Genomic DNA, 105,257 nt, shown 5'->3' with positions numbered 1-105,257 from the left:
GCATTATCAGAAGACACTTTGTAGCATTTGCTACAGGAAGACTGTTCCCTCCTAATGCTCAGCCTGGACTCTATGTCATTACATCCTGAAGGCAGGGTGTATAAGACTTAAGAGTGGAGTAAAGCATCTTGAGACATGTAGTCGAAAGAACCAGGTTTTGCATTTAAGTCAGACTGTATTGGACTACAAGTGCCAGCTGGCTGGAGAGGAGAGAACAGAATGCTGGGAGAGGCTATATAAAGCCTGAGGAAGGACAGGATCGCTCTCTTGGGACCCCAGCCTGGATTTGCAAGCAGTGACTCATGTGGTAGATGTGACTGTGACTGTACTGTGGCTGAGTTGCTGCCTGTGCTACAGGGAGAGAGAGAGTCATCACTAGCAGGTGCAGGAGCACCCATTGCCAGCCACATCTGACCGTCCGGCAGCAGCCTGGAGGCTGCCCTCATCACATCCACACCAGATTCAGCTGGACGGTAGCGCAGAACAACGTGGGGCCGGGCGCTGTCCCTTGAGCCAAACTCTGCAGAGGCCTGCTATATAGCCCTCACGCAACATCTTCAACATAGAAGGTTGCTGGCAATAGTGAGCGGGCACTTGCCTATTCATTCTATATAACAGGACACTGCATGCAGACACTGTTGCCTTATTTGCTTTACCAAGCTTGCAGAAGGGACCCTTGTTACACCTTAGCCCACACTGAGAGAAACTAGTGTACATCTTGTTTGCCAGAAAACATTGTGCACACCTCAAAAGAGCTAGCTGATGACCTAAAACCCTCTTTCAAGCCTTCCTCTTTAAAGGACTACAGTGTACCCCCCCTCCCCAACAGGGGACAAGGACATTTGGTGCCTATCTAGGCCCATAAAGTAACCAAGGGCTCTGTTTGTTGAGTATAGAAATAAGAACTGTAGAATGTTTGCTAGTGTAAATTTAGAGTTTACACATTTCTGGGACTGTGCTGTCATAAGTAAAGGGAGAGGTTTGATGGTAGCCTTGTCTCAGAAGATGCTGATGTTCCAACTGCCGGTATGCCATCTGCTGGATGGATCAAGCCTTGCAAGCTGTAGAGGAATGGAGTGAACCAAAAGTGGTGAAGAGACAGAGGATAAGTGAGAGTCTTAGAAGTCCTGCGGCAGATGTCATACGGAGTCTGTGAAGGGGAAAGTCGGGTTGTGTGGCAATGGATTACATTGAAGCCCTGTGTGCCATTTATGGCAGAGTGGAGAAACTGTCTGATCTGATATACAAATTTGAGCACACCCACCGATAAAGGGAGAAAGACTGTCTGATTACATTGTCATAGTGGACCAGACTCTACATCATATCATTCTGAAGAAGAGATGCTGACAAAGTCAGACTTGAAATAATTCTGCAGGGCACCAGGTCCAACCACCCAATCGTATTACGGCTGCTACTCAGGGGCTCTTTCATCGAAGTCTGGGGCCCTCAAGGTCCATCTCTGCAGCCTCAGCCAGACAGTAATAGCTCTGTACAGAGTCTCCAATTCATTCACAAACTGAAGCATAGTAAACAGTTACTTTGCCAAACTCGGTTAGAAGTCCCCTGGAGGGGAGGAGCCTGTCAATGGCGCCAAACCGACGTGCAGGCTGATGCCGCTGGGAGAGCCGCCTGGTGAGATGCGAGCGAAGGATCCCGATTCCCTCACCTCCGTGAGATGCTGACCGGCTCCTCCTAGAGACGCTCCCGGCCCTCCCCGTCCCCCCCCCTCGCCTGTACCTGGCCGCCGCTAGCTGTGGAGAGAGGACAAGCGGTGAAGCATCGAGACGGCCCGCCTGGGACCGGGGGAAAGCTGCCGCTGGAGGCCGGGTCCCGCTAAACGAAAGGGGCGGTGATCTGGCAGGATGTGCGAAAGCACGAGCGGATAGCGAGGCGGCCGGAGAGGGAGCATACCCAGGGAGAAGACCGCAGCGTGACACCCCGACCCAGGCTTCGGCTGCCGGCGGGGAGAAAAGCAGGACTTCCACCCGGAGGGATAAGAGACTGATCCAACAGCGGGCGAAGGAGTGGTGAGAGGGCGTGAGCACCCCCTTTCTCTCTTATGTCATGCTTATTCACTGCATAGCACACATCGCTTGCATAAATTGGACTGTATCTATGTTATCTGGAAAAACCTATAGAGGGTGGTAATCACTGGATGGGATAGGTGGTTAAGGGGGAACACCGCATACCCCCGCAGAGTCTACCATAATTACTCCATCAGGACCTGATTAAAGAGAGCCCCTCTTTTACTACCCTCAGTACAGTATTTCACTACCAAATACCCAGGACTCTGTATAAGTGTTTTGAAAGTACTATCATAGAGAGGTAGAGACTGGATGAGTCAGTCTGAAAAAGGGGGGTGCTACATATTTGCTCCAGAGGACTTTCCACCACGATCTTGAATAGGAAGGAAAAAGAAAAAAAAAAAGAAAAAATACGAGGTATAATAACCCCTTAGTAGCAAGGACATTGGTAAAGTCATTGGCAAATCAGGGGGGACGAAAATTCCAAGCTTCCAGCATTCAGGAGAAGAGTGGATAGGACAACGCTAAAAAGAGGAAAACTACATAGTACTTCCATGATTACTCCCAACACTAATACTTAGTATACTTAGCATAATTAGTATACTTATTAGTACAAGAAGAAAAAATGACAGGGGAAGGAAGGGCCTAAAAACATACAAATTGAGGCCCAGAGGTCTGGAATTAATATAACCATACAACTAGGAGGCCCTTGCAAGGTTGGACTTAATTAGTGTCTCTGTGTTTTTTCTTGTCTCTTTTTGTTTTTTTTGGTTTTTTTCCTCTCCCCCTCCTGGTGGTTTCTTTTTTGTTCCCTGTACTCCCTCTTTTTTTGGAGAGACTAGAAAGATAAAAATGAAAAATAAACCGGCAAAAGAAGTAGCAGGGAAACCTGCAAAAACAACAGCAAGACCAGGGTCAATTAAAATGTATATGACGCCAGATGGGAAAGGACAAAACGCACAGCCAGAGAATCAACCAGTCGTCAGATCAAAACAAAATACTGAGAGAACCAAGAAAACTAAGAATCAAAAACCCACAGGAGCAAGTGGAGAAGAAAGTTTGGAAGTATCAAGAGAAAGTACTCTAACAATAGGAGATGGAGACATGAGCAGAGAAGATGAACTGAGTGGAAAAGACCCCCCTCCATCAAAATCGGAAATGCGTGAAATGTTCGCCAGCCTTGAGAAATCCATCAAAACTGAAATGGCCACCTTATATGGGGACTTGGGGCATATACTGGTAAGGGTAGAAGAAACACAAGAGAAGGTGGAGCTCAATGGAAAAAAGTTAAAAAACCTAAAAGAACAAATGAGGAAAATGCATCTGGATCAGAGAAATATGCTATACAAAATTGAAGACCAGGAGAACAGAAATCGAAGAAAAAATTTACGAATTAGAGGAATACCAGAGAAAGCCCCAACGGAGAATCTAGGAGAAATCCTAGAGAGTATATTTAACCCTTTACTGGGAAAAGCGACCACAGACAAAATTGAATTCGAAAGAATACATAGATTACGTAAACCAACTAACATACCAAAAGAGAAAACAAGGCATGTGATTGCAAGATTCCACAAGTATGAGACAAGGGCCCAGATCTGGGAGAAAATGAGAGATAGACCAGTATTAAAATATGATGGAGAGGATATTCAGATTTTTCCAGACCTAGCACAAGAAACGATCAACAGAAAACGCATCCTGAGACCAGTGGTAGAAGCACTAAAGGAAAACAATATACAGTACTTCTGGAACCACCCAGCAGGATTAGGAGTGAGGAGAGATGGGAGGACAATACTACTTAGGTTTCCAGAAGAAACTCAAGAATTTTGTGAATCAGTAAATATACCATTAATAGACATTCCGGGATGGACAAAACAGGAGTCTCTGGAAGAGGAAACAGATGAAGAAGAATCAGCCCTGTGGAAACAGAAGAAAAAGCTGAAAGAGCTGAAAAAGAAAGCAACAAGAGGATGAGGAAGATCTGCTGGGGGACTTGGGGGGTGTGGGGGGTGGGGGGGAGACGGCCAGCAGGGGTGGGGAAGAATGGGAGGAGTAAAATAAGAATGTAAAATAGACGGCCCCACGGGAATCAGCATGCCTCTACCATCGGACCTAGCAATAGGAAAGATGGGCGGGGAAGGCGACCATTGGCAGAGCTCGACCGCGGCTACAAGTCGATCGGAAAGGGAGGGAGGAGAATCGACAATCCTGGCGGAGGGACGGGGGTTAGCTAGGCCCCCACAAGGGAGGGGGAGGGTTGGGGGAAGCGATGGGGTGAGGGGGGGAGGGAGGGAGGTAAAGGGAGGGAGGAGGAGAGGGAGGGTAAGAGGGAAAAAGATACCAAAAGATTCAATTATCTCCTACAAGAAATCTCTAGAATTAAGGGAGTATATACCCGCATATTTCTCTGACCATACTAGAGCCCAGATGAGCGACAAGGGAAAGAGTAATAAGAATGAAGGTTAATAATCAATGGTTGTAGTTAATATATTGTCCTACAATGTGCGAGGTTTAAACTCACCAGATAAAAGGAAGAAAATTTTAAAAGAAATCAGTTATTTGAAAGCAGACCTAACATTCTTACAAGAGACTCATATATCCCACGCATCCAATTTTAGGCTATACTCTCAGAGCCACCCTATCTGGTACTACGCGGACTCCCCCGGGAAGAAATCCAAGGGTGTTGCCATTGGCATCGCCAGGGGCCTTGGATTTGCTCTAGAGTCGAGACTGGTGGACCCAGAGGGAAGATACCCCTTTTTAAGAGGAAAAATAGGAGAAGAGGATCTGACCCTAGCAAATATATATAGTCCTAATGAGAGACAAGTAGACTTTCTAGGAAAGGTCCTAGGAAAATTAATGGAGTTTAAAAAAGGGGGAGTGATATTGGCAGGAGACCTCAATCTATGCCTCGACCCTAAAACAGATACTACATCAAAAATCCTACGAAATAATAAAACTCAGGCAAGGAAAATAAAGGAAAAACTATTTACAAACCAATTGGCAGATATCTGGAGAATTCTCCATCCAAAAGAAAGAGACTTTACGTGCTATTCAAGTGTACATGGAACATACTCGAGACTAGATTACATCTTAATTGAACACAGATGGATTGAAAGGGTAATCGAGGCAGAGATTGAGACTAGGACCCGGTCTGACCACACCCCCATTACAGTAAAGATAAAAATGGCGAAAGAGCGGCCTAAGATGGATGCGTGGAAAATAAACGAAGAGATGTTAAGAGATAAAAAATGGGAACAAGAAATAGCGAAAGAGCTGGAACTCTACTTTCAAATAAATGATACGAATGAAGCACCAAAAAATATGATATGGGAAGCTCATAAAGCTTATATAAGGGGTATACTCATCTCAAAAGGGGCACAAAGGAAAAAAGAAAGAATAAAAAATAAGGTTAGGCTAATGACAGAAGTACACCAATTAGAGCAAAAACATAAAAAAACTCAAGATACATCAACAAATAATCTACTTGAGGCAAAAAGGGATGAACTGAAAGATCTTTTAGAACAAGAATTTAGACAGGAAATGAAAAGATGTATAAAAGAAAAATATATTGAAAGTAACAAAGTGGGAAAAAATCTGGCAAGAACTCTAAAAAAGAAGAAAGGGATAAATTTCATAGAGAAAATAAAGAATAAAAATGGGGAAATAATTCAAACATCTACAGGAATAGCCAAGGAATTTCAAAAATACTATGCAAACCTCTATGCAGTAAAAAAAAGGGGATAAACAGGAGAATGAAGCGGATAGGAGGGAGAAAATCAAAAAATATCTCATAGACGCTGGGTTGACAAAGATAGACGAGGACAAACTAGCATCTCTAGAAAGGCCAATCTCAGAGCAAGAAATAGAGAGAGCCATTAAAGAAACGAGCCCAGGTAAAAGCCCAGGACCTGATGGGTTTACCATAAATTACTATAAAAAATATAAGGAAATCCTAATTCCAAGATTAAAAGAATATATGAATGGAATAGGTACCCAGTACGAGATGAGTAAAGATGCCCTATCCGCATCAATCACAGTTATACGTAAAGAGGGGAAAGATCCACTATTATGTTCTAGTTTTAGACCCATCTCCCTCCTCAACGTTGATACTAAATTATTTACAAAAATATTGGCTACCAGGATGAAGAGCCTGATGAGGGAGTGGATACATAAAGATCAAGTAGGATTCATCCCGGGCAGACAGGGACGGGATAATGGGATAAAGACTATCCTCCTGATCAACCAAATGACAAAAAGTAGACCATCAAGTATACTACTGTCAATAGATGCTGAAAAAGCATTTGACAGAGTAGACTGGGGTTTCATGACAAATACCCTAGAGGAGTTGGGAATAAAATCTAGAATGTTGGCTTGGATTAAAACATTGTATAATCAACCAACCGCAAAAGTAAAAATTAACGGAGTTTTGTCAGATTCCTTTAAAATGCTCAACGGAACAAGACAAGGATGCCCCTTGTCTCCAATGTTATTTGTTCTATCCTTAGAACCTCTACTTGCAACCATCAGGAACAGTGTGGATATTAGAGGAATAAGGATAGGACAAGAGGAGTATAAGGTGTCTGCCTTAGCGGATGATATCCTGCTATATATAAGTAATCCTAGGATCACTCTGCCTAATTTAATAAAAACAATGAAACAATATGGAGAGCTATCTAATCTAAAAATTAATAAAAAAAAATCAGAAATATTGAGTATCAATATCCCCAAACAAGAAGAGGAGAGGTTAAAAAATGAATTTCAGTTCAACTGGAGAAAAGACGAGATAAAATATTTAGGGATTAAATTAACCCCAACCCCAGAAAAACTCTATAAAATTAATTTCCTACAACTTTTGAATGAAACAAGAACAGAGTTAAATAGATTATCTCCAAGAATTTTTTCTTGGATAGGGAGAATAAATACGATAAAAATGATAATCCTGCCTAAAATATTATACAAATTCCAGATGATCCCAATCCCAATACCTCAAGTATTCTTTAAAACACTCAAAACTCTAATATCTCGTTTCATTTGGAAACACAAAAAGCCAAGGGTAAGGTATACTACACTAAGTAAAGGAAAGGGACAAGGGGGTCTAGCCCTACCGGATTTCAAAAAATATTATTTTGCGTCAATACTCACAAGTGATAGAATGGACAAAAAAAAAAATGTGATAAAAATTGGGTAACAATAGAAAACACGATGAGTGGCACACATTTAGCAAAGGTTATATGGATACCTCCGAGGTTCAGGAATCTAAACACTAATACTCACATAATTACACAACATGCTCTTAAAGTTTGGGACACTATGCATAAAGAAGAAAATTGGAAGCACAATTCACCACTGATCCCCTTACAAGACACAAAATTCTTTGCACCAGGGGAAGGGAAGGAATTAGGTAAATGGATAGAAGAGGGAGAAGCACGATTAGGAGATATAATAGAGCAGGGAAAAATTATAACCTTGGCAGAGTTAAAACAAAGGAAGGGAGATTGGAAGATGAATGAGTGGAGATACCTTCAGCTGAGGCATTTTACACTGACACTGCCTCAGCCACTGAGAGACATGAGTGACCTACTACCTTTTGAGCAATTATGTCTCTCAGATAAGGTAGCTAATAACATTTCAAATGTGTATAAAATCCTATTAACAATAACAAAAGAGATAGGACCTTCACTAAAAGAAAAATGGGAAAGGGACCTTGGTCCTTGTAGTAATGACACCCTTTGGGATAAGAGCCTGCAACTAGTACGTAGATCAGCGATAGATACCAACACTGAGGAAATGAACTACAAATTGCTCACTAGGTGGTATAACACTCCCGACAAAGTAGGTAGATTTCAGGTGGAAAGCTCAAGAGTTTGCTGGAGGGGCTGCCAGATGATAGGGACCATAGCCCATATATGGTGGGAGTGCCCAAAAATCAAAATATTTTGGAAAGACGTTCTAGACTTGATAAATAAAATTACAAAAATAGATATTCCTAAAGATCCTTGGAAATGCCTATTCCATGGAACTCATATGTCAGTGAAACAATACAAAAAAACACTACTTCCCCATTTATTAAATTAAGCTAAAAGTTTAATTCCCTTAAAATGGCAAAAAGAAGAACCTCCATCCAGTAAAGATTGGTTGATTAAAGTAGAGAAAATTAGAAAGTTAGAACAATTAAGAAGCTGGGAAGAGGAGGAACAGGGAAATGGAGGGGAAATTTGGGATGAATGACAAAACTTTAAAGGTTCAAAGGAATATAAAGATATAATAGGAGATGGATCGACAGAAGAGATAGGGGGAGGGGAGGGATAAGGGAGGGAGGAGGGATTAAAGGAATAAAGGGTAGCATGTCCTTAATGTGTATGGATAAATTCTGCAGTGATTGGAGTGTTGTAACTTTTTTTTTTTACCTGAAAAATTTAATAAAGAAATATATATATAAAAAAAAAAAAAAAAAAACAGTTACTTTGCTTCAGTTATAAATAGACACATCGAGTGCGGTACCTATCACTCACTGTGTCCATTCAGAAAAGGTAGGGGCCGTGGGGGCAATGTGAAAGGGGGGTTAGTGTAACAAGAAGGGGGTAGTATGATAGGAGGGGGGCAGTATGACAGAGGTGGTAATATGACAGGAGGAGGGCAGTGTGACAAAGGGGCAGTATGATGGGGAAAGTGTGATAGGAGGGGTCAGTATAATGGGGGTATTGTGACAGGAGGAAGGCAGTGTGACAGGTGGGGGGAGTGTGACAGGTGTGGGGGGGGGGCAGTGTGACAGGAGAATGGTATCTGGGGAGTGTGAAAGGAGGGGGGAGTGTGATAAGAGGGGACATTGTGAAAGGAGGGGGGCAGTATGACAAGAAGGGGCAGTATGATGGGGGCAGTGTGACAGGAGGGGGCAGTATGACGGGGGGGGTCAGTGTGATAATAGGTGGGCAGTATGACAGGAAAAGGGTACCTGGGAAGTATGACAGAAGGGAGCGATAACAGAAAAGCAGTGTGATAAGAGGGGGCAGTGTAATGAGGGAGCACTGTGAAAGAGGGGGTTGTGTAACAAGAGGGGGACAGTATAATAGGGGTAGTGTGACAGGAGGGGGGTAAATATGACAGAAGGAGGCAGTGTGACGAGGGGGCACAATGATGGAGGGGCAGTGTTACAGGAGGGGGGGAGTATGATAGGGGGGTATTGTGACAAGGGGACAGTGTGACGGGAGACAGTTTGACAGATGGGGGGACAGTGCGATAGGTGGGAGGGCAGTGTGATAAGAGGAGGGCAGAGTGACAGGTGGAGGTCAGTGCAAGACAATGCACAGTCGAGCTCTGTCACTTGAGACATATTCTGCAGAGGCCTGCTGAGGAGCCCTCACACCACATCTTCAACATAGATTGGTGAGCGGGCACTCGCCCATTCATTCTATATAAAAGGACACTGTTGACCTATTTGCTTTACCAAGCTTGCAGAAGGGACCCTTGTTACACTTCAATACACACCTAAAGAAACTAGTGTACATCTTGTTTGCCTTTACACTTTGCTGATAACAGAAATGTCAGATCCCAGAGTGCTAGAGGTGTTGGGGGACTTGCAAGGTCATGGCAACCAGTGAGGTACAGAATCTTTGAGCGGCCCTTACGGGGGTTGCGCTACATACACAATGATCATCATGCCTAGTGATCTAAACCATTGAACATGCTTTTATACAAAAAAAGCAATACAAGAACAAAATGAATCAAATGTGTCACACAGTGGTGTATTTAGGTTTTGTGCTGCCCTAGGCCTGACTAAACTTGTGCACCCCCTAATTAAATAACATACTGGCAGGTAGCAATGTGACCGCTTTATGGGGGTGCCGGACTGATTTACCTCCTGAACCCTGCCCAATTCGCCCCATAAGACTGGCACTATACTAAAAGTGTAGCCGGCGGGGAACCTTTTCGTGTGGGAGCCGGGAAGAGGCTGTTTTTTTTTTTCAGTGCGGGGTGCAGCTTTTTTGCTGCCCCCCTGCAAAGTGCCGCCCTAGGCCTGGGCCTTGTCGGCCTAGGCCAAGATACAGCACTGGTGTCACATATAGCTATTCCTCCTTTATAAAGAACAAACATAATAAGACTCTGTTCACTGCACTCATCAGCACTTCACAACTAACAGATCAAGCTCACAGCTTCATTCTCAGCAGTAGCAATGTGCTTTGGTTCAAACTTGGGTTTGGTCCAAATCCAAATTTTGCAGAACCTTGAAGTTAGATTTCATTGATGGGCCAATGAGCTGTGGCCAGGAGATTCCCTGCCCTGTAGTTGATGTATGCAAAAGGGTATTGGCATTAGGATTTATTAGGTCAATGATGTAACAAACACCACTGTCCCTTTGTATACATGCAGTTTCAGGGCAAAGATTCACTCACACACAGCTCATTGGCTTAGTAATGACAGCTGTCTTCTGGGTCAGACTGAACCCAAGATCATCCCTATTCAGGAGCAGGAATGAGCTTGGGTTCGGGCTTGGGTTCGGGCTTGGGTTCAGTCCTAACACATTTCCAGCTGAACCTGAAAGATAGCTTTCATTGTTGGAACAAAGGGCTGCAGGTAGGAGATTTCCTGCCCAGCATCTACGTGTACACAAAGGGGTGGGGGTGCTTGTGATATCATTGACCATATGGGAACATGAACATATTGGGGTTGATTTATTAAAACTGGAGTGTGCAACATCTGGTACAGCTTTGCATAGTAACCAATCGGCTTCCAGGTTTTATTAACAAAGCTGAAGTTAGAAGCTGATTGGCTACCATGCACAGCTGCACCAGATTCTGAGTGCACCAGTTTTCATACTGGGTCAATGATGTCTACGTTGTATATGTGCAGCTGTGGATTGGTTAATCTCTCACCCACAGCTCATTGGCCCAGCAATGACAGCTAAGTTCATCTCTCCTCAAGAATGCTCACTTAACTGCTTTTCTGGCATTGGCTTGGAGTAGATCCTGCAGTTGTGTTCATTTATTTATTTTTTTAATCAACACTTTTTCAGTGGATGCGAGTCTTCACTTATATGGAAAGGATTTCAGTTTGAGGTCACTGACCTCACGGTTCAGTAATCAGTTAAAAGTGAACTTATTAACTAAATTTGTAAACCTGTCTCTACTGGAAAGTTTTGTGCTTGCATATCTGTTTTCTCTGTTGGTGCTGGACTACCAGAATGGATATACAGGCTGTAAACAGCATGAGTTACGAGGAGTTTTTGGATGTATTTGGGAATATCATAGAGAAGTGTCCGCTTATAACTGCAGCTGTGTGGTCTAATCATCCATTTTCCAGTGTTAATGAGATAGAAGAGAGTGTTTATAAGTTCATTGACTCCCTACCTTCATCTGGTAAGATTGTGCTTTTTATTTTGCTCTTTGTGTAAGTTTGGGAATAATCATTACTAGAGCATGGGGTATAAAATATAATTGCTATCTGATACCACAGTTCTGACTGGATAACAGTGCTGAAAGATTTACCAAGGATCATGTGTACTATAAAGCACTTATGGGCCAATGGTAAAATTGGCACCAACTTCAAGAAAGAAGTAGGGAGTACTTTAAGCCAAAGTCACAAAGTTTGCTGTAAACAGGGCTTTTTTTTTCTCAGAAAATAGGTGCAGGTGCTGCCCCCTTCTGAGCCACCCCTTGTTTCTGCTCATACCCAACTCCAAATACCATCCCCTGGTTCAAACTCCCAGCACTGCCCATTTTAAAGAATACAGGAACCAAGTATCATTTTGTGGTGTTATTTAATAACAAGAAAAGTAGTAAAATAGATACCCTGCAGTCAGCAACAATAGACCCACCAGCAACAATAGACCCCCCAGAAACAAAATACAACCCCAGCTATAATAGATTTACCCCAGCATACCTCCCAATTTTTAAACTTCAGAATGAGGGACACTTAAGGGAGGAATTGATTTGCGGTGCACGCACAGCACGCCGCAGCAAAATGTGAGCGTGGCTAAATTATTAACAGTTGGAGGGGCTTACGGGGCATGGTTAAACGAAACCTGGGCTTCCTTGTACCTATAAAATATGCTTTGTTTGCTTTTCTGAGCCTACCTTAAAGAAGAACTTCATTAAAATAGCCAGGAACTGCATAGCAACCAGCACCAGTTGAGACAATGAACACTTTGGTGAGAATTATATAATGTACAAGAGAGTTAGGCGAACAGTTCGAGTCGAGCAAAAGTTCGGCCCCAACATCACCTCTTCGCTCGTTCGGAAAATTAAGCTCTGATTGGGAAAAGCGTTGCCCAATTAGGGCACAGGGAACAGCTGGTTGTTAAGCAGTGGGCCAGAAAGCCAGCAGTGGCATCCTTAACAACAGATGAGTCATCAGCTGTCAACTGGCTTCCCCGCTGTAAATATTCACAGACCTCAGATCAGCGCGCGCAGAACAGCGTCCCTCCACCTGCCTCCTGTCTGTATACAGGAAGACATCAGAGGAAAACAGATTTCATCTCCAAATACGGAAAGGTTTCTTCACAGTAAGAGCTGTGAAAATGTGGAACATACTCCCTCAAAAGCTGGTTCTGGCCAGCTCAGTAGATTTTTTTAAAAAGGTCTGGACTTTCCTATATGTACAAAATATAATTGAAAAAAAGGTGTATCTCTGCGCTGTGGTGGGGCGGCAGCTGACACAGATAAGTAATACACCAAACCTATAAATAATCTTAAGAAAAAAATGTGTAGCACCAAAAGTAAATGAACAACAATGAAATGTGAATACTGTATTATGAATCAACAACACTTTGAAATAAAGTTTAAAAAAGTTCTAAAGTGTAAAAAAATGTATATATGTATATATATATATATATATATATATATATATATATATATATATATATATATGTATATATATATATATATAAGTCTAATCTTGAATGAAAATCAACAATAAAAAAACAATATAGTGAACATTTTAGATTTAAATGCACAGTCCTATGATAGGATCAGCAATATAAACGTATTGGTGAAAGCACAAAGTGCAGTGACTTTAAAAGTGAAGAAGTGATCCAGTACAGTGTTCCAGAATCATCCACTGCACCCCTGTGAAATGGACACTCGCCGGAAAAGCTGGCTGCCTTTACAGCAGCAAACACGCACTCAGTGTAGATTCTCTATCGGTTGTGGGGAAAGCTGTTAAGTAACTTGCACCATCCAGATGTAGCTGTGATAAATAAAGCTCACCGGGAGCCAAATGAAGTCTACACAGTGTAGTATTTATTGAATTTGTATGTCAAAAGCCAAAATAAAATGAATCAAAAACAATATGACAATGGGGGCCACTACCGACCCAGTATTGGACAGTGGCCTGACATCAGCACTAGTGTCTCCTCTCTGACGCATTTGGTCCAATAGGATGTTATCAAGGGGTTCCCTTGATAATGTCCTATTGGACGAAACTCATCAGAGAGGAGACAGTAGTGCTGACGTCAGGCCACTGTCCAATACCGAGTCAGTAGTGGCATTATAGTTGCCCTCAAAGGGCTGGTTGTATTTGTAAGACTGTATAAATGTATCCAGGGCTTTCTTTCTCAGAGAGTAGGTGCAGAAACTTAACCACACCCCCATTGAATCGCATCAAACAGTGGGTGTGGCCAAAATGACCTAAAAGTGGGGAGTCTTAAAGGGACAATAAATACAAGGAATGTGTTATGTCCGGAATTCAGGGATACGTTATGTACAGTGCAGTTTCATGGGTGCCCTATGCATAGAATGCAAAGTAAAGGGGTGCGCTGTGTTCACACTTCAGGGTTAACCACTTGCCTACTGGGCACTTTTACCCCCTTCCTGCCCAGGCCAATTTTCAGCTTTCAGCGCTCTCACGCTTTGAATGACAATTGCACGGTCATGCTACACTGTACCCATATGAAATTTTTATCATTTTTTTCACACAAATAGAGCTTTATTTTGGTGGTATTTAATCACCTCTGCGTTTTTTTATTTCTTACAAAAAAAAAGAAAAAAGACAAAAAATTTTGAAAATAAATAAATTTTTCTCCTTCACTGATGTGCGCTGATGAGGCGGCACTGATGGGCACTGATAGGCTGCACTGATGGGCACTGATGAGGTGGCACTTAAGGGCACTGATGAGGTGGCACTTATGGGCACTGATGAGGTGGCACTGATGAGGAGGTACTAATATGCCGCACTGATGAGCACTGATAGGTGGCACTGATGAGCACTGATAGGTGGTACTGCTGGACACTAAGAGGTGGCACTGCTGGGCACTGAGAGGTGGCACTGCTGGGCACTGAGAGGCGGCACTGATGGACACTGATGGGTGGCACTGATGGACACTGACGGGTGGCACTGATGGGCGGCACTGATGAGCACTGATGGGCAGCACCCTCAGTGCCCACACTCAGTAACCATAGTGCTGCTAGATGAGCAGGCACTGATGGGCACTGACTGGCAGCACTATTGGCACTGAATGTGGGCACTGATGGGGGGCACTAATGGCGGGCACTTATGGCATTTTTTTCCCCTCTTGTGTAATCAGGGCACTGGTGATCAGTGCCCTAATTACATTCCTCTGTGTCCCCTTACAGTCGATCGGCTCTCCTCTTCCTCACACTGCAATCTGTGTGTGAGGAAGGAGAGCTGGCGATGAGAGATGATCTCATATGTTTACATATGAGATCATCTCTCATTGCACGGTCCGATCACGTGGTAAATGGCCGCTGTGATTGGCCATTTACCACGATCTGTGATTGGCTGTGTCCAAGGGACACGGTCGACACAGATTTTCCCCAATGCACGCTCGCGGGAGCGCGCGGAGAGCCTGTCACTGGGAGGCCGTTTAAAGACGGCCTCCCGGAAATTAGAGCCCGCGATGTAGCCATCTTTCGGCTATAGCGCGGGCCGGAAGTAGTTAAGGAGTGCACTACATACAGAGTGCAGGGCTTAGGAATGCACTACATACTGAATGCGGGATTCAGGGATGCTCTATGCATAGAGTGCATAGCTCAGGGGTGCGCTGTGTACAGATTGAAGGGTTGATGAGTGTGCTACATACAGAGTGCAGGGTTAGGGGAGAGATAGGCACAGTGTGCAGGGATCAGCTTGATTTCACCGGCTGTCCACACCTCACTTCCATCCCTCTTTGGCTCGCATTTCACCTACCCAGCCCATCTCTCGTACCTCTCGACAGTGTAGGCAGCTCCGCCTCTCTCTCGTACTTACAGGGAGATCATTGGTTGGCATATGTGAAACCGGGGATCACAGTGCAGCTTACCACGTGATGCCCCATCCCACACTGCACCTGCATCTGTATCTCCCTTGTCCCCATTGTGAGTACAGTTTAGGCAGCGACCTGTGGGAGCCATTGAGAGGAAAGCTGTCCGTGTAAACACAGAAGGCTTCTATGTTTACAAGTCTACCAAAAATTGTTCCTCAATTTTGTGGGATTATAAAGGCAATTTATAATTTTAGTAAAGAAAAAAATACTATACATTTAAAACATTGTTTACATATACAAAATCCCTGTTGGATCTTCATCATAAAAGCCATACACAGTCAGGTCCATAAATATAGGGACATCGACACAATTCTAATCTTTTTGGCTCTATACACCACCACAATGGATTTAAAATGAAACAAACAAGATGTGCTTTAACCTCCTTAGCGGTAATCCCGAGCGTGACTCGGGGTTGATTTTTCATATCAGGATCGGTAACCCCGAGTCACGCTCGGGGTGGATTGCAGAGAGCGCAGCGGTGTTCTCTTACCTTATCCTGGCGATCCAGCGATGATCTCTCATTGCTGAGATCGCCAGCCGAGAGTCCCGCCGCTCCTCCGTCGGTCTGATCACTTCCTAGTTCCGTTCCCTGCAGCAGCAATGCTGCATGGGAGCGGAACTAGGGAGGGAAATTAAAAAAAAAAAAAAAAAAAAAAAACGTTACACAAAACACATTTTATATTGTATATATATATATATATGCATATATATATATATATATATATATGCATGCATATATATATATATATATGCATATATATATATATATATATATATATATATATATATATATATATGCATATATATATACATATATATATATATATATATATATATATGCATATATATATATATATATATATATATATATATATATATATATATGCATATATATATATATATATATATATATATATATATATATATATATATATATGCGCATATATATATATATATATATATATATATATATATATGCGCATATATATATATATATATATATATATATATATATATATATACACCGGTATATATATATATATATATACACCGGTATATATATATATATATATATATATATGCATATATATGTATATATGCATATATATATGTATATATATATATATATATATATATATATATATATATGCACACACACATATATCTATATATAATGCATGAATTATAATCTAATCAATATCATTTTATTATATATATTATATATTAAATAATAAAATAAAATATAAATATTATATATTAAATAATAAAATAATATTATTGATTCGATTATAATTCATGCGTTTGTGTTTCAAATTTATCACATCTGGGATGTCTACTAGAGTCTTGTTTTGGTCAGGTTTAAGTCAGTAATTACTAAGAATTGTAGGCCTATAATACATAACGCCAAATTTCCATGAAAAGAATTTAACCGCTTTTGGTATGTAATTCCTGACATAATCATACCGCCAGGGAGGTTAACTGCAGACTTTCAGCTTTAATTTGAGGGTATTTACATCCAAATCAGGTGAAAGGTGTAGGAATTACAACAGTTTGTATATGTGCCTCCCACTTTTTAAGGGACCAAAAGTAATGGGACAATTAGCTGCTCGGCTGTTCCATGTCCAGGTGTGTGTTTTTCCCTCATTATCCCATTTACAAGGAGCAGATAAAAGGTCCAGAGTTCATTTCAAGTGTTCTATTTGCATTTGGAATCTGTTGCTGTCAACTCTCAATATGAGATCCAAAAAGCTGTCACTATCATATATCATATATATAGTTTGTATATGTGCCTCCCACTTTTTAAGGGACCAAAAGTAATGGGACATATTAACAATCATAAATCAAACTTTCACTTTTTAATACTTGGTTGCAAATCCTTTGCAGTCAATTACAGCCTGAAGTCTGGAATGCATAGACATCACCAGACGCTGGGTTTCATCCCTGGTGATGCTCTGCCAGGCCTCTGCAACTGTCTTCAGTTCCTGCTTGTTCTTGGGGCACAATTTTCATGAGAAAACGGAAATTATAAAATTTGATAAGCGTATAGGACCCATAAAAAAACATGTTTTATTTTACATAAGGTGACTAGCCCAGTGTGGTAATTTCAGCTATTTTAAGTGACCATTCATCCATGTTGCACTTTCTGGTACGATGGATGCTACAAATATGCTGGAAATTCCAACGCGTTTCAATATTCAATTTGTCTTCTTCAAGGAATATTTGTCACTCTGTAAGTATAAATGGCCGTCATTAAGTATAAATCTATTGTATGTTCAATGGTATATATTAATTACGTACATATAGACTTAGTTATGAAACATTGGAAAATATCAGTAACCCCCCAGCGATATCCAGGCAGGTGCATCCAATTCCTCTCTATGCACACAAGGACCCTCTGGGCAATAGTTACCACCAAGTTGTATACTTCCTACATGGAATCATGCACACTCCTATGATGGAAGGCACTGTAGATAACAATAATTGACACAGATAATAGTAACTGTGTTTCATAATGTTCAAATGAGTCAATAAGACATCCCCCTTCCTACTCTCCGGTGTAGTAATATATGCTTACAATCAGAGTTTACTTGAGGCTTTTATTGGTGGTCCCAGTGTTGGAGAGTAACTTGGAACAGCTCCCCTAAAGGGGGCTACAAGGCTTCCCTCTAGGTTCAAATCCACTCTCTCTCGCCGCACCAGAAGCAGAAAGAGATTGCTTCTCCTTAAGGTCTAAAGATTGCGCATGCGCCTGGTTGTGCAAAGCACGATTGTGTCACTGTCGATCCCTTGGGACCTCCTCCAAAACCTTATTTATGCGCAGACCGCACTGACATGGTTGTGGTCGCTTAGGCTCTAGAGCCGTACCCAGGTATTGGACTGTGGCGAAAGAAGAGACGCCGCCGACACAGGAAGATAAGATTGCTATTCTGATAATAATCAGAATAGATAGGAAGGCTATGGTTGTTGATGGGCCTTCCTTATGTTGCCTAATGTATGCCCCAGTAATCAAAACTGGGGCCTTCCTGTTCCGGGCATACATAATTGTTAGAGAGCTGGGGCAACCTACCCCGACATCCCACAGAGCTGCTTTACAAGTCAATATTTATTTTATATTTTATATTATTAATTTTATATTATTGTTCATGCCAAATTTGAGCACTAAAATACCTCACGCCACGTAAATTCATATGACAAAAGTGAAATAGGTACAATTGACAGACCTCTATCAGTTTAAAAATAAAAGAAATAAAAGAAATCAGAAAAATAATTTTTTTTATTATATATTATAAAAGAAATTAGAAAATAATATTTCATTATATTATAAATTGTAAATGATAAATGTTATTTTATTATGTAAATCAACCCAGCAAGTATAGTCATCTTGTTTTTACCTTTAAGAGTGGATTTATTTTTCATTAGGCCCCTTTCCCACAGGATTTCCGATCAGGTCCGCCCGTCAGTTTTTCAGACGGACCTGATCAGATGCTCCATACACCTCTATGGAGCAGCAGATGTTAACAGTGACATCTCCGCTGACACCCGCTGCTATCCGATCCCACCTGTCTGTGAAACCCAGACGGACGGAGACCCGATTTTTCCATCCGTCTGGAGGATAGGATTGGATAGGATCGGATGAAAACAGACAGGCGAATGAAAACAGATGAAAATGGACATGACCCTTGGCAATTTTATATTTGTGTGTTCTCCCTACACGTCTTCCCAATGGTAAATATAAATTACCTATTTTCATACTTTGCATGTGTTAGTTAACACGTTTCCCGAATTTTTGACATATTTTGCCCACGTAGAACGAGCCGCATTCACAGCTCATTAAGTAGACTACACCTTTGGTTTTGCAATGAACAAAGTGCCAAGCCACAAATTTTTCTCCATTGGGCAAAACACTTTCTTTGTATCTCTTAATGACCAAGCATTGGGCACATCCTCCATACGGGAGTTTTCCCACGTTTTGGCAGAGATCTTTTCTTCATTCTCCTTTATATTCACTATGTACTAGGGATTCCTGTATTGATCCTGCTTTTTTGTAGGTAATTGAAGGGACCGGTGTTACTAAGTTGTGTGTTATTGGGTCATCTGTTAAAATTGAACAGTGTCTTTTCAAGACCCTCCGAATCTCATCATATTTATTTGAGAATTTCAAAACTACCCTGGTCAAATTGTCAGTTTTATTACTTTTTGGTTGTGTACTTTTATTATTGTTTTTATTTTTGAATAAAAGATCTTGTCCATTCACGACCCTAACACAATTAAATGCCAATTTAGGCAAGATTTTGGGTAGCCCTTTAATAACAGCCTCCTGGTTAGTTCATCAGCTTCCATTTGGAAGTCTTCATATATAATACAATTTGGCTAATGCATAAAAATTGGCTGTAGGGAATTTCATTTTTCAACGGTTGTGGGTGGAAACTGCTGACATGTATCATAGTATTGCCAGCTGTTTTCTTCCTGTGAAGCTTGCTACTTTGTCATCCTACTGAATCCTTACTAATACAAACATTCAGGAAGGTTACCTGTTGTTGATGTCATTGTGAAAAACAGATTCCAATCATTTTGATTCACTTTTTTTAGACCTTCATTTAGTAAATATTCTGAACCATTCCAAATGAAAAAATATCATCTATGTACCTTTGCCACATAATAATGTGGCAAGTGTACATAGACAAGTCGTCCCTGGATAGAAAATCTGGTTCTCACACCCCCAGGTAAAGATTGGCATAGGAAGAGGGCAACTTTCTAAATGCATCCCCTTCCAGAGACAATAGGTCTCCCCGGGGTGTTGGCCATATCCTTATGAACCTTTGGGAGTGTGTAAAATGTGGATATGCAGGGATGCTTGGTAGGTATGTATTCCTATAGCTCCCAATAGATTATCCTCTCGTTGATAGCTGCATCAACCAGTCTATAGTATTCTTGGTCATATGCTTCAATAAAGATAATGGGAGCTTTTTGTAACATTTTTCATTTTTTAGAATTTTTTGGCACATATTGATATATCTTTCATTGTCCGTTAGGACAATATTTCCCCCTTTATCTGATGGTTTAATAGTTATTTTGGTATTATTTTTAAGGGATTCCAATCGCTGTTTCTTTGTTAAATTATCGGCTCTGAATTTACATTTTAAAAAGACTCTATGTCCTTGGTTGTCTGTTTTACAAATAATGCTATGGTAGGGTTTTGGTTTTGTTATGTGATTTCCTACAGAACTTTTGTACTGAAGATTCTTCTTCACTATCTTCATCTAAAATTTCTATATCCCACATCTCAGTGGAGTCATTGAAACCGCTTTCCTGTAACAGCAGATTTAAATCTCGAATAGCTTGAAATTCAGCCGCTGTCAGGTTGGGTTCAACTTCATCTTCCTCTGTGGTCTGTTTAGTATACATACATTTAAATAACAGGTTCCTAGCAAACAGGTTTATATTCTTTACTGTCTCAAATGTATCTATGATTTTGCTTGGGCAAAAGGATAATCCAACACCTGCCTTTCATCCTCTGTTAAATGGTGAGAGGAGAGATTGATAATAGTCAATCCCCTTTCTCCATATTCTTTATTACAAAATGTTATATCCCTGTGTGCAACTTTGGTGCTTGTTTTGTGTTCTGTTTCCCTAAAAAAAAACGTTGATTTCTTGTGTAATGGAATCAGTTTTTTTTTTCTTTTTGTTTTGTATGTGTTTTATAGAGTTTTTTTGTGATCATTGGGGTGTTCCCTCCATGTGCAGTACTACCTTCTGTGCCACTATTGTACCGGCCACAATTACCACCAAGTGATGAATTTGCGTGATCTGTTTCCATTGCATTTTTTATTTGTTTGTTCAATTTCCCCATCTGTTTCGTTTCGCTTTTGGAAGGGACCTTTCCTCTACTGGAATAAGTGCTCTGTGCAAGAGGAGATAGGAGTGTTAGAAACAGAAGATGAGTCAGATGAATAGTTAGTGTTTTAAACATCATTATTCTTAAAATCCTGTTTTCATCATTGAAATCTCTTCCTAACATTCCACCTATACGCCCTACCTTAGCTAAAAGCAGTTTTGTCTCTCCAGTATTTTTTCTCTTTTTTGTGCAAAATGTGTTTACTAAAAATTTCTATGTGTTCTTTGAGTTTCTTCTCATGTTCACTATAAAGAGCACTTGTTTTTAAGGGAGTTAGTTGTATGTATAAGGAGTCATCAAGGATTTTTAGTTGTCACTGATACTCTTCCTGCAGTAGCATCATCAAGTTGCCTGAGCACTCATTTAGTCTACTCTCCCATTCTTTTTTCATATCATTAGTGATGTTGTCAAGTGCGGGGAAGATCTCTATCCTCAACCCTATAGGATTGATGTTTTTCTTAATATATCGTTCAAAGGACTTAATGTGACAGTGCAGGGCCGATTTTTTTTTCTGCAAGGTTTTTTTAAGAGTTAAAAAGAGCAAAATTAGATCTGACTCTACTTGTTCTTTAGATTGGAAACTTGTCTGAATGTTGGACATCAGTTCATCCCATTCATTTCCCAATAGGTCACCCATTTTCGTAATTTAAATATAACCACCTAGGGTATAACCTTCCTAGTTTGATGCAAAATTTTGTCAAACTAGAGTGTTTTTTAGGTTCTGGAAGACTTAGAGTGGTGGATAGAAGACATGTCCCACAGTCGGTGGTTCTCCATAATTCATTTGCAGCACTCTCAGAATGTAAGGACAACATGGATATGGACTCAAGCACAGAGGGTGAGAAACCATTGACTCCTATGTCTAATGTATGCAAGACTGCAGCCAAGGACAAAAAAGATAAAGTGAAGTCTCAAAGGAAGCAGCTGTTGCTGGGTGATTCAATCATAAGAAGTGTGGAGCTTAAAGAAAATGGTTTTGTGAGATGTCTCCCTGGTGCTACTGCTAGACGAGATAGAAAACGTATTATTAATATTGTTAAGCAAGCATAGCAGGAAGGGGACGTGGATGTTCTTGTCCATCTAGGGACAAATGACCTGGCTTGCAATGAAGTGTCAGAGGTGAAAAAATCTTTTATCACACTTGGTAATGACGTACAGGATTTTGCATCCACCATTTCATTTTCTGAAGTTCTGCCTGTGCATAATGTTCAGAATGATAGGCAGAGGCGCATAAAGGAGCTCAACATATGGATTAGTAAATGGTGTCAAGAGCAAGGATTTGGCTTTGTTTCTCATGATAGCTCTACTTGGAATAGAAAGGAACTGTACAAAAAAGATGGTTTGCATCTTTCTCTCAAAGGAACAAATGTACTTAGTGAACAACTCCAAGAATTTGCGAAGGAGTATTTAAAATAGGAAGGGGGGGCAAAAGAGTGAAAATACAAGAGTCCAACTGCCCCCCCGAAACAATGCCAGAACAGGTCAGAAATGCACAGAGGTTAAGAAATGATAAGCTCAGAGTCCTGTCTACAAATGCTCGCAGTTTAGGTAAAAAAATCAATGAACTTGGGTCAATAATGGCATCTGAGAATGTAGATTTAGTGGCTGTTACGGAGACATGGTTTAATGAAAGAAATGATTGGAACATAACCATACCAGGGTACTCTTTATACAGAAGAGACAGAGAAGGCAAGAAAGGAGGTGGAGTGGCCCTGTATGTGAAAGATAGCATTAAATCTAACCTAATACAAGTTGGTGAGGCCAACATAGAGTCAGTTTGGGTTACGTTGCAGTTTGCTAATCATGCAGTAACTGTAGGTGTAATATATAGACCACCTGGTCAAGTTAAAGAACTACAGGGAGTGCAGAATTATTAGGCAAATTAGTATTTTGACCACATCATCCTCTTTATGCATGTTGTCTTACTCCAAGCTGTATAGGCTTGAAAGCCTACTACCAATTAAGCATATTAGGTGATGTGCATCTCTGTAATGAGAAGGGGTGTGGTCTAATGACATCAACACCCTATATCAGGTGTGCATAATTATTAGGCAACTTCCTTTCCTTGGGCAAAATGGGTCAAAAGAATGACTTGACAGGCTCAGAAAAGTAAAAAATAGTGAGATATCTTGCAGAGGGATGCAGCACTCTTAAAATTGCAAAGCTTCTGAAGCGTGATCATTGAACAATCAAGCATTTCATTCAAAATAGTCAACAGGGTCGCAAGAAGTGTGTGGAAAAACCAAGGTGCAAAATAACAGCCCATGAACTGAGAAAAGTCAAGCGTGCAGCTGCCAAGATGCCACTTGCCACCAGTTTGGCCATATTTCAGAGCTGCAACATCACTGGAGTGCCCAAAAGCACAAGGTGTGCAATACTCAGAGACATGGCCAAGGTAAGAAAGGCTGAAAGACGACCACCACTGAACAAGACACACCAGCTGAAACGTCAAGACTGGGCCAAGAAATATCTCAAGACTGATTTTTCAAAGGTTTTATGGACTGATGAAATGAGAGTGAGTCTTGATGGGCCAGATGGATGGGCCCGTGGCTGGATTGGTAAAGGGCAGAGAGCTCCAGTCCGACTCAGACGCCAGCAAGGTGGAGGTGGGAGTACTGGTTTGGGCTGGTATCATCAAAGATGAGCTTGTGGGGCCTTTTCGGGTTGAGGATGGAGTCAAGCTCAACTCCCAGTCCTACTGCCAGTTTCTGGAAGACACCTTCTTCAAGCAGTGGTACAGGAAGAAGTCTGCATCCTTCAAGAAAAACATGATTTTCATGCAGGACAATGCTCCATCACACGTGTCCAAGTACTCCACAGTGTGGCTGGCAAGAAAGGGTATAAAAGAAGAAAAGCTAATGACATGGCCTCCTTGTTCACCTGATCTGAACCCCATTGAGAACCTGTGGTCCATCATCAAATGTGAGATTTACAAGGAGGGAAAACAGTACACCTCTCTGAACAGTGTCTGGGAGGCTGTGGTTGCTGCTGCATGCAATGTTGATGGTGAACAGATCAAAACACTGACAGAATCCATGGATGGCAGGCTTTTGAGTGTGCTTGCAAAGAAAGGTGGCTATATTGGTCACTGATTTGTTTTGTTTTTGAATGTCAGAAATGTATATTTGTGAATGTTGAGATGTTATATTGGTTTCACTGGTAAAAATAAATAATTGAAATGGGTATACTGTATATTTGATTTTTGTTAAGTTGCCTAATAATTATGCACAGTAATAGTCACCTGCACACACAGATATACCCCTAAAATAGCTAAAACTAAAAACAAACTAAAAACTACTTCCAAAAATAGTCAGCTTTGATATTAATGAGTTTTTTGGGTTCATTGAGAACATGGTTGTTGTTCAATAATAAAATTAATCCTCAAAAATACTCATTTGCCTAATAATTCTGCACTCCCTGTAGATGATCTACTAGTTGAAGAAATAGCTAAAATGACAATGAAAGGAGAAGTTATCATTATGGGAGATTTCAATCTTCCAGATATAAACTGGAAAACCAAAATGGCAAGTTCTACCAGGAGTACAGATATTCTAAATTCCCTACTGGGGTTGTCTCTGCAACAAGTGGTTGAGGAGCCAACCCGGAGGGAGGCCATTTTGGATTTGGTATTCACAAATGGGGATTCGGTATATGATGTCATTGTAGGCGAAACCTTGGGATCTAGTGATCACCAGTCAGTGTGGTTTAATATAAGAACTGTGAAAGAGTCTCAACACACAAAAACAAAAGTTTTAGATTTTAGAAAAACAGACTTTTCAAAAATCAAATTAGTCATAAATGAGTCCTTATCAGACTGGAACGGATTACATGGAGTACAGGAGAAATGGGACTACTTAAAAGGTGCATTATTGAAGGCAACAGAAAATTGCATTAGACTTGTCAGTAAAAGCAAAAAAAAGGAAGAGACCACTGTGGTACTCAGCAGAAGTGGCCCAAATCATTAAAAATAAAAAGCTAGCATTTTGTAATTATAAAAAAACCCAGAGCAATGAAGATAAGGTAATCTACAAGATTAGGCAGAAAGAGGCCAAGCAAGTTATAAGAACTTCTAAAGCGCAGGCAGAAGAAAAACTAGCTCAGTCTATGAAAAAGGGGGATAAGACATTCTTCAGATATATAAATGAAAAAAGGAAATTAAAACAAGGAATAACTAAATTAAAAACAAGGACGGAAGGTATGTAGAAGAGAATAAAGGGCTAGCCGACTGCCTTAATGAATACTTCTGTTCAGTTTTTACAGAAGAAAAAGAAGGAGAAGGACCTCCACTTGAAAGGATGACTAATGAATCGTTTGATGCATGTGTCTTTACAGAGGAAGACGTTCTAAGATTGCTGTCTAAAGTGAAGACAAATAAGTCACAGGGTCCTGATGAGATACACCCAAAATTATTAAAAGAGCTTAGTGGTGAGCTGGCAAAACCATTAACAGATTTATTTAACCAATCATTAGTAACAGGAGTCGTCCCGGAAGATTGGAAATTGGAAAATGTCATGCCCATTCACAAGAAAGGTAGTAGGGAGGAATCGAGCAACTATAGACCAGTGAGTCTGACATCAATAGTAGGCAAATTAATGGAAACCCTATTAAAGGATAGGATTGTGGAACATCTTAAATCCCATGGATTGCAAGATGAAAAACAACATGGGTTTACTTCAGGGAGATCATGTCAAACAAATCTTATACATTTTTTTGACTGGGTGACTAAAATAATAGACGGTGGAGGTGCAGTAGACATTGCATATCTAGACTTTAGTAAGGCTTTTGACACTGTCCCACATAGAAGACTTATCAATAAACTGCAGTCATTGAGCATGTACTCCCATATTGTTGAGTGGATTAGGCAGTGGCTGAGTGACAGACAACAGAGGGTTGTAGTCAATGGAGAACATTCAGAACAAGGTCATGTTACCAGTGGGGTACCTCAGGGATCTGTACTGGGACCAATTTTGTTTAATATCTTCATAAGTGATATTGCAAAAGGCCTCGATGGTAAGGTTTGTCTTTTTGCTGATGACACAAAGATATGTAACAGGGTTGATGTTCCTGGAGGGAAACGCCAAATGGAAAAGGATTTAGGAAAACTAGAAGAATGGTCAGAACTCTGGCAACTGAAATTTAATGTGGATAAGTGCAAGATAATGCACCTGGGGCGTAAAAACCCAAGGGCAGAATATAGAATATTTGACACAGTCCTGACCTCAGTATCTGAGGAAAGGGATTTAGGAGTAATTATTTCAGAAGACTTAAAGGTGGGAAGACAATGTAATAGAGCAGCACGAAATGCCAGCAGAATGCTTGGATGTATAGGGAGAGGTATAAGCAGTAGAAAGAGAGAAGTGCTTATGCCGCTGTACAGAATACTGGTGAGACCTCACTTGGAGTATTGTGCGCAGTACTGGAGGCCATATCTCCAGAAGGATATAGATACTCTAGAGAGAGTTCAGAGAAGAGCTACTAAACTAGTACATGGATTGCAGGAAAAAACTTACCAGGAAAGGTTAAAGGACCTTAACATGTATAGCTTGGAAGAAAGAAGAGACAGAGGGGATATGATAGAAACTTTTAAATACATAAAGGGAATCATCTCGGTAAAGGAGGAGAGCATATTTAAAAGAAGAAAAACTACCACAAGAGGACACAGTTTTAAATTAGAGGGGCAAAGGTTTAAAAGTAATACGAGGAAGTATTACTTTACTGAGAGAGTAGTGGATGCATGGAATAACCTTCCTGCAGAAGTGGTAGCTGCAAATACAGTGAAGGAGTTTAAGCATGCATGGGATAGGCATAAGGCTATCCTTCATATAAGATAGGGCCAGGGACTATTCATAGGATTCAGATATATTGGGCAGACTAGATGGGCCAAATGGTTCTTATCTGCCGACACATTCTATGTTTCTATATTATATAACAACATTTAAGGAAATAGACTTGTAGAGAAGCACCCTTGGTTGTCTTGAGCATGAGGATTGGGTGTTTAAACCACCCTGTGTAAATCTAAACTACAAAAAAGGCTCTTTAAACCAAGGGTGTGTTTGCCATCATCCCATTGAAGTCTACCAAAAATTGTTCCTCTATTTTGTAGGACTATAAACCCAATTTATAATTTTAGTAAAGAAAAAAAATACTATAAATTTATAAAATTGTTTACATTTATTTGGATTACATATACAAAATCACTGTTGCATCTTCATCATAAAAGCCATAGGGATTTTTTTTATATGTAATCCAAATTTATCTATAATTGCCTTTATAGTCCCACAAATAGAGAAACAATTTTTGGTAGATTTCAATGGGATGATGGCAAATACACCCTTGGTTTAAAGAGCCTTTTTTGTATTCTATGTTTACAAGTGGCAGTGATGATAAAGAAGTGAAGGGCCAAAGCCGGAGGTGGTGGAACAGAGTTCTGCCATGTTCAAGCTGATAAAAAGCCTTGGGTGCGAGGGTCACATGTAAGATATACAGGACTACTGTCACATTTTTATGCTGTCTGTGGTCCCATTTGGGAGATTTGTCCTGGTGGCAGCACAGGATGGGAGTGAATGAAGATCTGTCTTATAAGGACACCACTGCAATAATAAAAAAAATAATTTGATTAGTAAGGAGGTGGAAGGCTAGACGTTCCCTGCCAAAAATCTCCCCTGCCAGACATAGTGACAATATTTTCAGCAGGACAAGAAGTGCAGAAAAATCACCCCAAATGGGACAAATAGAAGTGGGGGAGGGGGGAGGAGGTTTGGGGGCTTAAAGAGAATGTTACAAGGAGACAGAGAAATACAGTAAAAAACAATTTAATGAAAAATAGATTACAGGGCCATTAATCTCCTTAGCGGTATTCCTGAGTGTGGCTCGGGGTTAAATTTCAGTGCAATTAGCGGTAACCCCGAGCCACACTCGGGGTACCACCAGGAGCATCGCTGGATCCTGAAAGAGGGGTTACTTACTTTATCCCCAGGATCCAGCAATGTATCCCGGCAGTGTGCGCAGGGCCGGCCTTTGGGGTGTGCGAGCTGTGCGGCGGCACAGGGCGCCATGGGCAACAAGGGCGCTGTGCGGCCAATACAGCTCGCAGAGGATCAGGCGATTCAGGCCGCACAGCGGGAGGTGAGCGGCGACCGCGGCATGGACAGGGTTAACACAGGCCGCGGCTGCCGCTTACCTCCCGCTGTGTGGCCGTGCCTCGATCGCCGTGCCTCGGTCACATCCCCGGGAGTGTGGGCGGGCGGGAGGAGGAGAAGGGGCGGGGCGAGGAGGAGCTGACGAGTGACGATCTCTCCTCTGGCGTCAGTGCAGGGAGGGAGGAGAGATCATCAGCTCCTCCTCACCCCGCCCCTTCTCCTCCTCCCGCCCGCCCACCCACACTTCCGGGGATGTGTGGGCGGGAAGTCTAAAAAAAAAAAGGCTGCAGACAACGTAAGGTAGGTCTCCTTCAAAAAATGTAAGGGGGGGGAGTCCTCTGTGTGGGGGGTCCTCTGTGTGGGGGGTCTGTGATGTAAGGGGGGGCTCTCTGCTGTGGGGGGCTATGTGTGGGGGGGCTCTATCTGAGGGGGGCTTTGTGTGGGGGGTCTGTGATGTGGGGGGCTCTGTGGGGAGTCTGATGTAAGGGGGGCTTTGTGTCAGGGGTTTCTGATGTGAGGGGGGCTATCTGATGTGGGGGGCTCCGTGGGGAGGGGGGGTCTGATGTAAGGGGGGCTTTGTGTCAGGGGTCTCTGATGTAAGGGGGGCTTTGTGTCGGGGGTCTCTGATGTAAGGGGGGCTTTGTGTCAGGGGTCTCTGATGTGAGGGGGGCTTTGTGTCGGGGGTCTCTGATGTAAGGGGGGCTTTGTGTCGGGGGTCTCTGATGTAAGGGGGGCTTTGTGTCGGGGGTCTCTGATGTAAGGGGGACTTTGTGTCGGGGGTCTCTGATGTGAGGGGGGCTTTGTGTCGGGGGTCTCTGATGTAAGGGGGGCTTTGTGTTGGGGGTCTCTGATGTAAGGGGGGCTTTGTGTGGGGGGTCTCTGATGTGTCGGGGGTCTCTGATGTAAGGGGGGCTTTGTGTGTGGGGTCTCTGATGTGTGGGGGGGGTCTCTGATGTAAGGGGGCTTTGTGTCGGGGGTCTCTGATGTAAGGGGGGCTTTGTGTCAGGGGTCTCTGATGTAAGGGGGGCTTTGTGTCGGGGGTCTCTGATGTAAGGGGGCTTTGTGTCGGGGGTCTCTGATGTAAGGGGGGCTTTGTGTTGGGGGTCTCTGATGTGAGGGGGGCTTTGTGTCGGGGGTCTCTGATGTAAGGGGGGCTTTGTGTGGGGGGTCTCTGATGTGTGGGGGGGTCTCTGATGTAAGGGGGCTTTGTGTCGGGGGTCTCTGATGTAATGGGGGCTTTGTGTGGGGGGTCTCTGATGTAAAGGGGGCTTTGTGTCGGGGGTCTCTGATGTAAGGGGGGCTTTGTGTGGGGGGGTCTCTGATGTAAGGGGGGCTTTGTGTCGGGGGTCTCTGATGTAAGGGGGGCTTTGTGTCGGGGGTCTCTGATGTAAGGGGGGCTTTGTGTCGGGGGTCTCTGATGTAAGGGGGGCTTTGTGTCGGGGGTCTCTGATGTGAGGGGGGCTTTGTGTCGGGGGTCTCTGATGTAAGGGGGGCTTTGTGTGGGGGGGTCTCTGATGTGTGGGGGGGTCTCTGATGTAAGGGGGCTTTGTGTCGGGGGTCTCTGATGTAAGGGAGGCTTTGTGTGGGGGGTCTCTGATGTAAGGGCGCTCTGTGTGTGGGGTCTCTGATGTAAGGGGGGCTTTGTGTGGGGGGTCTCTGATGTGAGGGGGGCTTTGTGTCGGGGGTCTCTGATGTGAGGGGGGCTCTGTGTGGGGGGGTCTCTGATATGTGGGGGGTCTCTGATGTAAGGGGGCTCTGTGTGTGGGGTCTCTGATGTAAGGGGGGCTTTGTGTGGGGGGTCTCTGATGTGTGGGGGGGTCTCTGAAGTAAGGGGGGCTTTGTGTCGGGGGTCTCTGATGTAAGGGGGGTTTTGTGTGGGGGGTCTCTGATGTAAAGGGGGCTCTGTGTGTGGGGTCTCTGATGTAAGGTGGGCTTTGTGTGGGGGGTCTCTGATGTGAGGGGGGCTTTGTGTCGGGGGTCTCTGATGTGAGGGGGCTCTGTGTGGGGGGGGTCTCTGATGTGTGGGGGGGTCTCTGATGTAAGGGGGGCTTTGTGTGGGGGGTCTCTGATGTGAGGGGGGCCTCTGATGTGACGGGGGCTTTGTGTGGGGGGTCTCTGATGTAAAGGGGGCTCTGTGTGGGGGGTCTCTGATGTAAAGGGGGCTCTGTGTGGGGGGTCTCTGATGTAAAGGGGGCTCTGTGTGGGGGTCTCTGATGTGACGGAGGGCTCTGTGTGGGGGGAGCTTTGTGTGGGGGGTCTCTGATGTAAAGGGGGCTCTGTGTGGGGGGTCTCTGAATGTAAGGGGGGCTCTGTGTGGGGGGGCTCTGATGTAAGGGGGGCTAAGTTATTAGTGATCATAAAAAAGAAAAGTTAAATAAAGTGCAAGAAAATGTGCGCGCGGGGGGGCGCCACAGGATTAGCTCGCACAGGGCGCCTGATCACCTAAGGCCAGCCCTGAGTGTGCGGCAGCCAGATCTTCCGCCTAATGCTTGTGACCCCCGGCTTCTGTCTCCTGCGACGTGACGCTCGCAGGGGGGTGGAACCGGTGGCAAATTCAAAAAGTTATACACACAAACACACTGATTACAATACAAAATAAAATAAATTGACATTAGTTTGCCCCCCAGTGCCCTTTCCTGCAGTTTTGCTGTACTATATATACTATGTATATATATACACATACATACATACTTTAACTTATTTATAGTTATTTATTATATTATAATTTATGATTTTGTGTTTCAAATTTTATCATAATCGAGATGTTATAAAGAAGAACGCACAGTAAAAAAAAAAAAAAAAAAAATCATATGTAAATAGTTAGTTTGGGCTGCTCATCATTAAGAATTACATGCAAAATAATGGTACCCCTTTCAGCACCTAAAATCCGAAACAATCATACCGCCAGGGAGGTTAAGTAATGAATGTGTATAGATTATTTTTGAAAAGTAAGGATACTGTTTACTGTCACTTAAATCCTTTTTCGAATTACCCAGATAGTGTTCTAAAAGTTCCCAGGTATTTCTCCCTAATGTAAACTAGAAAAATATCTCTGCGCTGGCTAAATGTGAAGCTGCAGCAACTCAAATTCTGAAAATTGAATAAATAGTAATCTTAAAAATAATGGTGTGTTGTTCCTAAGCAGTTATGACCAATTGTGATAAATTAGGACAGAAATTTAAAATAATCAACTGAATCAAAAAGTGCAAATAAATAAACGTATGCAAACTAAAATAAATGTGAACCACATGGTGCATGAATTAAATATATACACATATACTACAATAATATAAACGTATGCATAGATAAGGGTCTCAGTGCATAATATGAAAAAATCATATATTAAAGTGGTTGTAACCCCACCTTGAGAACTTTTACCTATAGGTGAGCCTATAGGCACTGCTGTATTTAGGCCTAGGCTGACAAGGCCTAGGCCTGGGGCAGCACTTTGCAGGGAGGCGACAAAAAAGGCACCCCCCGCATAAAAAATAACCCCCCTAGATCCGTTGCACTAGCTGCTAAAAAAAAAAATGGCTGCGACCAGCCCGACATGCGCACTGCGCAAGCGCCGCCGCCACTCGGGAAAGCCCGTACACGTTCGGCTATTCCCGGGCAGGCGGTGCATGCACAGTGATGTAATGGCGCCGGGCAGTGCCATTTTTGTGAGTGTGAGCCTAGGGGGTGTTTTCTAACTCTAACTGGGGGAGGGGTTTGTGAAATGACCATAGATCCGATTCTAAATCGGAGGATCACAGGCGCTCAGTTATCATTTCAGAGAGAACAACGGTCTGCTGTGTTTACAACAGCAGACCATCGTTCTCTCTCTTAGCAGGGAGCGATCACGGGTGCCCGGCAGGCAATTGTGGCCGCTGGCCCCGTGGATTGGCATCCCTGCTGCCTAGTGGGGGCCCAGAGCGTGCGCTCGCTACCAGGAGCGCTCCCACGAACCAACGTTCCCATCCAAAACAACAAAATATACAAGTAGGCACTTTGTACCCACTTTTAATGTACAGAGAGGAAGAGGGGGAGCCTAAAGAGGAAGGGGTGTGAATAAGAAGTGCTCACAGGCTTCCTATTCATTCACAAACTGAAGCATAGTAAACATAATTATGGGGTGGGGGCTCGGGCAGCAAGGGGAAGGAATAAGAGGATTGGTTTCTGCAATAAGGCAGTACAGCCGGTCCCGGACGCCCCCTTTAAACTGATAGGGCCCGGGAGGGCCAGATGTATTGCCTTATCAGGGGCCCTGGCACACTGGGTGTTTGGGATGTGCTCAGGCACACCCAGCTCAACCTCTGCGCATGTTTATGCACTACAGGTTTACTTTTATTCAACTTTTTGTGTAAGATAAACTTTCTTCTTAAAGGGCTGCTTGAGCTGTAGTGAAAGGGGAACCCTGACTGATGAAAACATAGTGTGTGTGTATAAAAGAGGGTAATTTAGGATAAAGTAGGAGATGTTTTTGGTCATTGCTGCCCAAGGGGCCTTAATTGGAGTTCAACTTCTGTATGGCTGGGGGGGGGGGGGGTAGCCCATTTCAGTGCTCAATGTTTTCTGTGAAAATTTTAAAAATCAAAATGTTTTAACATTTTAGGCCAATTTGTTTTCTGTTACATATTTTTGGTAAAAAAAAAAATCGCAAAAAGCGTATTTTCATTGGTTTGCGCAAAGTTATTGCGTCTACTAACTATGGGAAAGATTTATGTCATTTTTATTGTTTTTTGTTTTTACTAGCAATGGTGGCGATCTGCTAATTTTTCGGGGACTGCAACATTGCTGTGGACAGATCAGACTCCTAACTGACATTTTTGACACTTTTGGGGGTTCCAGTGACATTACTACAGTAATCAGTGCTAAAAATATGCACTGTCACTGTAATAATGACACTGACAGGGAAGGGGTTAACAGTATAGGTGATCAAGGGGTTAAATGTGACCCTAGGGGAGTGATTCTAACTGTGGGGGGGGGGGGGGAGCGTGGCTTCTGGGATTACCACAGAGACATGTGATCCTATATAGAAGGATCACATGAGCTCTGTGATCATTTCAGGGAGAAGGACGGTCGGCTGTGTTTACAATAGCTGCCCGTTCTTCTCTCTCAGCGGGGAGCGATTGCGGGTGTCAGGCGGCAATCAGAGCTGCCTGACACACGCATTGGCTTCCCCGCTGACGATCGGAGGCGGAAGCGCGCCGGCGGCGGCGCACGCTCGCCCCCTAGCTCCTCCCAGGCGAGCGAAGTAGACCTACGTCGTTTTGCCTGTACGAGCCCCCCTGCCGCAGTAAATATAACGTAAGCGGTCGGGAACTGGTTAAATGTGAAACATCAGGGGTCTGTTTAGATCACTATTTTTTTACCAAAACCCGCCAACAGGAAAGCAAAAGAATGAAAATAAATATTAAAAAAAAAAGAATACAATTCTAAAAAAATAAAACAAATAATAAACACCTATTTACATGTGCTTCCTTCATTTCTGATATTACTGCAAAGCATAGTATCACAGCCGTGGCATGTGTACGCACCTAGCCACTGCTTCTGCTGCTTTGGTTTTGAGCTTTGGGGTGCATACCCTAATGCAATAGGCAGCGCACACCTATGTTGTAGTGAAGTCAATCATTCTAAAAAACCTTTGTAACAGAACAGCAAGTACTATAAGGTGCCAGGACAAGACTTTACATTTATACGGTGACCCAAAAGTATTGCCAAAGTAGCTATGTACATTTAGTTTTTATTAAATTCTTAAACAGATTAAGAAAAAGTCATGCAGCTTGTTTTTCTTTGGCAGCAGTAGCTGAGCAGAGCTTCTCTAAACCATATAGCCAGCCCTGGAGCTGGAGCCAGGGGTGTCGGAGCTGTTCTGGAGCCAGAAATGGCGTGATGAAGCAGCCCTAGACCCAGAGCTTGGGATGGTGGAACAGTTCTGCAGCTAGATCTGCAGGTGCTGGCACATCCCTGGAGCCAGAGCTGGGGGTGTTAGAGCAGCCCTGGAATCAGAACTGGGGGTGTTGGTAAAACTTTGGATCCAAAGCTGGGGGTGTTGAAGCAGATCTGTAGCCATAACTGGGGGTGTTGAAGTAGATCTGTAGCCATAACTGGGGGTGTTGGAGCAGCTCTGGAGCTGGATATTGCTGTGTTGGAGGAGTACTGGAGCTGCTGGTGTTGGGGCATCCCTGAAGTCAGAGCTGGGGTAGTTGGGGCAGCTCTAAATCCAGAGGTGGGGGTGTTGGAGCAGCTGTGGAGCTGGAAGTGTTAGAGCAGCCCTTCTGTCAAACTGGATTTGTTGGTGCCGAATCTACAGCCAAATCTGGGGTTTTGAGCAGCCCAGAGATGGATCTGAGGATTTGTTTAGGTGCAATCCTGGAGCTGCTGGACACCGAGACGCCAGAGCTAGCAAACATGCAGCACGTCCAACCCTACTTCCTATCCCAATATGTCCATAGCTCCCAACTGTCCCTAATATTTGAGGAACTGTCCCTAATTTAGAACGAAGTCTCTCTATCCCTCTTTCCTCCTCATTATGGTATGATCTATATAGTTGTATATAAAATGCATGTTTTATCTTTCCAAAAGTTTTTCCCAGTGCTAAATCTTTCATCCTATTTCTAAATTGCTGCTGTAGCCCTGCCCCCTGGGGAGTGGCTAAGTACACACACATCCTCTTCACTTCTGTTGCTCTGAGTGTTGTCCAACCCACTTGACACTATCGGCTCTGACATTCTGAATAATTAGACACAACCAGATTGTGGTAAAGAATCAGATTTACTTATCTTTAACTTGAGTTTAGTAAAATGCACAAACAGTTTAATAAAACATTCAATACAAGAATCTCAATGATAAAAGAGATCCTGAATCCTCAGCCTAAGACTGGATGAGATTCAGCACTCAAGATCTAAAAGAACAATCCCAACATATATATATATATATATTATTATAAAATGGGCATGACCAGACGACGCATCCGACATCACGTGACACGGCGGAGGACCTACCCGGAAGTATCTGGGCTGGCGTGGAGTGAGCCCAGCGGACTTTACGAGTGTGGTTTCCTACTGGCCGTCTTGTTGTGACAAAGAGCCTGCTTTATAACTACCCATGTGAGTGCAATACATTTTATTAATAAAGTATATCTTTACGGTATTTCACTATTGGAGCAATTCTTCTTTACATAATACCACTTAACCGAGGGGAGTCTATGAAGGAGATCTTTAATGTGTATGCAGCAGTGGTGAATAGTTCAGGTTTCTTCATGTACACCTGCCACATCAGCTTATGAACCCTGCTTATTTTGCTCCTGTGTGAGAACACTTGAGCAACTACATTTGGTGAGTTGCCACTTCTACTGACCTCTCGGTGTGACACTTGGTGGTGGTTGAAAGGTGATCCGGTATTAACATCACGATCCCTTGGATGTTCTATGGACATTATAAGGACTTTGCACCCTATTTAGAGTGTTAATGAAGTAATATCTTTCTATGCTTACTGATTTTATACTCTGAGTCATATCATTTTGACTTTTTGCGCTACTATTCTTTTATATATAAACAATTAAGCATTGTAATAAAAAAAAATTGTAACATAACATATTTGTAAACATTTTTAACTTTAAAAAAATGTAAAAAACAATTAAAAAGGGCTAATTCACACAGGTTCTCTGTTAATGTTTGTGTCCGCTAATAATGATTTTAGTGTATTTTTAGTGAAAATATCGTCATGACATATTCAGGGGGGCCCTGCCAGGTAGGCTGTATGGGCCCCATGGTTTCTAACAGCAGCCCTGTCTGCATTTATAAGTGTAGATAGCCATGAAATACAAGTGTGACTTATATACTGTAATACATCAAGATGAACACAAGATGTCACTATTACCTCATTTTATAAAGTGTAAAAATCCTCAGTTTTTGCAAACATTGTAAATTCTTGTAACTTTGTGGTGGCTAAATGAATATACTGTGAGCAGCTGTTTCAAAATGAGTCTTTGGGGAGTCACAAGGTTCAGGTTTATTTGTCTTTTGTTCTTTTAATCTTTACTAGCATTTTTTGTCATAGACTCTTAGATATGGGAAATGCCTCACCATCATTGATGATAAACATGTATGATATAAACAGGGCAGTTTTGGGACCAAAACAATCAGATGTTCACATATATGACATGATAAAAGTGTAACTCCAGCCAAACCTTCATTTAACCACTTAAGCCCCGGAAGATTTTACCCCCTTCCTGACCAGGGCCTATTTTGTGATTCGGCACTGCGTGACTTTAACGGACAATTGCGTGGACGTGCGACGCTGTACCTAAACGAATTTGACGTCCTTTTTTTCCCACAAACAGAGCTTTCTTTTGGTGGTATTTGAACACCTGTGCGATTTTTTGATCATGCGCTATAAACAAAAAAAGAGCGACAATTTTGCAAAAATAACAATATTTTTCACATTTATTTTATATGAAAGTCCCCCCAAAAAAATGTAAAAATCAAAATTTTTTAACATTTTTGGCCAATTTGTTTTCTGCTACATATGTTTGGTAAAAAAAATCACAATAAGCATATTTTGATTGGTTTGCGCAAAAGTTATTGCATTTACTAACTAAGGGAAAGATTTCTGTCATTTTTGTTGTTTTTTTTTTAACGCGTAATGGTGGCGATCTGCGATTTTTTTTGTGGAACTGCTACATTGCGGCGGACAGATCGGACGCTTGACTGACATTTTTGACACTTTTGGGGTTACCAGTGACATTACTACAGTAATCAGTGCTATACATATGCACTGTTACTGTAAAAATTACACTGGCAGGGAAGGGGTTAACTTTATTGGGGAAGGAGGGGTTAAGTGTGTCCCTAGGGGCGTGATTCTAACTGTGTAGGGATGTGGCTTTACATGTAACAGCACAGATCAACTTTCCTACATAGCAGGACCGTATGATCTCTGCTGTTACACAGGGAAGAATGACAGGCGGCTTTGTTTACATTAGCCGCCTGGCTTTCTCCCTTCACAGCGGATGATCGCGAGTGACCGGCCACATGCACGGAGGTGTCCGTGAACAAGCCGGGGCGGGAGCGCGCCTCCGGGGGCGAGCGCTCGCCCCCTATTGGCTTACAGGATAGTGACGTACCTATACGTCACTTTGCCTGGCCGGCGCTGACCACCGCAGTATATGTGCTTGCGGCGGTCGGCAACCGGTTAATGTTGTAGTATCAGTGTGGAAGGATTATAACTTTGCTCAGATTTTTAAAGCTGTTTTCCTAGGTAAATAATTTCCCTTCATTCCTACAGCCCTGGGCACTGTGGTATCATGTGAGGTGGGGAGAAGGGGGGGAGGGGCACTGCGAGGAGATTGGGGGGGGGGGGTGATTTGGAGGGTGGCAGGGGATAAGAATTTTTCTAGGAGGGGAAATTAGAGGAGGGGTGCTAGGAATGGTGATTTGGGGAGATTTGTATTGGGGGGCGGGAAGGATTTGTGCTAGAAGGGGGAATTTGGGGAGGTTTGTGCTAGAAGAAGTGAAATGGTAAAGGGAGGAGGGGATTTGTGGGGGGGGGGGATTTGTGCCTAGAGGGGGGATAGGGGGGAGAATTTGAGCTGGGGGGGATTTGGAGTGAGGGAAAAGGATTTGTGCCCGGAGGGAAAATTTGATGGATAGATGATTTCTACTAGGTGGGGTATTTTTTTTTTTTTGGGGGGGGGGGGGATTGTTCTGGGAGGATTTGGGAAGAGAGAGGATTTGAGCTTGGAGGGGGGGTAAATATTTGTGCTGACAAAGGGGGGTTTCAACAGGGGGTCAGATTTGTACTGGGAGGAGGGGGAATTTATGCTTAGGGAGTAAGCATTCCGATTAGTGCTTTTTTTTTGGGGGGGGGGGATTTATGCTGACACATAATGCTCATACATCTTGGGGGGCACAATTTGGTATGTTTGCCCTGGGCTCTAGATTACCTTGTTCTGGCACTGGCTACATGTGTGCTACTTCTGTCCATTGAGTGAATCATACAATAAAAAAATGCAGGTCTAGACCCAATGAGGGGTTGATGCCCATTACCAAAGCTATACCAGCCTGTATTGTATTATTTTTTACCAGAAAGCCAAGAATTCTAGGAAAAGGGTCAATGGGCGGCACAGTGGTGTAGTGGTTAGCACTTTCACCTAGCAGCAAGAGGGTCGCTGGTTCGAATCCCAACCACGACACTACCTGCCTGGAGTTTGCATGTTCTCCCTGTGCCTGTGTGGGTTTCCTCCAGGTACTCCAATTTCCTCCCACACTCCAAAGCCATGCTGGTAGGTTAATTGGATCCGATTCACACTGGGACAAATGGATTTTTGTAAGAACTTACCGTAAAATCCTTTTCTCTTAAGCTCATTGACAGACGTAGTCTTCTTGATTCTCAAGAGCTGGGTTATGTTGTCTCCGCAGGAGTAGGACTAGGCAGAATGACAAAACGTTCTGGCTCCACCCCAGGGGGCAGTCCCTGAGGGTATATCCTCCCTCTCTCTGCTACAGGGAATCAGTTCTGTTTAAAGCAGTACAGAGAATTTAACCCAACCCAACTCAATGATAGAGGGGCGGGTACTACGTCTGTCAATGAGCTTAAGAGAAAAGGATTTTACGGTAAGTTCTTACAAAAATCCATTTTTCTCTATCGCTCATTGACAGACGTAGTCTTCTTGATTCTCAAGAGCTGGGACATCCAGAAGCAGTGCCACAAATGAGGGGTGGGATTGACAAAATCAAATCCAATCTAGTAGGCCCAACCGGTGCCAAACTAGAAGTTTTAAAGGCTCATTATAAACAAAGAATGAGACTAAAGAAAAATTTTCCAACGGAAAAAACCCTCGAGGTAGACCACTGGTCTCCTCAAATTGCGGCCTGCAAAACCTTGCGGCCAAATGAGGCATCAGACGATGCCATTACATCAACTTTATAATGTTTAGAGAAGGTATGCACCGACGACCAGGTAGCCGCCTTGCACACCTGGACCACTGACGCCTGATGGCGAAAGGCCCATGACGCACTAAGTGCCCGAGTGGAGTGCGCCTTAACAGGGAACGGGGGCTCCCGACCCTTAATAGAATAAGCCTGTACTACCGTCTGTCTGATCCATCTGGAAATGGTCGCGGCAGATGCAGGCAACCCCTTTTTGGGTCCATCTGGGATCACAAAAAGTGAATCCGTCTTGCGAAACGAGTCTGTCGTTTTCAAGTATACCCTGATCGCCCGGACCACATCCAAGGAGTGCAAAGCAAATTCCCGAGGATGACTGGGCTTAGGACACAGGGAAGGTAATACAATTTCTTCATTCAGATGAAATTCTGAAACCACTTTTGGTAGGAAGGATGGATTCGGACGAAGAACCACCTTATCTCTATGAACCACCAGATATGGTGAACGACAAGATAATGCGGCCAGCTCTGACACCCTGCGTGCAGAAGTAATAGCCACCAAGAAGGCCACCTTCTGGGACAACGTGGGTAGAGGAATCTCCCTAATATCTTCAAAGGGAGGTTTCTGAAGAACCGACAACACTAAATTAAGATCCCAGGGGGGTAACGGCGCGTGCACTGGCGGAGCCAGATGTCGCACCCCCTGGATGAAATTCCGCACCAAGGAATGAGTAGCCAAAGGCTTCTGAAAAAAGATGGCTAATGCTGAGACCTGACCCTTGATAGTACTCAAGGCCAGTTTCTGCTCAACCCCTTGTTGCAGAAAAGCCAATATTCGACTAATCGAATAAGACCGAGGACGGAACCCCAAAGGTTCACACCATGCAATGTAGGACTTCCATGTGCGATGATAAATCTTTCTGGAAGTCGCTTTCCTTGCTTCAACTAGAGTAGGAATAACTGAAGCTGACAAACCTTTGTCCTTCAGCACCTGGGTCTCAATAGCCAGGCCGTTAAAGCCAGCGATCGTAAAGCAGGATGGAAGATCGGTCCCTGAGACAGTAGATCCTCTCTGAGAGGAAGTCTCCACGGGACGTCCGCCACCAGTCTGACCATGTCGGCGTACCAAGCTCGACGAGGCCAGTCCGGAGCTACCAGGATTACTGGGATTCCTTCCTCCTCTACCCTGCGAAGAAGTCTTGGCAGTAACGCGAGAGGAGGGAAGGCATATATTAGCTGGTATTGCCCCCACGGGGCGATCAGTGCGTCTGCGGTTTCTGCTAGAGGATCGCGGGAGCGAGCCACGAATCTCTGAACTTTCCTGTTGAATCGTGATGCCAACAGATCCACATCCGGGGTGCCCCACCGTAGGCACAACTGGTGGAAAACGTCTGGATGGAGGGACCATTCCCCCTGATCCAGGGTCTGACGGCTGAGATAATCTGCCTGCCAATTCTCCACCCCCGGAATGAACACCGCAGAGATTGCTGGAACAAATCGTTCTGCCCAGCGAAGAATGCAAGCCACTTCTTTGGCCGCTCGGACACTCTTGGTGCCCCCCTGGTGATTGACATAAGCCACGGCCGTGGCATTGTCCGACTGGATCCGAACCGGGCTGCCCTGGAGCTGCTCGGTCCAGTGAATCAGACAAAGTCTGATCGCTCTCAGTTCCAATACATTTATCGGTAATCTGGATTCTTCCGGGGACCAAAGTCCCTGGGCAGATAATTGACCGAGAATTCCTCCCCATCCGGATAGACTGGCATCCGTGGTCACTATCGTCCAATATATTGGCAGAAATGACTTTCCCTGGCTGAGCATTGGAGACCGAAGCCACCAAACCAGAGACTCTCTGGTCTGTTTGCTCAATCGTATCTGATTGTCCAGGGATTCCGGATTCCGATTCCATCTGAGGAGAATCTCTTGCTGAAGAATTCGGGTATGGGACTGGGCAAATGGGACTGCTTCGAATGAAGCCACCATCAACCCCAGAACCCTCATGCAAGTCCGAAGGGAAGACCAGCTGTTGGACAGTAACAACTGGACTGCTGATTGAATCTTTCGAAGTTTCCCTACCGGAAGAAACACTCTTGTCCTGACTGTGTCTAGAATTAGACCCAGATATTCGAGCCTCTGGGTGGGAACCAGAAAGGACTTTTGCTGGTTCACCAGCCACCCGAATTCCTGTAAAGAAATCATAGTAATTTCTATGTTTTGTAGCAAGGTCTGAGGAGACTCTGCATGAAGCAGAAGATCGTCTAGGTAACCTAGAATCGATATACCTCTTTGGCGCAGAAGTGCCAACATTGGGGCCAACACCTTTGTGAAGACCCGCGGAGCCGTGGCGAGACCGAAAGGTAACGCCACAAACTGATAGTGGTTCTCCTCTACGGAAAAGCGTAGAAAACGCTGATGTCCTGCGAAAATGGGAATGTGAAGATAGGCGTCCTTGATGTCTATGGACGCTAGGACATCCCCTGGATGCAGGAAGGCTGCTACCGTGCGAATGGACTCCATTCTGAATCTTCTTATGTTGACGAAAGAATTGAGTGCTCTTAAGTCCAGAATTGGACGCACTTTGCCCTCTTTCCTGGGTATTGTAAACAGGTTTGAATAAAACCCTTGAAACCGTTCTGTCCAAGGAACGTGGACTACCACTCCTTGTTGTAGTAGATCTGTGACTGCTCTCCGCAGATCTTCTAGACGATCCGGAGATAGTCGGATATTGGAAGGGAAGAATCGCGCCGGTGGGAGAGATCGAAACTCGATCTTGTACCCTGACTTTATGACTTCGCAAACCCATTTGTCCGGGATTCTGGAAAGCCATGGATCCGGGAACCGGCGAAGACGTCCCCCCACCCCAGTTATGGGTGGGGGCGCACCTTCAGGCTTTGGATGGTTTATCTTCAGGTCTGGAGGGGGCGGGCTTTTGCTTGCCCGACCAACGACCCCTGATGCCTCCTGCAGGAGGCTTGGAGGACTTAGTTTTTTCACCCGCTGGACGAAAAAACCTCTTGTGAGCAGAAAAAGAAGGCCCTCGTCTTTGACGAGTTCCTCTACCTTTAAAATTTTGCGGTAAAAAGGTGCTTTTTCCACCGGTGAGATCCTTAATGATCTCATCTAAGTTGGCTCCAAATAGACGTTCTCCTGAAAAGGGGATATTAGCCAATGCTTTTTTGGAACCTTGGTCGGCTATCCAACCTTTTAGCCACAGTGTACGCCTGAGAACCACTGCTGAGACTGATGCTCGCGCCATTAATGGAGTGGCGTCTAACGCCGCATCACATACAAACTGTAACCCCTGTATCATTTGTTCCAACAAATCTGATACCGCCTGAGGGACTTCTTCTAAGTCCCGGCGTAACCACTTAGTCCATTCAGTTACAGCCTGTGAAACCAGACCAATAGCAATTATTGGCCTGAAAGCTGATCCAATCAAGGAAAACATGGTGCGAGACATAGCTTCTATCTTGCGATCCACTGGATCTTTAAAAGACGGAGCGTCTTCCAAAGGAATAACCGTGGCTTTATTCAATCTAGCAATTGGTGAATCCACCACAGGTGGTTCTGTCCATTTCTTAATAAGGGTTTCCTCAAACGGATAACGCCTGTCAATGCGTTTGGAAATATTAAAAGTGCGTTTTGGCAGACGCCATTCTTCATCGATTGGATTGCCAAAACATTTGGGCAATGGAAAAACCTTTGCCACCTTGATGCGCTTTTTAGTCCCAAAAGGGATCTCAGTTTCAGCTATTTCTGATGGAATACCCTGTAACCTTAAAGTCTCTTGAACAGATACAATGAGTGCGTTTACCAACGCTTCCTCTCGGGCTATGGCTGATGCCGAAACATCCTCCTCACTGTCTGAAGAGACAGGACCCGAGACACCAATACCAGATGAAGTACCTGCAACTGCAGAAATAGGCTCAGAGTCTGAATCCGAGGTTTCAGATAATAAGGGGTTAGGCGGGGGTCGCTTTCTTGCGCCCTGTCCCTGACAAGCCACTTCCACCCGGGACACAAAAGTTTCCATAATGGCTGACAAAGATTCAATTGTCAATGGGGTGCTGGAGGATCCCGCAGACCCCTCGAGGGGATCCGGAGGAGATACATGAGTGGCAGGGTCCATGTTAATACAGGACACTTTTGCCAGCAATAAACAAAAAACTTCTTTTTTTTTTTTTTTTTTTGTGTGTCTCCCCCTAGCGCAATAGCGCCCCTCAGAGTACCTGCTTCTCGATCCCAGAGAGAGAGAGAGAGAGACCCCCAAGGCTCACCAACCGATGCAGTGCAGTTTCCAACAAACTGCAGCCAGCGTCTGTCTTACACAGACTGGAAGGAGCTGTTTGCTTTTTCCCGGGCAGAAGGCGTGGCTCCGCCCCCTGTGTACGCCTTCCGGCGTTCCCAGCCCTCCACGAGGAAGCTGGGCTCACAAAACATGGCCGCCCCCATAGAAGAGACATAAGACTCCAAAAACATGGCGGCCGGCGTGACCTGAGGACATACATGCATTCGGTCTACGGCAAAATGGCGGCGGACCGCCGATATCGTCTTCCCAGCACATCCACCTGCACTCTGCTGAGAGGTGACATATGGATCTACAGAGATACACTGCACATAAGGTAGGATTATACCTCCTATGTTTGCTGTAATGTTACAGTCTGCTGGGTAGAGTGTTAGCTCTTGAACCAAGTCCACTTCCCACAAACACATGCTGTATTACAAGGGGGACTTGTAAGTGTCAGATATATACTGACCATATATGGAGGGGCCCATAATATATACTGCCTCATAAATGAGGAAAAAAGGGAACGTTTTACTCACCATACCGAACCGACAGGCACCCTCTCTTCATAATACCCTCTCCACCGAGGTGGGGGTTTGTGGACGCCTCGACTCTCTGGTCCTGGCGTCCAAGCGAGCTTTTAACTCGCAAAGTCAGTCCCTTTACTGGGACTCCGTCGCGGCCGACTCAGCGCACTGGTCTGCACGCGCTTTTAGGCAGAGACCGGGGTGACCACTGAATCTCACATCCAGCCCGTCGCCCGGCCCCGCATACTTACTTGAATATGTCGCGGCCGACCAAGCGCAATGCCTGGTCTGCACGCGCTCGTAGGCCGGCTGGGGTGACCACAAGTGTCGCCCAGTCCGGCATTTTTGCTTGAAGATCTCACAGGAAAAAAACACTGGAGAAAACTACCTAAAAAATTTCTTTTTCTTAAAGAAAAAAAGTCTTGCCAGGACCAAAAGATCCCAGCAAGGAACTTAGGTCCTTACTCCTGACTAGACAGAAAAAAACTGATTCCCTGTAGCAGAGAGAGGGAGGATATACCCTCAGGGACTGCCCCCTGGGGTGGAGCCAGAACGTTTTGTCATTCTGCCTAGTCCTACTCCTGCGGAGACAACATAACCCAGCTCTTGAGAATCAAGAAGACTACGTCTGTCAATGAGCGATAGAGAAACATAGATTAGCACAGGACCCGTTCTAATAGGAGCGACACAAGTCGCTCCGACTTAGAAAAAGGGTCCTGTACTACTTTGGAGCGACCGTAAGTCGGGTCGCCTGTATGTGAACCGGCTCTAAGGGACCTTAGATTGTATGCTCCTTGAGGGCTGCGTAAATTGACAGCGCTATATAAGTACCTGAAATAAATACAAATAAATAAATAATCAGCATCACCATTAATATTATTATCTCCAGGGATGACAAATACTAGCACTGCACTGTGTTTTTTTTTTTTTTGGTAATAATAAAATCAAGTGCGCTAAACAGGTGTAATGGTGCTCTTCAAACAGGGAACACTAAATGATGCTTTAGCCTCGGTTCACACTTATGCGATGCAGGAAGGCTGCGAATTCGCAGCCTGTTCCCGCATCGCACACGCACCCCCGGCAGTTCACACTGCCATATGCGATACGCTGGGGGTGTCAATGTAATCTTAACGACACCCCCAGTTTGATCGCATATCGCAGTGCGATCTTGCAGTTCGCACAGGAGCGGATCGCACAAGTGTGAACCGTTGTGCGATCCGATCCTGATGCGGCTGCAAAAATGCGTCCTGTGCGTGTTTGCTCCGGGTGCGATGCGAATTTAGCCATACAAACTGTATGGCTAAACTCGCACCGCACAGCTGATCGCATGTAATGTCGGAGCAGTGCGCTCCGACATTACATGCGAACCCGGCACTCGCATCAGTGTGAACCGGGGCTAAATCAAAAAGCAAATGTTGAATCATATAACACAGCAAACAAAAGAATGTGTTAATCAAGACAGTGTAAAAATCTTCTAAGACTCCAGAAATAATGGTGCACAACACCAACAAAAGAGTGTACACAGTTTCAAATGCAAAATAAAGTCCAAGTGAAAATGATAAATGTCCGTGATAAGTGACAAAGCAGAACAACAGTGCTCCGGGTAACAGCCAAAAAACAACTTGATGTGTCTGATGTCCCGCCACCGATACAGACTTGCTTCTTACCAGAGCTTATTAATAAAAGGGCATTTAGACAGCCAAATCCAATGTGAAAACACTCAAGTAGTGGAGAAAATTGGGTGAATATCTTCCCACAGAAGGGTGGGTAAGCCTCTTTTTTGGACATTATTTTGCATTTTCACAATTTTCTATGGTTGCAGCTTTACACAGGTTTTAATCAGTGCACCTTTTACACTAGCCTGTGTTTTTTTTTACATTTACAGCTTCAAGCCAATATAACATATGCTAGGCACTATCTCTCCATTAGGTGGCACTATGGGCTCAAGGAGACACTCCTCTAGTGCATAGTTATACTTTTGTGACAGCAGGGTTTTTGGTTTAATAAAAACAATCATTTTGGTCAGAAACAGATCTTACATCCATCAGTTTAACTTGAAAATTGCTATTTCTTAATGCAATCGCAAAAATATGATGGTGGGAAATTCTCATATGTCTTAAAGCTTATCTAAACCCAAAAACAAAAAAAATGAATATTCCCTTTACATGTATTGGAGACAAATAAAGGCAGGATTAATTTTTTAAGTAGTCCAGTCTGGGTGGCTACTGTGGCAGCCTCCACTGATACAGTAAAGATAATAATGTAGTCACCCCGTGACAAGAAATTGTTGTTAACAGAATTACCAGGTGAAAAGAAACAGGAAAAAAGCATAAAAAAAGAAAACTAGTTGGAGCAACCAAATGTAAGGACTGGTAGGCTGCAAAATATATTACAGTTTGTTTTTTTAATACACTTAAAGAGGAAGTAAACCCTCCTCGGACACTTTTACCTATAGGTAAGCCTATGATAAGGCTTACCTATAGGTACTGTAAATATCTCCTAAACATGTACCGTTTAGGAGATATTTACCTTACATGCAGCCAGTGACGTCACTGGCGCATGCGCTCTGAAGGAACGGCCGCTGGTGCCGTTTCTTCAGAGACCTGTGCCGTGACTGTCGGTTCCCGCGCGTGAGCGGGAGTGACGTCACCGCGGCTCCGGCCAATCAGATGGCCAGATACCGCGAACCCGGAAGATGGGCGACTGGACATGTCGCCCGTCATACAGGTAAGTGATCTGCACGGTGGGGGCTCGTTCTAAGGTAAGTATTGCATAATGAGCTAGTATGCGATGCATACTAGCTCATTATGTGTTTCTCTTACAGGTTACCATAAAAAAAAAACTTTGTACGGGTTTACAACCTCTTTAATTTATTTATTTATATATATATATATATATATATATATACAGTATCTCACAAAAGTGAGTACACCCCTCACATTTTTGAAAATATTTTATTATATCTTTTCATGTGACAACACTGAAGAAATTACACTGTGCTACAATGTAAAGTAGTGAGTGTACAGCTGACAGTGTAAATTTCCTGTCCCCCCAAAATAACTCAACACACAGTCATTAATGTCTAAACCGCTGGCAACAAAAGTGAGTACACCCCTAAGTGAAAATGTCCAAAGCTTCAATATTTTTGGTTGCCACCATTATTTTACAGCACTGCCTTAACCCTCTTGGGCATGGAGTTCACCAGAGCTTCACAGGTTGCCACTGGAGTCCTCTTCCACTCCTCCATGATGACATCACGGAGTTGGTTGATGTTAGAGACCTTACGCTCCTCAGACGCCCCACAGATGCTCAATAGGGTTTAGAGACATGGAGACATGCTTGGCCAGTCCATCACCTTCACCCTCAGCTTCTTTAGCAAGGCAGTGGTCATCTTGGAGGCGTGTTTGGGATCGTTATCATGTTGGAATACTGCCCTGCGGCCCACTTTCTGAATGGAGGGGATCATGCTCTGCTTCAGTATGTCACAGTACATGTTTGCATTCATGGTTTCCTCAATGAACTGTAGCTCCCCAGTGCTGGCAGCACTCATGCAGCGCCAGACCATGACACTCCCACCACCATGCTTGACTGTAGGCAAGACACACTTATCTTTGTACTCCTCACCTGGTTGCCGCAACACACGCTTGACACCATCTGAACTGAATACGTTTATATTGGTCTCATCAGACCAGAGGATATGGTTCCAGTAATCAATGTCCTTAGTCTGCTTGTCTTCAGCAAACTGTTTGCAGCTTTCTTGTGCATCATCTTTAGAAGAGGCTTCCTCCTGGGAAGACAGCCATGCAAACCAATTTGATGCAGTGTGCAGCGTATGGTCTGAGCACTGAAAGGCTAACCCCCCCCCCCACCCCTTCAACCTCTGGATATGACACTGAGCACGTGCACTCAACTCCTTTGGTCAACCATGACGAGGCCTGTTCTGAGTGAAACCTGTCCTGTTAAACCGTTGTATGGTCTTGGCCACCATGCTGCAGCTCATTTTCAGGGTCTTAGCAATCTTCTTACAGCCTACGCCATCTATATGTAGAGCAATAATTCTTTTTTTCAGATCCTTAGAAAGTTCTTTGCCATGAGGTGCCATGTTGAACTTCCATTGACCAGTATGAGAGAGTGAGAGCGATAACACCAAATTTAACACACCTGCTCCCCATTCACACCAGAGAGCTTGAAATACTTATGATTCACATGACATCGGGGGGGGGGGGAAATGGCTAACTGAGCCCAATTTGGACATTTTCACTTAGGGGTGTACTCATCTTCGTTTCCAGTGGTTTAGACATTAATGGCTGTGTGTTGAGTTATTTTGAGGGGACAGCAAACTTCACTGTTATACAAGCTGTACACTCACTACTTTACATTGTAGCAAAGTGTCATTTCTTCAGTGTTGTCACATGAAAATATATAATAAAATATTTACAAAAATGTGAGGGGGGTACTCACTTTTGTGAGATACTGTGTACACATTATCTCACAAAAATGAGTACCCCCCTCACATTTTTTTTAATATTTTATTCAAACTTTTCATGTAACAACACTGAAGAAATGACACTCTACTACAATGTAAAGTAGTGAGTGTACAGCTTGTATAACAGTGTCAGTTTGCTGTCCCTTCAGAATAACTCAACACACAGCCATTAATGTCTAAACCGCTGGCAACAAAAGTGAGTACACCCGAGGTGAAAATGTCCAAATCAAGCCCAAAGTGTCAATATTTTGTGTGGCCACCAATATTTTCCAGCATTGCCTTAACCCTCTTGCACATGGAGTTCACCAGAGCTTCACAGGTTGCCACTGGAGTCTTGTTCCACTCCTCTTTGAAGATGTCACAGAGCTGGTGGATGTTAGAGACCTAGCACCTTCCATTTGAGGATGCCCCACAGATGCTCAATAGGGTTTGGATCTGGAGAAATGCTTGGACAGTCCATCACCTTTACCCTTAGCTTCTTTAGCAAGGCAGTGGCTGTCTTGGAGGTGTGTTTGGGGTCATTATTATGTTGGAATACTGCCCGGCCACTCAGTCTCTGAAGGGGGGGGGGGATCATGCTGTGCTTCAGTATGTCACAGTACATGTTGGCATTCACGGTTCCCTCAATGAACTGTAGCTCCCCAGTGCCGGGAGCACTCATGCAGCCCCAGACCATGACACTCCCACCACCATGTTTGACTTTAAGCTAAACACACTTGTCTTTGTACTCCTTACCTGGTTGCTGCCAAACACGCTTGACACCATCTAAACCAAACAAGTTTATCTTGGTCTCATCTGACCACAGGACATGGTTCCAACAATCCATGTCCTTAGTCTGCTTGTCTTCAGCAAACTGTTTGCGGGATTTCTTGTGCATCATCTTTAGAAGAGGCTTCCTTCTGGGATGACAGCCATGCAGACCAATTTGATACAGTGTGCAACTTATGGTCTGAGCACTGACAGGCTGACCCCCACCCCTTCAACCTCTGCAGCAATGCTTGCAGGACTCATACGTCTAATTTCCCAAAGGCAACCTCTGTATAGGACGCTGAGCACGTGCACTTAACCTCTTTGGTAGACCATGGCGAGGCCTGTTCTGAGTGGACCTGTCCTGTTAAACCGCTGTATGGTCCTGGCCACCATGCTGCAGCTTCAGGGAAGATCGGCAGGCACTTCCTTGTACAAGAAATGTGCATATATTTCAGAGAAGTACTGAATATATACAGTATGTATACACAGGTTCTAAATATATATATATATATATATATACACTACCGTTCAAAAGATTGGGGTCACTTTGAAATGTAATTTTTTAAAGAAAAGCACTGTTTTTTTCAATGAAGATAACATTAAATTAATCAGAAATACAGTCTAGACATTGTGGTAAATTACTCTTCTAGCTGGAAACGGACGATTTTTAACCACTTTAAAACCGGACGATTTTACCCCTTTCCTGGCCAGGCCCTATTTTGCGATTTGGCATTGCTTTACTTTAACGGAAAATTGCGCAGTTGTGCGACACTGTACCCACAAATAGAGCTTTTTTTGTGGTATTTGATCACCTCTGCGATTTTTAACTTTTGCGCTATAAACAAAAAAAGAGTGACAATTTTGAAAAAAAAAAAAAAACAATATTTTTCACATTCTGCTATGTAACATTCCCAAAAAAAAATCTAAAAATATAAATTTTGTAACATTTTAGGCCAATTTGTTATCTGCTACATATTTTTTGGTAAAAAAAATCGCAATAAGCGTATTTTGATTGGTTTGCGCAAAAGTTATCACGTTTACTAACTACGGAAGAGATTTATGTCATTTTTATTGTTTGTTTTTTTTACTAGTAATGGCAGCGATCTGGGATTTTTTGCAGGACTGCGACATTGCGGCGGACAGATCGGACCCCTAACTGACCTTTTTGACACTTTTGGGGGGACCAGTGACATTACTATAGTAATCAGTGCTAAAAATATGCACTGTTACTGTAATAATGACACTGACAGGGAAGGGGTTAACCCTATGGGTGATCAAAGGGTTAAATGTATGCCTCATGCTTACTGACGTGTGGGGGAGGTGGGGTTCTGTGACACAGACAGAGATCGCAGGTTCAGGTATGCTGAATCCTGTGATCTCTCCCTGTCTGTCACTGAGAAGATCCGCCTGCTTTGTTTACATAAGCAGGCTGGTCTACTAACACTTTCCCAAACGATCGGGGAAGGGAGGCGGCGATCGCCGCCTCTCCTCCTCCGGCCCGACTCCCGCTGTGTCTAAACCCAGCGGGAGCGAGGCTCCGGCAGCATGTGTGCGTCGCCGAGACCACTAGGAGTCCAGCGACATAGGTCTGCATCGCTGGACCCAGGGGAGCCGCACTGTCGCTGTAGGATTACTGTGAGCAGTCGGCAAGTGGTTAATGGAATATCTACATAGGTGTACAGAGGCCAATTTCCAGCAACTATCACTCCTGTTTTCTAATGGTACATTATGTTAGCTAATCGTGTTAAAAGGCTAATTGATGATTACAAAACCCTTGTGAAATTATGTTAGCACAGCTGAAAACTGTTGTGCTGATTAGAGAAGCTATAAAACAAGCCTTCCTTTGAGCTAGTTGAGTATCTGGAGCATCAGCATTTGTGGGTTCGAGTATACTCTCAAAATGGCCAGAAAAAGAGAACTTCTTCTGAAACTCGACAGTCTATTCTTGTTCTGAGAAATGAAGGCTATTCCATGCAAGAAATTGCCAAAACACTGAAGATTTCCTACAACGGTGTGTACTACTCCCGTCAGAGAACAGCACTAACGGGCTCTAACCAGAATAGAAAGAGAAGTGGGAGGCCCTGGTGCACAACTAAGCAATAGGACAAGTACATTAGAGTCTCTAGTTTGAGAAATAGATGCCTCACAGGTCCTCAACTGGCAGCTTCATTAAATGGTACCCGCAAAACGCCAGTCTCAACGTCTACAGTGAAGAGGCGACTCTGGGATGCTGGCCTTCTAGGCAGAGTGGCAAAGAAAAAACCATATCTGAGACTGGCCAATAAAAGGAAAATATTAAGATGGGCAAAAGAAAACAGACATTGGAAAGAGGAAGATTGGAAAAAAAGTGTTATGGACAGACTAATCTAAGTTTGAGGTGTTTGGATCACACAGAAGAACATTTGTGAGACGTAGAACAAGTGAACAGATGCTGGAGGAGTGCCTGATGCCATCTGTCAAGCATGGTGGAGGTAATGTGATGGTCTGGGGCTGCTTTGGTGCTGGTAAAGTGGGAGATTTGTACAAGGTAAAAGGGATTTTGAATAAGGAAGGCCATCACGCCATTTTGCAACGCCATGCCATACCCAGTGGACAGCGCTTGATTGGAGCCAATTTTCTCCTACAACAGGACAATGACCCAAAGCACACCTCCAAACTATGCAAGAACTATTTAGGGAAGAAGCAGTCAGCTGGTATTCTGTCTGTATTGGAATGGCCAGCGCAGTCACCAGATCTCAACCCTATTGAGCTGTTATGGGAGCAGCTTGACCATATGGTTCGTAAGAAGTGCCAATCCAACTTGTGGGAGGTGCTTCAGGAAGCGTGGGGTGAAATTTCTTCAGATTATCTCAACAAATTGACAGCTAGAATGCCAAAGGTCTGCAAGGTTGTAATTTCTGCAACAGGAGAATTATTTGATGAAAGCAAAGTTTAAGGACAAAATTATTATTTCAAATAAAAATCATTATTTCTAACCTCATGGATAACATGAAATGTATATATATGTTTTTTTTTTTTTTGCTTTTTTTTTTGCCAAGATGTACACCTAGGGTTATTTAGTCTTTATATATATATTTTTTTATATATAAAATGAAACAGGAGGAGCTATAAAACTACTCCCAGGTATCCAGAAATGGTCAACCTGACTGTGGCCTCACACATACTGTACAGTATATGCTGCATCACGAAGGTGGACTTTAGTGCCAGGCTGCCGCATATAAACATCCACTGATCTGTGCTGGCAGCACTCTCACCTGGTGCTCTCAGTCCATACTTTGTGGTTACTGTTTTACAGTCAGGAGCTGGGGACAGGTTCATGATCACGTGAAAGCCAATCACAGTGATAACTTTATGAGAAAGCCCACTCCTAGCATTGCATATCAGCTAAAGGGCCGGCAGCAAGCAGGTACAGTAAAGCAGTATTAAACCCGAAAGCAAACATTTATTATATCCTTTATTTTTACCTGGTGATCTGGCCAGTTAAGCCCCGTACACACGTACCGATTGTCGGCCGAAAATGTTCGGCCGGCGAACGATCGGCCGATTTTCGGCTTGTTAGTATGATGCTTCCAACAGCCGACAGCGCACTTTCGGCCGAACAGAATCTGTCGTGCAAGCATTAAAATTTTTGTATGCCGACACCAGAACGGCCGATTGTTCGCCAGTCAGTACAGATTTCGGCCGACAGACAGCAGATTTGCAAGACTGAGCATGCTCAGAAAAGAAAAAAGACCAGGAAAGTTAACCATCACATGACATCACTTCTGCAGTCGGCTGTTGTTGGCCGACAAAATTCGTGTGCAGTCTTTTGCACTTTTCAATAGACAAGACAGCCCTGGACAAAAGACGGCCGATCGTTCGGCCGACGATCGGTACGTGTGTACGGGGCTTTAGTCTGCTGGCTTTCAACAAACAAGCTGTCCTGTAGATGTAGCAATTGGAATGTTGAGACAAACCATTGACCACTGACAGATGTGCTTTCAAGGATCAGCTTTTATTCATTTAAAACCTTTATCCCAAAAGAAAACAAACTGTTTGCTGTAACTGCTTGTGTAACTGCAGACTGAGCTAGAGTTCAGCTGCAATTTGTTAGTGTATCTAAATCTGCTAGTATATCCCCCCCCCCCCCAAAAAAAAAAAACAATAAAAAAAAACAAATGTAGCCACCACATCTAATGGTTGGTAAGCTGTAATATATTACATTTCTGGTTTTGGGATTAATACTGTTTTAAGGCAGAGAGATCTTGCTATTGGAGAAAACAAAACATGTAGGGAGTCAGAGATGAAGGCCTTGTTCAGACTAGCGATCTGCATTTTTTTCATCCTCTGACTGGCTACCTACGAATTTACATAGTGGTTACTCAGGTCCATCCACATTGTCATGGGTGAGATGCTTTGTAGTTTGGCAATTTTAACGGCATATTCCTTTTTCAGCAGGCATTGCACCCACTGAAGTCAATGGAGCTGCAACATACTGTAATTGTATGCCAGCAGCTTGGCACGCTGTTGCAGTGCACTATTAAACTGTAATAAAAAAATAAAAGACATTCAGCAGGCTGCAGGATTGCCTCCTCACCTGTAAATATCAGGTCAGCAAACCTCTGTAAAGCAATCCACTGCAGATGATTTTTCAGAGGTGTAGTAAACTCTACTGCCAGTGTGAACTTAGCCTGACTCACATGATCAGACTCCAACTAGAAGTACAAATGGGTGACCTGACTCCTTAGTTTTCCAATATCATAAAATTACCTTTATTTAGTCATTTTACTTGTTTTCCTCTCAAACATAGATAACCAGAATGTTTGTCTTGTATGTAATATCTGAAAGGGTTAAGACGCTGCTCTGCCTTCCCAGTCTGGTCTGCTGATCACCAAAAACAGCAATTAACCTTTGTGCATTAAGTGGCCTAATATCTGTCTGGGTCCTGTTTGTTTTTGCTGCTTTGAATGAAATGTTAGACTGAGAGCAGATTTTACCCTGGGTGCAGGCTTTACTTTCCCTACATCCAAGCCGGTAACACTGAACCCAATAATAATAGTAAAGATTAGCTCACAGGACGAATCACCATTCTTCATGTTATGTATGACATGTAGAGAGTCATTGTTAGCTTAATGTACAATCCCAGCATGCCATGGGTTAGCAGTATTAAACCCCAAAACAAACATTAATTATATTGCAGCTTTCCCATTCTTAGATGTGATGACTGCATTTGTTTTCTTTATTAGGCTTTCTCTCCTTTGTTTTCACCTGGTGATCTGGCCAGTAAGGCTGGCCATACACTATACAAATTTCTTATTCAATTTCCTTTAGATTTACCTTCAACTATGTAGTGAAAGGGGCCTGTATACAAATTGAAAGTGTTTACGTTTGACCTTACATTATGTACCGTATATACTCGAGTATAAGCCGAGGCCCCTAATTTTACCACAAAAAAATGGGAAAAATGATTGACTCAAGTATAAGCCTAGGGTGGGAAATACAGCAGCTACTGGACCCAACTGAACTACCACGAGACCCAAAACAGGGGCTGCAAGCATGGTACAGGAGATTGCAGGGCTGCGGGCATGGTACAGGAGAATGCAGGGCTGCGGGCATGGTACAGGAGAATGCAGGGCTGTGCGCATGGTACAGGAGAATGCAGGGCTGTGCGCATTGTACAGGAGAATGCAGGGCTGTGCGCATGGTACAGGAGAATGCAGGGCTGCGGGCATGGTACAGGAGAATGCAGTGCTGCGGGCATTGTACAGGAGAATGCAGGTCTGTGGGCATTGTACAGGAGAATTCAGGGCTGCGGGCATACTACAGGAGATGCAGTGCTGTGGGCATGGTACAGGAGAATGCAGGGCTGCGGGCATGGTACAGGAGAATGCAGGGCTGTGGGCATTGTACAGGAGAATGCAGGTCTGTGGGCATTGTACAGGAGAATTCAGGGCTGCGGGCATACTACAGGAGATGCAGTGCTGTGGGCATGGTACAGGAGAATGCAGGGCTGTGGGCATGGTACAGGAGAATGCAGGGCTGCGGACATGGTACAGGAGAATGCAGTGCTGCGGGCATGGTACAGGAGAATGCAGGGCTGTGGGCATGGTACAGGAGAATGCAGGGCTGTGGGCATTGTACAGGAGAATGCAGGTCTGTGGGCATTGTACAGGAGAATGCAGGTCTGTGGGCATTGTACAGGAGAATGCAGGTCTGTGGGCATGGTACAGGAGAATGCAGGGCTGCGGGCATGGTACAGGAGATGCAGTGCTGTGGGCATGGTACAGGTGTACAGGTACAGGTGTACCATGCCCACAGCACTGCATCTCTTGTAGTATGCCCGCAACCCCGCATAATGGCAGGTAGTGCGGCTGTGGAGGAGTCTCACTTACCTGTTCCTGAGGCGTGTTAGATTTAAAAATGGTGCAGCCCGGCGCCAACACGTCACCGCCATCGCTAGGGAAAGCTTGTATACGTTCAGCTATTCCCAGGAATCTGGTGACTACGCTGGCCACTCCATTACAGACAGAATACCACCTGACTGCTTCTTCCCTAAATAGTTCTTGCATAGTTTGGAGGTGTGCTTTGGGTCATTGTCCTGTTGTAGGAAGAAATTGGCTCCAATCAAGCGCTGTCCACTGGGTATGGCATGGCGTTGTAAAATGGAGTGATAGCCTTCCTTATTCAAAATCCCTTTTACCTTGTACCATCACATTACCTCCACCATGCTTGACAGATGGCGTCAGGCACTCCTCCAGCATCTGTTCACTTGTTCTACGTCTCACAAATGTTCTTCTGTATGATCTAAGCACCTCAAACTTAGATTCGTCTGTCCATAACACTTTTTTCCAATCTTCCTCTGTCCAATGTGTTCTTTTGCCCATCTTAATCTTTTCCTTTTTTTGGCTAGTCTCAGATATGGCTTTTTCTTTTCCACTCTGCCTAGAAGGCCAGCATCCCAGAGTCGCCTCTTCACTGTGGACATTGAGACTGGCGTTTTGCGGATACCATTTAATGAAGCTGCCAGTTGAGGGCCTGTGAGGCGTCTTTTTCTCAAACTAGAGACTCTAATGTACTTGTCCTCTTGCTTAGTTGTGCACCAGGGCCTCCAAATTCTCTTTCTATTCTGGTTAGAGCCCGTTACTGCTGTTCTCTTTCCGTTAAAGTAACGCAGTGCCGAATCACAAAAAATGGCCTGGTTATTAAGGGCAGGGCAGGACTGGGGATAAAAACCAGCCCTGGAAATAATTTCATACCAGCCCCATAACATGATTATACCAGCCCAACAGCATAACGTCACCTCACCCTGTTTTCAGGTGATCATAGATTGTATTACATCCCCATCTATAAAAGAGATATGGAGCGCATACCGCTCGTCACTAAGATTCCCAATATACCCTCTGTATCCCCTTCCAGTAAACGTTCATACTAGTGATCGACCGATATCGGTTTTTCGTTGCCGATACCGATCTTTTAGTCAATGCATAATTGGTATCGGAAGATATTTTTGTACAATTAAAATGTTTTTTTTTTTTTTTTTTAAAGTACTTTTGTGGAGGGATCTGGGAGAGGAGGAACCCCTCCTCTGCACATAAAAGCATTCAAAACGCCAAGTTTGGCTGTTTTGAATGCTGTCATTTTTTTTAATCTGGCGCCAGACAGTACCCTGAAGTGATATTACTAATGACATCACTTCCGGGGTTTTGCATGAAGACCCAATCAGAGCCGAATGCGGCTTTGATCGGGTATTAGGCGGCCATGCAGGCTGGTTCCCCGGGTCTCCCGGTGGGACGGGAGACCCGGACGAGCCGCGGAAGGCTCCCCTCCCGCTCCTTGTAACGACAGCTGAGTGGCTTCTCAGCATCGGTTGTCATTATAAACAGCTGACCGTAGGCTATGGACGCCGGTACCGGGGTGACGCCTCTAGCTGCAGGCATCACTCCGGTACACGCACTTTCCCGAAATATCTGCAATATTGGCCACCTTGGTGGCCAATTCCGATATATCGGGGAAAGTGCATATCTTTGCCGATAATCGTGTCTAACGTAGCACTGAGTCTCTAAAGCAGGGGTAGGCAACCTATAAAAGATGGAGATCTACCTGAACAACATTGAAGAGATCAAAGATCACCGGGGTGCAGAGCTACCTTTTTTAGCATCCCCTTTTATCATTTATTTTTTTTCAAATTAACTAGCAAATCCATAATAAAAATTAAAGATGGCATAAAGAAAACCCTGAAAAAAACTACTAAAACTAATGTCACTGTAAAAATATAAACTTCGCCTACCTTAAAAGTTAGCTTCGGTGAGAATCTCGTCATTCACTTTCATTCACATTTTTTTTGTCTTGTCTGGGGGGTAATTGGTTGCCCCCACAAGTCAGATGCCGGAGTCCATCATGAAGGCAGAACATCTGGTACTGCAAGCTGATTTTCTTGATTAGTTTCAAGCCTAGCTATCTGCTCTGATTTCTGGCCAGTGTCAGTAGTATGTAGGGCAGTGTACAGGGGTCAGTAGTATGTAGGGCAGTGTACAGGGGTCAGTAGTATGTAGGGCAGTGTACAGGGGTCAGTAGTATGCAGGGCAGTTTACAGAGGTCAGTAGTGTGCAGGGCAGTGTACAGAGGTCAGTAGTATGCAGGGCAGTGTACAGAGGTCAGTAGTATGCAGGGCAGTGTACAGAGGTCAGTAGTATGCAGGGCAGTGTACAGAGGTCAGTAGTATGTAGGACAGTGTACAGAGGTCAGTAGTATGCAGGGCAGTGTACAAAGGTAGCATATAGGGCAGTGTACAGAGGTCATCGATATGTAGGGCTGGGGTCAGGAGGGCAAGGTTTACGGGGTAAGGGGGCACAGTACTAGGGGATCAGAAGGGCATGGTGCAGGGGGGGTCAGGGTATTGGGGGGTCAGGATGGCTGGAGTGTCAAGATGGCATAGCACCGGGGGGACAGGAGGATATGGTATTGGGGGGATCAGGAGGGCTGGGGTGTCAGGAAAACTGGGGTGTCAAAAGGGCATGGTGCTATGGTGTCAGAAGGCCATGGGGCTGGGGGTCAGGAGAGCATGGCACTGGGGTTCAGAAGGGCATGGCGTTGGGGGGGGTCAGGAGGGCATGGCACTGAGAGTTCAGGAGGGCATGGCACTTGGGGTCAGGGGAGCATGGAGCTGGGGTTCAGGAGGGCATAGTGCTGGGGGTTCAGGAGGGCATAGCGCTGAGGGTCAGGAGGCACTGGGTGTTCAGGAGAACATGGCGCTGGGGGTCAAGAGGGTATGGCACTGGGGTTCAGGAGGGTATGGCGCTGGGAGTTCAGGAGGGCATGGCACTGGGGTTGAGGAGGGCATGGCACTGGGGTTCAGTAGGGCATGAGGCTGGGGGTCAGGAAGGCATGGTGCTGGGGGTCAGGAGGGCATGGCAGGGAGAGCTCAGGAGAGCATGGCCCTGGGGTTCAGGAGAGCAAGGCGCTGGGGGTCAGGAGGGCATGTCGCTGGGGGTCAGGAGGGCATGTCGCTGGGGGTCAGGAGGGCATGTCGCTGGGGTCAGGAGGGCATGGCGCTGGTGGTCAGGAGGGCATGGCGCTGGGGGTTAGGAGGGCATGTCGCTGGGGGTCAGGAGGGCATGGCACTGGGGGTCAGGAGGGCATGGCGCTGGGGGTCAGGAGGGCATAGCGCTGGGGGTTCAGGAGGGCAAGGTGCTGAGGGTCAGGAGGGCATGGCACTGGGTGTTCAGGAGAACATGGCGCTGGGGTCTGGAGGGCATACCACTGAGGTTCAGGAGGGCATAGTGCTGGGGGTCAGTAGCATGGCACTGGGGGTTCAGGTGGGGCATGGTGCCGGGGGTCTGGATGGGATGGCACTGGGGTTCAGGAGGGCATGGGCATGGCACTGGGTGTTCAGGTGGGGCATGGCACTGGGGGCCTGGAGGGGATGGCACTGGGGTTCAGGAGGGCATGGGCATGGCACTGGGTGTTCAGGTGGGGCATGGCACCGGGGGTCTGGAGGGGATGGCACTGGGGTTCAGGAGGGCATAGGCATGGCACTGGGTGTTCAGGTGGGGCATGGCACTGGGGGTCTGGAGGGGATGGCACTGGAGTTCAGGAGGGCATGGCACTGGGTGTTCAGGAGGGCTGGGTGTTAGAAGGGCACAGATGTTTTTTACTGCAGAGTGGGGTAAAGAAGGTGCAGTGGCAAACCCACATGACATGTCTTGGCTCTGTTACCTTCCCACCTGCCATCACCCAAAGATGCCTTGGATCGGGGAGGAGGGACTGTGGGGATGAGTGCGGAGGGAGGGATCATAATCAGCGTCGGCACGCCCGTGACAGTTACCAGTCACAGCCTCCCTTCACTCAGCCAGTCAGTTTTCCCGCCACGCCAGCCGCTGAGCCGCCCGCCCCCGTGACCGTCGGCGTCGTGACGTCATGCCGCTCACAGCGGCTGACGTCACGCGAGTGGACCCCAATGCTTAAAGCGGCGCTGCGACTGTGTCCTTAAAGCGGCGCTGCGGCTGCGCCGGCCCTTAAAGCGGCCCCAGGGCCGGCGGCCCACCGGGAAATTTCCCGGTATCCCGGTTGGCCAGTCCGGCCCTGATTAAGGGGGCAAATCCTTCTGGTCCAGATTTGATTAAATAAGTCTCGTTCACCTGTCTGGGAGTTATGTTACCCCAGCAAAGAAGACTGCTGAGGATAGAAGTGCCAGTAATCGAGCAATGAGGAATAGTGCCAAAGCCAGACATGGCATTGGTGGAGGGATGTATAAGATGTGTGCCATAATGTGCCAAATTTGCTGTGCATACTTGCACATTCTGGTGAGAGCTCCTGGGGGCCCGGGAAGTTGTGCGTGGTTTAGTTCTACTTTAATACTCAAAAAATCATTGGTTAAACTGATAACTGCTTTGTACCACTATTTTCCATTATACTTCTTTCCAAAATAACAAATGACACACATGTATTCCAAGCGCTTTAGCAAAGGTCCCACAAATGCATATAGTTAAATCAGTGACGGATAACGAGCTGCTGTCACACATATACACTGGAAGTAGTGATAAAGCAAAAATAGGAAACCTGGGCAGCGCTCAAAGCTTGCAATATTCAGGGTCAGGTGACTTGATAAAGCTCATGCGGGCAAAACGCGTTGTCACAACAACCAACTACGTCTGTGGTCCAAGCCGACTCCGTTTGGCTCTTTCCTTCTTCCTTCTGGTGGCCAACTCCCGTGCAATCGGTGGCACGCCCAGTCTGGAGATACCATTCTTTTTTTTTTTTTTCCCCAATACTTTAATTTAAGGGAACACATGGATAGTACAGATAACTCAACAGAGATATAACGACAATGGTACATGCACATGGAAAGGTCAGCACAACAAGACAAACCATTACATGCAATGTGTATAGCCTAAAAATTGGGGGCTACCTATAGCGCTTGCTAATTGGTTGTGTAAACATAAATTACCAAGTGCACACAATAATTAATTCGCATTAAAATAAATTCATAAATAATTACATAATTATATAGGTAAATAAGTAAGGTAGATGCATAATTATATAGGTAAGTAAGTAAATAAATAAGTGAAATTCAATATATTGTGAATACAATTTATAAAGTGCTATGTGCTTATTGTCCCAATGAGTGCTCAAAAAAGTTCATATATAAAGTCCATCAAAAATCATATGGTGACTTTAGTGTAAACAGTTCAGGATTGTTTTGGTAAAAAGTGCAAGTGCTCTGTGCCCGACTTCCAGATGGTCTTAGGATGACACTCGGTTTCCACCGTGAAGAGTAACAGAAATGCTCACTCACCAGAGGGAATGGGTCTTATACACCTTATGACACTAAGACCGGACATCGCTTGTTTGGCCACCTGGGCCAGGAACGGTCCCACTCTAGGGTCCAGCAGTCTCAGCCCTCACTCCTCTCCATCCATGCATCCGACCGGGTGGGGAACAGAAAGAAAGCTCCAGATGGTGTGATATCATTTAAAAATATTTATTTGTTTCCAAGGTAAAAAGATATAAGCCAATATAAGCCAACATAGGCAAATAAAAACAGCGTAGACCGTCACAGACAGAGCCCTAGAGTTGAGAGCGGTGAACACCATATGCGTTCCATTCAGCTCCCGTGACGTCACAGCGTGCAATGGATGCAGATCAATATGTGGGAAGGAGAAGGGAATGGAGTGGTAGGAAATGAAACCAGTCGTATCGCCAAACTGATAGAACTAGGAGCCCCACCATAGCGCACGCCAAGTGAAGGGGTTTAATTCAACAGAGCTTTATATTCCTCAGAATAGACAAATTTGTGCCAGTAGAACCACTTTTTAAGGAATTTTTCCAGCATGCCCTTCTCTGTGGCCACCAGGTCTTCCATCTCATTGATTTTAACTACTTTTTCAGCCAAACGGCTATAGACGTTGCCTACTTCTGCTTCCAAATCAGTGGAATACTGGAGACACCATTCTGCAGCCCAGATTATTCTCTTTACAGAGATTCGGAGGATTACGAGGACTGGCACGTCCATCTTCATTTTGTCTTCCCCTTATTGGAATACAGTGGAAGTTTTTATCTCAGCCCTGACACTGTGACATTCGGTACTTCTTACTTTTAATTGCTTGTATTCTATTTTTTCAAAAAGTAAGTCATGTGACTTTTTTTATGGAATAAAAATTAATTATTTGGTCACTTGCTGGACAATTTTGTATTATAATAAATAACAATCAGTGGTGGTAAAAAAAAAAATTAAAAAAGGTCACCCTGATTATTGCAAGCTTTGAGCATTGCCCAGGTTTCCTATTTTATCCAAAATAACAAATGCAACTATTCTGAGGTTGGATGAAAAGATTAGTGCTGTAAAACACTATTGATAGTTAAAGTATACCAAAAGGCAAACTTTTTATTTTACTTTTGGATTGAGTTCTGTGAGATTAGATTCACTGTCATGTCTTTATGCTGTCACATCCTGTCTGTGTCCCTGTTAAAGAGATTCACTCTCTTTAACAATTGTCCTGATCATCAATATGCTTGAGAAAAAAAGAGAAGGAAAATCTAAAATTTTGGAAATATTATCTCGGATGGATGAGGGTGTGAGTTGCCACCATCCCATATATCTTGGAAAATTTATAAGTGTAAAACATGTGCTCTAAATTTGGGATTTTAGAGGCAATAGTCCATTATTTCCCTTAAAATTCCAAATTTAGAGGAGGTGTTTTATTCTTATAAATTTTCAAATCTCAAATTTTGAGTCGACACCAGAACAGGAATAGAGGGGAAATCCTCCAATGGGGACACCCCCATCTTAATGACAACATATAAGAAATTATTTCCCTCATTTTAAAAGATATCCTTCTCACAGATCAGAAAAATTTGAGAGAAAATGCAGAACTGTGACTTTTTCCCTTACTGTTATTACAGACATTAGATGTCGGTTGGGCACAAAGGTAAAATCCTATAACAAATGTGTGTAGGTATCTGCTGCCCTCTTCTGTCTGAATTTGTTAATGCCTGTAAATATATTTTGTATGCACTTCCTGTCCCTGGATTGTTGGTTTTGGAACCCTGAAAGGACAAAGTGGAGAGAGAGAAAAGTCTCAGTCACATGTCCTGTCCATGCTGCTAAACGCCAAGCCAGAAGGGAGAAGGGGCAGATGCAAGTTTATGAAAATTGTAATATATATAAATCCGCGCTTAGGATATTAGTAGATTCCTTATCAGTAATGGCTGCTGCCCACCTGTTAAACTATATTTCCAAAGATATATAGTGTGAAATGGAAGATCAAAGGAGGTGTGTGGCGCTGCCAATGTACTATATCTTCTGTATACTTAATCTTCTATACACGTCTCCAAAGGTGTCAAAGTGCAGAATAAACAATCTCAAATATAATAAAATATGAATGGTGTTAAAAAACTCGTAAAGTGCTGAGTGCAATAATCCTGTGCTATGTGTATTATAAATGAATCGATGAATCCGTGATAAGTGACCCTATTGGGTAAATAATACTAAAAAATTACTACCACAATATCAATCCAATCTAGTGGTAACCATGTGCCAACACAACTTAAAATATAAATATATAAATAGTGATATACTGATGATAAAGTTGATGTGGTATAAAAATGGTGATAAAGATAGTGGAAAAAATCTAAACACCTATAAATATATAAATAGACACCTATATAAATCTGTAGGAGGAATGACATAAAACTGCGGACAACTGTATATAAAAAAACTTGGCAGCAGGTATATAGAAACAACCATAAATTATAGCAGCATTAATCAGAGTAATATAAGAACCAATTAGTCCATAAATGTTTAAAACAAGATAGGTAATGAGTCCATAGATATTAAGTGCAAACAAAGTGACTTCAGTGCAGGTGCATTTAAATGCTGCTTTGAGGGTGCCCGGATTTCAGTGACCACTCTGTGCTCCCCGCACCCTTAGGACCACACTCACCCGAGGTAGTCACCCCTGCAGGGGTATCAGGCCTTGGATATATTGCCTCTGTATCCCCTCTGTTCTACCTGGGTGGTCTCACAGATAGGGGTATGGTCCTGACCTGCCCGAGTCCTCCGTCACACTGTCCTTGGAAACTGGGGTATCCTTCAAAGACAAAGCCAGCAGTGGCAGTTCCTAGATTTCTATTGTGAGAAATTCCATGGAGTGGCTGTGAGTGTCAAGTTCCAGGGGAGCCCCACAGACTGAAATCTAGGAACTGCCACTGCTGGCTTTGTCTTTGAAGGATACCCCAGTTTCCAAGGACAGTGTGACGGAGGACTCGGGCAGGTCAGGACCATACCCCTATCTGTGAGACCACCCAGGGAGAACAGAGGGGATACAGAGGCAATATATCCAAGGCCTGATACCCCTGCAGGGGTGACTACCTCTGGTGAGTGTGGTCCTAAGGGTGCGGGGAGCACAGAGTGGTCACTGAAATCCGGGCACCCTCAAAGCAGCATTTAAATGCACCTGCACTGAAGTCACTTTGTTTGCACTTAATATCTATGGACTCATTACCTATCTTGTTTTAAACATTTATGGACTAATTGGTTCTTATATTACTCTGATTAATGCTGCTATAATTTATGGTTGTTTCTATATACCTGCTGCCAAGTTTTTTTATATACAGTTGTCCGCGGTTTTATGTCATTCCTCCTACAGATTTATATAGGTGTCTATTTATATATTTATAGGTGTTTAGATTTTTTCCACTATCTTTATCACCATTTTTATACCACATCAACTTTATCATCAGTATATCACTATTTATATATTTATATTTTAAGTTGTGTTGGCACATGATTACCACTAGATTGGATTGATATTGTGGTAGTAATTTTTTAGTATTATTTACCCAATAGGGTCACTTATCACGGATTCATCGATTCATTTATAATACACATAGCACAGGATTATTGCACTCAGCACTTTACGAGTTTTTTAACACCATTCATATTTTATTATATTTGAGATTGTTTATTCTGCACTTTGACACCTTTGGAGACGTGTATAGAAGATTAAGTATACAGAAGATATAGTACATTGGCAGCGCCACACACCTCCTTTGATCTTCCAAGTTTATGAAAATGAATAAGCTATTTTGTTGACTAGAACTCAACTGTCATTCAACAGGGCACATAAGAGGGCCAGGAGAGTGGTAGGGAACACCAGGTGGAGTAGATGCAACTCCTTTCAGATTAGCTCTTAAAATCCTAAAACACATATGAAAAAACAAACACCCTCTCCACTTTCTGTCATCATTGCCGAGCCGAAAGAGCTGCTGTTTGGTGCCGCAGCCATCTTGCTACTTCTGGAAGCTGCTGATGCTTATGTTACAGCCTGAAGTCTAACAGCTGGACTTCCATCAAGAACTCTGCTTCAACCAGCCACATGCCTGCAGAGCTCTGAAGCCTCGCGGTGATCCTATGGAGGTCTACAGGGAGTGCAGAATTATTAGGCAAATGAGTATTTTTGAGGATTAATTTTATTATTGAACAACAACCATGTTCTCAATGAACCCAAAAAAATCATTAGTATCAAAGCTGACTATTTTTGGAAGTAGTTTTTAGTTTGTTTTTAGTTTTAGCTATTTTAGGGGGATATCTGTGTGTGCAGGTGACTATTACTGTGCATAATTATTAGGCAACTTAACAAAAATCAAATATACAGTATACCCATTTCAATTATTTCTTTTTACCAGTGAAACCAATATAACATCTCAACATTCACAAATATACATTTCTGACATTCAAAAACAAAACAAAAACAAATCAGTGACCAATATAGCCACCTTTCTTTGCAAGCACACTCAAAAGCCTGCCATCCATGGATTCTGTCAGTGTTTTGATCTGTTCACCATCAACATTGCGTGCAGCAGCAACCACAGCCTCCCAGACACTGTTCAGAGAGGTGTACTGTTTTCCCTCCTTGTAAATCTCACATTTGGTGATGTACCACAGGTTCTCAATGGGGTTCAGATCAGGTGAACAAGGAGGCCATATCATTAGCTTTTCTTCTTTTATACCCTTTCTTGCCAGCCACGCTGTGGAGTACTTGGATGCGTGTGATGGAGCATTGTCCTGCATGAAAATCATGTTTTTCTTGAAGGATGCAGACTTCTTCCTGTACCACTGCTTGAAGAAGGTGTCTTCCAGAAACTGGCAGTAGGACTGGGAGTTGAGCTTGACTCCATTCTCAACCCGAAAAGGCCCCACAAGCTCATCTTTGATGATACCAGCCCAAACCAGTACTCCACCTCCACCTTGCTGGCGTCTGAGTCGGACTGGAGCTCTCTGCCCTTTACCAATCCAGCCACGGGCCCATCCATCTGGCCCATCAAGACTCGCTCTCATTTCATCAGTCCATAAAACCTTTGAAAAATCAGTCTTGAGATATTTCTTGGCCCAGTCTTGACGTTTCAGCTTGTGTGTCTTGTTCAGTGGTGGTCGTCTTTCAGCCTTTCTTACCTTGGCCATGTCTCTGAGTATTGCACACCTTGTACTTTTGGGCACTCCAGTGATGTTGTAGCTCTGAAATATGGCCAAACTGGTGGCAAGTGGCATCTTGGCAGCTGCACGCTTGACTTTTCTCAGTTCATGGGCTGTTATTTTACGCCTTGGTTTTTCCACACGCTTCTTGCGACCCTGTTGACTATTTTGAATGAAATGCTTGATTGTTCGATGATCACGCTTCAGAAGCTTTGCAATTTTAAGAGTGCTGCATCCCTCTGCAAGATATCTCACTATTTTTGACTTTTCTGAGCCTGTCAAGTCCTTCTTTTGACCCATTTTGCCCAAGGAAAGGAAGTTGCCTAATAATTATGCACACCTGATATAGGGTGTTGATGTAATTAGACCACACCCCTTCTCATTACAGAGATGCACATCACCTAATATGCTTAATTGGTAGTAGGCTTTCGAGCCTATACAGCTTGGAGTAAGACAACATGCATAAAGAGGATGATGTGGTCAAAATACTCATTTGCCTAATAATTCTGCACTCCCTGTATATGGGCTTATGACAAGCCTTGATCCAATTTTAATTGCTACACCTAGATGGTGGCCCCATCTGATGTTTGATTTTGTTTCCTATTATGCAAACATTCCTATAATCTAAAAGTTTGAATGTGTAGCTAAATCCTTGTGGCAGGCCCTAGTGGTGGTGTGTCAATCAAACTTTGGTATTTATGACAGATAAGAGGAACGACTCCCAAACAATTTTTGGCTGAGAGTTTCCAGTGACTTCCCAGCTGAGATGATGTAGAGGTTGGTGAAAGAAGGCAGCAATGCCAGTAGAATAGAGCAGTAAAATGGTTTTGTGGCAAGTGATTATAAAGGGAAATCCATCTTTTAGCCTCTGGTGTCTATAGTCAGTGGCACGTAGTGGCAGTAGTCAGGACTTTGTGTTTTAAAAACCAGGTGAGTAGTAAATTCATTTTTAGTTCTTCTTTTTTAGGTCTTTAGGTCTTCTCTGTAAAAATGGTGTTTTCCTAGCAGTCCTCTTTCCTTTTGGAGTGTTATGTACATGCTATTCCCAGGAAGCACTGCATTAGGTCTCCCTTGTTGGACTTTGTATGCCACTGAAATTTCCACCATTGCATAAAGGGAAGTAATCTACTTGAAAAAAAATGCTGGGCTACACACAGTGGTTTTCCGAGTATATTATCAATCTTCCCTACACTTATGTGACAGAAATAAAGCTGTCACATAGAAAGCTGTATTAAGCTTATACTGGCTCCCTAAACAGAAACGTAGGTGTTGATTTACTAAAGTCAAATGGGCGGTGCACTTTGCAAAATGCAGTTGCACTCTGAAAGTGCAGTTGCTCCTGAGAAAATAATTGGTAAATAGGCAAAAGCTCTGCTGACTTCCATCATCCAATCATGTGGAAGCAAAAATGCATTTTTTTATTTTCCCTGCATGTGATTGGGTATTCTTTGCAAAGCAGAACTTTACCTCATTTGCTAAACTGGAGAAACTGCATTTGCAGAGTGCAACTGCACTTTGCAAAGTGCACCGCCCATTTTCCTTTAGTAAATCAACCCCTTAGTCCTCTGAAATTGTTGCCCTGTTCCTTCTCTCCCACACCGCCATCCTTGAGTGACTCTCAAGTGCGCAGATGTGCTGAAGGGCTCTACCAAGTCTTCAAGATGTGCAATCACGCCAAGTGATTTTGTCAGGTTGCTTTGCAGGGGGTTAAACCATGTGTACGGGTGAACCAATAAGCTGCCTCCAATACTAGTTCCAATACCTGGCAGGCAGGGCTGGGACAAGGGGTGGACAGGATTGGTTTACTGTAGATAGAGGTGCCAGCGAACTCATTTTGATACAAGGCATTTTGACAAGTGGATGACTGCTGGGGGTAGCATCCCCTAAGCTTGTACATAATGAAGGGGAGGGGGGGGTGCAGTTTGGCTTCTTTGCCAAGGGCACTGGATGACCTTGTCCTGGCACTGCAGGCAGGGGGAGGGATCACATGTGGAATTTGCACATGGGCACTTGGCAGCAACACACTGCCCCCTGGGCAACAAGGGTTGTCCATCATTCGCACCTAGGCAAGGAAGGAGAATGTGCTGTGCCACAGCACTGAGAAGGAATAAAAAACAAAAACTTTGCAGAAGCAAGGGGACAATCTCCATTTATATAAGAGGGAGCAACCAGGAAGGAAAACCGCATTGTTAAGAGTGAATGTCAACTTTAGGCGCACTCTGTGCGTTTCCATTCAAACAGACATATTTAAAATTCACAAAAATTATTAGAGACCAAATCACAGCCAAGCTGATCTTGTTCACTTTTATATCAAAAGTTGTAAATAGTCTATAGTTCTTCATTAAAGCTGAACTCTGGAAAAAACACCATTGCAGTGGGCCCCTACCCAAGCACTACAAGGGAAAAAATTCTTGTTAAAGTGGAAGTAAGCCCTCCTATCGTTTTCAGCCAAGGAAGCTGCCATCTTGGCCTCTGTTTAATCTTCATAATGCTGCACATGTGATCAGTTATGACACCGGCCATTGGACGGTTTGAAAGTTTGGTTGAGAGCACAACCAATGTGACAGTTACATTCCTGGCACATGCTGTAATGTAATGCTTTTTTTAACTGTTAAATCAATGGGTTTACTTCCGCTTTAAGTCTAGGGGTGGAGGAATATTGTGCAATATTTAACCTATTCCTTGCTCTGGAAGGCTTCAAGTGCTCACCTCTTCTCTCTAACATGCAAGGTTGCAGGCAGGCCTCTCTGTCCTCACATACAATAATGGACTATTGGTCCTGCATTGTAACTGATGATGTCACCATGCAACCACTGGCCAGAGCACATTAAAGAAGAGGCTTCAGGGGACTGGTCACACAGCACGGAAATCATTTAAACTAGCGCTGCCTTCTCTAAACCTTTTTTATAATGAACAATACAATGTAAATAAAGTGCAGAACATAAATAATAATAAACAATTCATCAATACAGATACATGATATTAGATAAAGTGCAGTGCATAAATAAATAGTCCTTAGTGCTTTCAAAGTGCTTGTGCTTGATGTATTTTGTAGGTGAATACAGTGCCACTCAGTGCTCCCCTCGTGGGTCCCTACTCACCGACCGTTTGATATAAAACAGCTTTTAGTGCTTCTGTCAGCACAGCAAATGGCTATGGATGACCTCCTTCTGTTCTTGTCCCTAGGTTGAGCAGTACAATTGGAGACTGTATAGTATAGTAGTGCAACATGCGGTAAGTTTATCCCTCCCTCCATGTTGATACGCCTTCCTCCTACTTTTCCCTACCATAACAGGTTCCTAGGAAAAAGTAGGAGGAAGGTGTATCAACATGATGTTCATGTAATTTCCTCTAGTACACAGGAAGTGACAATACGCTGCACACAAAGAATAACATAACAGGAGTAGTGGGAGCATCTTAATAAGTAGGAAGAAGGTGTACCAACATGGGGCTTTGAACACTTCCGCTTTACACAGGAAGTGACGCCATTACACATATAGAAAATCACACAGTGGGAGTAGTAGGGGGAATTGGGTGTAGAGGGATGAGTTTTTAACATAAAAGGAAAACAACCATAGGCAGCCCCAGCTTCTGAAGGCGGCCAGTAGGAGGGACGAAACGCGTAAAGCAGGAGACCGACGAGTGACATCATCACGTCCGGTGGTTTGAACGCATGCCGCGGCAGTGTCCACCACGACTATTACTGCCTAACATATCGTTTTATTTTGTATGTGTATTCACTCCTATATTTTAAATAAATGTAAATATTTTACGCTATGAGCATTCTCCTCTCATTTCTACAACACATGTTGTTGGGAGCCTGGTAACGGAGAAAAGCAGGAGGGATAAACTTACCGCATGTTGCACTACTATACAGTCTCCAATTGCACTGCTGAACCTAGGGACAAGAGCAGAAGGAGGACATCCATAGCCATTTGCTGTGCTGACAGAAGCACTAAAAGCTGTTTTATATCATACGGTCGGTGAGTAGGGACCCAGGAGGGGAGCACCGAGTGGCACTGTATTCACCTACTAAATACATCAAGCACAAGCACTTTGAAAGCACTAAGGACTTTTTATTTATGCACTGCACTTTATATTCATATATCATGTATTTGTATTGATGAATTGTTTTTTTACTATTTATGTACTGCACATTATTGAACATTGTTGAGGTATTGTTCATTATAAAGAAAGGCTTAGAGAAGGCAGCGCTGGTTTAAATTATTTTATTACAGATTATGAGGTTAATAACTTTATAAATAGCAGCAGCTTTGACACATTCACTTATTTATAGTTATATATACACTATATCCTACCGTGGGTATTCATACATTTTTCATCAGTGAGGAGGTCCTGCATGCCTGAAGAAGGGGTCCTGCGTGGCACCAAATCGTTTCTGTGTTATGCTGTGAAATGATCATTTAATACAATTTTTGGATGCTTTTTCTGAGATCCTCGTGTGTTGGCGACATATCTCATGTACTGCGTCATTCCCATTCTTTAGCCAGTGGTCGCTGCAGCACCCACTTACTTTACAGCAATTTCGAGGAACGTGTGCTTGGCAATATTTCTTTATCCTTGGAATGTGTTTGTGTGTGTGGGTGGGGGGACTGCATGGGGGTTTTTGTGTAATTCATGGAGTTCAGCTTCAAGAAAATCAAAGCATATACCACTGGTTATGTGACCCCAATAGTCCATTACCACTACCACAGCAGGAATGTGTACATTGATGGGTCTCACTTGAGAAAATCAGATGTACTGGACTTAAATTAGGGGTAGGAAACAGATATAAATGTATGACTTTGCAGCTAGGGACATGCAAATCTCCACAGACAGGAACTGTTGTGAATAATCTGTGTGCTTGCAAAGGAATTTATTGGTGTTGTATAAAATTAATAAAATTCTGTCTGTCACTTACACTTATAAGTGTCTGATTATGGTTAGTGACGCCAAAATGGTTGTACTGCTAGCTGTTATCAAATAGTGTATTGCCTAGAGATCTGCACATGTGTTATTACCATAGCACCTGTCCTGGTAAAAGCTGAATGTTAACCAAACCCTCTACCCTACTGCTGAAAATAGTATAACCCAAGTACTAAATAAAATAAGAAGAAATCACTTAAGGCCTTCATCTAACATCTTCTTCCTCTGCCACCCATGCTCACACATCACATTATTTGATAAACATTCATAAGAATACCTGTAGCTCAGGTGCATTGAATGCATTTGGATCATACCTCTCTTTCTGATGACCAGAATTACTATACCTATACAGGTCAAGAAACATTTTATTACTATTAAGGCCTCATTCATACAGGGAAATTTGAAACGTGCCCCATGCAGGGGGAAACGCAGGCAGTGCCATCTTAAGAGCATTAAAGGGCCGCGGGCAATGCAGTGCACTGGAGCTCTGCCTACACAATCACCCATGAGAATAAAAATGCAAATTATCAATACGGCGATATTTATTGGTACAGCAGTGTCAGGCAATGACAGCTTCCAAGTTCGGCAGCTGGGTCTGGTGAACACACACACGGACGGGAGTCAGACTCGACTGTCCTGTGTGTGCCTGTTCCCTTGGAGGCAGACAGGCATTACTGCAGTTGTGGGCTCCCCCTCCATGGCCCAAGTGGCCTGACAGCAGCGCAGGGCCGACAGGCGCTTGCCACCTACTAAGTTCGTCGGCGGGATGCACACGGGAATCAGGACTAATGCTTGGCTGAGGCTGCTTTGCTGGGCAGGTGGGGCCCCGCAGGCAAGTGGGGCCCCCGGGCAACTTCCCAGTGTGCCCATTTGGTAAGATGGCCCTGTATGCAGGTGTTTTATGCATCTCCATGCCAGCAGTCCCATGGCTGTCATTTGGGATGCATCGTCTGCACAGACGCTCCCAATGTGCCATCCATGCTTGTGCAGATGTACACAGGATGCACCCAGGATGAGTTCGGGGATACGAACCTGCACCCACACTGAAGTAAGGAAATTTCATTGCAGCAACTCAAAATGGTACTTAGTAGTTTATATAGCCCCTACGTGTATGTATGCATGCCTGACAACGTCAGGGCATGCTCCTAATGAGATGACGGACAGCGTCCTGGAGTATTTCCTCCCAGATCTGGACCAGGGCATCACTGAGCTCCTGAACAGACTGAGATGCAATCTGGTGGCGTCTGATGGACCAAAACATATTGTCCCAGAGGTGTTCTATTGGATTTTGGTCAGGTGAGCGTGGGGGCCATTAAGTGGTATTAATTCCTTTATTCTCCAGGAACTGGCTGCATACTCTTGCCACATGAGGCCGGGAATTGTCATGCACCAGGAGGAACCCCCACTGCACCAGTGTAGGTTCTGAAAATGTGTCCAAGGATTTTATCCCGATACCTAATAGTTGTTAGAGTGCCTTTGTCTAGCCTGTAGAGGTCTACTCTTTGCGTCCCTCTTTGGATATGCCACCCCAGACCATCACTGACCCACCACCAAACAGGTCATGCTGAACGATGTTACAGGCAGGATAACGTTCTCCTTGGCTTCTCCAGGCCCTTCCAGGTCTGTCTCATGTGCTTAGGGTGAACCTGCTCTAATTTGTGGAAAGGACTCAGGAGTGTGCAATGTACATATTGCAGCTATCAGGAGTATGTAATGTACATAGTGCAGGAGTTAGGAGTAGGAAACATACAGAGTGCAGTGGTCCGGCGTGGGTAAATTACACAGTGCAGGGGTAATGTCTGGGGTCAGGGGTGGATAAAGTACATAGTTCAGGGCTCAGAAATGTTTATTGTAAAGAGTGCAGGGGTCAGGAGTGTGTAATGTGCATAGTACCTGGGTCAGGAGTGGGTCACGTACAGAGTGGAGGGTTTAGGAGTATAAAATGTTTCGAGTACAGGGGTCAGGAGTGAGCAACTCACAGAGTGTAGGGGCCAGGAGTGGGCAATGTACAGTACAAAGGGGTTGATTTACTAAAGGCAAATAGACTGTGCACTTTGAGAGTGCAGGTGCACTCTGCAAGTGCAGTTTCTCCAGAGCTTAATGAATGAGAAGAAGCTCTGCTGACTTCCACCATCCAATCATGTGCAAGCAAAATGCTTTTTTTTTTTTCCCTGCACGTGATTGGGTATTCTTTGCAAATTAAGCTTTACCTCATTTACTAAGCTCTAGAGCAACTGCACTTGTGCACAGTCTATTTGCCTTTAGTAAATCAGCCCTATAGTATAGCTTGCTGAGTGGTTGCTAGGGGTTACAGCATCTTGCACATTATCAGTTACATTGCCACACTCAATAGGGGGAAAATTTACACCCGCAGTTGGGGGTGGTAAAGACATATGGTTGAGGATCAATTTTACCTACCCTCCAACTGTTCCCCCTTAAACTGCAAAGGCAGAGGTCAGGGATGTACACATGTCATGGCTATAATGCTTGGCATTGTGGTATGGCAAAAATGATCTTCCCTGCTACCCCTCCCTGAATTTTCTCTTGCTGAACTCAACCCATTCCACTGAATGGGGTTGTGCTGTATGCAATGCACATGGCTGCAGCGCAGTGATGCAGGTTTTTTTGGGGTTAAAACGGGTGGTGAGGAGGCAACATAAAGCCTCCTCACCACCTATCAAACACTTCTGAAAAGCAATTCACCTCTGATCACTCTTCAGAGGGCAACACAAGTGTAAATAGGAGCCCTGTTTACAATTGATGTTGGGGGGGGGGTAAAAAAAAAAAACAAGGTTGAGCCACATTTTACTGCCACCCAATAGTTCTACTTACGCTGTGAAGGGGGTGTACATGCCATGCCCAAGATGCTTTGCATCGCAGTGCTGCAAAAATTGTCGCCGATGTTGCATTCAATTAAATGGGGGCTTCTGCAGCGACGTGCAGTGCACTCATTCGCAATGCACTGGTGCGGGACTTAAGGGGTTAAAATAGGCAGTGAGGCAGCAATATAATACCTCTTTCCTGCTGGTCAAACACCCTCTGAAGAGCGAATTAAACCCATCAGAAGGCACCGCACCGTGTAAATGAGCAATTAGGTTGTTTAGCCAATCAGGTGTTTTCTGCCAGTGCAGCAGAGCCCTGGGGGAAGAGAGGGTACTCTTTACTTCGGGGTACCACTAAGTAATCTTGTGGTCTGCAGCAATTATTAAAAAATAATTCCCTGGGCCCCATTTGTTCATCTAGGGGCCGGGGGCAGGAACGGAACTATATGAAGTTTTTTTCGGGCACAGCAGAGTAACCCTTGCACGGTGCACCAAAAATCATTCAATCCATGTGTTGCAGTTCTAACCAACTAAATGAAAGTTCTGGCCTGCCCCAGCGGATTGATATAGAAAAGGAGGTTGGAATTTTCCTTTTATTGTCAGAACCATTGCTACAAGGATTACTCTGCCTGTGCCAAAACAAACCCTCCCGTTCCTGTTCCCTGACCCCTTGCTAAACAAATGGAACCCAGGGGAAGTCCTTTGTAATTGCTGCAGACAGCAAGATTACTCTGTGATGCCCTGAAGTAAAAAACTCCCTATGCCACTGGGCCCCCTGCTGAATGGCAGGTGCCCGGGCCCCGTACAGGAGGGCTGGCTCTACTACTTTATCGGCAGCCCTGATTGTGTCCCTTTATCTGTGACACACCTGGAAGTGTGGGATGCTGAATATGAACATGTATTATTAGACATGTGTGGTATGACTCGGTATGACATAATGGGTATGTGGTTTATTAGTAATAGGGTGATAGGGGACAAAAGGGAAGATTAAAAGTGAAAGAAAAGGAGAAAAAAAGTGGGACAATGGAGTCTAGGTTTGCGGGGGTGCATAGGAAGTAAAGACAAGGGGGATAAGGGGGGATATGTAATGGAGGGGAGTGTGTTTTGGAACCATGGTGGAGGTCCAGTAGGCAAGTGATGTTTTTTCCCCTTTAATATGTCTAAATAAAAGACAGTGGGATTCAGTAAAATCGTGGAAATATTTGCAAGGTTGCCTGATTTTTAAAAATGTGCTATGAGTTTTAGTAAAGGGTAACTCCACTTTCATGGGAAAAATATAGCAAATAAAAAAAATAATAATAATATAGCATAAACAATTGTGACACAAGTCATATTGTAATTGAATGTTTTTAAAAATGAACTTTCTTTTTCAATCTGCAGCCGCTGTAGTTTTCTGTAAAATGCAATGCAATATGGCTACCTGGAGGTGTTCCGTACACAAAATGTATATAGAACGCCCCCCAGAAACAACATTTCCTGCTTGTGTAATTGGCTCACTTATATTTCCAGAAGTCTACAATAAGATACAAGTCCAATTTTTGGTATCCAACAAAAAATTTAATTTTTGGTGAGATACTCCTAATAGGAAATCACATCTAAAGGGATGAAAACCCTTTAACTTTCCTCATTAGAGCCTAGCAGGTTCAGCAGCTGATTATGAAACCACTCCCATTCGACTCATCGGTACAGGGGCACAGAAAAACAAACAGGGATTTAGTCAGAATAACAAAAGGTAGGAATATGCAACAAATTTTGTTAAAAACTTGCAATGTACAGAGATCACCCAGAGGGGAATGTTTTTTCTCAACAAAAGTGGAATTACACTTTAAGAACTACAGTTCATTTGTTATTTGCCATCATACCATTTAGTCTGTTTTTTTGACTTCTGCAAAGCTGAGATTGGTGGATTTCCAAGCATCAGTTTAGCAGCTGTGAATAAGTGGGTTAACAAGGTTCTCTAGTAAGGGACAAGTTGCACATGAGGATTGTTTTGATAAGATTGTATACCTCGAATCCATTGTGACTGAGCTGTTTATTTGAATTTTTTCAACAATATATCAATTACAGATGTTAGCAAATGACCTTTTCCTTCTATTGAATGTCGCCAGGCACACAGGTTTCAGCAAGTGGTCAGAGGATGGAAGTTTTTATACTGTATATAAGCATAACCTGAGAATACATAGAGGATGCAGACATGCTTTAAGGCACTGCAGATGACTACTCAATAAACCTAAAAATACATTTTAAGTAAGTTTACTCCACCTCTACAATTGTGCTCATAAGTTTACATACCCTGGCAGATATTATGATTTTTTGGCCATTTTTCAGAGAATATGAATGATAACACAAAAATTTTTCTTTCACTCATGGTTAGTGTTTGGCTGAAGCCATTTATTATCAATCAACTGGGTTTACTATTTTTAAATCATAATGACAACAGAAACTACCCAGATGACCCTGATCAAAAGTTTACACTTCTTAATACCGTGTATTGCCCCCTTTAACATCAATGACAGCTTGATGTCTTTTGTGGTATTTGTGGATGTCCTTGAACCGCTACTATTCTCAATCTATACCTCCTCCCTGGGTCACCTAAAAGCCTCCCATGGCTTCCACTACCATTTCTATGCTGATGACACCCAAATCTACCTCTCTACCCCTCAGCTCACCCCATCAGTGTCCTCCCTCATCACTGATCTACTAACAGACATCTAAGCCTGGATGTCTCACCACTTCCTCAAACTGAATCTATCTAAAACCGAGCTCATAATATTTCCTCCTCCACGTGCCCCTTCCCCCGAAATTCTCTGTCAAGATCAATGGAACAACTATCAGTCCTTCCACACATGCCAGGGTGCTAGGGGTAACCCTGGACTCTGCACTGTCCTTTCAGGCTCACATCCAATCCCTGTCCAAATCATGCCGCCTTAACCTCCGCAACATCGCTAGAATACGGCCCTTTTTAACCAATGACACCACCAAGCTTTTAATTCACGCCCTGGTTATCTCTCGCCTCGACTATTGCAACTCCCTCCTCATTGGATTACCCTTACATAGATTATCCCCCTTCAATCCATAATGAATGCTGCTGCAGACTTATCCACCTTACCAACCGTTCAGTGTCCTCCAACCCTCTCTGCCAATCCCTTCACTGGTTTCCACTCACCCAATGAATAAAATTCAAAGTGCTTACAATAGTTTCCAACCATCCACAACTCTGCCCCCAGCTACATCACTAACCTGATCTCAAAATATCAACCAAGCCGCTCTCTTCGGTCCTCCCAAGACCTCCTGCTCTCTAGCTCCCTTGTCACCTCTTCCCATGCTTGCCTCCAGGATTTCTCCAGAGCTTCTCCCATTCTTTTGAACTCTCTACCCTAATCTATCCATCTTTAGACGATCCCTAAAAACCCTTCTCTTTAAAGAAGCCTACCCGGCTACTAACTAATAACACTGTTTCACTTGCTCCATCAGCTCATCCCCCACAGCTATTACCTTTTGTATCAATTGACCCTCCCTTTTAGATTGTAAGCTCTAACAAGCAGGGCCCTCGGATACCTTTTGTTCCAAATTGTATTGTAACTGTAATGTCTGCCTTCATTTTGTTAAGCGCTGCGCAAACTGTTGGCGCTATATAAATCCTGTATAATAATAATAATAATGAGGCTCTTTATCTTCTCAGATGGTAAAGCTGCCAATTCTTCCTGGCAAAAAGCCTCCAGTTCCTGTAAATTATTGGGCTGTCTTGCATGAACTGCATGTTTGAGATCTCCCCAGAGTGGCTCAATGATATTGAAGTCAGGAAACTGAGATGGCCACTCCAGAACCTTCACTTTATTCTGCTGTAGCCAATGACAGGTCGATTTGGCCTTGTGTTTAGGATCATCGTCATGTTGGAATGTCCAAGTACGTCCCATGTGCAGATGAATGCAAACTTTCCTCCTGTATTTTTTGATAACATACTGCTTCATCTTGCCATTAATTCTGACCAAATTTCCTGTGCCTTCGTAGCTCACACATCCCTAAAACATCAGCGATCCACCTCCTTGTTTCACAGTAGGAATGGTGTACCTTTCATCATAGACCTTGTTGACTCCTCTCCAAATATAGTGTTTTTATGGTTGTGGTCAAAAAGCTCAGTTTTGGTCTCATCACTCCAAATTACTTTGTGCCAGAAGGTTTGAGGGCTGTCTCTGTGCTGTTTGGCGTATTGTAAGTGGGATACTTTGTGGCATTTGTAATGGCTTTCTTCTGGCGACTCGACCATGCAGCCCATCTTTCTTCAAGTGCTTCCTTATTGTGCATCTTGAAACAGCCACACCACATGTTTTCAGAGAGTCCTTTATTTCACCTGAAGTTATTTGTGGGTTTTTCTTTGCATCCGAACAATTTTCCCGGCGGTTGTGGCTGAAATTTTAGTTGATCTACCTGACCGTGGTTTGGTTTCAACAGAACCTCTCATTTTCCACTTTTTGATTAGAGTTTGAACACTGCTGATTGGTATTCTCAATTCCTTGGATATCTTTTTATATCCCTTTCCTGTTTTATACAGTTCAACTACCTTTTCCCACAGATCCTTTGACAATTCTTTTGCTTTCCTCAGGACTCAGAATCCAGAAACGTCAGTGCAGCACTGGATGAAAGATGCAAGGGTCTGTCAGGAGTCCAGAAACTCATTGACCTTTTATACACACACACTAATTACAAGCAAACAGATCACAGGTGAGGATGGTTACCTTTAATAGCCATTCAAACCCCTTTGTGTTAACTTGTGTGCATGTTATCAGGCCAAAATCATCAGGGTATGTAAACTTTTGATCAGGTTATTTGGGTAGTTTCTGTTGTCATTATGATTTAAAAAGAGTTAACATGGTTAATTGATAATAAATGGCTTCAGGCAAACACTAACCATGAGTGAAAGAAAAGTTTTTGTGTTATCATTCATATTCTCAAATATGTAAACTTATGAGCACAACTGTATATAAAACCAATATACATGTATATAAAACCATAAAAATCAGAACTTTTTACTCCATACTACCACTCCACTACATTACTTTGTAACAGTGATGACAGGTGGGAACATATTAAACGTAAGTTCTTCAGTCCGCAAGGCGGTGAACAAGTTTTGTAACTAATGGCTGCTTCATTGGGAGTATAGTGTGGAGAAGTGGAGAAATCTACAATAAACATAGATAGTATAAGTAATCACAATTAAAATGATATGTATTCAAATATGTACAGTTCCATATATACTAAAACATTTCAAGATATAGGCAAATTCTCTTAACAAAATCAGTAACATCTTACCACAACTTTGTTCAGAAAGCTAAATTAAGTGAGCGCTCGCGACCTGAAGAACCTATGTTTAATTTATTCACATCTGTCATCACTGTTAAATAGTGACATAGTGGTGTGATAGTATAGAACAATAATTTCCAAACTGCGATCCACCTGCCAGATGTGGCCTCTTGTTTGCTCTTATACTGCCCTTGGGGCACTTTTTCTCACACTGATATAAAGCACTTTTCCACCCCCAATGATGGGGCACTTTTCCTTTTGCTGGTACCAACAACGGGGCACTATTCCATCCACTGAAACCAACAATGAGTCACTATTCTTCCTACTGACACCAGCAATGGGCCACTATTCTTTCCACTGACACTAGAAATGGGGCACTATTCATCCCACTGAAACCAATGATGGGGTACAGTGCCTCTCACTGATACCAGCAATTGACAACATTACCCCCACCAATACCAATGATGGAGTACTATTCCTCCTCCTACTGACCACAGGTGCTATATAATTTTCTCCCACTGACAACCAAGCCTGAGGCATTTTCTTCTCCCACTGTAATATGGCCCTTAGTTTATAAAGTTTGAGACCCCTGGTATAGAGTAAAAAGTTCTTGTGTAAAACTTTTATTGTTATGGCTTTATATACATATCTTACATAGTTACATAGTTAGTCAGGTTGAAAAAAGGCACAAGTTCATCCGGTTCAACCAAAAAAAACAAAAAACAGTATTGAAAACCCAACCATACAATCCCATATCCACAATCCTATACCCATTGTTCATCAAGCGGAAGGCAAAAATAAACCCCAGCAAAGTATGATCCAATTTGCTACAGCAGGGGGAAAAAATTCCTTCCTGATCCCCTAAGAGGCAATCGGATATTCGATAAATATCTATTGGGTTTTATATAGAAGTGAAATAAACTTGCAGTATGTAAAATGCATTTTTGAGTTAACTGATTTGTCTCCTGTGGTGCCCTAAAAATCCATATTACGGTTTGGAACATCTATGTATTGGTTTGTGCTATATGGGATGGGGCCCCTTTCACCAGCTTATGTAATCATTGAATGCTGGATAACCATATACTAAGATTACAATCATTTTTGAATATACCGTATATACTCGAGTATAAGTCGACCCGAGTATAAGCCGAGGCCCCTACTTTTACCACAAAAAGATGGGAAAAATGATTGACTCGAGCATAAGCCTAGGGTGAGAATGCAGGGCGGCAGGCATGGTACAGGAGAATGCAGGGTACCTGGCATGGTACAGGAGAATGCAGGGTGACTGGCATGGTACAGGAGAATGCAGGGTGACTGGCATGGTACAGGAGAATGCAGTGTGGCTAGCATGGTACAGGAGAATGCAGGGTGGCTGGCATGGTACAGGAGAATGTAGGGTGGCTGGCATAGTACAGGAGAATACAGGGTGACTGGCATGGTACAGGGGAATGCAGTGTGGCTGGCATGGTACAGGAGAATGCAGGGTGGCTGGCATGGTACAGGAGAATGCAGGGTGGCTGGCATGGTACAGGAGAATGCAGGGTGACTGGCATGGTACAGGAGAATGCAGGGTGACTGGCATGGTACAAGAGGATCCGGGGCTGTGGGCATACTACAGGAGATGCAGTGCTGTGGGCATGGTACAGGTGGACCATGCCCGCAGCACTGCATCCCTTGTAGTATGCCCGCAGCCCTGCATAATGGCAGGTAGTGCAGCTGTTTCACTTACCTGTTCCAGAGGCGCCTTCATTTTAAAAATGGCGCCGCCTGGCGCCGACACGTCATTGCGCACGCGCAGCCGCTGCTCGTATACTTTCGGCTATTCCCGGCCTGTCCCGAGCGGCGGCGGCGCATGCGCGGTGACATGTATGCACAGGGCGGCGCCATTTTTAAAGCTTAAGCACGTCGGAGCGGCCAGGGACTTTTTTTTTCTTCTTGACTCGAGTATAAGCCGAGGGGGACGTTTTCAGCACAAAAAAATGTGCTGAAAAACTCGGCTTATACTCGAGTATATACGGTATTAATTTGGCTGTCTCGTCTAATAGTATAACCTAATCTCATAATAGCTCTGACATGGATAATAAAACAAATGTCCAAAATGGTTGGGAATGTATTCTCTTTGTACATACTACACCAAATCCTAAAGTTGGAACTCATACTTGAGTTTCCTTCATTCATCCTAACTTCCGAGTTAAGTCCAAGAGGTGAGAAAAGCTGAAGCATTAATTCTAAAAGACACTTTTGTCCCTATGGGCAGCAATCTTGTGTCTGTGGGACAGCCTAAGGCATTCCTGCATGACCGGTCTTGGGAGAAAAAGTGATCGGACAGGTTAAATACTGTCTGACACTGTCTGTAATTGGTGAAGCCATGTCCTCCCCTCCCATATTCAAAGCAGGAATGATTATGAAACCAGATCCCTCCCATATGGGGCTCTAAATGCACCAGAAGACATCAGGAGATGCCAGATTGTGCTAAAACATCTGATTATTCTGTTTTTCTGTTATGTCTATAACCAGCTTTGGTTGTTAACAAAAGAAACCAACCTGATTTCTCACCATTTTCTCCTCAGCAAATACGTTACAGCCTATTGCAGGGGACAGTTAAATATTTATATTTGAATCAGTTCTATCCTGAGAAGACCTTAACTAACCAACCTGACTCTAGGTCAACGTCTCTTTAACTTTGTCTTGGCTGTCCATTCACTCCATCAATTGCAGGAAGGTGTTACCAGCAGGTTGAATAACACAAATTAGCGATGCACAAAAGCAAAGACCTTGTTTCCAAAGAATCAGTCACAGATTAGGAAGAGGAGGAGCAGCAAGGAGGGCTAAGAATGAAGAGAAAGTACCTTGTCACACAAAAGAGAAGGAGAATTGGGGTGGATGAAAGGGGAGAAAGGCAAAGACAACATCCTGTAGGATAGGTCTTCTTCCATATTCATGACCCAAATGTACCGGATATTCTGGAATCTGCTGTATGTGTAATTCAGGAGTCCAGTCTTCTGTCTCCAGATGATGGAATATGGACAATCTCATAGACCACAAAGAACAATATGCTCAGTTAACAAGCCTTAAAATACCCCACTTTCCCAAACGATTTACTAAAACTGCAAAATGCAAAATCTGGTGCAGCTCTGAATAGAAACCAATCAGATTCCAGTTTTTTTTTTTTTTTGGCAAAGCTTAAAAAAACAAGCTGAAGTTAGAAGCTGATTGGCTACCATGCACAGCTACACCAGATTTTGCACTCTCTAATTTTAGTAAATAAACCCCATTGTTTATCATATAATTAAAGTAGGGCTTAATGACAATAATTTGATTATTAATCATATTAATAATTTTAGGTTTGTATTTTTTTAATATGTTATTATCAAAAGTGGGTTTTAATTTAAAATAAATAATGGTTATTAAATGGACAATATAAAATGAGCTAAAACTATCATATCTAGCAAGGTTACCAAACACCTTCCCCAAACAGGTGGATAAAGAAAATTCGTATAGTAAGACTAGGCTCACACAGTCGTCCTATCATCTGCATCCTATGGTTTTTTCAAACAACAAAAAGAGTGGAAGAGAAGGCAAGACAGCATGAATATTTGTAGATCTCTGCGCACTGAGACATGAACTGGCCTTATGAAAAAAAGCATTGCAAATAATACACATCGTTCTGTTCATAAGGTCACTATTAATATTATTATATTATTTTAAAATGTGACATGTTATATTATATGTCAATCTGTCTGGAGTTTGGTTAAGCAAGATAGAATGTACATTTTAAAGTATAACAACTGGGAAAATCAATATGTAAATGTTGCATTACAAGTAAATAGAATTGCCAGCTTTTATCTTCTCAAGTGCTAATTCATTCTTATATTAAATATCTGGTGATCGGTCCTGACTAAATTTGGTTTCGGAACACAGTTTATATCTTGGGTTCGCCTCTTATGCAGTGCACCATCTGCATCCAAAAGAGTCCTAGACAGGGTCTCCTCTCCATTTGCACTGGGCAGAGGTACTAGGCAGGGTTGTCTCCTGTCTCCTCTGCTCTTTGTGCTTGCCATTGAGCCGCTGGCTGCCCTCATAAGAGCCAACTCCCTAATCACAGGGTTTCACTTCCACCAAATCCACAAAAAAATCATGCTATATGCAGATAACATGTTACTACTACTAGGGGACATTAATTTGTCTCTGCAAACTGTCATGAATACCATCCTTGACTTGGGCCAATACTCTGGCTTGACAATTATTTGGACCAAATCAGCGCTGCTCCTACTGAATAGTGATTCCACACAACCAATAGCCCCCGCTTGTCCCATAGCCATCACAGATAAATTTAAGTATCTGGGGATATATGTGACTTCCTCTCTCTTAGATTATGCCTCACTAAACATTGCTGTAATACTAAATACATTTCGAGATAAAATTAGAATTTGGAATAAACTGCCAATGTTGGTTTAAGGGAAGACGAACCTTATCTCCTTTATCCCTTACATAACTCCCCTATCTTTGTCCGTTAAAAAACGTTTAGAATAGTGAACTCCATCTTTAGAACCCTGCTCTGGGGAAAATGCACATTAAGGATTAAATTGGAACAATTGCAAATGCCTAAGGATAGGGGGGTCTTGCCCACCCTAACCCCTGGCTATACTATGTAGCAGCACAAATGCAGAAGCTAATTGGCCCTAGATTTGCTGCTGCACTGACAATTGTGGAACACATTCCCTCCACGACCCGTATTATGCTTACCCATATCCAGAAAGTCTTGGAGGGTCTTGAGGCTCTTAGCTTTGCCAAACCAAATAAACTCCTGCCGATATAAGGCCTCATTCAAAAGATATAGAACAAGGCTAAATATATGCAACATGTCATTGGGTTTACAAAGTATAACCCGATCCTAGAATACTAATTACCTGGAATTACCTAATAGGTCCATGGTACTCGGTGGAAGGTATATGGGATTGAAAGTATGTCCCAGATTTTTAAGGAATGGCATCTTTCCCCTACCCCTATTTTCAACTTAATACAAATGGCTAAAAGCTCTGAAGGTTTTATTTCCCAATGTTATAACATTGTTACTGTCTGAATTTCCTAAAGGCCACCCTAACAGGGCAACTTTGAGCTGGGAGAGAGATCTGGGGCCAGTGTTGGGTGACCAATTGGGGGAAGCATATCAGGCTGTGGTAACCTGTTCTTTAAATGCGGCCCAGAAGCTTTATCAGCTTTATATTCTTCTACGTTCTCATTACACTCCCCTGAGGCTTTAAAAGATGGGTTACGGCACAGAACCACAATGCCCTAGATGTAAAAAAGACCACGGTGACTTAATCCATCTACTATGGCGATGTCCCAAACTACACCCCTATTGGGGACAGATTATAGACACATTAAACATGGTGTTTACGTTAAAAATCCCACTGGACCCTAAATGCTGTTTCTTGAATATTCTAGAGGGTGTCATTGAGGATGACCATTCCAGGAGATTAGTGGGAAGGGCCCTTTTCCATGCCGTAGACTGCTCCTATTAATGTGGAAATCCCCAGATCCTCCCTCACATAAGTCTTGGGTGTAAGCAGTGGAAAATGCATTACTTCATGAACGCCATATCTCTACAAGACGTGGTTGCCCAGGTAAATTTGAAAAGCTATGGGGATTGTGATTAGATACCCCTGGACTCAGCCCCCTGGAACTTGTATACCAAAGATTGTTTATGTGCCCAAACAGACCATAAAGATTTAAGGTTACTTCAACCAGCTGTATATAAATAACTATATATTTGGTGGGATGGTGGTATGGTTGGACTGTGCTGGTACATTCTTTGATATAACTGCGAGGATATGGATATATATTGTTGTTACTGTCTCTATCATCAATACTCTTGAATATGTAAACTGTAACACTTTTTACTTTACTGTATTGTGTTGGAGTGCTATGTTACCTGTTTAATACAATAAAATTTTCCTGATTTAAAAAAATATCAGGTGATCCGGCCTTTTACACAAGGTGAGTACACCCTTTCACTTGCAATGAATTTACTGTGGAGGCATCACCCTATGTAGCGGCAAACTTTTGTATGTTGTGGAGGAGGGTTACTGCTGATAAGTTAACCCTCATCATCCCTGCCAATCAGAGCAGGACACATATCCACCAGACCTGAAAAAAGGGCTCCAACAGGGTGCCCTGCATTTTTCTGGTTTCAGTTCATCGTGTCCCTCACCTTGAACAAGATATTGTGAACAAGAATCGCGAAAAGTGTCAGAATTTCTTATCTCTATGCTGGTTATCATTCAATGCCTCAGAAAGCATTGAAGCCATAACATTACATGACAGCCATGGATCCAATTCTCAAAAGGAGGGGTCAGCAATAGCAACCTACTTAATTCTCTTATGACAGTTATACCTTAAGGGAACCCTGTCACTAGACCATTTATTTAAAAAAAACAACAAAAAAAATTTCCCTTAAGATTATATGTGATTTTAAAATATTTTATGCATGTTATTTATCTTTCAAAGCCTGCCTTGTGTAGACATCCTAAATTTCTGAGACTGCTGATGGCCCTCACCATCTTGGATGAGATGTCAGCAGACTCAGAGCTGTCACTCAAGTGGAACTCTATAGTATTTCCCTCCATTCCTTCCCATCATCTACATAAAAGGTTATTTAGGGAGGTGTAGGGAGGGGCAGGGGAGCAGGGCCAGCACATAGAGTTATTAGACACTCCCAGAAGAGAAGATAGCTATGACATGCTAAGAGGGTGGGGGCTGTGCTGGGGAATTGACTCTTCTGGGGTAGTCATATTTACTAGCAAGTACAAAGCATATTATAAGTGAATAAAAATGAATTATGGAAAGGAAAGCACTGCTAATAAACAAATAAAATGCTTACCATTTATCTGCCCCTTTCCTGCAATTATTTTGAGTTCTTCTTGAAGTTGGTGACACGGTCTCTTTAAAGCTGAACTCCAGGAAAAAGAAAAAGTCTCTCTTGTAGTGAGATAACCCCCACATTGTAAGGGTTAAATGCTCATTTAGGTCTAGGAGGCCGTAAAAAGCAGTTTTCAAAATGTGATAGCTTTGTGGAAATAACAATTATGCATAGATTATGTTAGTGTGATTTTTAGTTTTCTGTATTGGCATCTTTATGCCAGTCATAGACAGGCATATGTATCAGATAAAATTTGAGAAGCTCAGGTACAAAGGGGAAAGCTTGAAGTAAGCATCTAAAACAAATAATGTATCTATATTTGCTTTAAATAGTCCCTCAAACTTTTACTTTCCTTTAAAATGATTGTAATGATATAATTATTCTACTGGATTATATAGCCTAATAGAATTGTACAGATGAAAAACCAAGACATGGCTTTCTGAAACCATCAATATACTTACAAATAAAATTTGAGGATTATAGTAATCTGGATGTCATTCCAGGAAGATGAATTGCAGCTAAAACCTCTGGTTTAATCAAAGGATCCTAGGGAAGGTTGGTTATTTTATTAATGAATTATGTCTAGGTTTAGTAATTCGCAAATAGAGTTTATCTACAAAATTCAAACAATCCATCGGCCAATTTTTTCTTCCTCCCCAAAGTGATACCAGTCAGGTTCAATGGACTTTTCACATAGACAGAGGGCAGTGAGCATATGAGCCTTCTGTTATGTTGATGGCACGCTGTATGAATGCTTATATGAAGTACCCAGAGAGGGGGTTCCCAAATACAACAGGGCTCTTAAAACATCAATCTATTATAGGCACCAGGCTCTGCCACATCTGATGGCTCTAATGCCTCGTACACACGCAACGATTGTTGGCCGTGAATTTTCGGCCAACATCCAATCGGCCGATTGTCGGCTTGTTAGTATGATGCTTTCCGACAACCGACTGCGACTTTTCGGCCGAAAAAAATCTGGTGTGCATGCTATAGTACAGTACAGTCAGTACAGATTTCGGCAGACAAAAATCAGATGAGCAAGACTGGGCATGCTCAGAGAAGAAAAAGCACACGGAAAGTAAACCAGCACATGACATCACTTCTGAAGTTGGTTGTTGTTGGCCGAGAAAATTCGTGTGCAGTCTAGAGCACATTTCAACCAACACAACAACACTGGACAAAAGACGGCCGATCGGTCGGCCAACAATCGATGCGTGTGTACGAGGCTTAAAAATGCAAATTTGCATTTCCTACAGCTCCTATTTCATCTCTAGGTCTACACTAATCCAGAAGCTCTACTCATCAACTACTCCATCTTCCTCCCTGGTTATCAGCAATTCTCTGGCGCTTATCGATTTCTTTGAAACCCCATTTCCTATGCCATGAAAGACCAACCCCCCAAGTCTTTAAATACACCCTCAAAACCAATGTTTTTCAGGAAGGCATACAACACCAATCCACAGCCTTTCCCCATATATTTTCTTGTATGCCTAAAACAGATACTGTTCCATATGCTGGCAACAAATGTTCTTACATTCTGTACTGTATATGTTCTTTTTCCTCAATTTTATATTTGAGTGTGTGTGGGAAAGGATCCTTTAGCAGAACGTTGTGTGTAAAGGGCTGCTGGGTATAAGAATATCAAAGAGATACATGGAACATGAATCAGCTCCAGGCACATTACAGTCCCTGCATCCTGTTTATCATGATCGCCCTGCAGTGTCTACAATCCTGAGCTTGTACAGTGAGCATGTAATGACAGAGAAACCTTCATTTCCATTTCCTCCTCACATCACCCTTTAATTAGTTATTTAGCAGTATTTTTGCTTTGTGTGTTTTTCTTTGTGTATAATGTTAACCAATTAGCAATATAAAATTGTGAACACTATAGTTGGATCACATGGTAAATACGCTGTCATATGCTAGATATACATTCTAAGGTGACATAAACTTTGTTTCAAACTGCCAGGCAGCCCAAAATAAATTTCACTCAACATGCCACTTTAATTTACTTTCTTGAAGATCCCAGGACCACCTCCAAACAATATTACCTTGTGTGTGTAACAGTTATTAAAATAATCTGCAATTTTTCAGGACCTCCCTTTAGAACTAGGGACAGAAACTGAGAGTTTTCATTTCCTCAAATTTTTGGCAAGAATTGGCCAATTTCAGCTGTATATTTCCATTTTGGCTAAATGTGTTGGAGTCATTGGTAAAGGCAAAATTAGGGTTTTTTAAAGCAGTACTTAACTCAAAAATTGGAGTTTGTCCACACAAACAGCGTACTGATAGCAGAAGAAAGCAAAGTGATAATGTCAACAGTGTGTTGCTGCTCCAGCCTAAAGGCCCGCACACACTTGATGGAAATCGGACGAAATATCCTTCGACTTTTCTCTCTCTTGCTCAGCGTTCATAACCGTTTTTAGTTGACAGTGCATAAATGTTCACGAAATTTCTCGTCCGATTTTTTATTTTTTTTTTGGTACATTTGTTCCTAGACTTCCGGGTTGTCAGCAACTTCAGATCATGCGCGGCCTTTCGTATCGATTTTTCACGGACGTACTGCATACACATTAAACTAAAATTGGTCGTCTGGGGACGGACGATAAAAATTTTGGTGTTTGTCCCTCCCTTTTTTTCGTTGAAAATGTTGGCATCGGCTGCTGAAAGTTGTGTACACATTAGCCGAAAATTGTACGAATTTACCTCGGACGGGAATTTTCGGCAGATTTTCTACTAGTGTGTACCCCACTTAAGGCAGGGCAAGCTATATTATTCCTACTTGGGGTTACACTGGCTGAAATATTTACAGTGGAAGTAAGGGGTGCATATGTCACAAACTCCATGATGAAGATATCCTGTGAAAGGTAATAGTCCCCAAACAAGTGCATTGTTTGCGGAATATTATGTGACATAGGACATACCATTGCAAAGTGAAATTTCATCACATTCACAAAGCTCTGGGGAAAATTCCCATGAAAAGTACAACTTCCCTTGCAAAGTGGACAACCTATTTTCTTTAGTAAATCAACCCCATGGAATCTAATAATTAGATGGGTAAAGAAAAGACATTTTGGAATAAAAATGAGAAATGTTGAGCTTTCCCATTAGATGGACAACTTACAACAACCCCCCCCCCCCCCCCACCACCACCCCCCAACCACCACAGCATAAGAATAGGCCAGCTCTGTAGGCTGGGACACATCAAAGCCTTGAAGAGTTCAGCTTGAAAAGACTGGAAATATCCTAAAGTTCTTATCTTGTCCCTGCTTGAGGGAAGCCATAAATTCCACAAGCTTATTACATTATTCTCTTGGTTACCCAGTGTACTGACCAAATGTTTTATTGCCATATAATCACAACCTTGCCAACAAAAGCCCTACTGGTAGCACTCAATAAAGTGTAACCTTTTTGTTGTTGTTTGCTATTGTGACACTATTTACTAAAAATCTATCATCAGGTGAAAAGATGCATCAGAACTTTTAATTTTTTTTCATGCATTATTTTTTTTTTTAAATAGGCAAAGAAGGGATCCTAAGATGCCATCCTGATTTGGCCGGGAGAGAACTAACAAGTGGATCATTAACAATAGAATCCCAGCAGGAGCAAAGACAAGCTGGTCTCAACACTCTTACAAGTGCTGAACAGGAAACACTTAGCCTCCTAAATTCTCAATACAAGACCAAGTTTGGATTTCCCTTTGTCATATGTGTTAAAATGTCAGAAAAATATAAAATTATGGAGGAAATTCACTCTCGCCTTCAAAATAATCCATCGCAAGAACTTCTAAAGGGCATTGAAGAAGTTAAGAAGATTTGTCATTTGAGGGTGCAAGAGTTGACCAAAAGTGTTCTGCTGCCTACAAAGTTGTAATTTTTTTTCTTTAATTTTCCCAAAAAAGTGTAATCAAAAGTATTACCTTTTTTTAATCCATACTTTAGAAATACAATAGTTAGACACAATAGTCATTAAAAAATTTACACTGAAATATATTTTGAAATCTGGATGTGTTTATTATGTCAGTGTAGCGAGTTCCATACCAACTTTTTTTTTCCCCATTCATGCATGCTGGGAATTGTAGTTTCACATAGGTTGTATCATTCTCTTTCTCTAAAGTGCAATGTGCTAAACTGAAGGTCAGGAAAATTATTGATATAGTTAAAATAATGAGGGTCAATGCTTTTTTTTTTAATGTAAGTAGCGATCCCCTATTTAACATACCTCGAGTGTTGGTCTTTATTTAGCTCCTGCCATACCTACATGCAGAAGCTCCAACAGCTACTCTCATAATGAGAAAAATATATCAATTTTAACTCTTAAATGAGGAATGTTTGCTCTACTTTTGACCAGGTCGCTGAGATCTGATGACCAGGGGTACATTGCACATACCTAAACAGTAGACTACAGGTCCTTAAAGTGGTTCTGTACTATGTTTTACTTCTGCAGGTGTAATAAGTGTTCTAAATGTTTGACCTCGAGGGAAAGTGCAGAATAGTGACATAAGAAACCCTACTCCAACATACCATGCTCTTATTTGTAAGTGCCTTGTCTTTGAATTTTAGGGTTTTGTTCAAAGCATAGGGGTTACTATATAGCTGCAGTCTTCTTTGCTTATGTCTGCATTTTTGTGTCTGCAGACAATTTCAATAAAACATATTAAAAAAGGAAAAAAGTTTGAGATTTGTATTTATGATAGATTGGTGAGGGGCAAGTATAGAGGCCTTTATCACGGGACAGTCAGAGAGTCTAAAGTTGGCCATACACTGATTAAAATTCGGCCGGTTTAGCAGGAACTAGCTCAATTTTAATCAATGTGTGGCCATCCTTGCTTGCCAGAAGTTTATAATTTGTTTGACTTCTGTAGATGGGACATGTTGGAAAATTTTCCATCGATCAGTGGCTACAGTCAATTCTCTGGGGGGGGGGGGGGGGTTCCTCCATTCAGCTCGTTTGTGTTGATGGAAGAACCTGTAGGTTTGTTTCATTCTGCCCACTGGATGAACAAGAAAAAAAAAATTAACAGTGTATGGTCTGCAGGCTGAACAAGGGGAATCAATGGATTCTCCCATCTACGCTAAATAGATAGTGGGGATTGATAAATCTTCCCTGCTAGCTATTGTATTCTAAAAGTTGCTTCTCTTGTGCCTGTCACCATTCCTGAACAGTGCCTACATCTGATTGACTGCAGTCAATGTTCGGCTTGGAATTTTATGCTTGGCTTCATCAATTTTTATATTAAATTTTATCAAGCCAGGTGGTGCCTACAGGGCCTCCCAATGTTTGAATTTCAGCTGATACTGCAGAATTTAGCTGAAATCAGAGCAATGTATGGCCAGTATAAGAAAGAAATGTATATACTCACATAGTGTTTGGAATGTCATAATATTTCCACAATGAGATCCTAGGTATTAGGTCTACCACAAAAAGTCAATCCATCTCTCTGCTTAGACCCCTTGTGGCATGGAAAATACTATGCTTTCAGGGATGAATGCCTGGAACACAGAGGAGCTGTATTCTGTACATTCATCCCTGAAAGTATATGGTCCTGAATGTGAGTACCACTTGGCACAGTGTTCAGCCCCATCAAGCTGCAGCTTGCCATAGATTTTGGCAGGCAGCAGGTAGTGGTCCTCTCCCTCCCAGGCATGCTAAAACTCAGGGAGGGATGCACAACAGGTAGATGTCTCCCTCAGGGCCTATAAAGCATTGTCAGTACACATAGGGGTTGATTTACTAAAGGCAAATAGACTGTGCACTTTGCAAGTGTAGTTGCTCCAGAGCTTAGTAAATAAGAGAAAACTCTACTGACTTCTATCATCCTATCTTGAGCAAGCAAAAATGCTGTTTTTTTTATTTTCTTGCATGAGATTTGGTATTCTTTGCAAAGTGAAAATTGACCTCATTTACTAAGCTCTGGAGCAACTGCACTTGCAGAGTACAACTGCACAGTCTATTTGCCTTTAGTAAATCAACCGATTCAACGCGAATCAATGCGATTGCTTAGAGCTGAATGCACATAGGGTGCTGTACATGGGGTATGTGGTGAGTACAATTTTCAGCAAAGTGGCAGGAAGAATTGATCAATGCATCAACCACAGACATATTGCCCTCCTGCAGGATATTATTGAGCCCACGAATGGTAAGAATGGGCACTTTAAACAACTGAGAACACTGTATCAGAATCACTTAAGTAGAATTTTTGAAGGAAAAATGAAAGTATATCTGAAGCCAAATTTTTTTTTTTAGTTTTGTATAGAGTGGTGAGGGGTTATAAACTCTGTCCGTTTCCCATTGTTGTCTGGGAGAATCACACTTTCTATTTGTCCTGATGACCATTGACAACAGTATAGAAGTGACAGAAAATCCAAATTTTTGAGATGTTCCAAGAACTTGAATAAAGGGGAAATCTTCCAATGGGGACATTTGTCCAACAGAAAGTGAAAGAGAATCTCCACAAAGGCACACAGCTGGCAAAGAAAACCCTGACAGTGGTTTAAAGTGTAACTAAAGGCAAAACTTTTTTCAATTTTGGATAAAGTTGAAAGGTACTGACACCTGTCAGATCTTTTTTTGCTGTCTGTACCCCTCTTAGCAAGAATCACCCTCTCTATTTGTCTTGTGTACCACTATCACTAAGAGTAAAGGTTAAAGGAAATCCCAAATCTGAGTTGTCCCCAGAACAGGAATAGAGGGGTAAACTTCCAATAGGGACACTAGTTCTGGTAGTTAAACCCAAAACAACCGTGTTTGTGTTAACTAAAAAAATAGCTGCAAACACAATTGTGAGATATTTTCCACCAAACAATATAATAAATGAAACGTGTTCCACTTAGAAGCAATTCATAATGATCCTTGAATCCATAAGAATAAAGTGCAAATAAAGTTCAATTCATGGTGCAAATGTCCAAAGTAGAAAACAGTCCATTGTAGTAGAAATAACGGTGATTCAAAAGGCCAAACAAAGATAGGTAAGTCCTTCCCTCCACCGTGCAAGGCATGCCCAAATGATATTTACTCTTACCAGATAACCTGGACCCCCTGAAATCAGGAAGGTCAAACAGATGTTTAGGGACTTATCCCTTTATAAACATTCCAGGCGGTAATCACCAGTCTCACGAGCTGTGCCACAGTATATGCCTCGGGAGAGGAATAGCCAACTCCAAGGATGCAATATGGATAAAAAACGCGATAGTGTAAAACCTTAACACAGATTCTTTATTTAAAACAAGTATCTACCCACATTCAATTGAATTACGTGCGCATATCTTGATTTAATTTAATTTAATTGAATATGAGTAGATACTTGTTTTAAATAAAGAATCCGCGTGCCTTGCACGGTGGATGGAAGGAATTACCTACCTTTGTTTGGCCTTTTGAATCACCTTTATTTCTACTTCAGTACAATGGACTGTTTTCTACTTTGGACATTTGCACTATGAATTGAATTTTATTTGCACTTTATTTTTATGGATACTTGGATCATTATGAATTGCTTCTAAGTAAAACACCTTTCATTTTCTACACTAGTTCTGGTGACTACCAGGGATTCCCTTACTTTGGAGGAATTTGCTTTTACGTTCTGTTTTGCCTTTGGTGCAAGAAGTGAAGGGAATTCTCCCCAATGGGACACAGATGGCAAAATAACCCCAAAAAACAAAATAAAAATGAAAAAAAAAAAAAAACTGACAGTGGTAATGACCCTCCCTTACTCTATCCTTTGATTCTATATTAAAATAGTTCTAAGGCAGATTTATCAATAACTGGCTTCCTCTCTGATTTATCAACATACAAAATATTGTGTGTCAATTTTTTTAAAAAATTCTAATCCTAAAAAACATTTCTCACAGCAGCACTGTGCTGTTACATGTCCTCCTTAGCTCTCCTTTTGCGATCTAAGGAGAGCAGCAGGAGGGGCTGAGATTCCCCTCTGACGTCAGCCAGCCAGCAGAGGGAGGTCACGTGACCACACACAAGTGCTGTGCAAGATAGGATTAGAATTTAGTAAAAAAAAAAAAAATGGACATATTTTACTTTCTATATTGATAAAACAGAGGGAATGCAAGTTATTTTTAAATGTTACTTTCGAACCACAGGAAATAGCAGCAAGGGGGGAAAGAGAGACTCAAAGTAGAGAGCGTGATGACGGAGGCACGTAAACAGATCACGGTATCATGGATCAGGAGTCATGGTTACCATGATCAGCACACACAGGGGGACACAGGAACAGGCAGAATCAACCAAGAATTTTAAATCATACAATGGGACAAATTACACTGCAGAAGCATGATGCTATAGATGATGCCTTAAAGGAACTGAAGCTTTTTTGTTTCCTTTTAGGGTTACAACCGCTTTAAACCATTTCCTACTTAACCACTTGCCGACTGCCTAACGCAGATCTACGTTGGCAGTCAGCCCCTCACAGGCAAAGCGACGTAGGTGGTCTCCCGCGCAGTCACGCACCCCCCCCGCGCATGTGACCGGCGGACCCGATGTCCGCCGGTCACTCTGCGATCGTCGGGGGAGAGGGAGAAAGTCAGGCGGCTTGTGTAAACAAGCCGCCTGTCATTCTCCCCTGTGTATGAAGGATGATCATACGGTTCTACTATGTAGAACCGTTGATCACTGTTCATACATCTGAAGCCACAGCCAATCACAGTAGAAAGCACGCCCCTAGGGACACACATAGCCCCTCCCTTTCAAAAAAAGTTAACCCCTTCACTGCCAGTGTATTTTTACAGTAACAGTGCATATGTATAGCACTGATTACTGTAGAAATGTCACTGGTAACCCCAAAAGTGTCAAAAATGACAGTCAAGGGTCTGATCTGTCCGCCGCAATATCGCAGTCCCGCAAAAAAAATCGCATTACGCCATTACGCGTTAAAAAAAAAACAACAAAAATGACAAAAATCTTTCCCTTTGTTAGTAAACGCAATAACTTTTGCGCAAAGCAATCAAAATACGCTTTTTGCGATTTTTTTTACCAAACATAGGTAGCATAAAACAAATTGGCCGAAAATGTTAAAAAATTTTGATTTTTACATTTTTTTTGGGGGGGAATTTCATATAAAAAAATGTGAAAAATATTGCTATTTTTGCACAATTTACACTCTTTTTTTGTTTATAGCGCATGATCAAAAAATCGCACAGGTGATCAAATACCACCAAAAGAAAGCTCTGTTTGTGGGAAAAAAAGGACGCCAAATTCGTTTAGATATAGCGTCGCACGACCGCACAATTGTCCGTTAAAGTCACGCAGTCCTGAATCGCAAAATACCCCCTGGTCAGGAAGGGGGTAAAATCTTCCGGGGCTTAAGTAGTTAAGCCAAAATTTAAAAAAATTGTTCTGGCTTTGGATAATTAGGAAATATAAAAAAACATATAGAAATATATAAAAACATATAGAAATATATAAAAATATATAGAAATATAAAAAAGGCCAGTGGTTTACAACCGCTTTAACTTTTCATATTATTTTCCAAAAAATCTGGGCTATTTAATAAATGGAACTCAACATATCTGAAAATGTACACTGATGGGTTCATTCTGGGGTAAACATGTTCTTTATCAGGATTAGACAGATAAATTGAGGATGATTGTTTATTGGTTGGTATAAAAACAGCACTTTGTATTTTGCTTTTTTCTAATTATGTATGTCCCATGGGCATTTTAGTGATCACAGGCCAAAACACATTTTGGTGCCTTAAATATTAGACCTGTTTTGGGTATAGTTGACCTGCTGATTCCAAAATGGCACCAATTTTCCCACTCTTCACGCTGGTCTTCTGTTAAAAAATCTGGATATTTTACAATATAGTGTTTTATTCAATCCCCTGGCAGCATGAAAGGGAAACATAAAAAAAAGTAGCCATAGCCGCTACGGTGCTCAATCTGCAAAAATAAAATGATATGAGTGGCAATATACCTTCTATGCAATTATTGAATAAAACAGTTATTAACACTTTAGAATCCAATGTTTCTGATGTAAAATTACAGTTGGAAATATGTAAGCACTCTCAGTATTTCTGCTAACTTGTACACAAAAACACAAACTAGGTAACAGAAAAACAAATTGATTAGCAAGATCTTTTCATTAAATGACAATAAAAATTATATCAATTTGACCATATCTAAGAAACTAGAGCTGATGCATTTTTCTAAATCAGTATCCCAAATAACGCCAATAAATGGTCTAAAAGCAAGGCATGAAGAAAAAAGATTTTTTTTTTTGGGCTGTGAATATACTGTACATTTATTATTACCCAATTTTTATCTTCATTATTTGTTTCTGGGAGCTCTACAAAGCTTGGTTAGCTTTTTGGAAAAAAAAATTTCAGCTGAAATATGACCTTTCAAAATATTATAGGATGATATAGAAAAAAAAATAGCAAATGGAAAAAATAGCCAGCTGTATATCTTAACAGGGTGTGAGAGGTTTCAGATGAAACACAGGAAACTTACTTAAAAGATACATATTTGTTTAGAGGGGACTGGACAACACCAGATGAATGAGCCAAGGCTAGACAAAGTTTGCAGTTTAGCCAGGATGTTTAAATACCTAGGTTAACCCTCTCCTGTTCTTTTATATTGTTATCCATGCTGCACCCTTTTATATTCCAGCTCAGCAAACATGTGTTTACAACTGCTCTGGCAAAGACGGAAAAAATCCAGTAAATTCTTCACTGTAAAATGCTTGAGCACCCTTTAGTGATGTAGTAAGGACCTCCATCGCCACAAGAGAAAAGGTCCCTTGTAGCCTCAGAATGGGCAGAAGAATTTTGAAATTAAAGTATAACTCAAAGTCAAAAATTTTTATTTTTGGATGGAGTTGAGAGGAAATGGAACCCCGCTTAGGTTTTTATTGTTGTTTTTGTCCATGTTGGGGAGATTCACCCTCTCAATTTGTTCTATTTACTGGATTCCCTTACATGTCCTATTTTGGCTATGGGACAGATGTGAAGGAAAATCTCCCCAATGGAACACAGGTGGCTAAAAAATAAAATACCTCCCTTATGCCTTTTGTTCTACTTTAAGGTGTGTAAAATCATTTTTGCCATAGACCTAAATAAAGAATTAAAAAAAATCTAACAACTACTTATTGTTTTGTGATCTGTGTACCTATAATTGTTTCTTGTATTAAAGCGGAGTTTCGGCCTAAAAAAAAAATTTCAATAAAAATACCCCCGGGACAGTCAGGGCTAGTGCATTTCAGTAATGATAGCCTCTGAACTGTCCCCGGGTTCACTTACATTTTAGAAGAAATACTTACCTTGAAAATGTCTTGTCCAGCGCTGCCATCTCAGGTGTGGGCCACTGAAGCCAGAGCTTCCTCTTCTGTGACGCTGGAGTCCCAGAATACTCTGCACCGGCCCTGCTCATCACTTCCGGGGCAGGCGCGTCATCCCTGCACAACTTCTGGGCATGCCCAGAAGCTGTTTATCAGGGAATGACACGCCTGCACCAGAAGTGACGAGCAGGGCCGGTGCAGGTGCATTGACTCCTGGGAGCGATGACGTTCAGCTCCCAGGAGTCAACGCAAGCAGGAAGAGACGGCGCTGGCTGCGGCCGCAGAGGGAGGAAGTGGAAGGAAGGTAAGTATATTTTCTTCAAAAACAAGGTAAGTAAAGCAAAAAAAAAAAATTATTTTTCAGGTTACTTAGAGCAAGCGGATGTCAAATTTTCGTTTTGAGGCCGGAAATCCGCTTTAAGGAGAGTGGGTTCAATTGAATAACTTAGCACCACACCCCTAAGTAATACGAAGAACAAACAAAAGGAAGGATGGATGGGATTTTAAGCAGTCCTGAAACCTTTACCCTTAAAATAAACTCAAAAAGTATATGAACAAAACCAGAATTTTTTTGTACAATCACATTAAAATATTTTGGGGTACAACCTCTAAAACCATAGATCATATGCACAGCGAACCATTATCAGCTACACAACTCCAAAATACCTCCCTCCCATGCATCAGTAGGTATAATTCCATACAGCATCAAAAAAGGAATTTGAGCAGATATATATCTGTTGGGGAAGTGTGAATATCCCAACGCGTTTCACAGTTTTAGCTTCCTCAGGAGTTCATGGAATGCAACTGAATATGGCTGCTGGGGAAGAGAAATAGCAAATAATAATACATGTATACAAATCAAAACAATATATATAGTCAATGCAACTACACTTATAATCTAACTAACATTCAAAAGAGCGTTCCCCAAAGGGATACAGCTTAATCTGGTAAAACCCCCCAGAATTTACGACTGTGGAGGTAAGGGGCAGAAGATGGAATAAATGCGGAACCAAAACCCAGCGATCTGGCCAAAAACCAAGAGGGCAGTACATAGAAAGAAAGCGGTCAAAAATACCAGGTAAGTATAAGCCTGCTTAAAATGAAAATAGAGACAATAAAACTTCATATGAACCCCCCCCCCCAGCAAAAAAAAAAAAAAATTTCATCATGTAAATAGGATATCACATGATAACACATTATACCTTGCATCTAGCGGGTATCTAAAACCTAGGCAATGTTCCACAAAGCAATGGCAAACCTAGGCAATGTTCCACAAAGGTGTGGAAATAAAAAGGCATCTTAATGGCATAGAGCAACCCCAAGCATCAAATAATCCATTAGCTTAAAATACAAGCCTCACACCTGTACAGAAAACATCAGTGGGACAAAATATAGTATGTCTCCAGACAGCCAATCCACCCCATATCAATTCACCATCATGGACAACTGCATGCACATACCTGTAAATACACTGGAAGTTACAGCTTTTGTTGTACATCAGCAGAGCACCAAGCAAGTGGCCCTCGATGCAAACCCTTCGAGGATTATATAGGGGAAAGAAGGCACCATTTAAAATCCCATCAATTATTCCCTTTGTTTTTTCTTCTATTTATATTGCTCTAATATCTAACTCAGACCTTTCACATAGGTCCCTGAAGTTCACAATCTAATGACCCTGCTGCATTCATTCACATACTTGTGATTCATTTCTGAAGGAACCTAGGAACCTAGATAGTATCCAAATGGGATTCACACCAAAGACCCAGAGCTGCAAGGCAAGAATGCACACTCACTTAGATGCTGTGCTGCATTAAACCAAATAAATCAGAAAGTTTTGGGTTGGAATCAAGGGCACCAACCCAGGTCAAGACTTGGAATCATCTCTAGCAAATAGTAATGTCTATGCAATGATGCCATATACGATTATTGGTTGCAATTACCACTTCTGCCTGGAGTTTTGGGTTACATCTTTCTATGGACACTATCTGCTCTTCCTGTGTTTGTATGGGTTTCTATCTGCAATGACAAAAAAATACTGATTGGTTAATTGGCTACAACTCAAACTGATTCAAAAGTATGCATAAATGTGGTCGTGATAGTAGATTTGCAAACTTCTTTGATGAACAGCCATTGATGTCAATCTGTGAACTCTGTAAAGTGCTATTTTATAAGGTTGGACTATATACAGTACATATGGGTAGTGGTATATCTAGGGATCTAGCCAACAGAGGATCAGCTTATTCTTGCTCTGCTTTCCTGGCACTGCACAGCACAGCTTGTTATCACAGCAGAGACTACTAGCACAGCACAAGGTGGGTAGGCAGTGAATATGGATTAATGGTGGGATTTTCTTAGGTGTTAGATGTAGCCGTGCCCCCTTGAGGGTGTCTGGATTTCTCACCTTTTCGGGTCCCCTGGATTACCGATAGAAAATTCATGCAGAATCTTAGCACTTTACTTTCTGGCTCAGTCAAAGAACAGTCTAGTAGTTGTTTTGTTGTTTTATTTTAGATGAGGATGGGAGAAGGGATGAGTGGGATCAGTGCTTTAAGTGGGCCGGTATGCACTGGTACTCAGTACCGCCACTTCCAAATGTGGCTCTTGAGCATACCACCACCTCTCCGTGCGCTTTAGCATACCAGTACGCTCATTTTGGACATCTGCGCCCTCAATTGCCCCACCCCAAGAATTTTTCCCACTCCAGAGACAGACCAGTCACCACCAGTGAGTCCCCCTGCTCCGGAGTCCCAGCCCAGCCCAGGGGGAGTGCTCTGTGGGAACCCAGATGTGGGGTGGGGGGGCGACAAAATTTATAGGCTATAATAGAGTACCGGCACCTCTTTTGGGCCACTTAAAGCACTGAGTGGGATACTCCAACACTTGAACTATTCACAATGCTGAGGACTTCTAACTGGGAATGCGGCAAGGCCGCAGTTTCATCCTGCCACTAGATGAATCTGAAGTGATGTTCTTTAGCACTTATCTTCAGGGCACTCGCCTAGTACCCCCGTTCTCTCCACAAGCTGACACCCATTCTCTGACTACTCTAATCCGGAGTGGCCCCCTTCCTGGTCAGGCCCTTAGACACGATCCCCTGTACTCAAGATACTGCTTTTCAGGTTCTCCAGTGTCTCCACTCCTCCTAGTCAGCACTCCTGGACCTCAAGAGTTCCACACTTCTGGCTCACCAGGCTGACTACCTGTGACCATACACCAACCCCTGCAGAAGAGGAGGCTGCCGCCACCCTCCCTCTGGGACTCTGCTCATCAGCCAAAGACCCTGAGCACATGTGATCCTGGCCTTTATACCACACCCCACAATACACCAAGACAGCAGTCTGTGCCAATCACTGGGGCTGTATCAAAGCCTGTGTGCCCATTGGTCAGGTTTCCTCCAGTATGCAATGTGCCTCCCCATTGGATCAGTGTGGACACTCCCTCAGACCACATGAATCACATACTGAGCACATTGAGCAGACCTAACTCACAGATCGTGCTCCCTGTTAAGCAGAGTGCAATATAGAATTTACCTGCTGCTCCTCTGATAGGCAGACAGAGCCAAAAACTATACTCACTCTCTAGCACCTACCTAGGAGGGTGCTACATAGACAACACATTTTATTTAGGTGTTAGGCTAAGTGTTAATGTTAGTGTTAAGCTCTCTCTTTGGAGGTTAAGTATTGGGGGAAGTTAATTGATAATGGTTTGTTTTAGGGATTGGAAAAAGCGTTAAGTGTTCAAGTTGGGGAAGGTAAAATCTGAACTTGAACAGCTAGGAGATAGGAATTTTTGGTGGATATCATAGTTACATTGTTAGGTTGAAAAAAGACCAAGTAGTTAAATCAACAGAAAAATTTCCTCTGCCAAAAAACTCCTTTACCATGTGCTAGCTGGTTTTCTATTTGTTTACTGCTTGTTGCATACTATGTGCAGTTCAGTGTGCACTCTCGACATCTGTGAGAGCAGGGAGACGCATGCAGATAATGAGGAGAGGCTGCGGGCATTTATTCTGTATGGAAAACATGTAGTAAGAGAACAATTTTGGATACCACTGCTGACCACTCCTGACCCGGAACAAGTGCACAGATCTGGAGTTCTGCCTATGTTTTGGATATACTTGCTGCATGCTTGTTCTGGTTTATATCTAAAACATCATTGACACCAGAGATTGCCAGGCAACATGTATTCTTGCAGGTAAGTAGTCTAAAAGGCTACCTATAGCGCTTGCTTTAAAATAATTGCAATAGAAGTGAATATGCTAAATTTCATAAAATTTATATATATAGCAAATATAATGTGTAAAGTAATAAATAAATTAGTAGATCATAATTCCGTATAACATTAATAAATATAAATCCAAAATTCAAAAAAGTCCAATAAATATATAAAGTGAATCCTTTGTGAAAACTTCCAAATAAAAAAAATCCAATAAATGTGCAATATAAAGTGAGTCCTTTGTGCAAACTTCCAGACAAAAAGTGCAAGTGCTCAGCGCGATGATTACTCAGTCCATCTACGTAATAATCCTAATATTTGTAATATCACCATGACAAAGGTAAGATTCAATCACTTAGACGTTGTGGGTCATGTGTGCCTTATAGCACCATGACCAGTCAAGCTTGTATAGCCGTCCAGGCTAAAAGATCTTTATGGCTTGCTTCAGGTGGATAAGGTGTTGGGATCTCCCTCTGTCTCCTGTCCCCTCGTGCCAGAAAAAAGATATGGAAAAAAGGAGCTCCAAATAGTGTGATATCCTTAAATATTTTTATTCCCAATTGGGCAAAATTATATACAAAACTTCGTGCAAATAAAAGCAAAAAATAGCAAAAACAGCAAAAGTTAATGGTAAAAAAGATCGGGGTATGTTCCTCCCGAATGCAGCCCTGGTATGGCCGCTTGTGACCGTGTGTTTCAGCGCAAGCCGATCAGCATGGAAGCAAGCGAGAGAACTTCCGGCTTGCGTTCCACCTACGACACACGTCTCCACGCTGTGCGTTCCAACTTACGCGTTTCGTCACTTCCGGGGACGTCTTCGGAGTACATGTATTCTTGTTTCCTTTAGTATTAGGAGAGAGGGGCCGTACTGTGAGCCAGCTATATTACATTGCACAGTGCTGTCGTTCTAACACTTTCTGACAAGATGAGAGAACATCGGGAGCAGACTGATGACCTCAATGCAGAGTTAAAGGTCAACATCAAATTAGCAGACTGGGGGTGGGTTCCTGACCAAGCTGTGCAGTTTCACTACAGTGAATAATGTAAGCTCAGTGAATGGGTTTGCTATCTGACAGGGGTGTCTGGATAATTTTAAGAAGATCCTTTGGTAGGTAAGGTGTATTTTCTGTTTATTTGCTTGTCTACAGTCCAGCATTAAAGTGTTACTAAACCCACAACAGTAAAATCAGTCTCTATATGCAGTAAAGCATGCTTGTTATACTCACTGTGGAACCTAAGGGGTTACGCCCCTGCATTGTGTAATAGGCTATGTGATCCTGTCTCTCTGATCCTCCCCTTCTTCCACTGTCCCCAATCCATCTCCTGATAGAGCAGAGGCTAGGGGACAAGCTACACATGCTCAGTTTGGTGTATATTGCTAGACAGTTTTTCTTTTTCTTGGGAGAGTGCATGTTATCAGCACAGAACCAATCAGTACTGCTCAGACAGAGGGTCAGGGGTTCTGCATGATCAAACGACAGAGCACAATGAAAACCCCTCCTACAAGTTTTAACCAGACACTGATAGAAGTTACAAGAATGCTATATACTGCTGATATGAAAATGTATTTATCAGTTTATATTTAGTTAAATAATTGCCTTTCCATGTTCTGTGTACTGTGGGAGACCAGATATAGTGAATGCAGGTCCTGGGTTTAGTAACACTTTAAAGAGTAAGTCAATTTTTGTCGAGAAAAAAACCTTCCTCTCTGGGTGATCTATGCACATTGCAGGAATTTTAACAAACTTTGTTGCAGATTCCTAATTTTTGTTATTCTGAAGAAATAGCTGTTTGTCTACATCCATGTGCTAAGTAAATCAGTATGGAAATGGTTTTATAATTATCAAGCAGCTGCTGCACCTTCATGGCTCTGATGAGGAAAGTTGCAGGGTCTGCGTTCCTTTAGATGTGATTTTTCTTTTGAGAGCATCACACCAAAAATGACATTTCTGTTGCAGAGGATGTGTAAAATCTGACTTGTATCTTTGTGTAGACTTCTGGGAAAATCAGTAAGCCAATCACACAAGCAGGAAATGTCATTTCTGGGGGGCGGGTTATGTACACCATCTGTGTACAGAACGTCTTCTGGTTGCCATACTGCATTAAATTTCACATAAAACGACAGTAATGCAGATTGAAAAGGAAAGGTCATTTTTAATGATATTCAAATACAATATGACTTGTGTCGCAATTATATACGCTATATTATTTTTTTTTATTGGCTATTTTTTTTCCCCATGAAAGTGGAGTTACCCTTTAAAGGTAAAGTGGTTCTCAAGCCTTAAAGTATAACCAAAGGCAAAACTTTTTCTTAGTTTTGGATAGAGTGGAGAGGGTTTAGAACACCTGTCAGTTTGTATTGCTGTCTGTGCCCACGTTAAGGAGATTCACCCTCTTTATTTGTCCTGTTTACCTTTATTGACAGTGAAAGTAAAAGAAAATCCCAAATATTGGGTTGTCCCCAGAAAAGTAATAGATGGGAAATCTTCCAATGGGGACGCTAGTTCTGGTGACCTGGGTGTCCCCAAGGAATTCCTTTAATTTGCAAGGATTTCCTCTCATTTCCTGTTTGGCTATGGGACCGGAAGTGAAGGGAAATCTCTGCAATGGGACACAGATGGCGAAACAAAATCTAACAGGGGTTATAACTAGGGATCGATCGATTATCGGCAAAGCCGATATATCGGGGGCCAATATGCACTTTCCCCGATATATCGGAATCGGCCCCTGAGGTTACTGATATTGCCGATATTTCCGGAAAGTGCATGTACCAGAGTGATGTCTGCAGCTGGAGGTACCGGCGTCCATAGTCAACGGTCGGCTGTCTTGTAATGACAACTGATGCGGCTCAGAAACCGCTCGGCTGTCATTACAAGGAGCGGGAGGGGACGTCCCCCCCTACTGCTGCCTTCCGCGGCTCGCCCGGGTCTCCTGTCCCACCGGGAGATTCAGGCAACCATCCTGCACGGCCACCGTAGAGAAGACCCTATCAAAGCCGCATTTGGCTCTGATTGGGTCCCATATAAAAACCCAGAAGTGATGTCATGACATCACTTCCGGGTACTCGGCGCCAAATTAAAAAAAATTACAGCATTCAAAACAGCCAAACTTGGCGTTTTGAATGCTTTTAAGTGCAGAGAAGGGGTTTGGGGTCTTTTAGATCCCTCCCCAACAGTACCTGTCAAAAAATAAATAAATAATTAAATTAAAAAAAAAATTGATATATGAAAATATTGGCCAATTGATATGCAAATGACCAAAATATCGGTATCAGTATCGGCAATTAAAAAACGATATCACTAGTTATAACCCTCTCTTACTCTACTTTAAGGTTGTTCACCTTAATTCTATGCATTAAGAAAAACCTTCTCTGCTGCAGCTGCCCCTACGACCCCCCCTTTCCTTACCTGAACCCATCTGATCCAGCGATGTGCATGAGCGCCGCGGCTCCCGTCGCTATCTCTCCCCTCATTGGACAGATTGATAGCAGCAGGAGCCATTGGCTCCTGCTGCTGTCAATCAAATCTGGTGACAGGGGAGCAGCAGTGAGACTTAAGACCAACCACGTAGGGTGCCCCCAGGGTAAGTGACTTTCCCTAGGG

General features: G+C 42.9%; 1 protein-coding gene across 1 annotated transcript; it reads left to right on the top strand.

Moving 5' to 3' along the window:
• The first annotated feature begins 11,156 nt into the window (after positions 1–11,156).
• Positions 11,157–90,042, top strand: URAD (ureidoimidazoline (2-oxo-4-hydroxy-4-carboxy-5-) decarboxylase). Its single transcript, XM_082246542.1, has 2 exons — positions 11,157–11,377; positions 89,675–90,042. Exons 1-2 carry the CDS (start codon positions 11,203–11,205, stop codon positions 90,025–90,027), a joined length of 528 nt encoding a protein of 175 aa, XP_082102668.1. The 5' UTR covers positions 11,157–11,202; the 3' UTR covers positions 90,028–90,042.
• The last annotated feature ends 15,215 nt before the right edge of the window (positions 90,043–105,257 follow it).

This window comes from Pelophylax lessonae (genome assembly GCF_965119305.1).
Source record: "Pelophylax lessonae genome assembly, chromosome: 2".
Lineage (NCBI taxonomy): Eukaryota > Metazoa > Chordata > Amphibia > Anura > Ranidae > Pelophylax > Pelophylax lessonae.
The sequence above is the reverse complement of the archived record's forward strand: the minus strand, read 5'-3'. Positions and strand labels throughout refer to the sequence as shown.

Bases quoted from the DNA above. Each gene is read 5' to 3' on its own strand.
- URAD (XM_082246542.1), top strand. From the start codon at position 11,203: ATGGATATACAGGCTGTAAACAGCATGAGTTACGAGGAGTTTTTGGAT. The intron at 11,378-89,674 runs GTAAGATTGTGC...TTTTTTAAATAG, and splicing joins TGACTCCCTACCTTCATCTG to GCAAAGAAGGGATCCTAAGA.